Consider the following 144,179-nt stretch of genomic DNA (forward strand, 5'->3'; position numbering starts at 1 on the left):
AGTATGAGATGTTTTTAATATTGTTCAGCTTTCAGGTAACAGATAATGTTTTCTATGTAGAGATTAACTGAGTTTAAAATGTACATGTGCAACTTCTTTAAGGAGGAAATCAGATTTCATCTAAGCTATTTGCTTTGTTGTAATCCTCAGAAGTGCAAGCAGCGGAAATCAAGATTCTCCAGATTTAAGAGTCTTTTACACCATGTTTATAGTATGGGAGAGTGTATATGTTGTTATAAATATAATTTCATTAGAAAAGATTTTAGTATTTTGAAAGAGAGTGAAAATCTTTTTATAATATGGCAGTCTGCATGTGCATCTTGTCTCAGGTTAGCCTAAGTTTGGCTTTTAAATAAACAGAACATCTTAACAAGCAACGTTTTATTTTTGACAATCATTGGTACCAGAAGACTGGCTAAGCTTCCCAAAGATAATCGTAAATTTTCTTTTTGCCTTACAAATAATAAGAGAAAACATTTTATTTGAAATGTGGTTAGCTTTTTATGTTGAACACTCTGTACATGCCTGCATGTTTTTTACACTGGGAAATTGAAGAAAGAAGAAAAGAGAACAAGCATATGAGATTCCATGGCAGTCCTGAACTGGGTATTTGTATTCAGGATTAGTGTGTACATAAGTATGCCTGGCAATATATGGTATTTAAGATTAAATCCTTCCTTGTGCTCAATGACCCTGTAATTAAATTTTTTTTTTGGAGGCAGAGAATAACTTTGTGCGAGTGTGGACTACATCAATATAAGAACAATAGAGCTTGAAGCTCAGTAATGTGTATAAAAAGTGTGTAAAAGACATATGGATTATTCAACATGAATAACATGAGTTTTTATCTCTTTTTTAACATGGACATTTTTCACAACGTTTGTCAGTGCCCAACACTGGTCACCGATTGATCCCTTTTATGAGAATCTCTCTTAGGTACTTTCTCCAAGAAAACATGAGATTAGTAACTTTTCTTGAACACCATATACAAAGTACATGGGATAAGTATTCCTTTACGGTTCCTTTCTCAATATGTTTAGAGGTTTTGTTTGAAACGCCAACTCGTAATCCTCAGCTGTGAAATTTGCTTTGACTGTACCATGGTGATTTAATTGGTTGTATGTGTGTGTGTGTTTTTTTAGGTAAGAATTTCACATTGTTTAAATATCATAAAGAATTCTGATCTCAGAATTAATTTGACTAAAAGTGTCTTCTTTCCAGTGAATTCTCAAGCACACAATATTAGATTGGACACCTTCCCTTTTATGAATGCAGATCAGTTTAAATACCTAGGGGTAAACATCACAAGTAAACATGAAGCTCTTTATCAGCAAAATTTCAACGTCTGTATGGAAAAAAATGAAGCAAGACTTGCATAGATGGTCTACCCTTCCTCTCGCTTTAGCTGGAAGAATTAACATTGTTAAGATGAATATCCTTCCTAAGCTTCTCTTTTTATTTCAAAACAATTCCAATATTCATCAGTAAATCATTTTTTAAGAAATTAGATTCAACCATAACCTAATTTATTTGGAATTCAAAACATCCACGTATCCAAAAAGCAACCCTACAAAGACCTAAGGCAGAAGGTGGCATGGCTATTACTGGGCAGCAAACATACAAGCTATAAAAACCTGGAAACGGAAACAAATAGATGAACATACACAGGCTTGGTCCGCAATAGAAATAAAATCCTGCAGTACTTCTTTATATTCCTTGCTTTGTGCCCCCAACAAATGCAAGTTAACACCAATATACTAACAACACAATTGTGCTTCACTCACTCAGAATATGGAACCAATGTAGGAAGCATTTTAAGATAGAGAAGCTTTTATCTGTGGCACCTCTGCAGGAGAACCATCTTTTTCCACCCTCTCAAACATATACAGTTTTTAATATCTGGAAAACATTTGTGATTAAATCACTTAGAGATCTGTACATAGACAACGTCTTTGCATCCTATGAACAATTACATTCCAAATTTAACTTTCCAGCAACACATTTCTTTCACTACCTTCAAATTAGAAACTTTGTTAAACAGAACCTGCCCAATTTTCCTCACCTCCCACCTCCCTCTATGCTGGAAAAAATATTGATCAGTCTTGAGGACTCAGACAGCATTTCTGTAATATATAAAACCATTTTACAGTCCCTCCCTTTCAAAGATCCAAGAGGACAGTGGGAAAAGGATTTCTCACTCAACATATCAGAAAAGGAGTGGAAGGTAGCAATGCATAGAATTAATTCAAGCTCCATATGTGCAAAGTATACAAGTATTCAACTCAAAATTATATATCAAGCACATCTATCTCATTTAAAATTGTCCAAAATGTTTCCAGGGCAAGATCCAACCTGCGAACGCTGCAATCAAGTTCCAACCCCACTGGGTCACATGTTTTGGGCCTGCACCAAATTAACATCATTCTGGACCAAAATCTTTAAATGCCTTTCAGACAGCCATGGTGTCACAATCCCTCCTAATCCATTAACAGCTGTGTTTGGTGTACTTCCAGATGGGCTTAAAGTGGAGAAGGACAAACAAACTGTGATCGCCTTTACTACACTATTGGCACATAGATTTATCTTGCTCAACTGAAAGAATTTTAACTCTCCTATGTTAAGTCATTGGGTAACTGATGTCATATACTATTTGAAACTGGAAAAAATCAAATTTGCACTTAGAGGATCTGTGCAGATCTTTTTCAAAACCTGGTAGGATGTGATCAGTAACATTTTAGAATAAGCATTTAAAGCACTGAGGAAGCAGATTGTCACCCCATTTCTTTTTCTTCTCCATTTATCTTTATTTGCTTATTAATTCAACTATTTACTTATTTTTACTAGCTGTAAGTTTTACTTTGCTGGCCATGCTCTCTTTCTCAGGGGTGGGGTTGATTTGTTTTCAATCCTATTTTTGTAAAAATTGATCTCTTTGTATGGAATGTTGTGTGATTACAGTAAAATCAATAAAATTATATAAAAAATAAAAAAATAAATGTCATAAAGTCAATTTCTGAATCACATTAAGAGTAATGTTAAAATGTGTGTGAAGCAGTAAAACTACATGAGACAATAATCAGTGATAATTTTTGTGGCTTTGCTTTTATAAAAACAATACCATAGAAATATCATTTTGGCAGTTGACATTTGAGAATAAATGTACTTTCTTTAAAAGAAGCGTTTTATTTAAATGAAATTAGTATCTATTAAACTTTCCACAGGTACAGATTCTGTGGTTTCTATTTCATTAATGATATTCCAGTGTAGGCCACTAGATGGCACTTTTATAAAGGCAAAGTACTTTATACTCAATAATTAAAAATTTTGCTTTGTATAATTTTCTTCAAAAATTTACTTTAAAATGGATACTAAAAGCTGCTACCTTTGACAGTTAAAATCATACATTCATATATTTCTGAACTACATTTTCCATATCACATTTGTAAGATAAAAGTATCTTTTCCCTGGAAGCTTTATATGCATTGATGTAACCAACTCTGGACTGGATACTTTTCAGTCAAGGGGTACAATACTGCAGACCTAATCATACTGAGCTAATTGGGAGTTCGAAGTTAACATTAAACATACATCTTTGTGAAGTGTAAAGAAGCTGGAGCGCCCAGACAGAACATATGTATATTTCGAGGAAAATATGCAAAATATCAAGCATGCAATGAATGAGCATGGAATCAGATCCAGTCTGCTTGAGCTATGAGAACTCAACTACAACTACTATTCCATGTATTGAAAGAGAAATGTAGTACAAATAACCTTTGTATTATGTTCAATTAGTAGTGCATAAATCTACAAAATTTCCATAGCCTAAATAAAAAATAAACTATAATACAGGTATATAGTATAGAACTTTTAAGCAGTATGTTTGTTTTTTATTATTGTGATCCTTTACCTTCCTCTCTGCTTCTGTAATGGGTTCTCAGCAGAACTGAAAGATTTATTTTATTATTGAAACTGTCTTTTATTGGTATAAGCTTTACATATAACAGTGTGTGAACAAAGGGGCACAATACATACTGTATATAGCTTGAGGAACCTGAATTTGAATCCAAGCCCAATATAGTTGTCTTTGAAATGCTGAACACTCTGCACATGCCTGCAGCCCTGCATTACATTCAACATTTATTAGTCTAACCGAATTTCTTTATGTAAAACATTTCAGTATATAAAGTGTTTTTTGTATTTTTTCAACATAACTTTATAAAATTTTGACTTTGACATCCTTGAAAAGAAGGAAATCTTTATAAGGTAACATGCTGCTGCCTATGACAAACTACCATCTAAGGTAAATAGAAATTCATCCATCCATCCATTATCCAACCCGCTGAATCCGAACACAGGGTCACGGGGGTCTGCTGGAGCCAATCCCAGCCAACACAGGGCACAAGGCAGGAACCAATTCCGGGCAGGGTGCCAACCCACCGCAGGACACACACAAACACACCCACACACTAAGCACACACTAGGGCCAATTTAGAATCGCCAATCCACCTATCCTGCATGTCTTTGGACTGTGGGAGGAAACCGGAGTGCCCGGAGGAAACCCACGCAGACACAGGGAGAACATGCAAACTCCATGCAGGGAGGGTAAATAGAAATCAACCTTGAATAATATTTGTATGGTGTTATTTTCCATCAAAGTCAATTTAACACATTCTTTAAACTGCCTACGTTGATAGTTTCTTTCTTGACAGCCTCTTCATTGACATTTTTTTTATAACATTCAGTAATTATCAGGGTGTTAATATGAATTAAGACCTAAGAAATCAAGTGTCAATCAACAACTACTTTTAATATTTTTAAAAACATATTGCTTTGCCAACATGTTCTTTTTTAATAGTATTTTCTTTGTTTATAAACTGCAGTACAGCCTGTTATCCATTATGTATATCTAACAAAGAAAAAACTTTGGGTACCTGGATAATATTGAAGAACTTGTGTTTGGATTTGTCAGTTATCTTATAAGACTAGCCAAGGCACCTGGCTAGAGGGGTTAATGTAATTTCGACCCTTTTGTCATTTGTTCTTTTTGTGTATAATCGGATTCCAAAATTGCTGTAATTCTTATCTGGGTGGAAACAATGAATGCTGCTTCTTTGCATTTCTTGGTTTACTATGGTTTCATGAATAGATGCTTAATCTCACATTATTAATTTATGCCAAATTTATTACCTCCAGTGAGTGGTCTGTGTGTGATAATGTCTTTGGACTTCAACTCCACCCCAGCCCTGTTTCAACTTAGTTTCTGGATGGAACATTTGAAAGGGCTTAAATTTTTTGTTTTAATATCCATGCAAAATTTCATGAACTTTCATGACACATTGCTTGCCACCCTATTCCAACCACATTCACAATGAAATTGTTGAAATTCCATGTAGCTTAGATTTTAAGGTGGTTACAGCAAAATCTTATACTGGGTGTTACAGACTCAAATCAAATGTATGTTTTTATTATATAAAAGTAATAGTAAAAGCAGCTTAATACTGAAAACGGTTAATGTGTGGAGGACCTGGGCTCGAACCTGCACCCTTTTGATTATGAGCCAGCAATTCTTGCCTCTGCACCAGCCAAGCTGATATGCTCAGTTTGTGCTTCGGTTTTTAACACATTGACAGCAACATGTAAATTGAATTATTTCCTTTTCTCCGGTTATATTTTTGAATAAAAACACACTTGTTTTGTTATACCTTTTGTGAAAGTGTTTATTTGATATTTGGATTTTAGTCTTCACACATTTTATACTTCACGTCAGCATTTTGTCATTACATGAAAAAAGTTTATGTTTTAGTTATGTGTTCAACATTTCTTGCCTCTCATTTCCTGTTATCCTACATTTACACAGATTGTTGTAAACACGGAACATGCATGTATTTCAAATAAAAATATATTATCTACCCTATACAATTCCAGACACCTAACTTCCAAATAAAGAAACTTCAGCTCTGAGAGTTTTGCATCTTACTTCACCTGCCTCATTGAGGGATGAGTGAGCAGGCTACCTGCTTGCAGTGCTGATTGACACATTTGCACAACAAAGACGCTGATGAGGAGGTGGCAAGGAAATTTAAGGTGGCCTGGCATTACAAATATTTTTGTAGGCTTCAGGGATTCTAGTGTTTAACTAGGGAATGGGAGGCAGGGAGTTTAGGACAGGCCAGATTTAGAACTACACATGGAGAAACAAACAATGGTGTAAAAATAAAAATGAGTAGTACAGTGATCCCTCGCTATATCGCGCTTCGCCTTTCGCGGCTTTACTCTATCGCGGATTTTATATGTAAGCATATTTAAATATATATCGCAGATTTTTTGCTGGTTCGCGGATTTCTGAGGACAATGGGTCTTTTAATTTCTGGTACACGCTTCCTCAGTTGGTTTGCCCAGTTGATTTCATACAAGGGACGCTATTGGCAGATGGCTGAGAAGCTACCCAACTTACTTTCTCTCTCTCTCTCTTGCGCTGACTTTCTCTGATCCTGACGTAGGGGGTGTGAGCAGGGGGGCTGTTTGCACACCTAGACGATATGGATGCTCGTCTAAAAATGCTGAAAGATTATCTTCACGTTGCTACCTTCTGTGTGCAGCTGCTTCGTGAAGCGATATGCTGCACGGTGCTTCGCATACTTAAAAACTCAAAGGGCACGTATTGATTTTTGACTTTGTTTTTCTCTGTCTCTCTCTCTCTCTCTCTCTCTCTCTCCCTGCTCCTGACGGAGGGGGTGTGAGCTGTCGCCTTCAACAGCTTTGTACCGGCGGTGCTTCGCATACTTAAAAGCCAAACAGCCCTATTGATTTGTTTGCTTTCCTCTCTGTTTCCTTTGAAGAGGAAGATATGTTTGCATTCTTTTAATTGTGAGACAGAACTGTCATCTCTGTCTTGTCATGGAGCACAGTTTAAACTTTTGAAAAAGAGACAAATGTTTGTTTGCAGTGTTTGAATAACGTTCCTGTCTCTCTACAACCTCCTGTGTTTCTGCGCAAATCTGTGACCCACTCATGACAATATAAAAATAACCATATAAACATATGGTTTCTACTTCGCGGATTTTCTTATTTCGCGGGTGGCTCTGGAACGCAACCCCCGCGATGGAGGAGGGATTACTGTAATGTAAATTCTAACCCAACATTTAAATGTAAAAGGAGTAACACATTATAAATAGCTTGCCTTAATGCTAGAAGTATCAAAAATAAGGCAAGTGAGTGGAGCTGTATGTAGCAGAGCATAATTATGATATTATAGTGGCTAAATAACAATGATAGGGATGAGTATAACAAAGAGGAATACACATTTTTAGGAAGGATAGACAGAACAGAAAAGGAGGTGGATTTGTTGTTAATTATGTCAACAGAAATTAAAAGCAAGTTTGACAATAAGCCCCATCTTAGTGCGGACATGTGGCTTCACCTGGAAAGCATTATGGAAAAAGGCCTTATTTTAGGAGTGTGTTATAGACCACCCAATGCAGATATCAATTTCAACACACATCTTTTTAGTAATATTAAAAAGGCAAGTTTACAGGGGGATATTACATTCCTAAGGGACTTTCATTATCTGAATATTAACTGGGATAACCCTGCAAATTGCGCAGCGCAAGAGCAGGAGTTTTTAGGAGTAATTAGTGACTGTTTTTTAACACAGTATGATAAAGCAGCCACACAGGCTGAAGCTTGTCTGGATTTAGTATGTTATAATAATCAAGATAGAATTGAGGATGTAGAGGTGATTGAACCACTGGGGTCAAGTAACAATAATATAATACAGTTCTCAGTGTTTTATAAAAGTGCAGATGCAAAGACTAAAATAGTTAAGTTTAACTTTGGCAGGGCAAATTTTGTCTATCCTAAGGAGTATAGACCAGATTAAGTTAGTCAATCAAAGAACAGTGGAACAGGTTTAAAAATGTTTTACGTAATACAGTAATGCAGGACAGGTACATACCTAAATTTGGAATTAATAGGAAGTTTTTAAAAAACTCCATAGTGGGTTAATAAAGAGTTAAAAAAGAAGCTGCAAAGGAAAAAAAAACAGCTTTAAAAGGCATACAAGACTAATAACTCCAAAGTGAATCATAGGGTGTATGAGAACATGAAGGCAACGATTAAGAAGGATATTAGTGAGGCTGAAAGACATTTGAAGAGGAATATAGCAGATGAGGTGAAAGATGACCCTAAGAGATTCTTTCAGTGTTTTAGTAGTAAAAGAACAGTCAAGAAGGAGATGAAGTGCCTCAGAAATAGTAAAGGGAAATTAAAAGATACAGACAGTGAAATAGCGGACGCTGTAAACTTGCCTTTTTTCTGAAGGAAGTAGATAACTTCCCAGTGGTAAATGGGGATACTATGGAGGTACTGAAGGATTTAGAAATCGTTCAGATTAAATAGGCTGAAATCAAAAAAATCAGCAGGACCAGGTAATATTTACCCTCAAATTCTTAAGGAGGCTAGCAAGTACATAAACCCTTGACACTTATTTTTAGGAAGTCACTACACACTAGGCAGGTTCTGAAGGACTGGAAAATGGCAAATATTATTCCATTATATATAAAGGGTGACTGGGCAGATCCAAGAAACTATAGGCCATACCAAGATAGGTGGTATGGAAAGCCATCCCCCGGACACAGACAGACACCAGAATGTCCAAAACACACACGTTTATTTCTGTTATAGCACCACAATGCCTTATCCCAACACTCTTCTTTCTCTTTCTCTTCCTTGGACCTCCACTCCCCTCCTCACAAGCTCCGTCTCCTTCCTCCCAACTCCGGCTCTTCGAGTGGTGGCTGCTGGCCCCTTTTATAATTCACCTGGAAGTGCTCCAGGTGCATTGGCTTGTTCCGGCTGCACTTCTGGGTGTGGTGCATACGTAGCCCACAGGGCACAGGAGTCCCAGCTACAGCACCCCCTGGCGGTGCCTGTGGGATCCAACAGGGCTACATCCAACTCCCATGGAGCCCTGCGGGAGCCCAAAGCACCTCTCCAACCCAGGGGGGCGGCCATCTAGCGTCCAGGGGGAGGTATTGCACCGTCCAGGGCTGCTCCCCCTGAAGATACAGTGCAGGGGCGTCCCGGCTGGGCATGGTTGCCAGCCGCCTGCCGCAGTGGATTGGCAGATAATTTGGAATTGGTTAAATCATTACAGAAGGACTTGGACAGCATACAGTCTTGGGCAGATTTAATTTAATGTCAGTAAATGTAAAGAATTACACATAGGAAGTGGAAATGCTTGGTTTAAATACACAATGGGAGGTCTGGAAATTGAGAGTACACCTTATGAGAAGAACTTAGGAGTTGTAGTGGACTCAGGTCCAAGGATTTTATGCTCAAACATGTGGAGTACTGTGTGCAGTTTTGGTCTCCAGGCTACAAAAAGGACATGCTAGAAAAGGTTCAGAGAAGAACAACTAGGTTGACTCTAGGGCTACAAGGGATGAATTATAAAGAAAGATTAAAAGAGCTGAGCCTTTTCAGTTTAAGAAAAAGAAGAGTAAGAGATGACATGACCAAAGTGTTTAAAATTATGAAGAGAATTAGTACAATGGATCAACACTTTTTTAAAATGAGTTCATCAAGAACACGGGGACACAGTTGGGAACTTGTTAAGGGTAAATTTCGCAGAAACATAAGGATGTTTTTCTTTACATAGAGAACCATAGTCACTTGGAATAAGCTACCAAGTAGCATGGTAGACAGTAAGACTTTAGGGACTTTCAAAATTAGACTGTTTTTTAGAAGAATTATGTGGATAGGACCTGCAAGCTTTGTTGGGCTGAATGGCCTGTTCTCATCTAGATTGTTCTAATGTTCTGAAAAAACAGCCAAACTGTGGTAACCCTTTTGAATCAGAATGCTAGTCACTCTGCGCAAATAATAATTCTGTCTCGAGCAAAAAGAATCCCAGACCATCACACTTCCTCCTCCATGTTTAACAGTTGGTTTCAAACACACTTGACGGTGTACAAACACCCTGTGTGATTAACTAAAGATTTCAAATTTTGATTTATTGGTCCATAAGGCTTTCTTCTAGTTTGCGGTAGTCCACAGCCTAACTGATCTTTTCCTGAATAAGGGGTGGCATTGCACATATACTTTGTCAGCATGCCCGCATTGATCAAACACAGGAAGCTCTGCAGTCTACTTGTGACCTTACGCTGTAGGAAAATACGTAAATAAATATAGGTAAACAGCATTCGATGTGTCATCTATATAAGTAACATATAAATGCTTTTAACCCTTCAAGAAACTTTGCACGATACCTTGGAAAGCCCTGTAAGCCTTGTTACTTCGTTGAAGGACATGCGTGTGGCAGATTGACTGGCAGGACGATGGCCAACCTGTTGCTGCATCCAAACTGTGCCATCTCTCACCTTTACACCTGGTGCACCTGCATTGTTCTTATGTGTGAATGGATGTTTCTTGTGGGGAGGGTTTCTGTTCTCTTTCTCCGATACAGAACCCTCATCCTTATCTGAGTTCACCTCTGTTACAGCACGTCTTTATTTGAAAACAGCAGTGTCAGATCGGGGTGAATGTGAATGTGACTGAGAGAATAAAACTGAATAAAAAAAAAAAACGCTAACCTTTACAAATACCATAAATTTACACTGGTTGTTACAGACTCAAATCAAATGTATGCTTTTATTGTATAATAGTAACAATAAGAGCAGCTCACTACTCAAAATGGTAATTCTGGGAAGCAGCCGGAATCAATCTTGCGACCTGTTGATTGTGAGTCAGCATTTCTTACCACTGCATCACCCAAGTGGCTGTGGTAGTGTTGTACCCTAACTTGATTTCTTTTTCTTCAGTTAATTTATTGAATAAAAGCACACTTGTTTTGTTATACGTGTACCTTTTGTGAAAGTGTTTATTTAATATTTGGACTTCAGTCTTCACACATTATACACTTTGTGTCAAAATTTTGTCATTAGTACTATAATATGAAAAAAGTTTTGTTTTAGGCATGTGTTCAACATTTCTTGCATTTCTCGCATTTCCTGTCATCCTACATTTACCCAGATTGTTGTAAACACGGAACACACATGAAATTCATGTGTTCCAAATAATGATATATTATTTACCTTATACAAGTCCAGGCATCTCACACTCAGATAAACAAGACTTGACCTGGGAGAACTTTTTACCCTAGTTGATATGCGGCGGTATGTGGATGGGATGGCAGGCTGCTTGTGCTGAGCTACACATTTACAAAACAAAAGACACAAATGTAGAGATGCAAAGGAATTTAAGGTGGCCCGGGATTACACATTTTTTCGTAGGCTTCAGGGATTCTAGTGTTAAGGAATGGCTTTCTTACATCCACCTGTCCTATCAAACCTGCAGCACAAAGTGTCCCCTTCACAGAAACCGAGAAATAGAAACCGAGACATGCTTTTTTCAACCACATTTAAGCTGTGCTTGAAGCTGTTGTGCTGTGAGGTGTCTATCACAAAACCTGGTGACCCTCAGAAAGTTGTCTTCTGATTGGGTTGTGACTTTGAGTCTGCCAGATGTCTTCCTATTAGAGTTTCTTCCAGTTTCCAATTACCTTTGGATTGTGTAGGACAATGTACTAACTGACACATGATTTTTTTGTAATTTCTCTAAACGAAAAGACTACACTTCTAAGGGTAATAGTGCTCTGTTTCATTTCATTTGCTATTTGCCTTTTGCTGTAGTAACACAGTCTTTTCCAACTCAGCTTTAAGACCAACAAAGGGATTTTAAGTAATCAACAGAGGTTGGGACACCTTTGCAAATTGTTTGCTTTAACTTGCAAGGCTTAATTTACTTTAATTGCCGAAGAACATCTGTAGGTTGTAACCTATTAGTTGTTCCCTGAAGAAAGCCCATTTGTAATATTCTGAAATTTCCTTTTTTTCAGTTTTTGCTAACTTTAAATTTAAACCCCTGGCACTTTACAGCTTACCTTTTTACCATTTTAGGTCATTCACTACATTTCAACTGATTAAATGTGAAGAAAAACTGGAAAAACTGAAGTGTTCTAAAACTTTTGACCAGTAGTGCACATCTGTTTACTTTCAATGGAGATGCCTAACCACCTCTGCTCTTCACCGCTGTCCAAAATTCTTTAAATATTGTGGTCAATTTTGCTGCACTTTCATTCTATGGTGCTGAATAAGCCACAGAGAAAACACACTTTCAAACAGCTTAAAGGTTTACCTGTACAGGATCAGCTGCATTTAATAGAGCACAAGTCATATATGGCTTTAATCCGGCTTGTTTACCCAGTATTTTGTTTTCTTTCCCATCAAACCGTCTACACTTCTGCTCCCCTTCAACTGAGCACTTCAGAGGAACACGATTTCAAGTTCTCTTAATCTGAAGGAAATGCCAGTGGAGCAAAGCAAAACTAACTGATTTCTGTGCGTTTGACTAAAGTTTCAGTACTGAATAAAGCTACAATATGGAGTTCTTCCCTGGCTGTCTTCATTGGTATCTGCATACTTTAAAATGAGAACCCCTTAAGAAGCTTTCAAACTATAGTATAGGCTGTTGTTTTCTTCTATTTCAAGTTCTAAAGAAAACAACAAAAAAGTAAAAACCTTCAATTAATTGGTAACAGTTTACATACTGTAATGTTTATTTACTCTTACGTAACAAGCCACAACAACCTCAACAAAGGCTTCTTTTGGTCTTCACAACACTTATAAAACACTGTTAGATAGGGCATTCATCTCTTTGCAGTTTGCTATATTGACATGATGGTAAAATTACTTGTTAATATGATATTCACAGGTCATACTAAATATGTAATATCAAGAAAAATGTGTCTCATTTAAGCCAACTCAGACCACAGAAGTGAAGTTTTGTTAGTAGATCACATTGCAGAGATGAATAAACACTTTATTGATGCTTTGCTAGTGTTATGAACACTCAAAGAGGTGTATGTTAAGGTCTTGTTACGTAATAGTAAATGAGTAATAAATGTATAATTATGATTTGCATTGTGTGTGACAAGGATGATCATGATTAAAAATGAGTACATTAGAGGGTCAGCTCAGGTTGGATGGCTGGGAGACAAAGTCAGAGAGGCGAGATTGTATTGGTTTGGACACGTGCAGAGGAGACATGCTGGGTATATTGGGAAAAGGATGTTAAAGATAGAGCTGCCAGACAAGAGGAAAAGAGGAAGGCCTAAGAGAAGGTTTATGGATGTGGTGAGAGGGGACATGAAGATGGTGGGTGTAACAGAGCAAGATGCAGAGGACAGGAAGATATGGGAAAAGATGATCTGCTGTGGCAACCCCTAATGGGAGCAGCCTAATGAAGAAGAAGACTATAGTAAGCTTCCAGATTGTTAAGATTTGTTTAACTGAACTTGAAAGTCATTAGAATACTGCTGATGTGCTTTTTTTGGGGGGTGTTATTCTCTCACACCTATTATAAATGTATGTATTCTATCTTACAGCAGACACATAGATATTGTAGGACTATGTTTAAAGCTTACCACTATAAACCTGAATAAGTTAGCAGAGCTCGAAAAAAACTCTGGCAATAAGATGCCACAAAAAATGAAGTTAATCAACTTAAAATAATACGTTTTCAGACTTAATTTAGTGACTTGCACTATTACACTGCAGTGAAATTAAATCACTGCATATGTATATTCAAATATTTTAGTAATATGTAATAATAATTTAAGATTTTATTCTGAGATCAAATTAAGTGAAAGCAGTTTATAATTTTAAAGTTAATAACACTGCCTATTTTCATGTTAACAAAACACAGTTTAAACCTTTCATTTAAATTAAATGCAGATATTCACTATTGTCAGCCAAAAGTTAATTTGACAGTCAATTACTTTAACTTTAAAACAAATGTACAATGAAGAAATACTATAATAAAAATGTAAAATATGCACAAACATGGTGCAAGAGGCTGCATTAGAGAACATAACCTTCTTTGTGGTTGAATAATTACAAGCAGTGCTACTTCTTATGGCTTCCACTCGAATCCGGTTCAGATCAAATGTTCAGGATGAGGTGGATTCAAACTTTCAGTTTGTATAGTTATTTTACATATTTGAACAATTTACAGATTTAAAGATAATGAATTTCTTGCACATCTTAGGCTTAGCCTCATCAAGAATAATGAGATGAAATGGTTTAATAATTTCAAAATCTGTAAAATTACACCAGCAAAAGATAATTTAACAGGCAACGACAAAGTAGTGCATTCTGTTTTTTAAAACTAAGCATAATCTAAGAAGGTCCAGCTTCACCTCAGTTCTCCAAAAATCTCTGATCTGAGTTGTTCTAGCAGCTATTAAAAAATTCAAATGACATGCAACGCAGAGACATGGCAGAATAACTAATCACCATGCAACCATGGTATAGTGCAAGAGCATGAACATCTAAACTTGAAAAGTTTACACATGATATCAAACAAAGCCTTTGAGGAGCAGAAAACATTTAACTACTACTGTGACTCAATGTATTACATATCAAAGTGCCTAAACTGAACCTTTTCAATACAATGCATTCCAAGCTAGGTATCAATATTTCTTCCAATTTCCCAGATTAATTCCTACATATGTATCATCAAATCATTCTTGAGTCTAGTTGACAATTTGTCATCTTTCAAACCAAACAAAATCATTTGAAAGAATTCGGAAGTATTTGTCATTTCTTTTGGATTACAAAGATGAAGTGCATAGACAAGATCGAATAATAACAGAAAGGCATCCAAAAATCTGTGACGGTTGATTAGAACTTCATTTTCAATAACAACAAAGTTGTTTTTAGGTTGGTAGTGAACCAGACTGTTAACGTTAAGGTTGACTGTAAAAAGGGCCACAGAAGCATCTACAAGTTCTGTCTCATCATGATCCAGAATTAAATTAAGTTAAAGACCTCTTACAAACAGAAGTTTTAAAGTTTAAAAGATATGATAAAAGCGTGTGTATATCATGTCATTCCTAAGGCGAACAGAATTGTACATGTAATTGTAGTTTATTGCATAAATGAAGTGGACAAAATAAACACCAGCTATGCTTGTCAAAGTTGAAATTATAAAAGTGAAGTTATATGTACAAGAAGGTTGTGTTTAGTTTAGTGCATTTGTGGGACTATAGTTATGCCATTAAAGATAGACAAGTGTCACAAACTCAACAATGAGCTACAAAAAGGTTTGGGGCAGCCACTGTATATCATTTCCCAGGTGCAAATTTAGAAAGGATTTGTATTGAATATTGAGAGTTGCTGTATCATACTGAAGTCAGATGGTTGAGTCGGGGAAACGTGTTGAAGAGATTTTTTGCTTTAAGGCAGGAGATCACACTTTTTATTGCATTGAAAGATAAAGACATTTGTCATCTTTGTGATCCATCTTTTCTGTCCAATTTAGTGTTTCTTACAGATGTCACAGAACACCTCAATGCACTCAACTTGAGGCTTCAGGGACCAAAGCAGGTGATTACGATGATGAACAACAGTGTCAAATCATTCAGATGTAAGCTGTCTTTGTGGCTCAAACAGCTGCAGTCTGGCAATTTGGCTTATTTCTCAGCTGTACAGTCGTTGGGATGCTTCGAACCAGAATGCTTGAAAGACTACTCAGATATAATTTCTCAATTACGTGAAGAGTTGATCAACGTCTTAAGGAGTTCCGGGCTCTTGAACCTCCATTTGCGGTGAACATTGCTAGCGTTTCAGAAGATTTACAGATGGAGATTGTGGACTAGATGAGCATCTGCATGCAACATTGTGATTGGCTACCATGCATGACATCAAACCTAATCTTGACATTCTTGTTTCTGCCAAACACTGCCAACTGAGCAGTCAGACTACATTTAACAACATTTGAACTGGAAAACTGTATTTTACAATAAGCATGTCGAGTAAACTCATAAACCTAGCTGTATTATTGTAGTAATTTAGTACTGTAGTTCAAATAATTGATTAACAATAATATTGTATTTGTATTGTTTAGAAATTAATGGCGCCCGCCGCCTAGCCCTTTTTTCTATGAAGCCCATTTTTTCTGCTGAGTTTCAGACCCCTGCTCTAAACACATTTCAGAAAGGTTATATGAAGTGATATATTTTTTAAGATAGATAGATACTTTATTAATCCCAAGGGGAAATTCACATACTCCAGCAGCAATATTAAATTAAAAACAATATTAAATTAAAGATTGATAATAATGCAGGTAAAAACAGACAATAACTTTGTATAATGTTAATGTTTACACCTCCGGGTGGAATTGAAGAGTCGCATAGTTTGGGGGAGGAACGATCTTCTCAGTCTGTCAGTGGAGCAGGACAGTGACAGCAGTCTGTCGCTGAAGCTGCTCTTTTGTCTGGAGATGACAGTGTTTAGTGGATGCAGTGGATTCTTCATAATTGATAGGAGCCTGCTGAGTGCCTGTCACTCTGCCACAGATATCAAACTGTCCAGCTCCATGCCAACAATAGAGCCTGCCATCCTCACCAGTTTGTCCAAGTGTGAGGCGTTTTTCTTCTTAATGCTGCCTCCCCAGCACACCACCGCGTAGAAGAGGGCGCTCACCACAAACGCCTGATAGAACATCTGCAGCATCTTATTGCAGATGTTGAAGGACGCCAGCCTTCTAAGGAATTATAACCGGCTCTGTCCTTTCTTACACAGAGCATCAGTATTGGCAGTCCAGTCTAATTTATCATCCAGCAGCACTCCCAGGTATTTATACTGTAGGTCTGCACCATCTGCACACAGTCACCTCTGATGATCATGGGGTCCATGAGGGGTCTGGGCCTCCTAAAATCCACCACCAGCTCCTTGGTTTTGCTGGTGTTCAGGTGTAGGTGGTTCGAGTCGCACCATTTAACAAAGTCATTGATTAGGTCCCTATACTCCTCCTCCTGCCCACTCCTGATGCAGCCCACGATAGCAGTGTCATCAGCGAACTTTTCCACGTGGCAGGACTCCGAGTTATATTGGTTGTATAAGCAAACTTGAAATTGCAAATACATTGCTGGAAATTCTGGGCAAATAATTGTTATCCAAATTTTTGCTCATAATGTTACACTTTTGCAAACTGAAGGCATTTTACTTAACTTGTCCACATGATCACACAATATTTGAGAAAGATGAGCTACATAGACCTGCCCAAAGAATGCAACCAACATTAAAAACAAAAGAGCAAACTTACATTGTATGAAGCATAGTCAAGAAAGTTGAAAACAGGAGTTTGGTCTTGTCCGTTACGGGAGATTGACGTCTGAAGCGGAGCTCCGTTGCAGCGGCTTTATTTTTTCTCTTATTCCTTATTATCCCAAGGTATTCTGTATTTACCCAACCCGAGGAGTTTCTACTACAGTATATAAACATGAGTAACAAGAAAGGGGGTCAGAAAGAAACGGAAAAGAAACTTAAAGCTACACCCAAGTCTAGACAGGCATCAAGCCCAAATGCAAGGTACAGCCTTTCAGAGACCAACCTGGAACAGGCAGGCGAAAGCAGAGATTTCCCAGGACCCCGCTCCACTGCATCGTCTCCAGTCGAGAGCGAAAATGGGAGCGAAGGTGCAAGTGATGCAGGTCATGATAGCTTGATCACTTGAAACTAGAAATGGCGTTGCAATCTGCGCTTTCATCTACTCCTCGCAAGCCGGAGCCATCGGCTGTAACTGGGGTTGCCACTTCACCCGTAGAGCACAAAAGCCAAAATGATTTGTCTGAACTGAAGGAAATGATCGCAACATTGGCCACAGCCATAAGTGAGCACAAGAAAGACATTCAGAGAAATATGAAGAAAGAAATAAATGGCTTGCTCAAGACAAACGAGAAGCTGCGGCTGGAGATGCAAGAGCTGCGACAGGATAATAAAGACTTGGAAAAACGTGTATATAATCGTTTTGATGCACCCTTTAAAAGTATGCTAGGAAACATTGAGGAACACATTCAGGACAATGTGTCTAAACTGGGAGAACTTGCAGATCAGCTGGAAGATGTTAAGCAGACATTCACGACTCGAATTGAAACAGCGGAACATTTTGCATCTACCGCCGATGGAAAAGCTACAGCTATGAATTCCGAATGCAAAAAACTCGGAGACAGACTTGCGGCTCTGGAAGATGGATGCAGAAGGAATAATATTAGAATCGAAGGTCTACCTGAGAATAGTGAAAGTCCAAACCCAGTGAAACTCATAGCCAAACTATTCTCAAAAATAATTGGAGAGGACTTTAAATCAGATACCGAGATAGCGGCAGCTTATCGCATACATGGATCAAATACCTCTAAACCTAGGACTCTAATTGTCCGCTTCGAGAGATTACAATTTAAGCTTAAAGTAATGGAACTTCTCAGACAGAAACAAGAGATTATATTTGAAAATAAACACATTCGTATTTTCCCTGATTACTCACCCTCAACAGCTGCTAAATGTGTGTAGCAGTCCGGTACAGCTAAGATTCACACCATCAATATGATGGTGATTTATTTATTTTTGTAGAGGAGATCCCAGGGACGTTCCCAGCCTTGGCCCGACCCACACCCACTCACAAACAGAGACAAAATAAAGCACACTGGGAACTAACAACAATTATAGAATATAATGAAAGTAAATAATATAAATGGAAACAATAATACCACCCCTGTACCCCTATAGCGAACATATAAACACAAACAACTCCACACAGCAATGTCCATGGAAAACAACACCGGATGCAATGAAAGATGACGATAGTAAGTCCAGAGATCTGCACGCAGAAAGGGAATGAAAAGACAGTCCTACCGGTAGACCTTGTAAGGGGGAAGACGGATGGGTGGTTCAGGATCGCTCCATTTCTTGCGGGGAAGCCAATGAATCCACTATCCGTCCTCAGTACACAGGTTGACAAAAGACGATCCAGACCCTAACAACGAAACAATCCAGGACCGGGATACAGAGACTAAATACGGCATAATCAACAGAAGGCAGTTCGACAAGTAAACAGAACACAAAATACAACAACAAAAAACACCCCTCTCTGTCTTTGGACACCTGCCCTCCTTTTAAGCCCCTCTGACCACCTTTGACCCCAACAGCCCCTGCAGGGACTGCTGAAAGATGCGGTTTTAACTGCTACACGTGCAGCTTTTTAGAACATTAAACCGCGGTAACGGAAAGCCGACATCAGATACAGCCTCTTGTATCCTGCCAAACTGAAAGTGGATATTCAAGACAAATATTACATCTTCTCCACCAAGGAGGAAGCAGAAAAGAAGTTAAGAAAGCTTTTTTGAAATACAATAGTGAGTCGCATCCTGTCATGACATGGCAAGAAGATATTACCTGCTGTCTGATCCACTTGCAACGATACGGGTACCATAATTATACATCCTTTTCTCTTCTCGGACACTTTTTGTTTATGTTTTAAATACAATTATCGGTGTATGTATGAAAGAAATTAAAGTTTTTGGTTTTTTTTTACTACTTTAAAGGAGACTGTTTAACATCATACCCTTGGTTTATTGTTATTGTTATTATTGTATTAGGGTTTACTATGCTTATCCAGGGCCAGGGTTTATTGTCTTAATTTTTCAAGACTGTTAAAGATTATATTTTATGCTTATAGTATTTAGACTTTATCAGCAATAGATATCTGTACTTTTTAATCCTCAAATGGCGCTGCTGGGGGGCTTGTTTTGTTTTGGACGTGCTCTGTCTCTAGGTATGTCAGAGGACTGGGACTTTGTGAAGTGGGGTCCAGCCTCATGTGGGGGAGGCAAAATGGGGGGGTGGGGGGATAAGGGGGGAAGAGAAAGAGAGCAAGCTATATCTAGTCTATCCTTTTAATCATATCATTATAACTACCAACGTAACAATAGACTGCATAGCAATAACTTGTGGGAAAATTGGAAATTAAGGTTAAAGTTGTCTCACTTCCAGTTAAGACTACAAAATTATATCAAAAATTCAGAATCAATGTCTCCATGATGGGACAGCTAACTTTATGAGCTGGAATGTTAAAGGCCTGAATCATGAATTAAAAAGAAAGAAAGTATTCTCTCACCTAACAGGTCTAAACGCTAAAATAGTGTTTTTACAGGAGACCCACTTATTAAGCAAGGATCATTTCCGGCTGGAAAAAGACTGGACTGGTCAAATGTTCCATTCCAGCTTTACAAAGAAAACTAGAGGTGTGGGAATTCTCATACATAGAACAGTCTCATTTGTGGTATCAGATGTAGTATCTGATCCTGAAGGGAGGTATGTGATTGTCATGGGCAATTTATTTAACTGTAAAGTGATTTTGATAAATGTTTATGCACCCAATGTCGATGATAGGGAATTCATGCAAAATGCATTTGCATCCATTCCCGATGTGAACACTCATAAAATTATAATGGCTGGAGACTTTATTTGTGTTTTAAATCCACTCTTAGATATGTCTCCTGTCACAGGGGGGATGACATCTAACACTGCAAACATAATTACACAGTTTTAAAATGACCACAACTTATCAGACCCATGGAGGTTTCTAAACCCAAACTCAAGAACATATTCCTTCTACTCACCAGTGCATCATTACTACTCAAGAATTGATTATTTCTTTATGGATAATAATTTCTTGCCTACGATTAAATCTCGCAAGTACGACGCTATTGTTATTTTCTACAATGCCCCTCTGATCATTGTGCCCTACATACTCATCTCGCAGGTGGCGTCTTAACCCACTTCTATTAGCAGATGAGAACTGTACAGAATTTATATCAAAACTAATCAGTTTCTTCCTAGAGACAAATACATCCTCAGAGGTCTCTGCAGGAATACTCTGGGAAACTCTAAAGGCCTTCTTAAGAGGACAGATTATTTCATATCTTTCCCATAGAAATAAATTAGAAACCAAGAAGGTATTAGAGCTAACCAGCGAAATTACTAGAATAGACTTCATAGGAAAAGGCAGGCTCTGCATTCAGAGCTCAACCTCTTAACAACCAAAGAAACTGAACAACTCATTTTTAAATCAAGACATCATTACTATGAACACAGAGAGAAAGCTAATAAGCTCTTAGCTCAACAAATCAACAAAGCAAGAAGTTTGCAATGCAATCCCAGCAATCACCAACACGAATAGATAAAATCATTGACCATAAAAATATAATGCACACATTAAGAAACTACTATAAATCCTTATATTCTACTGAGTTTAAAGAAGACAACACACAATATAATGCATTTCTGGATACATTACAGATACCACAAATAGATACTTTTAGTGCAGAAGAACTGGATAAACCTCTGGCACTATCAGAATTACTAGATGCTATAAAGTCACTTCAGAGCGGGAAAGCAGCAGGCTCTGATGGCTACCCTGAGAAAATTCTCCACTCGGCTAGCTCCCCTCTTATTAGCAACATTTACAGAAGCTAGAGACAATCAAATTCTACCTCAAACTTTTCACCAAGCATTAATCACCGTATTTCCTAAACAAAATAAGGATTTATTACAATGTGCATCATACAGACCAATTTCACTTTTGAATAATGATGTTAAGATACTCTCCAAAGTCCTACCTAGAAGGATGAAGAAAGTGCTGCCTTCGGTAATATCACAAGATCAAACTGGATTTATTAAAGGCTGACACTTAGTTTCCAATCTTTGACGCCTGTTTAATATAATATATTCACCTACAAAGTCAAACACCCCAGAGATGATATTATCGTTGAATGCAGAAAAAGCATTTGATATGATTGAATGGAACTGTCTTTTCACTTACTTAGACTTAGACTTAGTTCCTCCCACGCCAGGTGGCGCATTGGGCGCCAAGAGATCGCCAACGAATTCGGTCAGCAACAGCGGATTCTGCTTCGTCCCATGATATGTCTATAGTGCGTAGGTCTTCGTTGAAAGAACGCCGCCATGTTTGTTTTGGGCGGCCACACTTCCGTGTGCCACGGCGGGCGTCCAGCTCATAGCGATCTTTGGGAGATCGTTGAAGGATTTTGTCATTGCTGATGTGGTCTTCTAACCCATTAGAAGAATCCTAACTCTCCTCTTTTATGTCAGTGGGTAACTGATGTTGTATACTATTTGAAATTGGAAAAAATCTAATTCTCAGTTTTAGGATCTGTGCAGAACGTTTACAAAACCTGGCAGGATCTAATCAATAATATTTAAGAATAAGCTCTTAAAGCACTGAGGAAGTAGATTCTCTTCCCATTTCTTTTTCTTCTCCATTTATCTTTATCCGCCTATTAAACTCATCAATTTATTTATTTTTACTAGCTTTAAGTTTTACTCCGTTGACCATGCTCTCTTTCTCAGGGGTGGGGGTTGATTTGTTTTCAATCCTATATTTTGTAAAAATTGACTATTTGTATGTAATGATGACAATAAAATCAATACAATTTAATAAAAAAAAGTTGAAAACAGGACACTAATATTTCCCTAAATATTAAAAAATGGAGACAAATGCCATTGCTCATATTTGGTATTTTATGTGGCTTCTGTTTAATTGTATCAAAAATATCTGAACCATCCATTTATCAGTCAGCCTACCTCCCTATCTATGCCTATGATGATGAGCTCTGGGCAGTAACTGAGTGAGATTCCGACTGAAATTATGTTTCCTGTGCAGTATTCCTGGGCTCAATGTTTGTAACAGTGTGAGGAGTTTGGCAATTTGAGAGCATCTTGGAGTAAAACCATTTTAGCTTTCTAGATCAAGAGGTGCCTGTTGAGGTGTTTTAGGCATAAGGTTAGGATGTGTCCTGTTGCATACATGGCATGTTCCAATGGGAGAAAACCAAGACATAGATGCAGGAAATATAGGAGGGAGCATATCTCCTGGATATTACCGAGGAATGTCTGTAGAAAGTTGGTGGAGATAACGAGACCTGATTATCTTAACCCAGCTCAGCATGGTGTGTTGCTACTCAGAGCTTTAGCAGGATAACAATTAAAGAAAGTGATGATGATGAAAATATCTTGAACCTGGCACTTACAGTTCAGTGAAGTGATAAAACCAATGCTCCTGAAACTTTAGAAGTGCTTTTACAGTGTGCAGAAGGTAGCAAAGAGGTAAAAATACGCAGGGGTTTTAATATAACCCATGTCTCATGTTCTTTTAAGCATATGAGGTATAGACATTTCTAATCAGTAATAACACAAAAATAAAAGCAGCAACCCATAATCTCTTACGTTATTCTCACACCAATATGTTAGCCTAATAAATGCATATACTCGCCTCCTGCTTCTGGATAATTAGTATGGTAAATTAAGAGTGAACAGCATTCATTATTGTCAGTTTCATGTGAAGTTTTTGCAGGCATATGGGCATTGCACTAATGCCAAATTAACAGCAGGAAGAGCAACTACAAAGAAATATATGCAGTCCTTAGCCCCATCATCCCAGAAAGATTTGTTGGTTTTATAATTTAACTTACTCTATTAAATAAATGTTAAATGATTTTTTTATTTATTGAGGATAATGGCCTACTATCAACAACAACATTTATTTATATAGCACATTTTCATACAAATAATGGAGCTCAAAGTGCTTTACATGATGAAGAAAGAGGAAAAAAGACAAAATAAATAAGAATTAAAATTAGGGAACACTAACTAACATAGAATAAAAGTAAGGTCTGATGGCCAGGGAGGACAGAAAGAACAAAAAAACTCCAGACGGCTGGAGAAAAAAATAAAATCTGCAGGGGTTCTAAGGCCACGAGACCGCCCAGCCCCCTCTAGGCATTGTACCTAACATAAATGATCAGTCCTCATTGTATTCAGGTTTCTCATGGAAGAACTTGATGATGACGGTCATGTGGACTTCTGGCCTTTAATCCATCAATGTAGGGACATCACAGTGCTTTGATCAGGTTGTGGAGGCACAGGTCGCCACCCCAGAAAAACAGAAAAAGAACAGAAGAGAAAGTAGGGATTAGTATGGATTTTGAATATGAATACCATGAATAATAATGATAATTAATTGAATATACAGAGCATCAGGATTAAACTAAGATGAAGCTATGAGAAAGCCATGTTAAAGTAATGTGTTTTCAGCAGTGTTTTAAAGTGCTCCACTGTATTAGCCTGGCAAATTCCTATTGGCAAGCTATTCCAGATTTTAGGTGCATGACAGCAGAAGGCCGCCTCACCACTTCTTTTAAGTTTGGCTGTTGGAATTCTAAGCAGACACTCATTTGATGATCTACGATCTATCCACCATGAAAAAGCTGCAAATGTCATGGCTGTTACAATAATAAATGTTGGACATTTCATGTGTCAGACTGCTGCTTACACCATTATTTTTGTTTTGTTAGGTGTACTTGATTATTACATAAAGTTTGACTTCATGCTGAATTACAGTTTTACCTAGACATACATTAAAATGCTAAAATTTTTGTGTGCTATTAATATTCACCAAAGCTTTCATTTTAGTTTACTGAAATATTTATACCATCTGCAAACGTTTTACAAATACGTGGGCACATGTATAGAACTGCTTTCGACTTTCATCCCTCAAATTTAAATTAGACCCTGTGTTCGGATTCAGCGGGTTGGAAAATGGATGGATGGAAATTTAAATTAGTTGTGTCCACAGTATGACAACTGAGAAAGAGTTTACATTTTTTTTTGTTTAAATTTGATCAGTATACCACAAAACTATGTCTTTCTATATTGTCTGTTTTTCACCTGCATTATTATCATTCTTTAATTTAATATTATTTATTGTATCATTATGCTGCTGCTGGAGAATGTGAATTTCCCATTGGGATTAATAAAGTATCTATCTATCTATCTATCTATCTATCTATCTATCTATCTATCTATCTATCTATCTATCTATCTATCTATCTATCTATCTATCTATCTATCTATTTCAATTTAAAGTACAGGTGTACACCAGAATATAAGAGTAATAAGGAGTACAGCAGAGGAGTTTTAATTTAATTGATCTGTAATGTATCTAACTTCAGTTTTTCTTTCTCATGTATCATGAAATACAATAAAATATAAATATTATATAGGGGGAGTCACCCATTACCACATCACAACATAGGAGGAATGTTAGTGCCTGTCTTTAAAATTCAAGCAAGGTAATCATTATGCATTTGTCTTCAAATAAATTGGATTTCCTTAATGCTTAATACAACAAATGTACATAATTTTAGTGATTTAATAAATTACCATATGGAACATTTGTCAATCAAAAATTAGGATATTTTCACTGGTGAAAAATGTTTTTCCTTAGGCTATTTACAAATAGCCAGAATTTCTTATTGGTTAGTGAGTCATTTGGGGACAAGCAGATTTATATACATTGATAAAGAGCATTATTTAGTGTGATACAGGAGAAACGTTTGGCACAAATACATCAATCCAACTCCATGGTTTAATAGGGCTTTGATAGACTGCTTCATCAAACCAAGCTTAATTTGAAAAGTTGGTAGCAGCAGTTTATTTTCGGTCCATCAAACTATATCTGATGATGTTTTTGGAAACAAGCTGTAGATTATCTCTAGTTGGCTATTCCTTCTGAACCCAATGCTAATTATTGGCTCTGCTGTCCCACTGACAGAGAAAACATGGGAATTTTGTATGTCCTGACACATAGAACATTTAGGTCCCCCCATATGAATCAGTGGTGCTCGTTGTAGTTAGTTTCCCTTGGAAGATTTTCTAAGATTTTTAAGCATAATTTATATTTAGAATGTTCTAATAATAAAATTTGTCATTAAAATAAAATATTGATTATTTAATTATAGTGCAAAAACAAACTATAATTGACAGCTAAAAATATGTTTTGTGAGAAAATGTTACATGATGGAGAAAGATCACTGTTGAATTCAGTGCTCAAAAATATATAAAAATCACATGAAATATCAAAAAATAAATACATTTTCAACATATACCTGTGTTAGATTACAGTAAAACATTACATAGTACTGCATTAACCTCAACTCTGTTTAAAAAGCACACATCCTAAAAATAACAAAATGAAGAAATGGATAAGGATGCAGTTTTGAAACACTTTATTTTATTTGTACATTTTGGTGGACAGGATACTTTGCAAGAGTATTTAGACATCCTTAAAACATTATTCAGGTAGCTCTTCTACTAGCCTGATTATTTAGGCTACTGCTTATTGAGGATATTTGTGTTTAGTTTAATATTTTGCAAGTTATGAATCAATACGAAATGTAAAGCCATTTGTTAGACATAATTTAGTATGAATAATGATGTAAAGCAGGGGTGTCAAACTCCGGGCCTGGAGAGCCGCAATGGCTGCAGGTTTTCATTCTAACCATCTTCTTAATTAATGATCAGTTTTTGCTGCTAATTAACTTGTTCTGCCTTAGTTTTAATTAACTTGACTCAGACCCCCTTAGTTCTTTCTTTTTCCTTAATTAGCAACAAAACAATAATGAGACACAAAACGAGCAAACAAGTGACCATCTAACCACATTATCTGAACATAAAGAAAGGCGATGACCTCTGTAAGGTTGATCTCTCAGGTATATAATCAGAAACGGAAAATCAACAGTTTGGGAAATGTCTACTGGCAGAATAAGGGCAGCAGCAAGCCGTGGAATTAAGTAATGGGTTTAATTAACTGCAAGAATCGGCTTCTCATTAAGGAACTGGTTGGAGTGAAATTGGCTGGAGTTTGAATTTAGCTGGTCATCTGTTGGCTTGTTTCATGTCTCGTTTCTGTTTGGCTGCCATTTAGTGAAGAGAAGAATCAATTTAGAGGACTGAATCCTTAAAAACAGGGCTTTGAAAATGAAGGGAAAAGCAGTTAATTAGCAGTGAAAACTGATTAGGAAAAGGGTTAGAATGAAAACCTTCAGCCACTGTGGCCCTCCAGACCCGGAGTTCGACACCTGTGATGTAAAGCATCATGGTCAGAACCTTCCTGTCAGATTATGACCTTGGTTTTGTGGAGAAAAAATCCCTTTTGTCTAAAATGCATATAACCATATAACAAATGTACAAATAAGCATGTTTAATAGGTTAATATAATTCAAGTTACATATGAAATGTGCCATATTTTGAAGATTAAAACTTCCTTTGAATCTGTTTTTTTCTAAAAAGCAGTTGCCATATAAATGTGTCAACTTTGCCAGATTAGTAGATAGATAGATAGATAGATAGATAGATAGATAGATAGATAGATAGATAGATAGATAGATAGATAGATAGATACTATATTAATCCCAAGGGGAAATTCACATACTCCAGCAGCACCTTACTGATACAAAAAACAATATTAAATTAAAGATTGATAATAATGCAGGTAAAAACAGAGTAACATAAATAGCAACTTATGGCCTATTGAAATATCATCACATTTAATTTCAAATTGATTAAATTGTGGTATATGAATGATCAGGACAAAAAGAGAACTAAATAATGAGTATTAGATTTCACAAATACCTTTATACTTAACAAATGCTGTTGTTATTCAGAGTTCTATAATTGATTAAGTCAACATTATTACGTTTATCTTATTGTTGTTCATTTGGCTGATGGCTTTTACTGTTGTCAATATTACTTCTAAGTAGTTCTTTGGGCTCCATTTTCACTCTTGCTTTTACTAAAGTAGGTAGCTTGCTGTGTGGCACTTGAAACCGTACGTTTCTCGACAGATGGTTACTAAACTATTTCATTTCTTGTGAGTTGTTTTGGATAAAAAGCTTATTCTAAATGAATAAATGTGTGTACTGTACAAGATTTTACAATGCAATTGGCTGTGTGGGTGGAACACACATCTTTATCAAAGCACCAATTGTCAACGAAGGAGACCATATATAAATGCTTTGTTCTATTTTATAGAGCCCAAACAACAGCATAAGAGTAAATCTGTCAATGTGGTCTTCACTTACTCCGTGTTTGTGTTATTGTGCTCAAATTATCATTTTTAATCAACAAATTCTATTTAATATTTACTGCAACACAGACCAAATACACATTAACTAATTCCCTTGGTTACTCATATGTTGGCTGCTATAAACTTTACCACTTAGCCAGTCACAGCAGTTTGTAGGCTGAATGTTCTGGTATCGTCACATCAGTATTAACAGGAAATCATCACACAACATCAAAGTGCACATACAGACAGAAGTGCAAGTATGAATGTCACATAATCCATACAAATGTCAATGTGTGCTTTTTTTATTTTTAAGATATTAGATGCCATGTACATAATTACAAATGTCGAGGCATAATATCTGGAGTTGTCAAGTTTGAACATGGTAAGCTACCATTCAAAGAGTGGGTGCTCTTCCAAGTCTTCTATTGCAAATTTGTATATTAAAGTAATTAACCTTTGGTCTTTTTTGGTTATTATAGGACAGTCTTGACATTCGACATCTCTCACCATAATGACTAGAACAACTTTATATATACTGAACACTTAATGCCATGGATTTTACACTTTTTGGATATTATTAATGTTGCAAAAGCATAATTAATTGCTTACTTTAGGGCACAATTTTTCATGTAAGGTAATATCATCAATGTTACATTTTGCACAATTCAGTAATTTGCTACATGATATATACATGGATTTCAGTGATTAACTGCTTTATGCATTCACTCTTATCAGTGATATTCCTCTACCGTCTCCCTTTCTTTGGCACGTTGCGCTTTGCTGATATGAAGGTTATTCCCTTTATTTTTTAGGCCTAGTCTGTGGTTGAACAGCTGTTTAGTGCTCGACTCATGGCTGCTTGTAAATAATTCTGTAAACGCACATTAATCCAGATCAACCTATCTGGAATTGCATGAGCCAATTGAAATTCACCATTCTGGCAATGGCTTGAGATCTAGGGTTAGGTGACTTATCTTTCAGACTCCATTTCTGAAGAGGTGCATCACAATTCTCTGATTCTCCCATCAGTAAAGCAACGGACAATGTCAAAAATGTACAATATCAGCTGCAGTTGCTAGAACCCATATTACTTCAGCCAGAAGGAACATGTTGAAACTCAATGTTTTATATATTAGAGAGACTATGAACAAGCAGAATTTTATCTTGTGAGTGACAAACATGCATTGCTTAAGTATCAAAGAATGGCCTCGGACCAGTCAAGCCATTGATGCCCTGAGACCCTTTGGAGAAGCAACAAGGGAAATTTCAGCAGAACATTCTGCATTAGTTTTCAGAAAAATTAGATTTTTTTTCTCTTGCAGCAAGCAGGCATTTGGATGTATGGTTCAAAAACATTATTGTTTGTGATGGTGAAAATATGGAGACCATATAATTTCTACTCATCAGTGAGATGCAAACTATAAACATTGAGGTCTTGACACGCGCAGGTCTGTGTAAAACACAAAGCGTGAGGGACCCTTTTCTATTGTGGAAATGAAGTGAGTATATTTCCACTACTCTGCAAAATCCCAAAAGACACCTGGAAACTGGTAAAACTGGTAATTTTACAGTAAAATATCTTGTGAAAATTGAAGAACTATCAGAATGTAACAGAAGATGTAGGAGTGTTTTTTTTTTGTAAACATTAAATGAAATGAATATTTAGTTACATAGCTAAGTAAAATGCTTATCTTTTATTACAGATTGAGCAATTTATTGAGTAAAGTTTGTAATAAATTAATGATAACCAGCCTGGGTCATGTGATTTATTTAATTTGAATAATTAATTTGAAAAAGTTTCAGTATGACGAATACTTTCTGTGGGCCCAGACAAACATTCATACAACATCAGTTTAAATGAATTTCGTTTTAACAAACATTTTTTTGGGCCAAAAATTGCCACCAAAGATGATAATTTGATGCAAAAAGAAAAGCTTAATTCTGCACCTTCACTTTCTCAAAGAGACAGTCTGTTGCAAAGTTTTCGGTCTTGGGCAGTCTTGGCGAGAGTCTAGGAACAATATCATACAGGTATAGCCGAATGCGTACCTAGCATCCACATGGGTAGTTGTGTAGAATATGGACACTGTACTTTTCGAGTTTCATAGTTGTTCTCAAAGTTTTTTTTGAGATGAACAAGAAGTGGTGAGAAATGGTGTCATGCTGAAAGAAACATTAACAGTCCTGGAAAAAGTTGATTCCAGAGTGAAGAAAAATGATGTGGCAAAAGCATTCAGAATCGTGCTTTCAACACTGTCAACAATTTTGAAGGATGAAAAAAAATATATAAGATAAAGTTAAAGATTGGGCATTGGAACCTGAACAAAAAAAATAATTAGAAACACATTTATATTTCTGTTAAAAAAAGTTACATCCAACATCTTGTTTTCATTCAGTGTTCATACCTGTATTTCTTTTTTTAAAAAAGTTGCATCTAAAGTCTAATTTTCAAATAAAATGTTTTTTTTTGCTGTTTAAGAAGCATTGTTTTTTTATATAGGTATTGCCAAGCTTGGGTCACAGAGTTGCAGGAAAGACAGGAAGGTGAGTCCAGGTTTCCAAGGAAAATACTTTATTTCTTTTTAGAGAAGACAGGTACAGCCTCAAGACTTCATTCAAAATAGGAGCTGTTAGAAGCAGCAGCACGGGCGATCATCATGCTTTAGCTCCCATCTTCAGATTAGATGAACACCAGCGGCTTGGAATCACCACTGTAGCAGACACAGTCTAGAGAATTGAGATCAGGTGACTGCAAGGAAAAGAACAGATCAAAACCCGATGTTAAATGTACTAAACATCGTGTGACAAGCATGAAACGCAGAAAGCCTGATCCTGCAGAGGACAACAAATTACTTTTCCTTTGGTTTACTGTTTACTAGATGCAGCAGAGCAGCTACGGAGCTGTCCTTGCGCCACTGCTGTTACAGATGGCAAATCGCATCCGACTGCGGTTGCAGTAGTATATGTATTTTCCCCATATTCGTTATAACAAAATTTCTGTTATAACAACATATTTTTATGGTCCCATGAGTTTTGTTATAATGGAATCCCACCTGTATTGTGAAGTAGTTATTATAATGAATTACTATTATTTAAAAAAAAAATCTTGTTTTCATAAAAAATTCACAATGTAGGAGTACTTATTTTCAATCTTGTGTATGATACTAGGTGTTCAATTTATAGCTTAGAATTATTGTGAAGCATCTTCTAAATTTCAGAAACTTTATTTGGAACAGTAATTAAATTAAAATTCATTCAAAAATATGTAAGATATAGTCAAAGTCTGTTTAACTCTTGAGACTGCCAGCACCTTCCACAAATAGCTGAAAAAAATGCCTGTTTTTCACATGTGCATAAGAAATATCCTGAAACAACAGAATATTAACAAAACATAATTTAACCATGTTTGGAAAATACTGGCACAGAGAATAAAAACATTTCACATACATCATGGCTCTTTCGCTCAATATTGATATCAGTAATAAAACACAAAATTGTTTTATTGGTAGAATCATTCCAATAATTATTAAAATAATTCAAAAAAGCTTTTTGTTTTTTAAAGCAGCTACGAAACATTATACAAAGTTGATATTCATACTGTATAGACCTTGTTACATGTACTGTATACAGAAAAATTAACATTCTGAAAATGGGTATTCTGGAAGTTGGATTTTCACCACTGTAAAATTGAGAAAAATCTAATTTTTGTAATTTTTGAGGTCTTTAATTTCTGGATCAGGTTACAAGTACAGTGGAACCTTGGTTTGCGAGCATAATTCGTTCCAGAAACGTGCTCGCAGTCCAAAGCACTCGTATATCAAAGTGAATTTCCCCATAAGAAATAATGGAAACTCAGATGATTTGTTCCACAACCCAAAACTATTCATATAAAAATGATTAATACAAAATATAAAGTAAAAATACATAAAACAAATTAACCTACACTTTACCTTTGAAAAGAATCATGGCTGGTGTGAGTGAGTTTCTAAACTCTTGTGGGATTCCACCCAACAGGACGACACGTGGAAGAGCATCCCAAAGCAATCGCAGTCTCCCAGCGCTGTAACAGTTTGCCGTAAAAGTGAATCCGAAAAGATCACAGACATGGTATAAGCACCTGCCGTCGATGGGTGATACAAGGAACAAGGAACATTATAAATGCTCAGGACACAGTACTACTTGGCCACGACCCTGCATGACTACTGTGTCTGTGTATAGGAGAGTGGCAGATCCCGCTACAATAGATAACTGCGTTGTTGCTGTTTCAAGCTGAATAAAGCTGGTGTTGCTAAAGTACTGAGACTCAGCTTCGTGTTTTGGGGTGCAAGGCGGGAACTCGCACGTCACAGCACACACGCGCACACACACACACACACACACAATGCTGTAGTAAACAGTATACGCTCGTACGGATGTTGACTATATGAGTGAGGCACACCAACTCAGACGAAGAAAAGGAGACGATTGCCCACAATCCCGCAGTGAGAGAGAGAGAGAGGAACCATCAGCTCAGTTGTGATCACATGACGCTCAGCAGACAAAGTGTATACATACTACTCGTATTGCAAGACCTCGCTCGTTTATCAAGTCAAACTTTATTAAAAATTTTAGCTCGTCTTGCAAAACACTTGTAAACCAAGTTACTCACAAACCGAGGTTCCACTGTATCTGTTTTTTTGTGTACTTCTTTAGTATGATAGTAGTCCATCCACCAAAAAAATGGTTATTGTGTTCAGATTAGATATGGAGCCTATATATAGAAACTATAATAGAAGCTATATATATATATATATATATATATATATATATATATACAGTGCATCCGGAAAGTATTCACAGCGCATCACTTTTTCCACATTTTGTTATGTTACAGCCTTATTCCAAAATGGATTAAATTCATTTTTTTCCTCAGAATTCTACACACAACACCCCATAATGACAACGTGAAAAAAGTTTACTTGAGATTTTTGCAAATTTATTAAAAATAAAAAAATTGAGAAAGCACATGTACATAAGTATTCACAGCCTTTGCCGTGAAGCTCGAAATTGAGCTCAGGTGCATCCTGTTTCCCCTGATCATCCTTGAGATGTTTCTGCAACTTAATTGGAGTCCACCTGTGGTAAATTCAGTTGACTGGACATGATTTGGAAAGGCACACACCTGTCTATATAAGGTCCCACAGTTGACAGTTCATGTTAGAGCACAAACCAAGCATGAAGTCAAAGGAATTGTCTGTAGACCTCCGAGACAGGATTGTCTCAAGGCACAAATCTGGGGAAGGTTACAGAAAAATTTCTGCTGCTTTGAAGGTCCCAATGAGCACAGTGGCCTCCATCATCCATAAGTGGAAGAAGTTCGAAACCACCAGGACTCATCCTAGAGCTGGCCGGCCATCTGAACTGAGTGATCGGGGGAGAAAGGCCTTAGTCAGGGAGGTGACCAAGAACCCGATGGTCTCTCTGTCAGAGCTCCAGAGGTCCTCTGTGGAGAGAGGAGAACCTTCCAGAAGGACAACCATCTCTGCAGCAATCCATCAATCAGGCCTGTATGGTAGAGTGGCCAGACGGAAGCCACTCCTTAGTAAGCCCGCCTGGAGTTTGCCAAAAGGAACCTGAAGGACTCTCAGACCATGAGAAAGAAAATTCTCTGGTCTGATGAGACAAAGATTGAACTCTTTGGTGTGAATGTCAGGCGTCACATTTGGAGGAAACCTGGCACCATCCCTACAGTGAAGCATGGTGGTGGCAGCATCATGCTGTGGGAATGTTTTTCAGCGGCAGGAACTGGGAGACTAGTCAGGATAAAGGGAAAGACGACTGCAGCAATGTACAGAGACATCCTGGATGAAAACCTGCTCCAGAGCGCTCTTGACCTCAGACTGGGGCGACGGTTCATCTTTCAGCAGGACAACGACCCTAAGCACACAGCCAAGATATCAAAGGAGTGGCTTCAGGACAACTCTGTGAATGTCCTTGAGTGAATGTCCTTGAGTGGCCCAGCCAGAGCCCAGACTTGAATCCGATTGAACATCTCTGGAGAGATCTTAAAATGGCTGTGCACCGACGCTTCCCATCCAACTTGATGGAGCTTGAGAGGTGCTGCAAAGAGGAATGGGCGAAACTGGCCAAGGATAGGTGTGCCAAGCTTGTGGCATCATATTCAAAAGGACTTGAGGCTGTAATTGCTGCCAAAGGTGCATCGACAAAGTATTGAGCAAAGGCTGTGAATACTTATGTACATGTGATTTCTCAGTTTTTTTATTTTTAATAAATTTGCAAAAAACTCAAGTAAACATTTTTCACGTTGTCATTATGGGGTGTTGTGTGCAGAATTCTGAGGAAAAAAAATGAATTTAATCCATTTTGGAATAAGGCTGTAACATAACAAAATGTGGAAAAAGTGATGCGCTGTGAATACTTTCTGGATGCACTGTATATTGTCACACATGTGCGAGTAGGGGGATGTTGTGTGGACCAAGTAAAGGTAATTCCATGCCTGGCCAGGGGAGGGCAGGGTGCACTAAACCTTCTCCTGTTCTCTCTACAGACTAGCTGCGGGAAAACCTATCTGAGTCAGTGATGACACCTCCGGTTCCGGCGCCTAGAAGAACGTCACTTCCGGTTCCGGCGCCCAGAAAAATGCCACTTCCGGTCCCGGCACACAGAGCGATGTCAGAAGGACATCACTTCCGGTTACCCTACATCACTTCCGGTCTGATCACTTAAAGCCGCTATCTTTCCCAACCCTCGTCAGTTCTATTTTGCACTCAGTGCTATCAACATCCATCCATCTATTATCTAACCCGCTGAATCCGAACACAGGGTCACGGGGGTCTGCTGGAGCCAATCCCAGCCAACACAGGGCACAAGGCAGGAACCAATCCCGGGCAGGGTGCCAACCCACCGCAGGTGCTATCAACAGCACTGTATTATTCAAAAAACTATTTGCAGCCAGGAATATTATACGGGTGGCTGCCCCAGACCTTTTTACATGTGTCGAGTCTGTTCCTTTTCACAATATATACACTACATAGATTTAATTAGTTTTAACACAAAGCAAATGAAAATATAGAACATAATAACTGAAATAAAATGTCATTATGTTCACAACAAGAAATTAACGATCTTAGCATTAATGAAACACAAGAGTACTCTATTCAAATACTTTTCATTTATTAAAAGTCAAAGGGTTTGGAGTGCTAAGGGAAGAGAAGTGAAATCTTATTCTGAAGATTTTCTTCCATTTCGTATACATTAAGAGCATGAAATAAAGAACTCAAAGGTAATAAGATCTAGAGGATTTTGCTATGTGGTTCCCACATTGATCTGTGTCTTGTATCCATCCCAACAAACCTGTTCAAGCCAACAGGCAACATCATCCCTTTTTTAGAAATCTGAACAGGTAGTATGGATCCCACTTTGTTTTTTTGAAGCTTATAGATCTTGAAGTTATTTTTGTTAGAAGTTAATTTTCTGCCAGGATTGAATAATTAAAATGTTTCTCACATATTCCTGTCAATTTACTGAAGTTATTATAATGTTTATCAAGGGTTATTTCCCAGGCAAGAACCTCTGAACTTTCAACCAAAATTAAATTGACTCCTTGAATATTATCAAAATTGTATTTATAAAGAATTTGAACTTTATCTTTTAACTTTGAACCATACTGACCAATTTGTGCATTTTTATTGTAGTGAAATTATCCTTACTGGGTGCTTAATAGTATCACCTATTCTATCACATGTGTTCTTACCATGTACAGTGGCAAAGAATTATTATTCTGCACCAAATCCAAAATGTACTTTGTGCTGGAACTGATTGCAGAAGTTTTATATGATTTTTATGCTTTGTGGCTACACCAACAGTAACTAGTACACTTTGGTTAGGTGGCAACCAATGAGCGTCTTTATTTGTAACATTAGCTTCTTCTGGACAGTGAACTCTGTGTTTGTGTTGTGAGATAGATGGTCACTCACAATCCAGAAACATTTGATATCATTCTCAGTCCTAAAGTACGAATTATTGCATTTCATCTTGGACTGCATACTGTAAGAGAAGTTTCCATTTTAATCCCCAATAATTATGTACTCATTTTGCGTTGTTTTCTTTTGTACTTCTGAGAAAAGCAGACTGTTGTTTTGTTACAAAATAGTATGTCTTGAGGACTATTACTTTTTCTATTCCTTTTTAAAGAAGATCATACTGAAAGTGACATATTAACCATGTCTTTTCTGCCTGTGGTTACCCGTTGACAGAAAGTCAAAGTGTGATCATGAAGTTCCTCACAAAGCTCTTGATAAAGCAAATCCCTGATGACATCTGTTCCTGGACAATTTTGGCACTATACAAAATGGAAGAAAATCTTAAGAATAAGATTTTGCTTCCCTTACATATAAACAGAATATCTTTTTTGGAACTTGGCCTGGCCAGTTGAACTGGCGGACACCATAGGTACAAAACCCAACACACGTTTATTGAACATACTATTTACAGTGAACAGCACACAACCCCAGTACTTCCCCAAATTCCCAGGCCTCTGTACACAATGATGCCTCTCTTCGCCGCCTCCACTCCTCTCCACCAACACTTCATCTTCTTCCTCCCGACTCCAGCCATCAAATGGAAGGAGGTGGCCCCTTTTATACACACCCGGACGTGCTCCAGGTGCCTCCCGATTAGCTTTTGCCGGCACTCCCCAGTGTGGCGGAAGTACCGGCTGCGCACCTGGAAGCACTCTGGGTGTCGCTGGTCGTCTTCCCTCCAGCCCTTCTGGGTGTGGCTAAAGTGCTGAGGACCAGGGTTCTCTAGGCATCGGGGTGCCCCCTGGTGGTGACCATGGGCCCCTATAGGGTTGAGCTTCTAAGCTCTGTTCCCGTGGTCCCCAAAACCACCAGGGCTGTCGCCCCCTCGTGGTCTGGAGGAGGCGTAAGCCCTCCTCCGGTCCTTCCGGGCATCCCGGCTGGGTGCCACCCCCAGCTGCTTGCCACACTTTGTAGTTTTTTTAAGGCTAAGTTCGTTAATTTTTTACCTTGTGAGGAATGTGATGAAAATGTAATATGTTATTACTATTTCTAATGGTGTTGTGTATATACCAATAACTAATATTTTTTCTGACCTATCAAGCCCAAGATCTTAAAATCTATTCTGATCACATTAACCATTTTAGATGGGTGTACGACTATCATATAGATGACATTATACAAAAAAAAGATTTTTGTATCTTGCCCCACCAGAGATTTAGGACTCCAAAAATTTACGAAAATTTGATTTTCCTTAGCTTTGGAGGGGTGGAAGCCTATGAAGAGGTAACCATTTTCAGAATTTCATTTTTTTATGTTTTTCATGTCACAAGGTCTGTACTGTATGAATAGCAACTTTGTGTGTGTTTTTTTAAAGAGCACAGAAAAGGTACACAAAGTTAGTCAAAATCAGTATCTGGTCATCAGTTTTTTTTTTAAAAAGGACAAAAAAAGAATGATTTTAGAACATATGGAAGTGAAAAATTAATCCTCAGTTTAAGCTGAACATTTCAAATATCTTGGTTCAGGAGATATTTTACTTCTCGTGAAGACTTCTGAATGGTAATCTTTGAAAGGGACTAGCGGCAATCAGGGTAGGGTTAAAAAATAATTTAAAATTTTTTAATTATGCATCAGGAACATTTTTTAAAATTGGGGAATGTAAAGGGAATGCCTTTTAAAGTGCAATTGTGTAAGTCACAAATGTGAACACCACATTACATAGTAATATGCTATGTATGCAGCCACAATATGACAGCACCCATTAAAAAAACATGGATAGTTATGAAAAAAAAAATTAAAAACCTTCAGAAACAAAACACTTTGAACTACAGATATGTCAATGTTTTTTCTAACAACTGTTGTCCTTATGTATTATGATTATGGTAATGGTAAATGGTAATGATGAAGGCCTGATTGTTTCAGTTGTCAAACCTTTCTTCTTAATCTAAATATCCTGCCTTTCAAATTTACTGTACTGTCTGTTGCATTGGCAGATTGTAATACAGGATGCTGGTGTGCTGCTACTCCCTCCAAATATTTTAAAAAGTCCACATTAATTAATTAGGTAATGCAAAATAATCATGAAATAAATTTATTTGCACAATGTGCCTGGTCTCAGTGCATGTCAACATCCATTAAAAATTGGTTCTCATTTGTATTTGTTTAAATTCTGTGTTAGTAGCTATATTTCCTGAGTGAAGGGTTTTGTCTTTTGGCAAGCAGGTGACCTGAGGCTCCTCTTTAATTGGTTGCTTTCAGATTTTCCCAGGGACGCAGCTGTATGTTTTCCAGATACTCCCAAATTCATTGGCAGCGAATTAGTGTTGTTTTAGGTTTTTTTAATCTAATACAATTGGACAGTCATCAATGCTCAATTTTAAGTTCATGTCAATGGTTCACAGTTTACGCCTGCCACTAACGTAGCTTCAGATGAGCAAGCGTGGCTTTACAGAGATGGCAACTTCAAGCAAAACTTCAGAAATCAAAGAAAATTTGGTTATTTCTTTAAAGAAAATACCCCTTCATAAATTGTGATCGAGGACAAGCTTACACACTGGCTTTTTCCTGCTCTTTTTATGACAAATGGAGTTGGCTAAATGGATGTGGTGTAATTCCTTTTTTTTCTTTCCCTGTTTGCTGTTTAAAAGTGTTGTTACTGAAGCATTCTGGACAACGACTCAGGTATGAGACCTAAAACATCTTTCTGAAAAATGCAAGTGGCATGAAAGTAGCCTCAGTCATCTAGACTAAGTTTAGACTAATTTTTTTAGCAGGCTTATTATTGCTGAACAGCTAGATGAAGGCTACTGGATTGGCATTAGAAGGCACAATGAAAAGGTGATCAAAAATCAACAAATCCTGTTCAGAGTAATAGACTGAGTGAAATTTTGTAGAGCATCTGAATTGGCTTTGCGTGGCCATGATGAGAGCGAGAGCTCCAATAAGCCCAGAATGTTCAGTGGGTTGGTGGATTTTGTTGCATCTCTTGATGGAGTGTTGAAAGAGCACCTTAAGAATGCCACTGTATTTAAGGGAACTCCAAAAACTGTACAGAACAAGCTTTTGGACTCCCCAGATCACTCTGCGCCATGCATACATTTTCTAACTTAATTAATTAAAATAAATCTGTTTGGATTGGCATTTGGGTAGCACTGTCATCTGCAGCTGTTTTTTTACATTGTCATTGCTCTGTATTTTAATAATAATAATAATTCTTTGCATATATATATAGCTTTAATATTTCATTTTATTCTGTTTTATTGTTCAGTGCTTAATGACGTTTGTCTGTGATAAGAGCTTTAAAAATATTTTTTTACTTGCTTACTGTTTATTTTGCCACAAATACCATCATCCATCCATCCATCCATTTTCTAACCCGCTGAATCCGAACACAGGGTCACGGGGGTCTGCTGGAGCCAATCCCAGCCAACACAGGGCACAAGGCAGGAATCAAATCCGGGCAGGGTGCCAACCCACCGCAATAAACCAAAAAAGTGTAATTTCAATATCGGTAATGGAACTCGTGTGACTTTTAAGTGAGGTTTAGGTCATATTAACATTATATTACAAACAATTTATGACATGTAACATGTGATATGAAGTAAATATGTTAGAGTTCTATTGTGACTCTGAAAATATGCATTTTTTTTAAATGGTTCATCTGCCACATATTAAGAAGACTAAATTTCAAACTCTTTATCTGTTGGTGTCCTGCAGCCTATCAAATATTCGAGATTTGCATATTTGTTTACATATTAGGAAGTTTTTCAAACTACATTAAATCTTTCTCAGAACCAACATGACTGAAGAGAGACTGAATGAATTCGCCATACTGTCAAAGGAAAAGAGACTGGTGACTGAAATGACTCCATTTAATCAGAAAGTAAATGAGACATTTTGAGGACTGAAGAAAAGGAGGGCGACATTTATGTTCAAGTAGTGCTACTGGGCAGTGTGTAGGCAACATTACAGTTTGTGTGTGCGTGTTTTTCTTTTTCTTTTCTCCTCAGCTATGAAGTGCTGCTTCAGTTTACCACCCCCAATAAAAAAACTGCATCCCCACCCAAATTGTTTTCACCAGCTGCCACTGGTGTGTTGATGCTGTTTTTTGCATCAGTGAGAGATGGCAATCTTCTCCTAGCCTCATAATGGCATCTTGTAAGTAATGTTTTTCAGCAGCACAGGTGTTGCACGCTCTTGACAGTGATATAAGCAGTGATGATGAAGTGACTGTGTCTTCAGGCAGTGAAACTGAAATGGAGGGTGAAACCGAAAGTGATTCTGATGATTCCAAACGTGACACTAGCATTTGGATTTCTATTGACCCAGCTTCAAATAAACCAGCACCATTCTGTTTTGATTTTGTGGAGCAGCCACAAATGAAAGTGAACATTAACAGCCAAGATGCACTTACTTATTTGAAGTTATTTTTTGATGATGATGTGATTGAAAGAAATGTTGTTAAGATGAATTGAGACGAACCTTTAAGCTGAACAATGTCGGGTAAATGACCGTACACCTAAGCAGTTTTTCCATTCAAAGATATAGCACATAAAATACATATTTTGACAGTATATATGGTATTAGTATCATCATCATTGTTATTCATTTGATATCATTATTATTCATTATTATTATTTGTATCATTATTATACTTTTTACACTTCTGACTTTGTACTTTTAAGTGTTTTGCGTGTTACAGTAGAAAAGTGAGATTTAATAAAAATGTAATTTTTCAACACAAAAAAGCAACACTTTTTACATGTTTTTTGAGAGAAAATGCAATGCTAAGGAGGTGTTGGTTATTCACTGGTCTCGCTCCTCTTCTCCATATCCAGTACTCATGCTGTCATAAATTCCCCTGTCCTCATGTGCATTCTTCCTCTGCAACACTTTTAGCTGATCCATGGCAGGAAAGGCCATTGGTGTAGAATTGTCTCCTTTGTGCATCTGTATCCTTGGTAAGCACTGTCTATTAATGTCTGAAATGGCACAGAGTTTATTTTGTATAATTAGTTTTGTGATCAATTTTTTGCAATTTTGAAATATAAAACTCACTAAAAATATTTTTGGGGTGGCAAGCAAGGACAATTGCCACCTTTTGGGCCCTCAAATATCTCGGAAAAACGGTTCAGATGAAAGTAAGCGGGAAGTTGGGGAGGAGTATCTGTTGAAAATTTGACATGGTTATTAAACTTTTGTTTCATTGTTGGGGTTTATACAGATCTTGTGGCCATGTCTACTTCACCCTCACTGATTGGCTGCGCTGCGGAACTTTGGGGGGTCACCTACTTATAAGAAACAAGAACTAAACATCTTTCTTCCACAAGATATGTGCTTGCATGTAAAATAAAGCAACAAATTAAAATGGGGGTTAATAAAACAGTTCTGGTATCCTTTGTGTCATACATTCTAAAAAGTTTCTGTGAAATAACAATGTTTTGCATTTTCTCAGTTAAGTGCTTTAATTAAGCAAGATATCATTTATTTAAGCTACATGTGCTAAAGTTGGCTTCTATTCCTAGCCTTGCAAGTTAGACAGTGAGCACACTGGTTATTTACTCACCCTTACGTTTAACACAACAGGCCACAAGCTTAATCATCGGTACATTTGTCCAATGCTAAATGTGGTGATGTGGTTATGATAGTGCTGTAGTCCAGTTAGCATTTGTCAAGTCCAAGACTAAAACTATTCAAGTCAAGACAGAGTCTAAAAGAGTGTAGAGACCAAGTCAAGGCCAGGTCCAAATAATAACGGAACTGAGTTGAAACTACAAGGGACCTTCAAAAAGTTTCTTCAGTTTTATATTTTTGTTGGAAATGGTGAAGGTGGGAGGAGTAGTAACTGGGCATTAAAAAGTTTGTACAATGCTGGGAAAATTGGTTTGCAAATGAAGGTGACTGTAAAAAAGTGATGTAATTTGCTATTAAAAATCTTAATAAATAGAGTTTAAAAAAAGTTCTGAAACTCTTTGAATGCTTCTCGTAGAATTTACTAGTTCCAGCCCAAATGTGCCATTTCCCGATGGAGAAATTGATGCTCTGCTCTTCTAAACCTCTGAAGATTCACTTTAAACAATGGATTAAAGCATGGAAAAGGATCTCACCAGTTTCTGACGTGAGCATACATAACAGGATACTGAAATGTGGTAGTGGACATGCAGCTCTAATCCCAAATAAAGTTATCGTTCTTCAAATTCTAGAAATTAACAAATACAAATGTTCTTAACAATTAATGGTTCTTGAGTATTTTTATAGCTTGACGTATGAGACTAAATGTTTTCTTATGATCTTTTTGCAATTTTATTTAGTCAAAAACAAAGTGAAAAAATAGTCTATGGTCAATTTAGGCTACATTGTTTATTTCAAGTATGGTTTTTCACCTGATATTGCACTCAACACTCTCTAGAAATATAATATGTAATAATAACTCTCCAGCCTCATGAAGGGGGTGGTGATGCATTAAAGTAAAAGTGAAATGAAGTCAAAGTGAAACTTCACATTTTCATGTACTAATCAACATCAAATCAACATCACACTAATCCACATCATCTATGGTGTACCACTTACATTCTCTATGTTGGTAAATACCAAGTAAAGGACACAAAGATAAAACTAGAAAACACCCCACTTATATTAGTATATAAGGCAGTAGATTAGTCACTTAATATATGGAATCAGCTTAAACTGAAATTTATCAAAGAATTTTGGTTTTCATAGAGTTTAGTAAGCGCTCTATGCAGCTCTTCTAAATAATTCAGGTACTATTCTCTAATATGTTCAGTGAATTTTTTTTTCTTTTAGGTAATGTTTGTGCACATCGGTCCTAAAATGCCAATGCTCATATGTGTCCTGTACAGCACTACAGAAGTCCATGGTTACCCTTAAGAAACAGGATGACATGACCTCTTTCATTTTCATTATCAAACACAATATTGAAAATCAGAAATATAAGTAATTTATCTTTTTTTTTTTTTACTCTGGACAGAAAATCTGCACAGCGATAGACACTAGTGTAGTTCATATCTAGATAGTCAAGCCATTTTTGAATCCATCTAACATTGTTTCTGTTGTGAGGGATGGCCGGCCATTTACCCTGGCCAATACCCCCAGGCCGCTAGATGGAGCCCTCCCTGTAGCATGGAAGTGCCCCGAAGACCAGCAGGGAATTATGGACAATGGAGTTTTTTTTCCCAACCCTGCTGGACACCGTGGGGCCCACCAGAGGACGCTGCAGGGAGGCTCAAGGACTCTTACATGCCCTATAACCCGGAAGTGCGTCATGATCACATGACAAGAAGAAACGACGTGCTTCCGGGTTGAGGAAAAGGACTTTTACCCTGACCCGGAAGTCATAAGGACTTGTGGGATTGTTGGACAGGAACACCTCCGGGTCAGGGAATATAAAAGGATGATGGGAAATCCCAGACGTTGAGCTGAGCTGGGTGGAAGGGTGGCAAGGTCTGGGAGTGTGGAGGATTGGTTATTGTTTATTGATTATTGATTGGTTATTGATTTAGGAGATTTGTGGAGAGGTGGTGCTTTGTGAACATTTATTATTATAATAAATTCAATATTTGGACTTTTATCCGGTGTCTGACGTCTGGTCTGAGGGTTCAAGGGGTCTCGGAGACCTTAAACTGTCACACTGTGTACAGTATTTGTAATACTCAAATCCAGAGAAGAATATGTGTTTTCAATCAAACTACATCATGGCTGCAATGGCTACATTCATTTGAAATAAAAAAGCTGCTGTCGTTGTAGTGATTGAAGGACGGATGAAGCTGGTGTGCTTTTAGGGACAGATCAAGAGAGCAGCCTTCTGATGAGCAGAGGCTGGTACAATTGAATTCTCCATAGTTTAATTCATCAGCCCAAGAAGCTAACCAAAAATCAGAGTCACAAGCACTTGCCAATACGCTTATACTAACTGCCACCCAAGAGTCATTCTCTTGTTTTTAAATGACCAGATTTGGTGTTATCACTGCAAAAAAATGAAATCTTAACAAGCCAGACAATCTTGAAAAGAAATAATAGATCTTGTTTTTTATTTTAAGAATAACTGACTTAAGTAGGTTTGTATGTGTAAGATATATAATCTCATTTTTAGAAAATTTAACAAGTTAAACATTCTCACTATATTGGCAGATAATTTTGCTTGATTCTAATACCTTTTTCTTGTTTTTTATTTATTTTTTCTCATTTTTTCACACTGATTTTTTGCAGTGTACAGGTGCCGTTCTCCTAGCCAGTGTTGTATAAACTACTCAAAAGTTTTACATAAGTAAAAGTAGCAATGCCTTTCTAGAAAATGACCCAAATAAAAATTGCCCATGAAAAATCTACTCACTTAGAAGTTCCCAATATATATGTATTTAAGTATCAAAAGTACAAGCAAATATAGGATCCTTCCTTGTTTTGTATATAGTCAAAAAGTTCCTACACACTGAAAATAACCTAGGCTACCTTCTTTTTGCCAAACAAATATTTTATTAATATCAAAAAACACCAACAACATTATATGTGTTTAATATAATTGTGTAGCAAAGTAATTTGTCTTTTTCTCCTTTTTAACAAAATTTCCTCCCTTTGTTTCTTTCTCTTTTAACTACCCCCCTCCTTCCTCTTTCTCTGCTTTCTTTTCTGTATTCTTTCCACCCTGACTTTCTTGGTTCCCTCTCTCTACAACTAATGCCCTACTATCCTTATCTAAAGCTGAAGTGGTTTTTATTCCATTTTAGAAGCAGTTGACTTTCAAAATTTTGGATATCTAGCTATAACAAGTCCAGCAATTCTAAACAGACATTAAGGGGCTGCTGAGGCAGGTAGCAGGATCTACCTGCCTCAACCTTCAGCAAAGTAGCAGATGTGGGTGAAATTAGTGTTAGTTAATCATGGGCAGAGTGACATTTAGGCTTAGGGCCCAAATGAAGCATAAGCCAGTATTGCTGCCTCAAGTAAAATATCATACATTGTTTATAATATGCCCATATAAAGTTAAATATGCTTATATAAACTTAAAATATAAAGTAAATAACATTTATAAACACATTTAAAATCGTGTCATGTAAATTGTTAACCTATTACTTGTTACCTGAAAAGGTGTTTTTATATAACACTGCAAATCACATTTTTCCGTCTTTGGTAACTTAAACTTTTTTATTATTATTTTTGGACCTCTTGCAGTTTACTGCTTACCTTTGTACCATTTCAGGTTATTCAGTGAAGTTAAACTGCTTAAATTTAAATAAAAACTGGAAAGATGTGGGTGTTCTAAAACTTATGCTCCATAGTGTATGTAATTAAAAGTTTTGAAATCAGCACTGAAGCCTTCAAGGATGTGCTGTTTTTCTTGTCAAAGAGTCTAAAACTGTGATGTACTGTATATCCACTTGATACATTCTGCCTCTTTAGATTAAACACAAAATGCTAAATTTGTTTTTGGAATCAGATCAATAAGGAACTTTTTGTACAAAGTGTTGCTCCCTTGTTTGCATCGCTGAAGTTTAAGTTAATGGCTTATTTGAAGATATATACTACCTCATTTAACTGTTTATCTTTTATGAATATATGAAGTGTGCCATTTTGTGTGAGCTCTCAGTTTACTTTTACACTAAAGACTGAAGTGTGATTTACTTAGTTTACATTTACATTGAAGACTATGTTCTTTGTTAAATAGTAGATCCCTTTAATTATTTTTTTTCTTATTTAAAACATTTATTTAAATTTTGCACAATATGATAGTTTACTGTTGCTTGGAGTTTATAGTAAACAGTATTTAGGGTTAATATTACAATTAGAATATTTTTATGCCATCATAATCTTCTTCTTCTTCTTTTGGCTGCTACCGTTAGGGTTTGGCACAGTGGATCATCGTTTTCCATATCTTCCTGTCTTCTACATCTTGTTCTGTCACACCCATCACCTGCATGTCCTCTCTCACCACATCCGTAAATCTTCTCTTAGGCCTTCCTGTTTTCCTCTTGCTTGGTAGCTCTATCTTTAATATCCTTTTCCCAATATACCCAGCATCTCTCCTCTGCACATGTCCAAACCAATGCAGTCTCACCTCTCTAACTTTGTCTCCCAACCGTCCAACCTGAGCCAACCCTCTAATGTACTCGTTTCTAATCCTGTCCTTCTTCGTCACACCCAATGCAAATCTTAAGCACCTTTAACTCTGCCACCAAAAGCTCTGTGTCCTGCTTTCTGGTCAGTGCCATCGTCTCCAATCCATATAACATAGCTGATCTCACTACCATAGACCTTCCCTTTCACTCTTGCTGATACCTGTATGTCATAAACTACTCCTGACACTCTTTTCCACCCATTCCACCCTGTCTGCACTCTCTTTTTCACCTCTCTTCCACAAACCCCATTACTCTGTACTGTAGATCACAAGTACTTAAACTCATCCACCTTTGCCAACTGTACTCCCTGCATCCTCACCATTCCACTGACCTGACCTCTCTCTCATTCACACACATGTATTCTGTCTTGTTCCTACTGACCTTCATTCCTCTCCTCTAGAGCATATCTCCACCTTTCCATGATTTCCTCAACCTGCTCCCTACTCTCGTTACAGATCACAATGTCATCAGCAAACACCATAGTCCATGGGGGCTCCTGTCTAATCTCATCTGTCAACCTGTCCATCACCATTGCAAATAAGAAAGGGCTCAGAGCCGATCCCTGATGTAATCCCACCACCACTGTCACACTTCCCTTGTACATATCCTGTACAACACGTACTTCTCTGCCACTCCTGACTTCCTCATACAATACCACAGCTCCTCTCGAGGCACCCTGTCATATGCTTTCTCCAGGTCCATAAAGATGCAATGCAACTCCTTCTGGCCTTCTCCATACTTCTCCATCAACACCCTCAGAGCAAACATTGCATCTGTTGTACTTTTTCTTGGCATGAAACCGTACTGCTACTCACTAATCATCACCTCCCTTCTTAACCTAGCTTTCACTACTCTTTCCCATAACTTCATACTGTGGCTCATCAATTTTATCCCCCTGTAGTTACTCCACCTCTGCACATCCCCCTTATTCTTAAAAATTGGTACCAGTACACTTCTTCTCCACTCCTCGGGCATCCTCTTACTTTCCATGATTCCATTAAACAATCTGGTTGAAAACTCCTCTGCCATCTCTCCTAAACACCTCCATGCTTCCAAAGGTATGTCATCTGGACCAAAAGCCTTTCCATTCTTGATCCTCTTCATAGCTGTCCTTACTACCCCCTTGCTAATTTTCTTTCTGCTTCACTATCTCCACATCATCCAACCTTCTCTCTCTCATTCTCTTTATTCATCAGCCTCTTGAAGTACTCTTTCCATCTTCTCAACACACCCTCCTCGCTTGTGAGTATGTCTTACCTCCTCCCTAAACTCAGCCTTATAGTGTTCCTTTTTCAACTTCCACCATTTGATCCTTGGCTCTGCCCTCACTCTCCTCCTGTTCTTGATCTCCAATGTCATCTTACAGACCACCATCCAATGCTGTCTAACTACACTTTCCCCTGCCACCACTTTGCAGTCTTCAATCTCCTTTAGATTGACTCTTCTGCATAGGATATAATCTACCTGTGTGCATCTTCCTCCAGTCTTGTACATCACCCTATGTTCCTCCCTCTTCTTAAAATATGTATTCACCACAGCCATGCCTATGCTTTTTGCAAAATCCACTATCATCTGACCTATTTTTTACCATCATATAATGTTGTTGTATTCCTTTCTGATTTGTTCATATTTTCATTCACATTTAAAACTATGGCTAGTTTCATTATTTTTATACACTCTGTAGAAGTACTTCACGGTACCAATGTGGTATAAACAGAATTCTATATTGAACATATCATATAATTTATACTTTTTATATAAAGTTTTGTTGCTCCTGTTATTTGCTTTTCTATTAGATTGTCTAAACATTGAAAATCTGTTTCTTTTTAAATCTAAACTCTTATAAATAATCACTTGCTGTTTTTAAACTCCTCATCAGTCTTAATCATTTGGTCACTTAATCTTTTGGCAGCCTTTTTCCTAAAGGGCTACACTGAATTGATTTTTAATTCTCTTATTGCCTGAATCCAAATGGTTTCATCCCACTTCCACAGAATCAACTTTAGACCAAGTATTAGGCCTTTAATCATGCCTCTCTTCTGGTTTCAAGGGCAGGTGTATACAGTAGATGCTCAGAATCAGCAAACCTAAGTGAGCTCTGACAGGCCCGGAGACCACTTGACCTTTTCTAATACTCTTTTGTTGTACCGAAAAATCCTGGATTTTTAGGACATTTCTGGGATGTGAGTTCCCCTTCTTGCACTGTGTGTACCATGTAATTGGCTACAGGAAAATGACTAGCGTCCTGCAAGATTGTACCTTTAAAGGAGCGATATAGCACCACATCTTCTGAATTGGGACTGTTTTCTGGACTGTGTTAGCCAGAAGGTACTCTGCATTACTGCCAATGCCCAGTGGCCATCTCTTCCTGAACTGTAGCTTCCTAGAGTAATTGAGAATTTTCTTCATCTTACCTACTCCTGCCAAAAAGTTGTGAGGTCTGTATTCACTGCCTTGTTAGTTTCTTCAGTCATTCTCAAGTTCTTAATGGGCCCATGTTCTGTGGAACCTTAGTATTTGGAATCTGTTGTCATTAGGTGAGTTAGCATAAGAGTTGAAGGAGTAGTGCACCTTGAAAAAAATTTGAAGTTTAAGATGATTGCCTTAAAGATTAGGCAAAATGGGCCTATTTACCAGTTGCACAAAAACAATCTCAAGTTTTATTTTATTTATGCCGCTCAGAGGCCATATGTTTCGCTGTTAGTCTATGAATGATACATTCATCTGTCCCTTTTCCTGAACTTTCTTATTTCATTACAGTGTCACAAACAGGCTAAAATGCAAAAGAAGATCCAGTCTGGAATGGAAGCGGCAGAACATAACAGGGCTGTATCATACATTTTTCGAAAAATATAAGGACTGGTGTTTGAATCAAATTAACTTCTGGACCTGTCCAGGTAAATACCATTATTAAATAATTTAGTGACAAGTTTTATTGTGAATAATTACTCCTGCAGGGCCATATATATATATACTGCTGAAAAAAATTAAAGGAGCACTTTGAAAATACATCAGGTCTCAATGGGAAAAATAATCATGCTGGATATCTATACTGATATGGATTGGGTAATGTCTTAGGAACAAAAGGATGCCACATCGTTTGATGGGAAGTAACATTATCAACCTACAAGGGCTGAATTCAAAGACACCCCAAAAATCAAAGTGAAAAAATGATGCGTCAGGCTAGTCAGTTTTGCCGAAATTTCATTGCAGCAACTCAGAATTGTACTCATTAGTTTGTATGGCCCCCATGTGCTTGTATGCATGCCTGACAATGTTGAGGCATGCTCCTTATGAGACGACAGGTGGTATCCTGGGGGATCTCCTCCCACATCTGGACCAGCACATCACTGAGCTCCTGGACAGTTTGAGGTGCAACCTGGCGGCATCGGATGGGCCAAAATATAATGTTCCAAAGGTGTTCTATTGGATTTAGGTCAGGCAAGCGTGGGGGCCACTCAATGGTATCAATTCCTTCATCCTCCAGGAACTGCCTACATACTCTCGCCACACTGCACCAGTATTGGGTCTGACAATGGGTCCAAGGATTTCAACCCGGTACCTAATGGCAGTCGAGGTGCCATTGTCTAGCATGTAGAGGTCTGTGCGTCCCTCCATAGATATACCTTCCGAGACCATCACTGACCCACCACCAAACTGGTCATGCTGAACAATGTTACAGGCAGTATAACGTTCTCCATGGCTTCTCCAGACCCTTTCATGTCTGCCACATGTGCTCAGGGTGAATCTGCTCTCATCTATGAAAAGCATAGGGCACCAGTGGGGGACCTGCCAATTCTGGTAGTCTATGGCAAATGCCAATCGAGCTCCACAGTGCCTAGCAGTGAGCACAGGGCCCACTAGAGGACATCGGGCCCTCAGGCCACCCTCATGAAGTCTGTTTCTGATTGTTTGGTCAGAGACATTCACACCTGTGGCCTGCTGGAGGCAATTTTGTAGGGCTCTGGAAGTTTTCATCCTGTTCCTTCTTGCCCTAAGGAGCATATACCAATGTCATAACTCAGGCTGCAGTAACATTTTCTAGAGACAATTTTAGTAGCAAAGAAAACACACTTTCATATAGATAGCAGTTTAACAAGTGCGGGATCAGCCATGGCTTTGCACAAATCTTATCTCTCAGCAATAAAAACCTTTATACATTATTGAATGTCTACTACAAGCGCCTCTTTCTCAGCTGGGGCTCGTGACTTGTATCTTGGAGTTTGTAGCCCCACACCTCTGTTGCATGAAATATCTGGAAAAGACGGCTTTGAACTTGTTTAATGTCTAGGCAGACTAGAATGGCGTCAACATGTCTAAGGAAGTTTATTAAGTTTGCTGTTTGATTTTTCAAAGACTCCAATATTGTTTTCACAAGTTAAAGAATAAAGTGCACTTAAAATGACTATTTGAGTCTTTGTGCAGCTGTGAACCCAAAATGAGACAATATATATAGACCACAATCCAGAATTGAATGTTATTCTTAAGACATTTAATTTGAAACATTACTGTTAATTTGATAAATTTTGCTAGCCATCAGCATCTTACTTTATTTGTATATTACGTTTTAGCTTGAACACTTACAGTGCATTGACTGGAAGAAGTTATGGAATCATTTTTAGAGAACCCTTATGTGCATAGCCTTTTAATTTACCCATTTTGCATACACTATGAAAATATATATATATATATATATATATATATATATATATATATATATATATATATATATATATATATATATATATAAATTCGCTCTGTAGTGTCATAGTGCTTAGCATTGCTTGAAATTAGAGGTCTCCAAATTACAAAAACTCTCTGTTCTGGAGGAGGTAAAGAGAGATTGCCCTGCTCTCTTGTGTAAGGGAGAGCTGCTAAACTGCAATAGCGCTTCTCTTTGTGTGTGGTGTCAGACTGGCACTGCCCCAGGCAACTGCATGTACACATGCCTGGGGTTTCATTGTTTCATTTATAAAACTGCATGTGTTTGAGTGTGAAAATACACATATAGCCAAAACAAAAAAAAATCCTATTTATAAATCCTGTGTATGCACATTTATATATAATTTAACCTTTATAACTCACAGTCATCTTGTAAATGTGAATATGTCTTGAACTCTGACCAGTTGCCACCCTGAAAAAAACATATGGTCTATGCTAATCAGCCTCATACTAATGTAATCAGTGTTGCGGAACTTTATTGCCTGATACAGCAGCCCCCCACCTGACTCATTGAGTCCTGTGCTGCACTCTGCAACTGAGTGTGCAAGAGTATGCGTGGCATTGTAGTGCCACTCCCCTGTGTTCTGGGAGCTGGGGAAAGGCATAAGACAACAGCGTCTAAACAGGTACCCACTACAACCTAGCACATGAAATGACATGATTGTTGTTGCAATGAGTAGTATAGGCCATATGAAAAATGATGGGTTCAGCCAGTTACCGTAACAACAAGCCAGTCACCATGTATAGTACCATCACATCTGCCAAAGCTATTCTGACTCAAAATAAATTAGTCATGGGCTGACCCGGAGAGATGACTTGCGCATTAATGGCAATGTCAGTGCTTATGGTTATCAAAAGCAACTTCATTCTCGCTAGTTGTCTTTATTGCAATTTGAGTGCAATCAAGTGCTCTGATTATGCTAGAAAAACTGGACACTCCTGCAAATGACCTTTTTTCTTTTGGCAAAATATGTTCTTTTTTATGTATGTGCTCCCGCACCATATGAAAACTGAATGTATCGCCTCATTGGAGGGTTAAGGGCTTCCATCACAATTAGGGCTGCAACTAATGATTATATTGGTAGTCGACTAATCGTTCAATTTTTAATTTTTTTTTCAATTAGTTGATTAATTACGATTATTTCATGCCTGACTATTTTGATGCCTGCGACCTGTGGTTGCACATCCTGTTCTGGGCTCCAATGCATGTCTTACTTCATCTGCTCGCGTCTGTCCACCTGTGAATGTCACCCTGATGTCTCTGCATTAACACGATTAAAATGAATACTAATCAAATTAAAATAACAACCAGTAAAACATACGAATTTGAAAATAATCAGATGTTTTATATTAGTGTGACCATCACAATAAAAAAGAAATACATTAAACAATACAAACTAAAGTGCACATAGTCTTTAAACTAAAAAATGCATTTAACTTAACCAGAAATGGCCACTGGTGTGTCTTAAAGTCCAAAAGTTTAAATAAAGCTTCAATTCAAATAAAATTAAACAATAATGTACAGTTTATAAAGGACTCAGTTCATATATTCCTGATTGTAGTGCAGGAACGTGAGCATTTTGACATGCTCTGGTGTGAGGTTGGCTCTCTTTGAGACAATGTTCCCTGCTGCTGAGAAGAGACCCTCAGAGGGAGTAGAGGTAGCAGGAATACATAAGAATGATTTTGTAGACAGAGAAAGATGTTTTAATCATCACACTCTGAAGGAAAAGTGCTGTAGTTTATCGCATCATGCACTATATTATGCCAAAATAAACTAAAATATGTAACAAGCTAATTACTGATATACAGTAATCCCTCGCTATATCGCGCTTCGCCTTTCGCGGCTTCACTCCATCGCGGATTTTATATGTAAGCATATTTAAATATATATCGCGGATTTTTTGCTGGTTCACGGATTTCTGCGGACAATGGGTCTTTTAATTTCTGGTACATGCTTCCTCAGTTGGTTTGCCCAGTTGATTTCATACAAGGGACGCTATTGGCAGATGGCTGAGAAGCTACCTAGCTTACTTCTCTCTCTCTCTTGCACTGACTTTCTCTGATCCTGACGTAGGGGGATTGAGCAGGGGGGCTGTTCGCACTCCTAGACGATACGGACGCTCGTCTAAAAATGCTGAAAGATTATCTTCACGTTGCTATCTTTTGTGCAGCTGCTTCCTGAAACGACATGCTGCACGGTGCTTCGCATACTTAAAAGCTCGAAGGGCACGTATTGATTTTTGATTGAAAAACAAACTCTGTCTCTATCTCTCTCTCTCTCTCTTTGTCTGCTCCTGATGGAGGGGGTGTGAGCTGCCGCCTTCAACAGCTTTGTGCCGCGGTGCTTCGCATACTTAAAAGCCAAACAGCCCTATTGATTTGTTTGCTTTTCTCTATCTCTGTGACATGATCTGCTCCTGATGCGCACTCCTTTGAAGAGGAAGATATGTTTGCATTCTTTTAATTGTGAGACAGAACTGTCATCTCTGTCTTGTCATGGAGCACAGTTTAAACTTTTGAAAACAAGACAAATGTTTGTTTGCAGTGTTTGAATAACATTCCTGTCTCTCTACAACCTCCTGTGTTTCTGCGCAAATCTGTGACCCAAGCATGACAATATAAAAATAACCATATAAACATATGGTTTCTACTTCGCGGATTTTCTTATTTCGCGGGTGGCTCTGGAACGCAACCCCCACGATGGAGGAGGGATTACTGTACTCCAAAACACAAGTTACCTAACATTAATTAGAGATGGTTTACTCTTCATATGAACTGAAATATTATACGAAGAAAGAAGAAAAAAAACCTAGGACGGCTCAGCTACTCCTATTCACTCATTTACTATAGCTCCAAACGTGTTAGCAAACATAACTGAAATTATATTCACTTAACCCTTAAACCGCCAGAACCGGCTATAGTCGGTTCCCAATGCAATTTGCCAGCACGCTGGAGCTGAGTATATTCGGAAAAGTACATTCATTGAATGGTGCAACCGGCTAGAGTTGGTTTCCAGTGCAATTTGGAAGCACGCCGAAGCTGAGTATATGCGGCGAAATACATTCGTAGAACTCCGCAACCAGCTAAAGTTGTTTCTCAGTGCAATTTGCCAGCACGCAGGGGGCAAGTATATTCTGCGATGTACATTCATTGAACCCCGCAACCAGCTATATTTGCTTCACAGAGCAATTTGTCAGCACTGATCAGTCAGTGCCGTATATTCGTTGAGAAGCCAGTTCACGACCACTGCTGGCCCCAGCAGAACTGCAGCACCACTGTCTCTGGGATTCAGCCGCTGCACTAGACCAGCCTGCAATCATCAGCGTTTACCTCTGTGTGTTTGCACGCAGCCAGTTGAAGCGCAGTTGGCTCAGTGATTTACTGAATTTCATCAATAATAATAATAGATTATTGCAGTAGTTTTTTATAGTTTTTACAGTTCATTTGCAGTGTGTAAAATGATCAGTGTTGCAGTAATTGTGATGCTCTTTGCATTAAAAAAATACGTGTTCCATTAAAATTTCACATTTTCTTTGTGAATTGTGACGTTTACTTAAAAAGTGTGCGGTGAGCTGGCGCCCTGCCCGGGGTTTGTTTCCTTTCCTGTGCCCTGTGTTGGCTGGGATTGACTCCAGCAGACCCCTATGACCCTGTAGTTAGGATATAGCGGGTTGGATGATGGATGGATGGACTTAAAAAGTGCAGCTATAAAGTATTTTGCATCCAGGGGTGCATTAACCCCCAAGTATGTGTCGGTTTAAGGGTTAACTATCATTGTCGAAACCTTGATATACACATTATAGTATGAACATCAACGTTAACACGTAACACTAACTTTACTCGCTAAAATTTACCTCTCGAGAGACGGCAGCTTCACAGCTCCAGGATGCTTGCATTTCAGATGCTCATGCATCACAGTGGTACTGCCGTGAAAAGAAAGCTCCGCTTTGCATAATCTGCGTTCAACTTTTTTTTTTCTTTTTCGGTGAAGTGCTCCCACACTTTAGAAAGTTTCTGTGTCAAATTTTTTCCATCTCCTTCCCCCTCCTCTATCCGACTCGCCATTGCAACCACATATATTTTCCTCTACATTCTTCTTCTCCTCAGACATTCTTCTTCATCAGTAGGACTGTGTGCAGTCTTGACAGACAATAACAAACGATATTGTCCCCAGACATTCATGTAATGCATTGCAGTTACAAGAACCATTGGTTCTTTGTGACTGGAGCCTCTATTGAAGGTTCTGTTTGTGACGCGTCGACAATAAAAAATCTTTGTCGACAATTTTTTGTAGTCGACGTCGTCGAGTATGTCGACTAATCATTGCAGCCCTAATCACAATAGGCATGATGGAGTGAAGCTGCTGTTGGCCAGTTCCCTTAGATGTGACAGCAAGTAGCCTACTGTATATAAATTGTGGAAAAAACAAAAATGTTCTTCATGTGCAAATATGCAGAATTAAGCTCTCTTAAGGGAGCAAAAATAGTCTGTACATCATATCACTTTTAAAAGTTTAATGTTTTTCACATCAACACACATTATAATAATGGCTTCATAATATAGATTATTATGCGTTTGAGTCATCATTTAGCTGGTTTGCCTGTATTTCCCTACTTGATTAATGGTGTAATTATTACCCAGTTCTCCAAAATGTTGCATATGGATGAGTCAGAGTTTTCTGAAATACATGTAAGTTCTCCAGTCAAATTTTCTTTTATAAATAAAGAGTATTGTGTGGAAAATGGCATACACATATTTCACCTCTCTTTTTGTGTATGTATTCAAGTTTTATAAATGTGTCTTCTGTACTGTTACATCAAGTTCATTTGTATATCTGCAAATATCTGAAATATTTATGAGTTGATTAAAGAAGTCACTTTAACATAAAAAAAAAATTCCCATGTTGTTTAAAAATGTGAAACCTCCATTTTCTCAATCTGCTTGGCCTCAGCAAGAAAGAAAGAAGTTAAAGTCTGTCCCTGCAGCTTTAGGTGCAAGGTTGGGACTATTACCAGATAAGATGGCAGCAAATCCCAGGTCAACGTGCTAATATCAAGTTCATGTACAAATTGGGGAAATCAACTTTCAGTTACACTAGCGGCACTACAGTCAGTTCAGATTTACTAAGTGTCTATTTACTACACAGTATACAAGCGAAGTCCCTATTGAAACCTCTCAAACATGTTAAATCTTCACAGATTACCCAAATGGCAATTGAAGCTGGTGTCTAAGAGCTGTATTATGGTGTCAAAAACTACTCCACCACCACACCATAAGTGAAGCTGTGTGTATATTTAAATAACTGAGCTGCCTTGTAGCTATGAAAATGTTTGTGCACTGTCTGGATATTAAGTGGTATATACTTTCCTAGAGCACAATATAACTCATCTGTTATATTATGGAGGTTACAGAGGTTAGTTCAGTCTGTTCTATCAACTTTTTCCTACTAATGCAAAAAGACTTTTTGCTGGTACTCCATTATTTATAATTGATTTATTTGTGCTGCTCTTTCTTATTACAGAAAAATTCTTAAACCACAATTTTCACATCCTGTCTGTGATGTTTTTTTTTTCCATGCATTGGTATTCTAACCCCTAACCTCTGTCACCAACAAAATTTCGAACAACCACGGTAAGCTTTTCAGTATCACTAATATCAGTTCCTTTATCAACGTAATGGAAAATGTATTTGCAACATTTACTAAAATACTGATCTTCAGTATTTTTAACCTTAAAAACAAAATTGTTAACTTCTTAATTAATATGATCAAGTGTAACTGGAAAAGTATAGCTACTCATGTTATTAGCTGCATTTGGAACAGAATTTTACTTATAGGCTTAATTAAACTTGCCTATATTTTAGAGTAGACCTCAAGGCACACTTTAATGCATAACTTCACATCAGCTGGAATCACTATAAACCACTACAGAGTTTAACTTCCAGTTTAAAGTTAATCTGTTTTAAATGAGAAGTTAATGGTACAGTGGGAAATTATTTCAAAGTTTTATTTAATTTTTAAATATACAATTTCATCATGAATTTTGGAAAGTAACTGTGCTAGAAATTTCATTACAGTGTAAAGATTTATTTTTTATGACTTATATTAATATACTCGAACCAATTTCAGATATTCTTTATCCAATTAAGAATCACAAAAGGATCAAGCCCTTTCTAGCAGCACTGGACACAAGGTAGTAACTAATCCATTATTGGGTGCTTATTCTTTTTCAGTAACATAATTTTTCCATTTTCAGTTGAAAGGAAAACCAGACCATCTGCATATAAACCTATGTGGACCCGCACAAGTTACTGAGGTGAGATTCCCGCTTGACTAGGGATTATGAGGCAGTACTTCTAACCACTTACCTTTTAGGAGAAACAGTAGTAAAATGGGACATGTTATGTTGACATAATTTTTCTACACAATTTAAATAAGATTTCTGCTTGTTTGTGCAACCACTATCCTGTAGCTGACTTTCTTCATTTTTGGCATGGTGCATCTCACAGAAATAATCCTTCATATTGGGGAACGTATGGTAGTTGCATAGGTCACAGATCCAGGGATTGAGATAGGCGTGTCACTGCTTTAAATCCACAGTTTCACAGAGTAGTCTTTGCAGTAAAAGCAGCCTGTTCAGTGTGAGCAGGTCTGTTGTCAGGAGGTAGAAGGTGAATGGTCAATAGCCTTCCTTGATTTCTTTTCCTGATTGACTGCTACAAATGCAGCAGCAAAACAGCATCATGTGGCACTCTTGAGAGAAGTAATCAACCTCAGCATTGTAAAGTATGCACATTACCTTAAATTTCTTTGGTGTTGGAACTTTCATTGTTTCTGTTGTTTGGACTTTGAATCATAGAAATGTCTTCATGCTTCAGCCCCAGTTATGAAATGCTTTGTAAATTTATCCCAAGTTCATTATCTTCGGATTGGGATGCATTATTTCAGGAGTTAACACTCTGGGCATTCAACATGTATAGACCTTGTTCATGTTTAATTTTTCAAGAAGAATAGATTCAACAGATCTATACCTGTCTCTATACTGTATTCCAACTTTGCACCTTTCATTCTTCATTGTGATACACTCCACATTGCCACCATGTTTATCTTTAATTGATGTCAGTGGTCAGCTAGACCTTGTGCCATCTTTTGGAGGATGTCATGCATAACCAAATTCTGTAGCCCATCTCTTGCTTAGTGTAAGTAAATGGGACTGGTATGCCTATTTAGCCACTACAAATCCGCACTTTTTCTGATTACATGTTAAACCTTTTCAGGTTACCTTTTTTTTCCTCGTAAGCTTGTAAAAGATCATATTAAATATAGCGTTTACTTGTTTTAAATGGTTCTAAATTATTCTACAATCTTTTTTTTTCTTTCATTTTAACAATTTACTTTCTATCTAAGATTTTGTTTCCTGTGCTCCATCTGTGCATTACTAAATCCACACCTAAGGTATATTTTCAAAGGTGCTCCTGAATAGTTAAAAAATGGCATATAGCAAAGTCACACAACAGGTTAAATGCCAGTGTTGCCTAAAGAGGAGAAGTTAATTAACTTCCAGTCACACCAATATGCTCGCCATCAAGAATTTCAGCTATACATATTTTGGCAAAAATGAAAACCAAAGATTTTCTTTTGTACTATTCAGAAAATGTTTCTTTTGTTTGTCTGTGAATAAACATAAATATTGTTGCTGAATTCCTTAGGGAAAAAATATTTTATGAAGTTGTAGATGCAAAGTAGAAAGAACAAAATACAAACATTGTCAGTTAATCATGAAGTCCAATTACAGTTTGAAACTGGCTGCTCATAGCAGATTTAGTAACATTCTCATAGAATGGCGGGCATCAGTTTGTGAAACTCTTCTTAAATATGTTTTAGGTGTTAAATAAGTACACATTTTGAGTAACATATTCTATTTGTTAAATGTTCTCAACTATATAAAATACTCATGAGGGGAGATTATTGTACAGGCCATCTGGCGCAATTCCCCGAGGGTGATCCAGCTCGCAGGATCCTCATTGTTGAGTACCCAAGTGGATGGACCAGGCCAAGGGGATGCCCACGTAACACCTGGCTGCAGCAGATAGAAGGTCATTTCTGGTGGGTGGGACAGGGTCGTGTGTCTGCCTGGGGGTTTGCCAACCAGGATCCCGAGCTGTTTTGTTGTGTGGTGGGTGCGGCAACCGTTATACCAGTGCATACTCCCTGACCTGAACGGACCTGATCTGAAAAATGAAAGGCCAAGAAATGAAAAAATTAAATTATAATAGTAATCTTTGCTTAATTTGTACATTTTCAGGCTATATAAGATGTGTCAAAATACTGTAGTATGTCTTGGTCAGTGCATATCTTTTTAGTGAAGATGGTGTTGTAATTTCTTTGTAAGAAAACATTTCATAATATAGAAAGTATTACAATGTACAGAATACATTTAAATCCTACTTGTAAAGCAGTATGGTGTCCGCTTATCCAGCTGGTTAGCAAGTTAATTTATAGATGATGGTAATTTAAAAGTTTTCCAAAATGTTTATGCAAATTAAAAATCAGTCCCAGCTTTGTCTACTGTGGAACTTCAATGTTGAACTTGACTGATTATATATATAGTATATATATATATACTTTTTTTGTAATTTATTTTGTTGCTACAATTTTGTAGCCAAATCTGCACTACTCAACAAAATTCATGAATCTCCGTTTTATTGTTTTTTTAAGCCTCCCATAGAGTACCTTAGCAAAAGTTTTTGGAAATAAGCAAAATAATACCTATAATTAGTTGATATTCTTTATAAAGTGACCTCATGTTAGTAAAATGTGATCTTCCCTCATTAAAAACTTTATTCTGCTACTGGAAACTTACTTCTCCACCACATCTTTTGCAATTGCTTACAGTATTTAGATTGTGATGGCCATTTTACTGATTTAAATAACAGAATAACATTTGCCAGCTTGGATTCTACAGAAATTTCCCTGATATCAGTGATTTATAAAAATTCCATATTAAAGATTTTGTTTTTTTGATATAAAAGCACTTGCTTCTTTGACCATTCTTGGGTTAATGTTGCCAGTTCAAGGCAGTTTATTTGCTTTTAACCTCTTTAGTCTTAGTAGCACTTTGCTCTGTACATGTTCCAGATCAGTTGTATTTTACCTTTTCTTGCAGTTGCTTTTTACTTATCTCTTCTTAGATGGAAAGCCCTAAGGAAAATATTAATGGTATCCATTACTTTCTGATAATTATTTTCACTCCCTTTCCATTTTTGACCCTTCTCTTGTAACTAAGATGTCAAACTTCTCAGGGTTATCTTTTGCATTATTACTAATGTTGTTGTCTAGCTGTGTTTTGGAAAGTCTTATTTCCCTGTTTTTAAAAGTTTTTTCGTTAGTTCATAAACCAGGTGTTTAGCTATTTTGTGTGTGCGTGTGTGTGTGCGTGTGTGCGATTTAGATCTGACATTTATTCCACAGTTGTTTTCCTTATACTCTTAGTAATAAAACTAATTGAAGTGCAAGCCATCTTAATCTCTTCAGTGTTTTATGAAACATTATTAATGCTCCTCAATGACTGCTGTATAGCACTTCCATTTAAACATGATTTTTTTTAAATTGTTGTGAAGCTGATTACTAACAATGTAAAAGACAGGTGCCACATTTAGGGCTAATTCCTGTCTTGTAGCCAATTCTAATAGGATCACCTCCAGAAACCTGTACTGGATTGGGAGGATTAGAAAAATGGATGATTTCTAACACTGTGTGCTGGGAACTTTGCACAGTGTCAGTGTTATACCTTTAGTACTATCTATTCTAAACCGTAAAGTAGTTGATGCCCCATTTGAAGCAGCCTAGTATTTTAATATCTCTTTAAAATTCTGTTCTTTCTCAAAAATGTGCATTTATAGGATACATATTTTTTTCCCTGTACAGTCACACTAATGTTGTGTGCAGCAACTTGTTTGAGTTGTTTTATAAATAATTCTAGCATTAAGACAGGCAGTTATTTCTAGGCTTCCTGTTATTCATTTTTACATTACATTTTAGTCCATTGCTGTATTTGTTTTTTTCACACATTGAATGGTGTTACTGGTAGACCCAGCCTGTCCTGAGCTCCCTTCCTCCTCCCAGAATTTAGATCAGTCCTCCACTAGTCTGTGCATTCACCTTCTCTGTATGTCAACTCCCTTTTGGTTCAAATGAATCTTGTCTTGACAGTAAAGTTTTCATATTTTCCTAAGGAAAAGAGCAGTTAGATCTACCTTAGTTCTGGACAGAAGCCCTATCACTTATCCAGTCTATGGCCACCTGCCATGACTAACTCAGTTCCTTAATATCCATCCATTCATCCATTATCCAACCCGTTATATCCTAACTACAGGGTCATGGGGGTCTGCTGGAGCCAATCCCAGGGCGCACGACAGGAAACAAACCCCAGGCAGGGCTCCAGCCCACCGCAGGGTGCGCACACACACACACACACACACCAAGCACACACTAGGGACAATTTAGATCACCAATGCACCTAACCTGCATGGGGAGAACATGCAAACTCCATGCAGGGAGGATGCGGGAAGCGAACCCGGGTCTCCTAACTGCGAGGCAGCAGTGCTACCCACTGCGCCACCGTGTTGCCCAAGTTCCTTAATAGTCTTTATTAATTTTCCTTAATTAAAAAAATATTAATATTCCTAAATTTTCTTTTTCTTGTTTCATATGAAGAGCATTAATTTTCAGATATTTCTGTACATACTCACACTCCTTGACCAAAATTAAGTTGGTTGCATCAGCTAGAGTTAATAACTTTATTAATATGACTATTTTTTGAATAATCAACAAAGTTTATAGCAGTTGTTTCTACTGTAGTAGTGGCTCAGCTTTGTAAGTTAATGGACTGGTGTAGCATCAAAACTTTGTTGTTGAAAATCCAAAGTTAAGATTAGTTTGTATCAATTGGCTCAGTTTCCTGCTTTAAAACACAATTAAACTGACAACATTAAAAACAGTGAAATAACTGTTGTAGCCATCAAAAAAGTGTGGATATGTGTTACTTATGTGTGTTATCAGGGATTGGAAATTGGCACAAAATCTCACATTCGTGGGAAACAATAAGCTCAATAACTTATAAAGATATTTCTACTAATTTATTTTTGGCAAGTTCGCTATCTTAAGAAAAAATAGACTGTTGTTAGAGGAGAAAAAACATTCAATGGTTTACTTGATATTTTGTTGTAAAACGTATGCACTACTTTAGGAAGTACAAGCATTCAAAGAGTTAAAAAAGACTCTTCACAATCTTGTGTTAACAAGGTTTTTACCACACTGGAAACTATTACACTTTAAGCTTTAAGCTGAATGCTTTAGTTATTTTGAATTAGCTGTTAATTTCCTGAACTACCACAAGTGGTGGTCTCACAATTACTCCCTTTTATTAAATTAGGCCTTTAATGTTAACTACTCCAGTATATAAAGTTAAAGAGTATTAAAGGTATTTGATTTATATATTGTAACAACTATAATATGCTATTTCAGGTATATTAATATTAGTGTAACATATTAAAATGTTTAAACTAAAGGGATATTTTATACTTTTGGTTAAGCTCAAAAGCTTTGCTTTTATTTTTTTCACAGTTAATTTGTTTTTGCATCAAAAAAATTACAAGAGAGAAGGTAATTTTGTTATTTTATTATGTGCATGTGTGTACAGTTTGTATGTTTATAGTCTGTGTTTTGCATTTGTTGTGACCAATAGGTTTGGTGTATTTTGTTCCATTGTGGTTTCCACTCTCTCTAGAGTGTGCAGTGGAAAATTTATTCAGTTCAGTTTAGTGTATAAAACTTCAGTAAAAGAAGTTAAATAATATATTATACCAAGGACTCTAATTATTTGCTATTGAAACCCTACATTTGTACTTACAATACAGAAAATTTCAAATCAAAATGTTTTTTTATTTGTATACATGTTTATTGTTATGTAAATATAATCAGGATAAAATCACCTAAATTGCTGTGATTTGTTTTCGCTTACCTATCATACTAGTTCTTTTGCTTTTCATTTCATTTGACTTTTTCTTCAAGAGTAGTGGCAGCATTGTTATGTGTCTACTGAAGTTTTCAACCTGCATGTCCAACCAACATGTAAAATGTCAGCAGTCTGCTGCATCATAAAAAAAAATTGGAGCTGCCTGGAGCTGCTAAGATTTAACCGTCATAAGCACATGGTGATGTGTTTATTTGTTTGGTGGAGACCCCAGGAATGCATCCAGCCTTGGCCTGACTTGCACCAGTCACCCACAGAGACATGAATTAACAATATATAAATTAATAATGCTGTATTTTAATAAAACAAAAACATAAACAACAAATGACCAGATAACACTCCATACTCCCCTGCGGCAATAAGATGATAACAAATAATACAACAATAAACACCTAAAAAACATCCATCCATCCATTTTCCAATCCGCTGAATCCGAACACAGGGTCATGGGGGCCTAACAATAAACAGTAACACCGAAGTCCATAAACAGTCCAAAAGCAGCAGGAACAGATGTTGTGGTATGAAGGAACAAAATGACCTTCCTGTGAACATCTTGCTGTAAGTAATGTATAAACAGTCCTGCCAGTATTCCTGATGTGGCAAGGGGTGGTGTGATTGGGGACGATGGTGATAGTATATCTGACACATTAGTCACACGACAAGGCAGGCACAAGACAGTCCATACATCCATATAGGTGGTGATCCCTGAAAAAGCGATAGTCCAAGGCAGATGATGCAGATGGCAAAGCAGACGGGTGAACACAGATACAGAACAACGGACCTCCTTTCTTGCTTAGCGGGCTCTCTTTTAAAGATCCCGCCAACTCCTCTTGTCCCCAGCACTCCATGTGCCCTCTGCAGTCGTCCAATCAGGGATATATCCAAGGGGCAGCTGGGAAATGGAGTCCTTTAATTTGTAGTGCTGCTACAAAAGAATGCATTAAAATACATAAATCCATTTTATGTAATAGAAAGCACATGTCAACCAACCTAATGTTCTCTTTACCACTATTCAACTACCACTTATTCAGTGCCAATGTTAGTCAAATTCATCTTAATGCTTAAACTTGAGGTTTCATTTGTCCCTGTCATTAAAGCTTATGAAAGTCGTCATGAGTCTTTGGGTTTATAGTTATTACTATTATCTCTTTTAAAAAATATCTTTAAAGTACCACTTTATATACTGTCAGGCAAACATTCTATCTGCATATGCACAAAATAGCTAAAGAAATTGAGTACTATCAAGTATTTAATAGTAATGCAAATGCCTTATTCTCCAAACAGTATGTACTGAATTCCTGTATTTTCCAGCTGCCCTGTTTGGATTTAAACTCCCCAAATATGAAGATAATGCCTTCTGTAAATAGTCTCCAAGTATCTCTTCTGGGTTCAAGGATTCTCATGTAATATCCTATGACTATCTTTGGATGGTATCTTGTTATTGCTGCAGGTACTGCTCTGTCCCAATGTGCTCTGTTACATACAACAAGATAACCACTTGTCCCATTTGAGAACTCAAATCTGCTACCTCCTAATATGGGAGGTTTACTGGCCTCATAAAAACTCCCTATGGCATCTTTGTTATGCTGATCCATTTAGAAAATCTTCTTCTGATTAATAACATGGTGGACAATCCTAGTTTTCATGGACCTTAGTGGTATGTCATCTCAGAAACGAATGTGATATAAATCCTCTTTGAAATTCTGAAAGATATATACTGTTGCCATAATCTTTTAGTGCATAAAATCTTATTTTCTACCTTGTTTTGCATCACTTTAATTAATTAGCTTGTCTAAAATTTTAAGATTAGTACTCATTTTAAATAATTACAAGGAAATTAAGCATTCATTTTTTTCTTTTCTCATTTTTCCTAAAGATTGTAAAACACAAGCTAGAAGAAATTTCTGACACAGCAGATTAACTAATACCAGTAGGAGGATATCTATGTAGATAGATAGATAGATAGATAGATAGATAGATAGATAGATAGATAGATAGATAGATAGATAGATAGATAGATAGATAGATAGATAGATAGATAGATAGATAGATAGATAGATAGATAGATGCAGGTATAACAGACAATAACTTTGAATAATATTAACGTTTACCCCCCCTGGGTGGAATTGTAGAGTCGTAGAGTTGGGGGAGGAACGATCTCCTCAGTCTGTCAGTGGAGCAGGACAGTGACAGCAGTCTGTCGCTGAAGCTGCTCTTCTGTCTGGAGATGACACTGTTTAGTGGATGCATTGGATTCTCCATAATTGATAGGAGCCTTTTGAGCACCCGTCGCTCTGCCACGGATGTCAAACTGTCCAGCTCCGTGCCTACAATAGAGCCTGCTTTCCTCACCAGTTTGTCCAGGTGTGAGGCGTCCTTCTTCTTAATGCTGCCTCCCCAGCACACCACGGTGTAGAAGAGGGCACTCGCCACAACCGTCTGATAGAACATCTGCAGCATCTTATTGCAGATGTTGAAGGACGCCAGTCTTCTAAGGAAGTATAGCCAGCTCTGTCCTCTTTTGCACAGAGAATCAGTATTGACAGTCCAGTCAAATTTATCATCCAGCTGCACTCCCAGGTATTTATAGGTCTGCACCCTCTGCAGACAGTCACCTCTGATGATCACGGAGGTCCTGGAAGGGTCTAGGCCTCCTAAAATCCACCACCAGCTCCTTGGTTTTGCTGGTGTTCAAGTGTAGGTGGTTTGAGTCGCACCATTTAACAAAGTCCTTGATGAGGTTCCTATACCCCTCCTCCTGCCCACTCCTGATGCAGCCCACGATAGCAGTGTTGTCAAGAAACTTTTGCATATGGCAGGACTCCGAGTTGTATTGGAAGTCCGATGTATATAGGCTGAACAGGACCGGAGAAAGTACAGTCCCCTGCGACGCTCCTGTGTTGTTGACCACAATGTCAGACCTGCAGTTCCCGAGACGCACATACTGAGGTCTGTTTGTAAGATAGTCCACGATCCATGCCACCAGGTATGAATGTACTCCCATCTCTGTCAGCTTGTCCCTAAGGAGCAGAGGTTGGATGGTGTTGAAGGCACTAGAGAAGTCCAGAAACATAATTCTTACTGCACCACTGCCTCTGTCCAAGTGGGAGAGGGATCAGTGTAGCATATAGATGATGGCATCCTCTGCTCCCACCTTCTCCTGGTATGCGAACTGCAGAGAATCGAGGGTGTGGCGTGCCTGTGGCCTCAGGTGGTGAAGCAGCAGCCGCTCCATGGTCTTCATCACATGTGACGTCAGAGCGACAGGCCGGAAGTTGTTCAGCTCACTAGGACGTGATACCTTTGGGACTGGGGTGATACAAGATGTTTTCCAAAGCCTCAGGACTCTCCCCTATTCCAGGCTCAGGTTGAAGATGTGCTGTAGAGGACTCCCCAGCTCCAGCGCACAGGCCTTCAGCAGTCGTGGCGATACTCCATCTGGACCTGCTGCTTTGCTGGCACGAAGTTTCCTCAGTTCTCTGCTCACCTGCGCTGCTGTAATTGTGGGTGGGGATGTCTCTCCTATGCTGGTATCAGCAGAAGGATGGGTGGAGGGTGCAGTACTCCAAGGTGAAAGTGGGTTAGGGTGGTCAAACCTGTTAAAGAAGTTGTTCATTTGGTTTGCTCTCTTCATGTCTCTCTCGATGGTGGCACCCCGCTTCAAGCTGCAGCCAGTGATGATCTTCATCCCATCCCACACTTCCTTCATACTGTTATTCTGCAACTTCTGCTCCAGCTTTCTCCTGTACTGCTCCTTCGCCGCCCTGAGGTGGACTTGGAGCTTCGTCTGCACGCGCTTGAGCTCATGCTGATCACCGCTTTTAAAGGCCCTTTTCTTCTGGTTCAAAAGGCCCTTGATGTCACTTGTAATCCATGGCTTGTTGGTAGCATAGTAGCCTACTGTTCTTACTGGAACTACAATGTCCATACAGAAGTTGATGTAGTCAGTAGTGCAGTCAACATCCTCCTCAATGTTCTCACTGTAAAATCCCTGCAGGATATCCCAGTCCGAAGTTTCAAAGCAGTCTCTTCTTCAGCAGAAGAAAAAAAGACATAATTATATATTAATAGCCATTGAGTTGGGGAAAGTCTGTAGACACCGTGTTGAGTATATACCTGGTCATTTTTGTACCACTAGTATTCAATGGACAACCTGCCACTCAGCCACTCAGTCAGAGTGATTGATTATTCATTGTAGAAGGAAAGGGGGGTGAAGGAAGCTTTTACCTTAGAGGAGAACTAGCCACCATGAAAATCTACCAGTAGACCACAGAACCTTCAGTGTGCTTTTGGGCACAATGTCCCTCGTGAAAATAGACTGTGCTCTCCCTTTAAAGGAGTAGGGAACTTAACCTTAATACTAACGCTGGTGTTTTAATTAGAACTGAAGTCTCAGTGGTACAGACACACAGCTCACTACAGAAAGCGTTCTACTCTGATGTTCATTAATCTAAAACAAGTATGCCCTAGCACCAGAAATTTATTTTAGAGATTGCCTAGAGTTGACTCCAGTTGGGGGAATAAAACTATTTCAATAAAGTATATCTAATCAAAAATTTAATGTTTAATATATCTTAAAGTCCATAAACTATCCATCCATTATCCAACCCACTATATCCCAACTACAGGGTCACAGGGGTCTGCTGGAGCCAATCCCAGCCAACACAGGGTGCAAGGCAGGAAACGAACCCCAAGCAGGGCGCCAGCCCACCGTAGGGTGCTCACACACACACACACACCAAGCACACACTAGGGACAATTTAGAATCGCCAATGCACCTAACCTGCATGTCTTTGGACTGTGGGAGGAAATCGGAGTACCCGGAGGAAACTCACGCAGACACGGGGTGAACATGCAAACTCCACGCAGGGAGGACCTGGGAAGCAAACCCGGGTCTCCTAACTGTGAGGCAACAGCGCTACCCACTGCACCACAGTGCTGCCCGGTCCATAAACTACTTATTACATATTTAGTATTGTATGTTATCCATTAGTCACCTTTGTAACCCTTTCCTTCACAAATTAAGAAAGTATTCAAAGAAATAGTTAGCCAGAAATGCAAAATGGTACACAGGTCAGTGGTTAAGAGTAACCAGTAATTGCTTTGATTACTTTAAGAGGAATGCTAAGCAGTAGTAGTGAAAACCACATTGATGCTTTATTTAATAATTGCTTCTCTGTATTTAATAAATATGGGACCTCCATTTTCACTTTGTATGGTAGTAGGTAGGATAAAACTCCTCCAGTTGAGCAGAATGAGGTAGCAATTTAGGACTGTTGTGAAGGTTATAAAGATTGAGTGGTATAGCTTAGAAATACTTTTGTCAGTATTTTATAATAAGGCCACTGCCATAAAAATTGAAAAGAGTTATGGAAGTCTATAAGCATTTAGAGACTGACATGATAGTTATTAGTATGGCTTTCTACCCAGGCATACTAGTATGAAAACAAACTCAACGGTATGAGCTTTTGTGTAGAATTTAACATTGAGGTATTAACATAAAAATGGGTGAACAATACTAGAATTGAAGCACTTCCTTTATTAAGTCCCACTATTTAAGAAACCAAAAGTAAAAACATATTAATATTAAATAAACTTTGTCATATTTAGTAATTGGGGTAATATCCATCCAACCATCCAGTTTCCAACCCGCTGAATCCGAACACAGGGTCACGGGGGTGTGCTGGAGCCAATCCCAGCCAACACAGGGCACAAGGCAGGAACCAATCCCAGGCAGGGTGCCCACCCACCGCAGGGGGTAATATCCTTTGCAGTCAATTGCTGCCTGAAGTTTGGAACACATAGACATCACTGGCACTAGGTTTCTTCCCTGGTGGTGATCTTCCAAGCCACTACTCTAGCCACCTTAAGTTTCATTTTATTTCAGAGGCTTGCTACCTTTAGTCTTGTCCTCAGTATGTGAAATGAATCAGATATAGGTCAGGTGAGTGTCTAGGCCATTCAAATCACTTTTGTTGCTTTAGAAATATGATTTAGGTCATTGTCGTGCTGTAGTATAAAGCACCATCCAATGAGTTTTTACATATTCTGTTGAATCTGAGAATGTATCATCTCATCAGTAAATACATAGGGATCCATTTAGTCATTCATGCCCATGCCATAACACTACTTTGATCATATTTCGCAGAGGAGGTGGTATTCTTAAAATCATGAACCTTCCTTTCCTTCTCCACAACTTTCTCTTTCCATTTTCTTGTACAGGTGAATCTTCATCTAATATGTCCATAAAACGTTGCTCCAAAAGAGGTTTATTGATTAGATTAAGTAAACTTTATTAATCACAAGGTGAAATATATACACATACATTAATGTACTTCTTTGTAACCCATAACCTGGTATTTCTGTTCTTAATTCTTACCAGTGGTTTGCATCTTGTGGTGAACTCTCTCTGAATTTATGCTCATGCAATCTTCTCTTTATTGCCTTATACACAGCTACACCTACATCCTGGAGTGTGTTTTTGATCTGGCCGACAGTTTAAAATAGTTTTTTCTTTACAAGTGAAAGTATTCTTTGACTGCAGTAGTCTTCCTCAGTCTTACAGGCCATTTTGTACAATGTTAAAAACAAAAAAAATGTGCTGGTAAGGAATACTAATCTGCTGATTTTGGCAAATGTAAAGTTTTTGCTATGTCTTGGATTACTATTTTTTTCCACTAAACTTATAACTTGATTTACTGGCCTTGACATCTCTTTGGTCCTCCTATTGAGTGACAACAGATGACATTCCAAGTGAAAATGCCACACGTAGAATCTCCTCAGGCCTTTTACCAGGTTGTTCATGACTTGACAATGCAGCAACGCATATTTGGCCAAAAAATATCTGACAAAAATACTTTTCATTTCTTAAAATAAGAGGGCTATTTATAAGAAGTTTTATAGTTTGTATACAATGCTCACATTTTGTATGTAAATACACTCAAACTAATGCTGAAAGTTTACCCTACATATTCACACCCTTCTTTTATTTAAATACTATTATGCTTGAGTAGGGAGCCACACTAAACAAGTGTGTCACTGTCCAAATACTTATGGACTGCACTAGCATTGAGCTTTCAGTAAAATCATTAACTTACATGTGCTACATTAACTTACTGAATGGATGGGCCTGTTTTTATTTTGTTATTTTGCACATGTCAAAAATAGAAACAGATCCACATGTATCACAACTTGGCTTCTATCCTCATACCCAATCAATTGGATGTGCTAGTTTTTGTCACCAAAGTTAAAAAGTAATATCGGTATTAATAAGTTGGTTCAGTTCAAAGACAGAAAAAATGATAAAGTAGTGAAAAACACTACTTTGATGCAGTATTTAAAATCAGTAATACGTGGTAGTTTATAAAGATACTTCATAAAGAAAACAGGCAGGTGTGTAAATTACTCTATTTTTATGAATTATTTGGCTTGTATAATAATGTTACTAGATATTTAACAGGTGGAGTTGCTGAATTTATGTATGCAGTTGCATTGAAATACAAAAAGTACAGGGCTTTTGTCAAAAATTAAAATAGGAAAAAAGTAGTTGTGCTGGGTAAATTAATAATAGAGTAGATAACATCTGAGGCTGGTGCAAAGTGTTCTGGCAGCGCATGACCCTTTATTTAACTAAGGAAAAAGATAGATATTGTGTATTTCATACATTTTTTGAGCATTCTCAGTGTGACTTGGTACGTTTCTTACAGTATTCCACAACCTTTTCGGTTAAAAAAAAGGCCTTTTGATTTTTGTTTGTGGTTTGCATAAGTGAAAATTAGCTGCCTTTCGGGTACCTAGCAATAGTTTTCTGTAATGTTTTTACTTACTTATTGGAAACATTTAAAAATTGAACATCGTGGAACTGGCTACTTGCCAATATGCTATTTAATTCTGCTTTATAGTGTACTAACAAATTAAATGTTCTTTATGTACCTCAGTGTGTAACTTTTCCCTTTACTTTTTTGTTTTGTACTTTCCATTAACCACTGTCGTTTGTCATGGGAACCATTTACAAAGACAGGACTGTTTGAAGCATTCCAGTCCTTCCAAATACAGTGTATAGTGTCTTCTAAAGATCGATTGTTTGGAAATTTACCTTCACTTATTGTCTCTGATCAAGATTTATTAAGATACAATTACTTAAATATTCCAATTAGAATATACAGTACTTTTCCATGAATGTGGTTTTCTCTTTTTAACATGCTTGAATTTATTCTTAAATCATTTTGGTGGTGTGTCTGTGTTTGTGTGTCTGTGGATATGGAAAATGCTTATTTAATGTGTCACCATATAAGGAGCTTCTTCTTGCACATTGGTGTCTGCTTTGCATAGTAAATTATATATTTACTATAAAAAAAGGTTTGGTCCCCAAATCTTTCCTTGAGGCACCCAGCCTCTCCATGTGTTTGTTACACTGAAAGCACTTCTGAAACATATTGAGCTACTGAGTAGTCATATTTGGTGTTCTAGTATATTCTAGCATTTCATGGTAACCACAAATACTGGGATATCTTGAGGAAATATTTGGAAATGGAAACACATTTTGACAGACATAAAATCCAAGTTTTGTGTCAGCAAGGCAATAGGTAGTGAAAGGTAGCACATCAAAGTGGATTTTTAAAATGGAGATCAATTTGCAACTGGGAAAGGTCAGTTACAATAAACCCTAGAAACCTAGTTAAGAAGGAGACCAATGATGTAGAGGATCAGGTCAAAGTGTGTTTATCATGCTGTACCTTTAGGAAAATTACTTACTAAAAACATTTTTCAGCATTATAATGACCTCAAACACATTGCAAACACAATTAAAACTTGCTTGCTGAAGATATCTACATATTGAACACTAATAGGAATAAACTGCCACTTGTTAGCTGTGTTGGATCACTTGGACAGTGAAAAGATCAGAAGAGTTGAAACTAAACTTGCAAGAACCTTGACAGAATTTACTAAAGGACTTAAAAAATTGCCTCTGATTTTGATTTTAGGGGAGGCCATTTGAAATACTCACTTTTTGTTACATTATATTGTGTTGGTGGTTTTTGTTATGCAGTGTAAACACTGCCCAGATATGTTTAAGAATGATTTTCTTGGACTTTTACATAAGACTTTATGAGCTTATCATCTGCAAGGTAAATGTTTGTATGTGGTGCAGTACCTTTTGGGTGACATGGAATAGAGCTGACCATTCTATAATTTTTCAATGGACATAGGCTTTGTTGGCATGGTATGTCTATTGTCTAGCAAGGAAACTGCCAGGATTTCTGTTGGGCATTAAAAATAATTAGCTCAACATAGTTATCATTGACTCTGGAATAAGACTTGTTTAAGTATTTCTACTCTCTGTCATCGCCCCACAGGAGAGCTTCAGTTTGGTGTGACGATATTCTCAAGCACCTGGCTGGGTACAAATGCACATTTTACTTGTCACATGTGGAAGAACCTCCTCTTCATTTTGCAAGTGTCAGGGACAAATTATCAGAATGCTGTTGCGTCTAGATCCCAAAAGTGAAGTTTGTAAAATACTACGGATAAGATATGTTGGATTTCCTAAAATCCATCATTTCTTTACTTAAAGAAACAAGTCTTTCATATTTGACTGATTTATCTGTAGTACTAGGGTGTTGTACTGTGTTAGCCATTATGAATGTAGAGAAAAGCCAAGCAAAATGACACCTTTTATTGGCTAACTAAAAAGATTATAATATGCAAGCTTTCGAGGCAACTTAGGCCCCTTCTTCAGGCAAGATGTAATCAAGGTTAGATGCTTTGGCGGTCCTAAATTGTGTGTGTGTGTGTGTTCACCGTACGATGGATTTGCAGCATATGCTGACTGGGATAGGCTCCGGCAGACCCCCACAACCCTGTTCAGGACTAAGCAGGTTTGAAAATGACTGAATGACACAAAGAAATAAGGAACAAAAAGCATATTTTGTTACCCATTTAATTTTTTATACTTGCATTTCATGTTACTATTTATTTAGTGTCACAAGATTTGTTTCTGCCTTGAGCCCTGTGCTGGCTGGGATTGGCTTCAACAGACCCCCGTGACCCTGTGTTAGGATATAGCGGGTTGGACAATGACTGACTGACTGACTGATTTCACAGTACTTTTATTTATTTATTTGTGTATTTATCCATGCATCAATCCAATTTCTAAACCCACTTTATCCTGTGCAGAGAAAGAGTCATGGGGAAGCTGGAGTCTACCCTAGGAAGCATAAAGCACCTTTCTTTTCTTTTGTCTGTGCCAATTAAATATCACAACAATCTCATTCATCAGATTACAGTATGCCAACTTTGCCAGTCAGTATGATCCATGTAACCAGGTTGGGCTGAGAAAAACTTTTAAAAAGGCATTTATCTTGTCACAAAGTTATTCAAATTAGGGTGGTCCAGTGCCATTTAACCCTTTGCAATGGTATCTGAGCATCACAGTGAAACCTATTCAGTGAATATGGCAAATATGTCAGCCAATTTGACTCATGAACCCACGTTGGGCCAGGCAGATATCAGCTGCAACATAAAAAAAAGGAATCTTCTCACCAAGCTATGAAAATAAGAGTGGCAAAATGCTGCACAACACTCTACAGCACCTGTTAAACATCAAAGTTAATTATAGTCATTAAAAATGGGAATGCCACAAATTTGCCAGTCAATAAGCTCCAGATACTCACATTGGTCTGTTTCTAAACTCAACTGCAACTTAACAAAGGCATCTTTCTTTTCTCAAAACTAATGTAGCCCAATGCCGACTGCTCTGGTAGTACTGCTGTAAGAAGGAGTGTAGCCCAATGCCATCTAATCCTCTGCAGTGCCCATCCATCCATCCATTTTCCAACCCGCTGAATCCGAACACAGGGACACGGGGGTCTGCTGGAGCCAATCCCAGCCAACACAGGGCACAAGGCAGGAACCAATCCCGGGCAGGGTGCCAACCCACCGCAGGACACACACAAACACACCCACACACCAAGCACACACTAGGGCCAATTTAGAATCGCCAATCCACCTAACCAGCATGTCTTTGGACTGTGGGAGGAAACCGGAGCGCCCGGAGGAAACCCATGCAGACACGGGGAGAACATGCAAACTCCACGCAGGGAGGACCTGGGAAGCGAACCCAGGTCCCCAGGTCTCACAACTGCGAGGCAGCAGCGCTACCCACTGCGCCACCGTGCGCAGTGCCCATTAAACATCTAATTCCATTCATTAGATATGGGGATGTGCCAACTTTGCTTGTCAGTTTGACCCATGTACTCAACTCGGTTATAACAAAGGCATCTGTCTTGTCACAAAGCCATGAAAATGAGGGATGCCAAACATCACCAAATGCTTTACTGTGCCCATTAAACATCAGAGTGCATCTAACTCATTAGATATGACGGTGTGTCAAGTTTGTCATTGAGCAGGGCAAAACTGAACTGCCATTTAACAAAGGCACATGTCTTGTCGTAAAACTTTGAAAATTAAGTTGGTCCAACTTGATGTAACTCCTTTGTATCCGATCAGGTAGAAAATGTGGAAAACTAATTTCTTTTTTTCAAATAAAAGGCACATTTTGGTGACACATGTTAATATCTTTTTATGCTGCAGAATATTTTGACTGGCTCTTAATGTTCAATAAGTAACTGTTTTGCACAAGTTGTGTGAATAAGAAACTGGCTGGAAGCAAATAACTTCAGGCTCACGTGAAACAGTCACATTCTCCCCATATCTCCGTGGGCTTTATGCCAGACCTTCTGAAGACTCACAGGTGAAATAAATAGATGGTCCAATGGTGCACCCACAAGATGGATTAGCGTCACAGCCAGGGCTGATTGCCCACGGATATTCACTAAATGCTGCTAAAAAACTCCAGTCCCCGGTACCTCCAGTTACATCACAAAAGCACAACACTGAGGCAGCAATTGAACCAATGACCAAAGCTTTAGCCCGTATATATGGAGTAGGTTCGCTGTTAAAAATAACTCCATCTTTCCACCTTTGTGGCACATGCTCAGTAACAAAAATCGATTGTTTCTTCTTCAATAGAGATTTTTGTGCGCCCAATGACGTATTTTTGACTTTCAGAAACGCAAGCATAATTGACACGTGTGAAATGTAAATTTGACTTTATTGATTGACTTTATTAATGATTATTATGAGTTATTTTTGACAGCGATCTTACTCCATAAATCATGGTCAAAAAGACCAGCAAAGGTCAGAATACCAAGAAGTCATCCCAAAAATGAGTGCCCAGAATTCAGATTCAGAAGGGCATCATGCACAACATCTTAATGCTAGCACCTACATGGAAATAAAGCTAACTAACACTATAAAATTCATTCAGAAGGTTTTTACGTCCACTGAGGGATAACGTCAAGTGTAAACGCTGTTATGTCTGTCATTACATTGTAGCTTGGCCCTGTGATTAACTTGTTCACAGTATTTTAAGGACAAGTCCTTGAATCCCAGGCCCCTGAATTGGTTTAAGCCTGTTAAAGTAACATGTTCTTCTATATTTTGTTAATTTGATCAGTCTTTATTAGCTCCATGCTATGTGTGCATAGGTTTTAGTTTGTTACAGCGCCACTGAACTTAAGAAAATATGTATGCCTACATTGGAAACATAAGATGAACTGTGGCAAATTTGGGTAGGGGCACTAGAAATTCTCTTTTAAGGTAAATACTGTATCTGTTGAATGGTACAGTATGAAAATATTAAGTTTCAGGCATATTTGTAATGTTCAATGACTAGTATCTTACTGCTGCTGCCATTTTGTTTATTTCCTGGAGTATTACTAGGTGGAAAAGTTGTTTAATAATTGCAGAAATATAATACAATGCTGTAGTTATGAAGCCTTTATTACATTAAATAATTAAATTTATTATATAAAACATTTTTATTAGTGGGTGACAACAGATGCTGATGAAGGTTGTGGATTTGGGGTTTCACAAGTAGATAATTAAATAATATTAACTATAAATAATTTAAGGATGTGAACATTGTGTTTCTTCAACAAAAAAGGAATACATACAAAATATTAATTAAATTACAATAAAAGCATACGCACCAGAAGGGCATATATAATAATATTAAATTGAATCATGTTTAAAAAATGCATCCCCACAAAAAAGGCAGAAGCTACAAATTTTTAATTGAATCACATTTTTACTTGTTACAATAAGCAGAAGTCACTTTTAAATAAATTATTGAAAGGGGGAAATAATTGTGTGAATGCATTTGCTTTGAAGGGGTGAGTGGATCATGTAAATCTGACACTGCCTTTAAGCAATACCATTTTAATACAATGCAGAGTTTTACAAGGAGAACATGTCACATTTAAGTACTGCAGTTGCTAAAATCTCTTCACCTGTCAGTCACTGGAGCTGTCAGCCTAAGTGAATAGCAATGCTTGACGAATAAAATAGTTCCTGAGTTCAGACGATTCTAAACTGTGTATTATGCTGCTTGTGTAGCGGAAAGTGAGGGACATTTTTGCAGTTAATCAAAGTAAAGATTGCTGAAATTATATAAGGAGTAATTAAACATAGTAGACAACTTGGATTCAGTGTGTGCCCTTTGAAAATTCACAACAATGTAATCAATAAATTCAATTCACATCAGATTTGGATGCCTAATTTCAAACTCAAATTTGAATTTTTCACTATACAGGTTTATTAGCCTGACAAGATAAAAGAATGCTCTTCCCCATAATAATATGATGATACTACCTGTTGTGTAGTAATTTACTTTGTCACTTCCAAATGCAAAACACATTCCCTCATTTAGCTGATTTGTGTTAGTTTGTCTCCTGTTTCTAAGACCACTGTGCAACTTTGCAATAATCTCTATTTAAAAAAGAGCAGTGATATGGTAGCAAATTGAGCCCAAAGTATGACCACAACATTAAATTAATGAAACATTACTCCAATTTGAATGTTACTTATAATTTAGTATATCAGTGAGTTACTTGATGATGATATCTTTACTTACAGTATGATAGCATAAGGAAATTGTCTCATCATTTTTGTATTTAAAGACAAGAGCACCACACATGAATGAGTAACTTGTCACAGACTCTAAAAGGTACAGTCATGGAGTGTGTGCGATATAAATGCTTCTTGCTACTGTATTTATAGTCAACCTTGAAGAAGTTGTTTCATATTTAAGCTATCTTTGTAGTGTCTGAATCACTAAGTCTTCTTTTCTGCTGTGTCACTTCATTGCTAAACCCACCCATAATAATTCAAATGTAATTTATTACTGTAGATAAAAAGTTACTGGAATTACGTAATTTAAACTCAGAGTGGTCTAATGCGGGTTAAAACATTTCCTCAATATTGTTAAGGTTTCCTGTTCCTTTGTGGTGTTTTATAAAATATCTTAAATCTCTTCTTGTGTGAAAGGTAAGAAAAATGCTCTTGGTGTCAACACAGAGTATGTTAGTATGAGGTAGATGCTAGAATTTGGCCTCCTTTGTTCTTGAAAGACTGTGACACAAATCAAAGACAAATAGTGAAAGAACATCTGGAGCAACACAAACTTATTTTTACAATTTTTGGAATTTAAAATTGCCTTTACTTTTGCCATTTTTTTAAATTTTATATAATGTGTATACTGTTTTCATTTTTTGATGATACAATATAATGCATGCTGTAACTGAATGTATCCTTAGCTAAGAAAAAAAGGCATTTTATGTAGAGAATAGGGTAGCAGGACCATAGTACATTTTCTGTGCATCAGTAATTTTAATATGCCGTGATTTCTGCCATTGTGTACAGGGCATAATTCCTCTAAAGTTAGGCTAGAATTTCTTGATCAAGCTGCAGTTGATTTATAATCAATTTATTTATTTATTTACCAGCTATGTGCCAGGGTACATAGTGTCTTGTAATAACAGGTATTGTAATAAGAATGGATGCTATTAGTCTTTTGAAAGTGTAAAATTGCTATGTAGATCTTTATTTTCTCTCTCACTCTCTATGTTAGATGGTAACTTTAAAGGAACCCTACAACAGTTTTCCACAGTTCATAAGAGCATTGCTTCACAACGTTTTTGGGCTTAGGACCCAAATCTATATATTTTTCTTCTGTGCTGGCCCTTTATTAGCAGCAATTTTAATGTCAACAAGCCAGCATTTACCCTGAATGGCAGACATTAACAAATAACATTAAATACATATTCAGCATTTAAATACAGTGTACATAATAGTTTAAATATGCATGGTACTCATCCAAAAATAACTTGTCACATGGGTGTTTAATGCTGAATTAAATTTGAGTCAATTTGTCTTTTCAATAGGTAACCTGGGCTTGTCTGATTTTCAAAAGTTTATTGAAATTAGGTGTAAGTGAAGAGAGAGCAAAGAGGAAATTTTTTAAATTTTGTAAGTAAGATGAGCTGTTCTGCAATAAGTGAGTGCTTTTTTATATTTGGCAATTTGATGTAATAATAATAATAATAATAAATTACATTTATATAGCGCTTTTCTCAGTACAATTAGATGATGCCCAAAGTGCCTGCTTGCTTATTATAGAAAAACACTAGAATTGTTTTTGTGGAGCCTCAAGATTTTAATTTTTTTCATTTAAAAAAGTGAAATGATTTACTTTTTCATGTTCAAAATGCATGATTTTTTACAAAAATATTGTTACCTTAGGATTAAACAGAGAAAATAATAAACAGGTAACTAAAGGCCACCTTTTGAACTGAACACAAGACCAATGAATTAATGAAGGAAATGGGCGTTCATTTGAAAAAATGACTCTTATGAGGCCTTTAGTCTCTTGTTTAGGATTTGCTCTGTTTAATCTGGTAGTAACTAGTTAAGAATTATTTTGCAAAAAAGCATGCATTTTGCATGTTTTGACCATAGAACTAGATAGCTGACATGTGGATTATGCAACACGAGTAACATGAGATTTTTTTCTGTTTTCCATGAATGTTTTTAACATTGTTTGACGCTGTCTAGCATTGGTCAATACAGAGTCCCCATTCTATCACAAAAGTTATGATGTCATTCTGTCTGGGTACCCTGGCAGCCAAACTAATTATGGCCTCCAGCTGGAAGACACTTGAATGTGTCACTGTCAACAACTAGTAGTCCTCCTTCTACAACTTAATACATTTGGAGTTGACTGCAGTGCAGATTAATGGTGCTTCTAGTAATGTAATTGAGTCCTGGTCTGTTGTGGTTCAACTTTGTAAATCTCGGCTTGTAACTTTTTTTTTTTTTAATTGTCCCTGGTTCAGGCTGGGTGGGAGAGGGTGGGAGTGGGTAGGTTGGGTTATCTTGTATGCTATGTCCATTTATTGATTTATCCTATCAATTTGTCTTTACCTAATAAAAAACTGACACAAAACAGAAAAGTTATGATGTCCTTTTTCCACTAAAACATGAAATTAAATTTTTTTGTCAGCCACCACTACAAAATGTATGTATATAATGCATATAAAAAATATTTTAGTGGAGTATTACTTTAAAGTAATGAGTCTTCCACTTGTATTTACAGAAAGCACTGAGATTGATGGGACACATCTTATTGATGCAAGCAGATCATTCCATAGCTTCAGAGATCTATGACTAAAAGTTCAACCTCACACTGTTTTATTGATCCTTGAATCTCTTGTGATTGTAACATACACTGTGGTATGTATTGATAATTTCAAGTAAGTAAGAAGAGCTTAGTGAATTTAAAGCTTTATATATAAGAAGACAGATTTTGAAATCCATGCTAAGTACAACTAGAAGCCACTATAAAAATAGGTATTATGCAGTTTTTATTCCTAGTTCTAGCAATAATTCTTCCAGTGGCAATTTGAATTAACTGAGAGTAACATATACAATGATTTCATGAGCCTATAAATAACATGTCAGTTCTAATAGAAATAAATGCATTAATTGAATTCTCAGTGTCCTTCATAACTAGAAATCATTAATTTGTCTGTGTTTTTAAGTGTGAAAAAGGTTTTAGGTAGTAATGTGAATGGTAAAAGATAGACAGGCATCAAAGATCAAGGCTAGGTTGTGTGCTGATTCAGTACAATTAATATTTAAGGCTATTGAGTTAAAAAGTAAAAGGACTTGTTTCTGCCTACATCATTCCCACAAATTAACATTATGTGTGTTTTTGCTGCCTTTAAAAACAAGTAATCATCACTCATCTGCTCATTTGACTTATTTACACAATTGATTAAGGATGCAATAGGAGAATCAGTATTTGGTCACAAAGTGGAGCAAAATTATAACTAAGTATCTGCCTATCAGTTAAAGCAAATATGTTTCTAACAGTTTCCCAGGAGCATTTAAGAGAAAAAAAATTGTAAGGGACACCACATCTTCCTTCAGAACATAATAATGGAGTTTGTTTTTTTTTATCAATTTCTTTACATACAGAAGTCTATTTATTAGTGTGGTGTATAGCACAGTGAAATTTTTAAGAGTTTATAACAGAATAGAGAGATCATTGGTGTCAAAGACATGCTTAAATCCGACAAAATAATGACTAGTGTTTTCTTTATTAGATGACATACTGTATAGACAACTCAAGTTAAAGCTGTTGTACAGTGAAAGAATGTCAACTCTAAGTAAGCTGTAATGATTTAAGTAGAATTGAGGCTGTAGGACTATACTTCCTAAAGATATTTACATGTTGCTCCAACTAGTTTTGGAGCATTTAACCATAAACCATAATAGTGAAATAGCTTACCACACATCCTTCTGCTGATACTACCATAGGAAAGACATCCCCACCCATAATTACAACAGCGCAAGTGAGCAGAGAGCTGAGGAGACTTCGTGCCAGCAAAGCAGCGGGTCCAGATGGAGTATCGCCACGACTGCTGAAGGTCTGTGCATCGGAGCTGGGGGATCCTCTACAGCGCATCTTCAGCCTGAGCCTGGAACAGGGGAGAGTCCCGAGGCTTTGGAAAACATCTTGTATCACCCCAGTCCCAAAGGTATCACGTCCTAGTGAGCTGAATGACTTTCGGCCTGTTGCTCTGACATCACATGTGATGAAGACCATGGAGAGGCTGCTGCTTCACCACCTTAGGCCACAGGTTCAACACGCCCTTGACCCTCTGCAGTTTGCATATCAGGAGAAGGTGGGAGCGGAGGATGCCATCATCTATATGCTACACCGATCCCTCTCTCACTTGGACAGAGGCAGTGGTGCTGTAAGAATTATGTTTCTAGACTTCTCTAGCGCCTTCAACACAATCCAACCTCTGCTCCTTAGGGACAAGCTGACAGAGATGGGATTAGATTCATACCTAGTGGCATGGATCGTGGACTATCTTAAAGACAGACCTCAGTATGTGCGTCTTGGGAACTGCACGTCTGACATTGTGGTCAGCAACACAGGAGCGCCACAGGGGACTGTACTTTCTCCGGTCCTGTTCAGCCTGTATACATCGAACTTCCAATACAACTCGGAGTCCTGCCATGTGCAAAAGTTCGCTGATGACACTGCTATCGTGGGCTGCATCAGGAATGGGCTGGAGGAGGAGTATAGGGACCTAATCAATGACTTTGTTAAATGGTGCAACTCAAACCACCTACACCTGAACACCAGCAAAACCAAGGAGCTGGTGGTGGATTTTAGGAGGCCCAGACCCCTCATAGACCCAGTGATCATCAAAGGTGACTGTGTGCAGATGGTGCAGACCTATAAATATCTGGGAGTGCAGCTGGATGATAAATTAGATTGGACTGCCAATACTGATGCGCTGTGCAAGAAAGGACAGAGCCGGTTATACTACCTTAGAAGGCTGGCATCCTTCAACATCTGCAATAAGATGCTGCAGATGTTCTATCAGACAGTTGTGGCGAGTGCCCTCTTCTATGCAGTGGTGTGCTGGGGAGGCAGCATTAAGAGGAAGGACGCCTCACGCCTGGACAAACTGGTGAGGAAGGCAAGCTCTATTGTTGGCATGGAGCTGGACAGTTTAACATCTGTGGCAGAGCGAAGGGCGCTCAGCAGGCTCCTATCAATTATGGAGAATCCACTGCATCCACTTAATAGTATCATCTCCAGACAGAAGAGCAGCTTCAGCGACAGACTGCTGTCACTGTCCTGCTCCACTGACAGATTGAGGAGATCGTTCGTCCCCCAAACTATGCGACTCTTTAATTCCACCCGGGGGGGTAAACGTTAACATTTAACATTATACATAGTTATTGTCTGTTTTTCACCTGCATTATTATCATTCTTTAATTTAATATTATTTATTGTATCAGTATGCTGCTGCTGGAGAATGTGAATTTCCCATTGGGATTAATAAAGTATCTATCTATCTATCTATCTATCTATCTATCTATCTATCTATCTATCTATCTATCTATCTATCTATCTATCTATCTATCTATCTATCTATCTATCTATCTATCTATCTATCTATCTATCTATCTATCTATCTATCTATCTATCTATCTATCTATCTATCTCAGCACAATGGCTGTGCTAAAGCATCCAAAGAGACAACAGAATACTCCACAAGAATTTCACTAAATTCAAAGTAATCCATGCTGAATAAAGAATGGACAGATCAGTATACAAATTCAAATACTGAATAAAGCCTTACCAGACAATGTGAAAAGCATGTCTCATAGCTGATACTGATAGAGTACTTGCTGGCCAATATAGTTTACTTCCTTTTCATTTGCTTTATTTTGTTTACATATATTTTTTTTATAAAAGACACATGAATTTGATAATGTTCTAAGCAGGAAATATTTAACTCTCAATGCATTGTATCATACAGATATACTGGAGAGCACACAAGATCTTCTCTGATGAGAAGAAAAACACAGATCCTGTCTTAGCACAGAGTTACCTGTGGCTGCCTAGATTTCAGACTAGAGAAAATTACCAGAATGCCAGAAAAATAATTTACTGAGTTAAACGAAGGTCCTTCTGAAACCTGTACCATTAGCAAAAAATTCAAAGTTTAGTAGACCTCCTGAATGTTTTTCATGTTAGTGGTATTAACTTGAGGTTTCTGCAGACGTTTCCGGACTAAGGTTTCAAGAAGTACATCTATTTAAAACTTCCAAACAGCAAGCTGACCTCTTGCCTACACTGACAATACATTAGGGACATATGAATGTCAAAGTGGTTTTGACTTGTACTTGTAAAAGAGCAATGGAGACGCTTGTTTCAAGTCACATGACTTCTCTCAAATCAAGTGATGTTATGTGTTCCTTTAAGTCTAGTTGTACATCTCTCTCTCTCTCTCATTACAAAAGGGCACATCCTTAACATTGTAAGTAGTGCAAGGTATCAGAGCTTTGGGTCATATTTTAAATGAATTAGGCCATAGTTACTATATATATAGTTTTCGCAGTCTTGAAGGCTTTCCCTTTCAATCTTTTGGTGAACTACACTACTCTTATTCAATTTTTTTTTTGTCTCACTCATGCCCTCTGTTATGCCATGATCATTTTTGTATTCCATGTAATCCTTTGCTCATCCTCTTTCGCTCAACATTTACTTTCTTGACCTCAACTCTTTCTGTTGTGTTGGTATTTAAAAAAAAAAAAAAAGAATCATGTTCTAGAAATCTGAGTTTAATATATTTAATTTCAGCTAGTGCAAATATTATATTTAACCCCACACACATAACATAATATGTGGATTGACCATAATCCTTGATAGCACCACAAATTATGTTGTATTTGACTGTGTGTCCTTGTCTTAGCCGGTAAGTGTGTAATTGACCACTACGTCCATGCTAAATGACACCAGATCAACATATGGATCCAGGGCAAGGATTCCTGGAAAAGTAGATGGGACCTTGCCCAATAATCTTGGTTCCTGATATGAGAAGTCCTACCTAAAAGCCTTTTATTTTCAAATAGGAATAACAAAGAGGAAGCGGCCAGAAGGAATAACTTCTGATTTTTGTGAAACCGATCTTCAGTGCTGCATTTGATTTTAACATTGATTTATTTTTGTGACTTGGCATTGGACATACAAACATGATCACAATAATAATCTTGAGCATACTGTATGTGACTAAAACTTGCATGTTTGTGGAGTCTCCGTATTTATTGTAGTGTTATTGTCTCATTCTGTTTATATTAGGAATAGCTACACCAAAATGTAGACCTAGACTAACACATACTAAAGAGATTTAGTGCAATTAGCCTTTCATAGCAGGACATGCCTCATATCCCAAGGTTGCACTTTTCATCTTTGTACAACTTATACAGCTACTATGTGGTAAAAAGAACTGCACAGACTGCATGTAGCACCATGTAGCAGTTATCTCCATAAACTTGCTTTCTTTCTTTTACTTGTTGTTTTAAGGAACTGTTGATCTTAATGTCACATGGTTTGGCAGTAGTACAAAGTTAATCCAGAGGAAGATCAAAGATTTTTTGTAAATGTGGAAAAAGTTTTACTGTATCATAAGGGATGCATAATGAAAAAATATGTTTCATATACTGACACATATCAATGTTCTGTAAATCTGTGGCACCATGTTCAAAATATGACCTTTTGTAAACATGTATGGACAAAAACTTAATTCACTACCACCCTAACAAAAGCAAAGAACAGCCAGACCTACATGACAGGTACCATAGCTGCTTTTGATGATAAATTGTTATGTTATTTAATAAACCACTAAACCTGCAGATCCATCCATCCATTTCCTAAAGTTCTTTTACCATTACATTACAGGTTGGCAGGAGACCAGAGCTTATTAAATCAGGTGCAAGGCAGACACTGTCCATTGATGGGTTAAAAGTTCACCATGCAGCACATTCATGCAAACCTGAACGCTCATGAGTGATAAATAGTATCAAAATACATATCTTGTAACACAATATATATCTCAGTTTAGGGTTCATGATATGACAATTTTTTAATCTCTTTGCTCCGTTTTTTAATATTTTTTATAAAGGAAACAATAGTTGTCCAAGAAGATGCATGTGATGATGAAATTTGTTATTTTAGCTTGGGCTTAATTTCTCCAGTTGTTATTTCTGACTGCTTTGCCTACCAGAGGCTTATTATCAGGAGTTTATTGTAAGATCATGAATAGATTAAGAAACAGAATTCAATTGTCATTTGGTTATTAAGGAAACCTTTTCAACAGCATAAGCACCACTGAAACCTGTTATCCCGTTCACTTGTGTTACAAGGTACTGGCATTTCTTAAGTCCAGTTCTGGGTTCAAAAATGGCAAAAATGAAACCGCTTTCTCAAGAAACATGTCAGTCTACTGTTTATTTTTCTCAGAATGGAGGTGATTGCATGTAACAGATTGCTAAGAAACTGAAGATTTCATACAAAGATGTTTATTACTGTCTTGAGAGAAGAGCACAAATTGGATCTAACCAGAATGGAAAAGGAGAGGAAGGCCTAGATGAGCAACTGTATAAGAGGATAAGGACAGGAATATGTAGTATGAGAAACAAACACCTTACAGGTCCTCAGTTGTCTTCTTCACTAAATATACACCAAATACAAGTGTCTTGCAACAGAGAAAAGATGATACGAAATAGTCCAACTGTATACTAAGCACTGTTGTAAGTCGCTCTGGATAAGAGCGTCTGCTAAATGTTGTAAATGTAAATGTAAATGTAAATGATCATCTATAGAGTAATTGGAAATAAATCTCTGTTGGGTCCAGCCTTGTATTTCGTACTAGTTGGATAGCGTATGGCTTGTTGAAGTGCTGGATAAACAGTCTCAGAAAAAAGTCTAAATGGATGAAATTAGTTTAGTGAATTAATTGCATTGCCACTTTCATCTCTGCCTCTAGCTTCATTTTTTGCTTCATTGAATTTTGTAATGAGCTGCATGAAATAACTTTGAGATATCACCACCATGCTTGCTTTGATTGAACTGGATTTTTCTGGTAGTTTTGCTATGAAAGACCAAAACAGTCACTTCATAATTGCAAGGAGTGGTGAGCTGATCATTTAGAAATCTTTTGAAATGATATCCCATTTAAAACTACAAAGATTGGGTAGATAACTCTCTATTATAAAAAAAAATCTTGGGAGGGAGACTAGGGAGACGTGATCTTCTCGGAAGACAATTTGATGTCCCGCAAGAGACACTTTAACGTCACGCCAGACAAGGCAGTGAACAAGTTAACGGACATCTAACCTAGCAGTTGTTGGAATGCTTTTGGCAGACACACTTCAAGTGCTCCCAGCTCTAAAAACAATGACAAGCAGAACACGCAACTCACCAGCAGCAGCAGCAGAAAGACAGCAGCTGATCCGACAGCATCTCCTTAGCTTGCGTTCAGCCGACCCCCCTTCACAAAGCAAGCAGCGTTATGCGTCCTGCGAAAAAGACATTTAACTATGCCCGGGGCTGGAAATAAAGGACAAGTATTGTTTTTACAAAAGTTTTAAAGTAAAAGTGAAAATAATGTATATGTAACAATTCCCATGAAAATAACAAACTCTTGAAATTGTATATCCGGTAAACCAAACCGGGGGTGGGCGAGAGGGGGCAGAGCCCCCTAGTAACTCTATAATATTTACTGACATGTGATGCTTAGTTTCTATAAGCAGAAACTACATAGTATACTTGTATCAAGAAATAAAAAAAACTATAGCAAGTGTTACATGCTTAGACAATGGTTAAACTTCATTAAACTGCAAAAGAGAAGGAGGAACAGAAAATTCTTATGCAGATTTATGAAAGGCAAGTAAATTAGAATATGCTGAAAAGAAGAGCAAAGAGACAAATGTCCAGAAATAGTTTCCTTGCTCATAGAAGCTAAGGACAGAAAAAAAGCACAAACCACCCAGCTGATGTGCTGCAAATTTCCACCTAGGGACAAATAACATTCTATCTATGTCTATTCCAAGGTGGCAGAAACACATTAGGATAAATTCAAAACTAGCATGAACACAAATATATTTAATAGATTAAAACATTAAGGAAACAGAAAGAATTTATTGACAGCAGGGGAAAAACACAGAGGTGAGAGCAAGAAAGAATACAGACTTAATTCCAAGAGACTGTTGGAAATATTATTAAGATTTTTTTTCAATCTCAGTGTTGCAATTGTAGTTTAAAAAAATCTCCCCTTAAAAATAAGCATTGCTTATACAGCACATTTTATACCAGTACAGGCTGTGCTGTATTACACCTTCTCCTCAACAATCAAAATACTTTAACATCAATATGAGTACAGATGCCATATGTTTTTATTAATCTATTTTTAATTCATTTAATTTTACAGTGCTTGGTTCAGTGCTATTTTCTGCCACTGGCTTTTTGTGTACCATATTCACCTCCATATAGTATATGCACATCATTTAATTGTTTGCTGCTTTTAGGACCACTAGAGTGTGTACATATTTGCTTTAAGTAAAAGTTTAAAATGCAACAATTTTTACTTTCATTTAATTTATCAGTTTATTAAAGTAAAAAATTTGGAGCCACAGGATTATTTTCTATAACTAAGAGACAGGATCCTTGTAATGTCTATAGTTTTGTGATCATCACATTGAACAGCAAAACAAAAAGCCATTTGTCATATCCATTAAGTCACTGTGCATTTTGCATGATAATTATTAGAGGCTCACTACATGTGTCTTACTCCCAAACATCGCACAAAGAAAATGTGCTGTTCAGCTGTGAGTCTAAGTAATGAAAGCTATGACTGCATTCTGCATAGCTACCAGATTCATGTTGAACTGACATCTATTCATGCCAAAAAGGCCAGATATAACTTTAACTTTGTTAATTTTTTCTATGGATGACTTTTATGCCGTGTCTCCATCTCTGTAGAGTGGTCTTGTTTTGAAACAAGTTTTTCATCCTTTATGCTTAAAAGTAAAAAGGATGTTCAATCCCATGAACATACTGAATTTCTTTGACGTGTTTTATTGCTCACATGCTTTTCTAGTACAGTCCATTTAATGCTTAATGCTTAATTTTACATATAGAGCTTGTGCTGAAAATAACACCACTACAAAAAGCATACTCCTAAAATTGTGGAAACATCCATCCATCCATCCATTTTCCAACCCGCTGAATCTAAACACAGGGTCACGGGGGTCTGCTGGAGCCAATCCCAGCCAACACAGGGCACAAGGCAGGAACCACTCCCGGGCAGGGTGCCAGCCCACCGCAGGACACACACAAACACACCAAGCACACACTAGGGCCAATTTAGAATCGCCAATCCACCTAGCCTGCATGTCTTTGGACTGTGGGAGGAAACCGGAGCGCCCAGAGGAAACAATTGTGGAAACAGCTTAGTTTAATTTTCTGGAGCTTTAAAAACTTCACATAAAAATCACAATTAAACAGTCTATCTTTGCTACATTACTGGTGAGGTTTCTCAGTTATTTTATTTTTTATTAATTAATTTTTTTATCATACCTTTGAACAATTCAATAGAGCAAACATTAGCAGTGTAATGCATTGAAATGCCATTTGCATATAAATATATATAAAGGAGAAAATACTTATTTAAAAAAACTTAATAAGCTAAACAAAATATAAAAAAACAGATTTTTATAATTGGTGACTGTATAATGTTCTTGCTGTTTGAAATTAGTTGTAATTTTCCACTTCATTGTTTACATCCTGAAAAGTTTTTCCTCTTTCTCATTTTTGAAGCTTTATAGTTGGTGTTTTTTTAGCAGCCTTGAAGACTTTGCAGACCTGGTTAAGTGGTTAAATCATAAACACATCTTTTTTCTTTGTAGGGGCAATGCAAACACTAAATAAGTACATATGCTTTAATTTTGTGGTGGTAAAATATACAGAAGGCACTGTTGCTTTCAGCATATCATTGTGATTTCTAAATATATAACCTGAATTTTCTTAAACACATGGGTGTTACAATGCACAGTTATAATCCTGAACCAGGTAAAGAAAATATATTTTAAGACAAACTAAGAAAAGTGTTTTCTTTAATTTTTGATATTCCAGTCTCTGACCTTGAAACTGACTGTTATTGATAGTATAGCTGACAGTGCAACTTTAAGCAGTAGGCAAATGTCAAGGTCAGTGTGTAAAAGACTAAAGATTTAAGTGATTTTTAACACAGTATAGTAGTGCACACCAGTATAGAAACAGCAACTCTGCTTGGGTTTTCACTGATGACAGTGTTACAGGCAAAACTGACAATGACATTCCGTCAGTGGATCCTCTAGTCAGACTGCTGGTTAATGAATTGGGCCAGTGATAGATGACATAACATATTTATGTTTTGAATTTCTTTGGCAAAAACAGAGGAACAAAATGAGAATGCTAAACTTCTAAATTTTAAATATATTAACCTAAAAATGTCAGGCAATCAGAAGAGTAAAACCTTAAGAATAATTGTGAGGCAACATGATCTGAGCACATTTAAACAGGAAACACAACTGCTTCAGCCAAAATTAAACCAAAATTTTAAATCAAAAACAAACAGTCAAATCTTATATCTACCTGGTCAATCTTCCCCTCATTAATAACAGTTCCCTGATTGGTTCAATCCGACTGAGTGCACCATGTGAAAAGCAACATGGGACATTAATACAAACAATATGATATCAAACATGCAGTAAACTCACAAAATAGCAGCACCCTTAGAAAAATAGCAAAACAAAATGGCAGCATGATAACAGCACAAAAGTAATTCTAAAGGAAACACTAGTAAAAATAATACTGCATTATCATGGGATGAGTGGAACTCGCCAGATTCTTTATTAGATTGGTCTCCTTTCACACCCTAAACTTTAAACATACTGAATTACACACACACTGTGCCCATGTAAGCATTCATTATTATGGATAATTCCTGCACAGTCTATCACTTATCTGTACTCCACACAGGGACTCATTAGCTTGAGTGTGAACCAAACATGGGTGTCTGTTGATACAGCCAAGACGTAAGGCTACCTTGGTTCCCAACAAAAACCCAGACCACAGTTTCTCTAAGTGTTTGTTGCTTTTTGAGTCACACAGGGTTGTGACTCACCGTTGTATTTAGTACGTAAGGGTTGGGTTGCCTACGGGTTGTGAATTTTCTCATGATGGGTTGCTGAGGGAAGTTTAAGCACTGTTCTCCAAGATGGAAAACACTCCCACTTACCTTCCCCCACAATTGCTGCTGCAATTCGCCATGGGAAACAAGCAACCCAGCTCTGATTTTCAATTGTGAATTACAAAGGGACCTCCTCTCCTCCCGTGATGACTGTCAATGGCAACCACATGGCCCCCACCCCCAAAATCCCCGATCAGTTGGTTACACAGACTGGGTCTCGAAGACACTAAGAAGAGCCAGAATGTTGAAGAAACACTGACCTAGATACATAAAGGCTGATGCGCTTTCAGAGTGTCCTAGGATATAACCTAGACCTAAAGGCTGACACACATTAATCCCCAAGAATAACCTAGACACATAGAAGCTAATGTAACTTGGTTAAAACTACTCATTAACCAATGATATTTTACTCTCCATGTGATGTTAATAGAAAGTAAAAATAGGTAGCAAAATCGCTGTATTGTCCAGCTTATATAAATTCAGTAGTCAGGCATCTTTCTCATTTTCCCTATTGATGATATAGAGAGAAAGAGAGCAAACATCTCTATTAGACTCAAATTTATGTCAGTCCTGTGGTTTCCTAATAGGCCACATGGACCAATGGAACATCACAGTGCAGGGTGACTCCCCTGATTCAGTGACCAACCCCCTTTATTTTTTATCTCTGTCTCTCAGGCCAGAACTGGCCCACATTTGTTCCTGCATGTCAGCATTTTCTCTAATCACAGAGGTTACAAGTTACTGTTCATTCTGAACTAAGAGTGTAGAGTTAGATCACAAGAAAGAAAAGATGCACAGATGTAGTTAGGTCATAATTTTTCTTAGAGTCAGAAAGAGTTCATTTATAGTTCATCACAGTCCATCTGAGCAAAAACTTGATTACAGCTTTCTTTTTAATGTGTCTGTAGGAATAGGAAAGTATGAGGATCACTAGGTCGCTGGAAAGGAATGTGTGATGCTCCCGATATCTTTGCAAAAGGATGAAGGTCCAAGTCTTTAAAGTCCGGGTGCTTCCTGTTTTGCTTTAAGGTTCTGAGACATAGATGTTATCAGGTGACCTGAGACAAAGACTGGATTCCTTCGGTACTGTGTCTCTTCTGAGAATTCTTGGGTACTGCTGGTTTGATTTTGTGTTGAACGAGCAGTTGCTCATGGAGTCCCAAATGAAGCACATTACCTGCATTGTGAAGGATCATCAGTTACGGCACTACAGCCATGTGGTGTTATTCCCTGAGGGTGATCCTGCTCACAGGATCCTCATTGTTAAGGACCTGAGCATCTGGACCAGGCCAAGGGGATGCCCACATAACACGTGTGGCACACAGATGGTCATTTCTGAGATGGGAGGGACTAGACAGCAAGTCTGCCTAGGGGGTTGCCAACCAGGTTCCCAAACTGTTTCATCGTGTGGTGCATGTGGCAACATGCTGTACCAGTGCCTGCTCCCAAACCTGACCTGACCTCTAGTTCCAGAATTATGATTTTATCGCTCCAGATCAAATACTAATAATACTATATAATACAATACAAAACAATTTGCGGTTACCTTATACTAGTTCATTATAACTCAAAGGAACAGATGCTTTAGCTATAATTAGTCCACTAATTGCTGAACAATATAAGGATTATAAAACTGTGTAACTCTTTGTACTTTGACCTGGACATGGTATTTAGTTAAATTCCACTTCTTTCTACAAAAACGGACCCACACTGTCATTGAAAAAGCATGAGCCGATCTTTAGAATCCTTATTCCTGCTGAGCAAAATGTGTATGCCTCGGAATGTCTAAGAATAGTTTCTTCTTATGTGCATCTGTTCATGGTAGCAGTGTACCTACTGTGTATGGAAACTGATATTTCTTTCAACAAGATAACATTCCATGCCATAAGTTAACACATAAGCGAGACTTCATTTGGGGAACTATGTTTCAGTTTTGGTTTCCATATTGCAAAAATACCCAGCCGTGATTTAGAAAGTCCAGGGAAGACTGACTAGGCTGATTCTGGGATTAAGATTATGATCAAATTGTTTAAAATTATGAAATGAATTAGAACAGTGAATCCCAGCTGTAACTTTAAAATAAATTCTGTAACAAGAACACGGGAACACAGTTATAAACTCGTTAAGGGGCGGGTTCTAATTTTAGAAAGTTTTTCTTGACGCAAAGAACCATAGACACATAAAATAAATTACCAAGTTGTATGATGGAGACTAGGATTTTAAGGACCTTCAGATCTTGACTTGATGTTATTTTGATAGAACAGAATATATGAGCTTAATGAGATGAATGGTCTGTTCTTGTAACAATTGTTATAATGTTCTAATGAAAAAAGATGTAGTACTACTGTATCCTTGTGCATTAAAAGTATCAATAATTGTCTACACCTAGACCACATGGACATAAGAATTCACAATTGCTGGACTGGTTCCAACAAAATATTTGAAATTTGAAACAAAATAGTGACTTTCCACTTGCTGGATTGAATCCAAAAAAAAAGAAAACTCAACTATAGGATAATTTAAAATTGACATGGATCAGCATCCCTGTGCAGCACCATATTAACTCCAAGCCTTAATAAATTAGATAGATAGATAGATAGATAGATAGATAGATAGATAGATAGATAGATAGATAGATAGATAGATAGATAGATAGATAGATAGATAGATAGATAGATAGATAGATACTTTATTAATCCCAAGGGGAAATTCACATACTCTAGCAGCAGCATACTGACAGAAACAATATTAAATTAAAGAGTGATAAAAATGCAGGTATAACAGACAGTAACTTTGTATAATGTTAACATTTATCACCCCCCCCCCCCCCCCGGGTGGAACAGAAGAGTCGCATAGTGTGGGGGAGGAACGAGCTCCTCAGTCTGTCAGTGGAGCAGGACAGTGACAGCAGTCTACCGCTGAAGCTGCTCCTCTGTCTGGAGATGATGCTGTTCAGTGGATGCAGTGGATTCTTCATGATTGAAAGGAGCCTGCTCAGCACCTGTCGCTCTGCCATGGATGTCAAACTGTCCAGCTCCATGCCTACAATAGAGCCCTGCCTTCCTCACCAGTTTGTCCAGGCGTGATGCGTCCCTCTTCTTTATGCTACCTCTCCAGCACAACACCGCGTAGAAGAGGGCGCTCGCCACAACTGTCTGATAGAACATCTGCAGCATCTTATTGCAGATGTTGAAGGATGTCAGCCTTCTAAGAAGTATAGTCGGCTCTGTCCTTTCTTGCACAGAGCATCAGTATTGGCAGTCCAGTCCAATAGGTCTGCACCCTCTGCACACAGTCACCTCTGATGATCACGGGGTCCATGAGGGGCCTGGTCCTCCTAAAATCCACCACCAGCTCCTTGGTTTTGCTGGTGTTCAGTTGTAGGTGGTTTGAGTCGCACCATTTAACAGTCCTTGATTAGGTTCCTATACTCCTCCTCCTGTCCACTCCTGATGTAGCCCACGGTAGCAGTGTCGTCAGCGAACATTTGCACGTGGCACGACTCTGAGTTGTATTGGAAGTCCGATGTATATACTGTAGGCTGAACAGGACCGGAGAAAGTACAGTCCCCTAAGGCGCTCCTGTGCTGCTGACCACAATGTCAGACCTGCAGTTCCCAAGACGCACATACTGAGGTTTGTCTGTAAGATAGTCCATGATCCATGCCACCAGGTATGAATCTACTCCCATCTCTGCCAGCTTGTCCCTAAGGAGCAGAGGTTGGATGGTGTTGAAGGTGCTAGAGAAGTCCAGAAACATAATTCTTACTGCACCACTGCCTCTGTCCAAGTGGGAGAGGAATTGGTGTAGCATATAGATGATGGCATCCTCCAGTCTCACCTTCTCCTGGTATGCGAACTGCAGAGGGTCAAGGGCGTGGCAGACCTGTGGCCTCAGGTGGTGAAGCAGCAGCCGCTCCATGGTCCTCATCACATGTGACGTCAGGGCGACAGGCCGGAAGTAATTCAGCTCACCAGGACGTGATACCTTTGGGACTAGGGTGATGCAAGATGTTTTCCAAAGCCTTGGGACTCTCCCCTGTTCCAGGCTCAGGTTGAAGATACGCTGTAGAAGACGCCCTAGCTCAAACGCACAGGCCTTCAGCAGTCGTGGTGATACTCCATCTGGACCCACTGCTTTGCTGACACGAAGTCTCCTCAGCTCTCTGCTTACCTGGGCTGCTGTAATTGTGGGTGGGGGGAAACTCTCTCCTATGCTGGCACCAGCAGAAGGATGGGTGGAGGGTGCAGTACTCTAAGGTGAGAGTGAGTTAGAGTGGTCAAACCTCTTAAAGAAGTTGTTCATCAGGTTTGCTCTCTCGACGTCTCTCTCGATAGTGGCACCCCACTTCGAGATGCAGCCAGTAATGATCTTCATCCCATCCTACACTTCCTTCATGCTGTTATTCTACAACTTCTGCTCCAGCTTTCTCCTGTACTGCTCCTTCATGGCCCTGAGCAGGACTCGGAGTTCCTTCTGCACGCGCTTGAGCTCATGCTGATCACCACCTTTAAAAGCCCTTTTCTTCTGGTTCAAAAGGCCCTTGATGTCACTTGTAATCCATGGCTTGTTGTTACCATAGCAGCGTACTGTTCTTAATGGAACTACAATGTTCATACAGAAGTTGATGTAGTCAGTAGTGCAGTTAACAACCTCTTCAATGTTCCCACTATATGATCCCTGCAGGATATCCCAGTCCATAGTTCCAAAGCAGTCTCTCAGAGCCTGCTCTGCCTCAGGGGATCACTTCCTGAATGAGTGTGTGGTTGTAGGTAGCTCCCTCACTCTTGGTTTGTAGTGAGGCTGAAGCAGAATCAGGTTATGATCTGCTTTCCCAAGCGCAGGCAGCGGGGTGGCACTGTATGCGTCTTTAACGTTTGCATACAGAAGGTCAATAGTCCTATTTCCCCAGGTGTTACAATCGACATACTGGAGAAGGCAGGTAATGTTTTGTCCAGCGTCACATGGTTAAAGTCTCCAGAGATCAGCAGAAGCGCCTCGGGGTGCTGTGTTTGTAGTTTAGCCACAGCGGAATGGATGATGTCACCCACAATAGTAAACAATAGTAACAATTACGTGTCCAAACTCTCTGGGCAAGTAATAGGGACGCAGCCTTACGGCCAACAGTTCGATGTCCCTGCAGCAAGTGGAGATTTTGGCGTTTACATGTCCAGGGTTGCACCACCTTGTATTCACATAGAGAGCGAGTCCTCCTCCTTTCTGCTTCCCGCAGGTATTTGTGTCTCTGTCCGCTCTAACTGTGCTAAACCCGAGTAGCTCCACGTTAGCATCTGGGATGTTAGTTGTTAGCCACTTCTCACAAAAACACAACAAACTGCATTCTCTGTAGGTCTTGACATTTTTCACCAGCGCAGCCAGTTCATCGATCTTATTTGGTAGTGAGTTCACATTTCCCAGGATCACAGAAGGCACCAAAGGCTTATATCGCCACTTTCTCGCTAGCCACTTAGCCTTTAGCTTAGCACCGGCTCTGCTGCCATGATACCGCCTTCTTACCTCATCGGGTAAATAGGGAACCACACCGGCATGGGCTCTTGTTCTCAGCGCTTGGAGTTGACTACCTGAATAGATGAGTCTCTGCGTTTAAAAATCCATGTCCAAGTAGTAAAAAGTGTCCAGGGAACGGGTCCACATAAAAGAAAATGGTAGGAGTGATCAGAGAAATAGAGAAAAAGGTAGAAATATAAAGTCGTATATGGAGCTGCTGGAAAGGCTGCCACTCGCGGCGGCGCCTGATATATATATGGCTGTAAGGCTGTTCAGAAGGTTTGAGAAAAAAAAAAACCTCTTACCTCATAATTAAAAACAATATATCAGTGACAAACAACATTCTTCTTTATAGGTTTCCAGTGAAAATGCAGCTTATTTTGCGACAAATGGCAATTCTAAACTAAAGAATTTGGAAGGATTTTAAGGAGATTCAAGATAGAGCAATATGATCTCAAGTGACCGGGGGCCTCATGTATAAACGGTGCGTATGCACACAAATGTTGCGTAAGCCCGTTTCCACACTCAAATCACGATGTATAAAACCTAAACTTGGTGTAAAGCCACACACATTTTCACGGTAGCTTTAACCCTGGCATACGCAAGTTTTCCGCTCAGTTTTGCAAACTGGCGGCACCCAGCGTCAAAGCAGTGCTACTTTTCCAGTGTGGTTTCCCTTTCTTTTTTAGATCCACATCCCTAACGCGGCTTTATAAATACACTGAAATTAACCGCATATTGTTTATTAGTTTAATGCATCTGATTGTAATTAACCTGTAACAATATAATGGTCCACAGAATGGTTAAGCTATTCTAAATACCAAGGCTGCTTTAGCGTTGTTACTCTTACTGCACCTTCTTCTTCTTTCAGCTGCTCCTGTAGGGGTTTCCACAGCGGATCATCTTTTTCCATATTACTCTCACTGCGCCACTCTGAATATTTATATCACTGTATCTGAGTGGGGAATCACAGTTCTACAGCAGATGATTGGAAAGAGATTATCGGCATACAGCATCAAGCACACACTGCCTCAGCTATGCTGTCTATTGAACTGCTCTCATACGGCAAACAGTTCAGAGCCTTTCCTCGCAGTTCAGAAACAGTTTCATCCCAAGAACTATAAACGCACTCAATCAGTCCATCAAGTGCTCCTGGTAGTACGCTTTGTACTTATAAGTACAATTACCTCACTGTAAAATTGCAATACAGTTATTATATTGCATAACCTGAGCCTTTATAAACTTTATAAAGCGCATATTTACATATGATGACGATATCATTTTTAAGATGAAATACAGGAAAATAATGTTTATTATATTTTACAGATAAAATGTTAACATCATTTAAATCATCTATATTGTTAATAATTAAACGTGTGAGGACATGTTGCCGCAGCACTAGCGAGGAGCTGGCGCTCCGTTCACGGATTGTTCCTGCCTCGCGCTGTATTCTTGCTGGGGCTGGTGCGACACTGGAGGGATAGATGGACAGAATAATTACACATGTACTACGAAGATATTTCGATGTTCCTTAAAAGTTTTGAAGGATTGGTGTTCTAAGCTTACAGATAGCTTAACGTCTATTACAGAGCCGATTGTGTGGCGATTGGATATGTGGAGAAAGAAAAGTAAGGACAGGAATTGGGGGTTAGTACGTTTGAAAGAGACAGTACTGCAAAAAATTATTTCATCGAAGGTTGCACACTGCACAACAAGCATCTTGCATGAGGCAGGAACAATCACTGCGCCACCATGTTCCCATGTTTAATAACATGCTTTAACTCTTATCATCATGAAAATGATATCAAGTATACATCTCAGTATTTTAATTATTCAGAGAGCTGTAATATCAGGCACGTGCGTTATTTTTCACGCTGACCAGGATTTAGGTAGCGGAAGAACGTGGAAGTTGGCGAACGCACAGATTTATGCATCTCGATTTTTTTGTGTGTATGAACATTTCCGCTTTTGTCCGTACGCCATGTTATAGTGTGAATTCTACGCATGGCGTTATACATGAGGCCCCAGGAGTTTTGTAAGGTATGTTTGCTTCAAAGTCAAAAGGTAGCAGATTTCCCTGTGTAAGACTTTGTGTATGTCTTTTCATTTATTTATTTTTTTCCTGCCCTTAAGGGATGTTGTTAACAGAAGTTTTTGCTTTCCGTTGTTTTCCTTTATCAACTAGCCATATCTCAATGATGGTGGTAATGGATGTATTTATATTGTTAGGATCCTTTCATGTCAAACAGTTTGAAATTCAATTGTTTTGTTGAAATAGGCAGATATTAAAATTAGAAACAAACTAAAAATGGCTCATCTTAATTCAAGAAGCGGTAAAAATAAAATAAATCATTTGGGTTGTACATAGCAGAATACAATGTTATAGAGGTAACAGAAACCTGGCTGAATCTTAGAGAAGAGAATGTTTGTATAAAAATAGACAGATAATCTTTAGAAATTACAGATTAGATCATACATGTGAGAGGAGGGATGTTATGAACAATACATAAGAGGAAATAGGAAAGACAGTAAGAAAGGTGCCACAAGTTAAGGTTGAGTATGCTGGAAAACCCAAACAATAGAGGGGCATAAGAATAAGAGTTCATATGTGTAGCCAGTGATTGTTTTGTAACCTAAAAGGTGAAAATACAAATTAGAAGTGAAGCCTGCCTAGACTTAACATTCTATAGTATTGGCAAAATTTTAACTATAAATCTTTAAACCATTAGCTTGTGCAGATCATCATCTGAAAAGTTTTGCAGTATTTTGTTAGATCATATACACAAAAAGTATAACTGATTAACTTTAAAAGGCACATTTTAAGCAAATTTGGCAAACACTTAAAGAAACGAACTGGGATTAACCTTTGAGTTAACTTTGAGACAATTGGGGTGCAGTGGAATATTATATGCTCAGTTCATCCTAAAAAGCAAATTTAAGTACTACAGTACTTGACGTATTAGTAAAGAATTGAGCAAATTACTCTAATATATGTTTGGCCTGTAAGTACATGAGAGTCATAATGGAGGAGGAAATTTGAAATGCCAAGTAAATTTAAGAAAGTGTATTGACAAAAATTCAGAAGACAAACTGAAAAGGTTCTTTTAGGGTTACAGGAGAAAGAAAAGAGTTAAATAGAAAGTTGAGTATATAAAAGGCAGAAATAAGGTAATAATTGGGTGCACAAAAAGAATTAGTACATACTTTGAATATGTGTTTTACTGGTCTTCACTTTTGAAAAAGTTGGAAATAACCTAGTAGATACATTTACTGGAGAATGCTTAAGGAAATTGCATTCTATATATGTAATATAAAACCCTTAACATGTACTATAGTTTAATTGGATTTCTTTTATACAGTATACAATATTCCCAGTTTAATTTCTAACTCTTCCTACAAATCAGTAAGTTCATTCAAAGTCAGTTTTCAAAATTTCCTGCCTTGTACGGCACTCTGAATCATTTTAAGGTGCTGCATCGATTGCATATTTTCATTTTTTTCTTTTGTCTTTTTTTTTGATTTTGGAACACTTTTTTAATCCCAATGGGAAATTGTCTTTTCACATTACCTTTTGGAAGTCAGAGCATAGGGTCAGCCTTTTTACTGTTACCCTGGAGTAATTTTCAGGTTAAGGGTCTTGCTCAAGGGCCCAATGGACTAGGATCCCCTCTGGCAGTAACAGGATTTGAACCAGGCAACCTTCCAGACACTAGCGCAGATACTTAGCATCAGAGCCACTATGTGCAAAACTAAACTGGCTAAAATTGACCCAGATGTAGATAATAAATGCAGAAGCACCCCAGTGCCACTGGAACATACAGTATACTGTATTTTGGTTTTGTACTAAATTATAACTCTTTTTAATAATGATTCTTTTACATTCCATCCATCCATCCATTATCCACTGCTTATCCGAGGTCGGGTTGCAGGGTCAGCAGCTAAACAGGGAAGCCCAGACCTCCCTCTCCCTGGCCTCTTCCTCCAGCTCTTCTGGGAGGACCCCGAGGCATTCCCAGGCCAGCCAGGAGATATAATCCCTCCAGCGTGTCCTGGGTCTGCCCCGTGGCCTTCTCCCAGTGGGACATGCCCGGGACACCTCCCAGGGAGGCATCCAAGTGCCTGAACCACATCAACTGACTCCTCTCAATGCGGAGGAGCAGTGACTCTATTCCGAGTCTCACCCGGATAACTGAACTCCTCACCCTATCTCTAAGGGAAAGTCCAGCCACCCTGCGGAGAAAACTCATTTCGGCCGCTTGTATCCGCGATCTTGCTCTTTCGGTCACTACCCAAAGCCTGTGGCCATAGGTGAGGGTAGGAACGTAGATCGACTGGTAAATCGACAGCTTCGCCTTTTGGCTCAGTCTTTTACATTCCTGTGAGCCAAATCTTCTCATTGCTGTCTTTGGTGTTCTGCTAGATAATGTACAGTTATCCAAAGAGCAGATGAATTATATAGCCTATCTTACTTTGCTAGCACACTGTCTTATCCTTAAACATTGGAAGCAGTCTGCATCTCCATTGCATTCCCACTGGATCAGGCATATACAGTGGTGTGAAAAACTATTTGCCCCCTTCCTGATTTCTTATTCTTTTGCATGTTTGTCACACAAAATGTTTCTGATCATCAAACACATTTAACCATTAGTCAAATATAACACAAGTAAACACAAAATGCAGTTTTTAAATGATGGTTTTTATTATTTAGGGAGAAAAACAATCCAAACCTACATGGCCCTGTGTGAAAAAGTAATTGCCCCCTTGTTAAAAAATAACCTAACTGTGGTGTATCACACCTGAGTTCAATTTCCGTAGCCACCCCCAGGCCTGATTACTGCCACACCTGTTTCAATCAAGAAATCACTTAAATAGGAGCTGCCTGACACAGAGAAGTAGACCAAAAGCACCTCAAAAGCTAGACATCATGCCAAGATCCAAAGAAATTCAGGAACAAATGAGAACAGAAGTAATTGAGATCTATCAGTCTGGTAAAGGTTATAAAGCCATTTCTAAAGCTTTGGGACTCCAGCGAACCACAGTGAGAGCCATTATCCACAAATGGCAAAAACATGGAACAGTGGTGAACCTTCCCAGGAGTGGCCGGCCGACCAAAATTACCCCAAGAGCGCAGAGACAACTCATCCGAGAGGTCACAAAAGACCCCAGGACAACGTCTAAAGAACTGCAGGCCTCACTTGCCTCAATTAAGGTCAGTGTTCACGACTCCACCATAAGAAAGAGACTGGGCAAAAACGGCCTGCATGGCAGATTTCCAAGACGCAACCACTGTTAAGCAAAAAGAACATTAGGGCTTGTCTCAATTTTGCTAAGAAACATCTCAGTGATTGCCAAGACTTTTGGGAAAATACCTTGTGGACTGATGAGTCAAAAGTTGAACTTTTTGGAAGGCAAATGTCCCGTTACATCTGGCGTAAAAGGAACACAGCATTTCAGAAAAAGAACATCATACCAACAGTAAAATATGGTGGTGGTAGTGTGATGGTCTGGGGTTGTTTTGCTGCTTCAGGACCTGGAAGGCTTGCTGTGATAGATGGAACCATGAATTCTACTGTCTACCAAAAAATCCTGAAGGAGAATGTCCGGCCATCTGTTCGTCAACTCAAGCTGAAGCGATCTTGGGTGCTGCAACAGGACAATGACCCAAAACACACCAGCAAATCCACCTCTGAATGGCTGAAGAAAAACAAAATGAAGACTTTGGAGTGGCCTAGTCAAAGTCCTGACCTGAATCCAATTGAGATGCTATGGCATGACCTTAAAAAGGCGGTTCATGCTAGAAAACCCTCAAATAAAGCTGAATTACAACAATTTTGCAAAGATGAGTGGGCCAAAATTCCTCCAGAGCGCTGTAAAAGACTCATTGCAAGTTATCGCAAACGCTTGATTGCAGTTATTGCTGCTAAGGGTGGCCCAACCAGTTATTAGGTTCAGGGGGCAATTACTTTTTCACACAGGGCCATGTAGGTTTGGATTTTTTTTTCTCCCTAAATAATAAAAACCACCATTTACAAACTGCATTTTGTGTTTACTTGTGTTATATTTGACTAATGGTTAAATGTGTTTGATGATCAGAAACATTTTGTGTGACAAACATGCAAAAGAATAAGAAATCAGGAAGGGGGCAAATAGTTTTTCACACCACTGTAGTATATTTCTCTAAACTGGAAAAGTTTAGGTGTATCCTCAATGGGTGATCAGCCAGCTTTATTCCTTTATGGGAAGTTAATTTCATATGTGGAAACATATTGATTATTAGTGATGATGATGATAGTTTTAATTTGCTGTTGATATAAAGTATACATATAACACATGTATATGATGTTATGTATAAGTGTTTTTCTCACTTCCACCTGGGATTTCGTTTTGTTTTTTTTGGTGGAGTGAGGGCCTAGATTAGATCATGAAAATATGAAAAAGATAAACTTATATTTTTTTTACTTCAGTTTACTATATTCACTTCTGTCACTGTATCTTATTTCTTACATCCTTGATTAACCCCGGTAGTAAAACAGAATAAAATGTACAGGCTTAATAAGTTTTAAATTTTAAAATATTGTAATCAAATAGCTTGTGCCATAAACAAAAGGTGGGGGAACGGTGGTGCAGTGGGTAGTGCTGCTGCCTCGCAGTTGGGAGACCTGGGGACCCAGGTTCGCTTCCCAGGTCCTCCCTGCGTGGAGTTTGCATGTTCTCCCCGTGTCTGCGTGGGTTTCCTCCGGGCGCTCCGGTTTCCTCCCACAGTCAAACGACATGCAGATTAGGTGGATTGGCGATTCTAAATTGGCCCTAGTGTGTGCTTGGTGTGTGGGTGTGTTTGTGTGTGTCCTGCGGTGGGTTGGCACCCTGCCCGGGATTGGTTCCTGCCTTGTGCCCTGTGTTAGCTGGGATTGGCTCCAGCAGACCCCCGTGACCCTGTATTCGGATTCAGCGGGTTGGATAATGGATGGATGGATAAACCAAAGGAAAATAGAAATGTGACCATCAAACTATACAATCTGACAGTGCTAGGTTTGTCATCTGACTTGGTGTTGAAGGACAAGTGTATTATATTAACAAAGTTTTACAGTAAGATAAAGTGTACACTCCTCAGTACAAAGGCCATTTTCTGGAAATCGGCAAGATTAGGAGAATTATTTAAACAGGGCTAACAGATATAATAAAAGAAGTCCTGTTAACTAATATTTGTTACCTTGGTATACATAAAGGAACTTTCAAATCATCCAGAGTTTTGATTAATAAAGAGAAAATCTATGACAGCATTTAATTGTGTAGTTACAATGAAGCTTCTCATATTACTGGTCAGCTGTTAATCTGACTTTATACAGCTTTCTTAGGCCCCATCCACACTAGTCTGCTTTTCTGGAAAAAAAAACTCTGCATTTCTCTCCATTTTTGCCTTTTGTCCACAGTATACCGGCATTTTCAACTGACAGAAATTAATACTTTTGAAAATAGTCTCTAGAGCACAGGTGTCGAACTCCAGGCCTCGAGGGCCGCAGTGGCTACAGGTTTTCATTCTAACCCTTTTCCTAATCAGTGACCAGTTTTCACTGCTAATTCACTTTTTTCCCTTCGTTTTAATCGCCCTGTTAGAAGGATTCAGTCTTCTGAATTGATTTATTTCCTCATTAAATGACAGCCAAACAGAAATGAGATGTGAAACGAGCCAACAGATGACCCGCTTAACCTGGGGCTTCAAACTCCAACGAGTTTCTTAATGAGAAGCCGATGCTTGCTGTTAATTAAAGCCATTATTTAATTATTCATTCTGCCACAGCAGACATTTCCAAAACTGATGATTTTATGTTTTTTTCTAAGAACACCATCAAGATGTTTTGATGACCTGAGAGATCAGCCTTACTGAGACCTCCACCTTTCTTTATTTTCAGATTCTGTGTGATGGGCACAGGTGAGCTGGTCATGTGGCTGCTTGTTTTGTGTCTCATTATTGTTTGGCCGCTAATTAATGAAAAACAAACAACTATGGGACCGGAGTCAAGTTAATTAAAAGAAGTAATTAGCAGCAAAAACTGGTCACTAATTAAGAGCATGGTTAGAATGAAAACCTGCAACCACTATGGCCCTCCAGGACTAGAGTTCGACACCCCTGCTCTAGAGCCTGAGACATTTGAAAATATAAACGCGGCTTTTCACTGCAGATGCGTGAAACTAAAGATTTTTGAAAACGCAGACTCTGTCACAGTATGGTGTGTTTGTTCTTATTACATAGCTCTTCCCTGATATATTCTCTTCCTGCTCCACTGACAGATTGAGGAGATCGTTCCTCCCCCAAACTATGCGACTCTTCAATTCCACCCGGGGGGGTAAACGTTAACATTTAACATTATACAAAGTTATTGTCTGTTTTTTACCGGCATTATTATCAATCTTTAATTTAATATTGTTTATTGTATCAGTATGCTGCTGCTGGAGAATGTGAATTTCCCCTTGGGATTAATAAAGTATCTATCTATCTATCTATCTATCTATCTATCTATCTATCTATCTATCTATCTATCTATCTATCTATCTGATAGACTCCTGCTCATTAGAACATGTCACTCTCCGATTGGTCACCCTTCACAGAAGAAAAACATTTGAAAAAAGTGGGCAAAGAGGAGTTGCTTTCCATGGCACTTTTTGTGTTGCTTACTTGTATACATCTAAATTAATTTTGTGCAATTTCTAGAAATCGTAGTCAAGCGACTAGTCACACTTCACTATGTGTGTACGTGCTAAACTGCAAAAGAATGTTTGGTCCAATTAACATACCGCAGTGTGGATGCTCAGACTATAAATATACCATGCACACTCATAGCGCTTGCTGCAAAATGAATTTCAGAAAATTTGATGTTGACATCAGAAAATTGGTTCATGAGATTGTTCACATTATAAGACAGACAGCTGAAATTTCTGATATGACATAAATTCTTCCTATTGTGAAACAGTCCAATAACAATAAGCAATAAGGCATTGCAACCACTCTGTACTGCACATGAAATGTTGGTAGTTATGAAGTTAAAATTAGGAATGACACAAAATTAAAAAAAATGGTTTGCCCAATTTAAAATATCTAGGCTGCGCATAAGTCCAGAGTAGACAGATGATTATATCACATGCATCTTTGGCATTTTAGTATGGGTGAAATTATTTTTGTTTTTATTAAAATGCCATTGTAGACAGTGATTGTATTTTTAAATGAAAGCACTGTAATGTGTATCTAGCCTTTGTGTTCCAGTCACATTTGTTTGTCCTTATAAATCCACAGTCTGTCTTATCCCCCAAGCTTTTTTTTCCTTGAAGGAGTGGTGGTGCTCGTGTTTCTAAAGCCTGCCTTTCACAGAACATAAATTCTACCTGTTCTTGTCCCGGATATTCTGAGATCATATAACTAAATTCTGTGGTAAGTCATGCTTTGGCGATGGCATTTACCTGTGTGTGTAATGTGTGTGTGTAGCTATTTATAGATTTATTAGGTTGGGGTGAATAATTGCATGAGGGCAATTACCTTAAGCATTGTGAGGTTTTGTCAGAGAAAACTCCAATAGTGAGATTGAATGGTGAGGCAGCTGCATGGATGCGCATGTCTGTGACAGAGTAGTTAGGGTTACACTGTGTGCGAGTCTGCCCAGTTCAAGGCGGGAGGAGGCATCCAGACATGAGCTGTAAGAGAAAAGATTAGAAGTTAGTGAAACTGTTTTTGGAGTGAGAAAAGTGGCCCAAGCAAAAGATAGGAAATGATTACTTGCCTGAGGGTAATTGAGACCTGAAGTGTTCATGGCCATTCACATGCATGTGAGCATGGGCACGGATTTGTTAGCTTCCTTGTTAGCATCACATAGAGTAGACTACATAGAGGTGCGCTTGGTAATTGGAGGAATTTGGGAGAGGTGACCGTTTGGATTGCGGGAAGAAATCTCTGGGGTGTATAAGAAGGGGAAGATGGACAGTGGTGGTCGTTTTTGTTGGCAGCGGAGTCTGTTTTAGTGGAGATGGAACTCATAAGTATTCTCAGTAGGGATTGGAGGTGATGTACTTACTCTTATTTATACCCTAGGAGTGGGAATAAATGTAGTGAGCTGGAAATTTTTTTTTTTCATAAGTACTTTGTTTCTGAAGCAGCCTGAAAAGATGGTGAAGGGGAAAATGACTGGGGTTTTGTTAAATTTTTGGCTGGACTCTGAAAGTTCTTGGTAGTCCGTTCAAGCAGCCTAGACAAGGGAAATGGGAGCAGGACTAGAGTCTTCAATGGGATTGGATTTGTGTTTTGTTTTAGACTTGGAATGCCCTTGGTAGTCTCTTCTAGCAACATGAATAAAGGAAGTGGGAATGGAACTAGAGTCATTGAGGTTTTGCCTGTTTTGTAATTATTCATACACCTGAACTATTATTTTGTGATGGACTTACCTGTGTGACTTGTACTTAACTTCAACTTTTTGCAAGGACTGATATTTTCATATCACCTTGCTTTTTAACAAAGGACCGTTTATTTTTGTAACACCTTGTGTGTGTCTCATTCTTTCTGGTTTATTCGATGCCCCTTGGTAACTGTTACAAGACATGTGGTGGATACAGGTTGTCACAAATCAGTACTTCTGACATCACAATTAGAGTATGGAAATGACAGCTTCACATTCAGCCATATCCTGTAAACTATGTAAGAAAGATTTCAAGCCGATCTTGCAGTGCTTCCACATAAATGTCCCACCGCCTCCCAAGCCCCTTGCCACAAATTGCATATTTTGAGTCAAAACCTACTAATAGTTCATATCAATGATAGCATTCTGAAACATTTAGCGAAATGGCTTATAACATAATAAAACACCGCTGTTCTCATCAGTGAACATGCTCTGAACCCTGAACTTAACCATGCCTTTTTAAGAGACTTTTTACAGTTTTCACTTAATATACTGTAAATGCTTAAAGTTTCCAGTTCAAACTCATCCTTTAAAGACATCATATAGACAAATTATCACACAAATGCTCGAAATTACAAACACACCACAACAAATTGAAACAATACGTAAAATAACATCATTTTGTGCAGTACTTAACACAGTTAATTTCTCTTCTATGGCGTGCCAGTTCTTACTATAATTTTTTGAGACATTTTAATTATTGCTAATTTTAGAAAATGTTTTTATCATAGAGAACAGAAGGTATTGGAAATAAGTTATTTAAATGCTAGATAGTAGTCTTGTAGATGGTAGTCTTTTGAAAGAGTTATGTGGTTTGGTATTGACAAGCTATCTTACACTGAATAGTCCTTTTTTCAAAACATATATTTTTAGCCAGCATTATTATTATTATTATTTTTTTTTTTGCTTTTTTTGGAGATCTGTTAATGAACACCATTGCAGTAAACCCAAACATGCTTTCTTTTTATTGGTGGTCAGTTTTGGTATGCAATCTCTTTACAGCCACAAATGGTATAACATTATTATGTTTTGACTATTATGTTTAGTATGACTAAAGTGTCAGGAGTGCATTTTCATTTTTATATACTCACAATAGGACTCTAATTATTACATTTCTGATTTACATAGGGGTGGCGCAGTGGGTAGTGCTGCTGCCTCACAGTTGGGAGACCTGGGGACCCGGGTTCGCTTCCCGGGTCCTCCCTGCGTGGAGTTTGCATGTTCTCCCCATGTCTGCGTGGGTTTCCTCCGGGCGCTCCGGTTTCCTCCCACAGTCCAAAGACATGCAGGTTAGGTGGATTGGCGTTTCTAAATTGCCCCTAGTGTGTGCTTGGTGTGTGGGTGTGTTTGTGTGTGTCCTGCGGTGGGTTGGCACCCTGCCCAGGATTGTTTCCTGCCTTGTGCCCTGTGTTGGCTGGGATTGGCTCCAGCAGACCCCCGTGACCCTGTGTTCGGATTCAGCGGGTTGGAAAATGGATGGATGGATGGATGATTTACATAGAACACCGCTCTATATCTAATGTTTTGTCTAGGTTTTTTAATAAATATATATATTTTTTTTCTGTCAAATAATATGAGGCAGTTAAAAAAGCTGCATTACAACCAAACACAATCTCTCTGTGAAAATGCCCCCAGAATTATTACTATAAATTAGGTATCAAATTCCAGTCTTGCAGGGCTGCAGTGGCTGTAGGGGTTTGTTTCAGCCACTTTGTCATTTATTATTGATCTCCTTTGGAAATTAAAACATTTAAGAATGAAGAAAATTAACAGTTTTGGAAATAACTGCTGTTGCAGAGAAAGATAAATGACAAGCCATAGAATGAAGCAGTGTTTCATTAACTGCCGTCTAATTAAGAAATTGGCTGATGCAAAAATGGTGGCATTACAGGAACTAAGCTAGTGTGGGTTATGGCCGGCCATTCATCCCGGCCAATACCCCCAGGCCGCTAGATGGAGCCCTCCTTGCAATGTGGAGATGCCCCGAATTCCAGCAGGGCATCATGGACTATGGAGTTTTAATACACAGCCCTGTTGGATAACTTCGGGGCTGCCAGGGGACGCTGCAGGGAGACACAGACAAGTTTATTTTCCATACAGCCTGGAAGTAAATCCTATACACATGGTTGAAAGAAATAAAGTGCTTCCGGGCTGATGAAGAAAAGAAGTTTTTACCTGACCCGGAAGTGATAGAAAGTCACATGGACTGAGGGACAGAAACACTTCCGGGTCACGGACTATAAAGGACTCTGGGAAATCCCAGACGGATTAGCTGAGTTGGGAGGCAGGTTGGCTAAGCGTTCTGGAGAGTGGAGGATTGGTTATTGTTATTTGATTATTGATTTGTTATTGAGTATAGTGGAGTGGTGGTACTTTGTGCACTTTATTATTATAATAAATATTCATCTTTGGACTTTTACCTGGTGTCTGACGTCTGGTCTGAGGGTTCAAGGGGTCGACAGTGCCTCTATCTGTCACACTAGTTATTCAGTAGCTAACGTTCCACCTCATTACTGTTTAATTAAGGAAAAAACAGTTAAGATTCTGAATCTTATGCAACATGTCTGTTAAAATTAAGAAAAAGAAGTAGATAGATAGATAGATAGATAGATAGATAGATAGATAGATAGATAGATAGATAGATAGATAGATAGATAGATAGATAGATAGATAGATAGATAGATAGATAGATACTATCCTCCATTAGTAGAAATAATTTGTTACTAGTTTAAAAAGTGACTAACAGGAAACCTTCAGCTACTGTAGCCTTTCGGAATAAGAGTTGGTCATATCTGCTATAAAATTTAACACCAATGGACGACAGTGCCCCGTACACAGACAGACAGACACCAAATGTCCAAAACGCACACTATTTATTGCCAGTGCTCTAATCAGCCCAAACTCAGTCCCTTCTTTCTTCACTCTTCTTCTCTTTCTACCGCTTTTACTCCTCCACACACAAGCTCCATCTCCTTCCTCCCGACTCCGGCTCCTCTACTGGAGTGAGGCGGCACCCTTCACAATGCCCCGGATGTGCTCCAGGTGCTTCCTGGTAGTCTTCTGGCAGCACTTCCTGGTGTGGCAGAAGTGCCATATGAGCACCCAGAAGCACTCCAGATGTTCCTGGAATTACTTCCGGCAGCACTTCCGGTTGTGGCAGAAGTGCTGTATTCCAGGGCTCCTTAATCCTCTGGGCACCCCCTGGCGGTGCCTCCTATTCTCTCTAAGAAAATATTGAAATTAATATTTTCTCATATTCTGAAGGTTTTTCATTTTTAGTTTAGAGTAAATTAACATTTTTTGATTATCCCCTGTCCTGGGAAAAATCTGAGTTGTTTTGTTCCTAGTAATGTACACTGCCTGTACTAGTGATGTACTAAGTAGCTTTATACTTTGTTTGCTCTATGTATATCACAACATTTTGTGTCCCACATTAAATGCATTCCGATTCTAACAAAACAAAATATTACACAATAGTCAATTTTAAGTGCTGAGTTCATATTCTTCATACCTCTAATGCTAACTTTTTTGACTCTAATTCAGTTTTGAATGGTTATATACTGTAGTTTATATCCTGTAACAGCAGTTTTTTTTTCCAGAAAATGTATGTCTTTTGTTTCCTTTCAGATGTAGTAATATTGCAGTGCTGTATTGTAGCCATGATTTTGGTGCTTACTTTTAATAGAAAATGATGGAAAACTGAAACTTTAGCCTCAAAGCAGTTTTTTTTATGTTCAAGTAAGGAGACAACTGAGGAGACTACAGTCATGAAAAGTCATAGGAGTCAAGTCAGTCTTTGAGTTTTTAAGGCCTGCACTGATCAGTTTTATAGTATCCTCTGTTATTTTTTCAGTCTGCCTTTAAAGCTCCAGAAAGTGATGCTGCTGTGGAAAACATCTTGTATTGTTCCAAAGAAGGCAAGCTTCTTCAGCTAATACGTACAGACCAGTGGCACTTACATCCCACATCATGAAGAGCTTGAAAGAGTCTGGTCCTGGACTATAAGTGTCCTCATGGATCCATTGCAGTTTGCCTATCAAACAAAGCTTGGAGTGGAAGGTGCAATTATCTATCTGCTCCTTTACAAAGCCAGCTGCACTGTGAAGGTTGTTTTTTATTTTCTCCAGTGTCTTCAGTATCATTCAGCCATACTTGTTAAGAGGCAGTCTCAGAAATATCCAGGTGAATGAGCCTTTGGTGCAGTGGCAGCTGGTGAAAAAAATTTGGACGGGGACACAGCTTTTGGGGAGACAAACTGAAGCAGCTCTTATCTATTACATAATGCCTTTCACATCAGCAGTGCTATGTAAAAGTTTGAGCACCCCTGATGAAAATCACAATATCAATTTATAAGTTGCTAAGCTTTTGAGGCAGCAACTTCATTTTAACATATTTTATACCTTTTGGAAACAGTAACATTTCAGTAGAGAAATATTTTTTATTGGACCAACAGAACCAATTTAATGTGCATTTAAACAAAAATAGGCAGGTGCATAAATTTGGGCACCCCGAAGGAATAATCCCATCAATATTTAGTAGAGCCTCCTTTTGCTGAAATAACAGCCTGTAGACGCCTCCTATAGCCACTGACAAGTCCCTGAATTCTGGCTGGTGTTCCATACAAAATGCTTCCAGTTCAGTCAGGTTTGATGGCTTCTGAGTATGGACAGCCTGCTTCAAATCAATCCATATATTTTCAATCATATTCAGGTCTGGGGACTGGGATGGCCATTCTAGAACATTGTATTTGTGCCTCTGCATGAATTCCGTGGTAGATTTTGAATGGTGCTTTGGATCATTGTCGTGCTGAAATATCCAACACTGGCGCAACTTCAACTTTGTGACTGACTCTTGAACATTCTTGTCAAGAATCTGCTGATGCTGGGAGAAATCCATGCGGCCCTCAACTTTAACAAGGTTTCCAGTACCTGTGCTAGCCACACAGTGCAATAACATGATGGACCCTCCACCAGATTTTACAGTAGGCAGCAAGTTCTTCTCCTGGAAAGCGGTGTGTTTTTTTGCCATGCATAGCACTTCTGGTTATGACCAAATAACTCTATCCTCAGTCTCATCTGTCCACAGTATTTTTTTCCAAAATGTTTCTGGCTTGTCCAGATGTGCTTTTGCATACCTCATTTGACTCTTCTTGTGGTGAGTACTCAGAAAAGGCTTTTTGCACATCACCATTCCACCGAGCTGTTCCCAGTGCAAAGTGCGCTGGACTGTGGAACAATGTACAATGACACCATCAGCAGCCAGATGTTCTTGTAGCTCTCTGGAGGTGGTCTGTGGTTTGACTGTGACCATTCTAACCATGGAAGTGGCTGTGCCTTTCAGTTATTTTTCTTGGCCTACCACATCTTTCCTTCACAGGGACTGTTCCTGTGGCCTTCCATTTCCTAACTACATTTCTGACTGTGGAGACAGACAGTCCAAACCTTTGTGATAATTTCTTGTACCCTTCTCCTAATTAATATTGACAAATTATCTTAGTTTTTAGGTGAGTAGAGAGTTCTTTAGAGGTTCCCAGTTTGCCATTCGTTAAGAGAGAACCAAGGACAAGCACAACTAGCAATTACCTATGTTAAATAATCTCTTTAATGACTAGGAGGCTTCGCTCGCCAACCCCCCTGTTTGGTTTTCCGGATACACACTTTTAAGATTTTTTTTTCTTTGAATTGTTGCTATTTCATTAGTTTCACTTTTATTTCAGAACTTCTGTAAAAACAATATTTGTAATCTTGCGAGTCCCAATATGCTGAATCTTTTTAATGAGGTCAGGACAGGTTTCTCTGTTTGGAATTTCAGCACAGACAAAACGATCTACATCATCATCCATCTATCCATTTTCCAACCCGCTGAATCCGAACACAGGGTCACAGGGGTCTGCTGGAGCCAATCCCAGCCAACACAGGGCACAAGGCAGGAACCAATCCCGGGCAGGGTGCCAACCCACCGCAGGACACACACAAACACACCCACACAACAAGCACACACTAGGGCCAATTTAGAATCGCCAATCCACTTAACCTGCATGTCTTTGGACTGTGGCAGGAAACCGGAGCGCCCGGAGGAAACCCACGCAGACACGGGGAGAACATGCAAACTCCACGCAGGGAGGACCCGGGAAGCGAACCCAGGTCTCCCAACTGCGAGGCAGCATCGCTACCCACTGCGCCACCATGCTGCCCTCTACATCATCAGCAGTTAATAATTTTTTTTTACAAAGTAAAAAAGTAAGTAGAGTTCTGCATTGGACTCCTGTCTGTAAAGTCGTGCTATTTTCCTCTCACAGTTCCAAAGGTTACCAAGGTGATACCCCAGCTTTTGTCTAGGTTTTTGTACAACGGCTAGACAGAACGTTTTTGACTCCTGGGGTAATTTTAGCTTTTTAAATCAGCAGACAGATAAATATATATACACTAACAAAGTAACCAATAAATGCATGTGTGGTAAACTCCGATTTTGAAATTCTCAAGATTCTTTATTTGTCACATGCATAGTTATACAGGACAACAGGCAGTGAAATGCACTGATCTGCTTATCAAAAACTGTGCAAAGTTAGAAGAACATCATTTAGATTAACAAAAAGTCATAGATCGAAAGATAACAGTATAGTAGAACATAATAAATAAGTAAAATTATGTGAATAAAGTACAATTAAGTGTTAAGGTGCAATAGCGTAGTAATTATTGTGCAAAACCAAAGTTAGACTGGTGCATAGTTAAATGAGGCAGTTTGTTTGTTTGCGCTACTACGATCTTTACTTTCTTTTTTTATATTTTTTAATTTTCCTACTTTCATATCCTTTAACTTTCTCCGCATGTGTATAGCACCGTTTATTTATTTATTTTTTAGCCTTTCTAATTTCACTGGTTTCATGTCTCTAACCTGCTCTGCATGTGTTTAGCGCCAACATTTGTAAACGTCTTCATGAAGTTCTACTTTGTCATGTTACTCATTGTCTTTTAATTCTGAGCCGTACAGTACAATACATAGAACAGAATAAATCCTCAATACAGTATAAAAAATAAAAATTCTAGAAGTACGGAGTAGAATTTCACATTAGATGATATCACATAATATGATTTGGATTTGTTTTAAGTCTTGGAGACCTCATTCATCAAGCTGCCTCCCCCATTTTGCCATTCCACATCTGAAATAGCATTTATCTGATGAAAGGACCCCTCATTCCCACATCCCCATTCATCACACAATTTAAAGAGATTGTTATTTTCTTGTGAATTGTTACATATGCATTATTTTCACTTTTACTTTAAAAACTTTTATAAAAACAATACTTGTTTCTTTATTTCCTGCCCCGCGTGAGGTTCCATCTCTTTCTTCCCAGACGTATAATACTGCTCGTGTTGTGAAGGGCATTGCGGCTAAACGTACACTAAGGATATGCCTTTGGATCATTTGCTGTCTTTTTGCTGCTTGCTAGCTGCCTCTTCTGCCTGTCGCATGTTGTTGTTTTAAGAGCTGGGAACACATGATGCTTGCCTGCCAAAAGCAGTCCAACAACTGCCAGCTTAGAGGTCTTTTGACTTGTTTTAAATTATGGCTCACTGTCTGGTCTCACATGACGTTGTAAAAGCAATACCTGTCTTTTATTTCTGGCCCATGCCCATGCGTCTCATGTTTACGATCCCCGCAAGACCCACTGTGGCGTCTCCTTGGTCTCGGGGGTCTTTAAAATGTCTTTCAAGATTATCGCATATCGTAGACTATCAGGACAGGGGACAGGATTTCTTTTTATAATAGAGAGATTGGTTGCATCTGTCTTTGTAGTTTAAGGTCTGAAGAGCTAATCAAAGCAATTTTCTGCTGCAACCTATCAGCATTAAATGACTACAGGTCTTCAAATTAATGCAATTAATAGGGTGCCCGAACTTTTGCACATCCCATTTTTTTTTAATTTTATATACAACTCAGTAATGCTACACTGAGAATTTCGGTCTGATAAACATCCCCTTGTCTGCATTTCTCTAGTAAAAAAATGGCATATTGCTGTGATCTTCTCTTATTAATACAGAGCACTGTATCTACCTATCTATTATAGATACAGTATATATATCTTACACATCTTAAACATAACTCACCCCCCAACTTTTCTTATGCTATACTCGTAGGACAAGTCCAGCCTAAATCTTATTCTTCCTTGACGATCAGGATACCTATGTTTCCTTGAACATATTTTTTGCCCTCCTTTCCTTCAGGCCTGAAAATTTCTCAATTACTTTTTGATTAAATTGAGTCATTTCACTAAGCCTTCCAAAAAAAAAATAGTGCCATATAATTGTCTAGAGCAGTTTTTCCCAACTTTTTTTTCTGTTGTGACACATTTTTTGTAACCACAATCATCCCAAGGCATACTACTATTTTATTAACCACAAACACATTACAGTATATCTCATCAATTATTCTAGACAGGATGTATAGATTTTTGGTCACCTCTTTGTTGTACCTTCTAATGCCAATCCTGTAGCCTTCATCTAGCTGTACTAAGCCTACCAAAATGTATTAGATCTATTACCCCCATTGTTGTCCACAACACTTCAGTACCAACACTGAAACAGCAAACAGTAAAAAAAGGGCATTACTTACACCACACCTAGCTGTAAAATGTTTGTGTGTAAGCTCATCCTCCATCAGTTGCCAGCTGATGAATTCTTAAGTCAGGTTGTACCAGTCTAAGCTCCTTTATCTTCTTTTTTTTCTACAAGTGTATGATTTATGAGGGGGCATTTCAAGAAAGAAATAACCATATTTTCTATGATTTGTGAAGTTCCACTTGAAATTGCCATCTCCTGAGTCATGCTTGTTCATCTATAGTTATGAAATATGTTAAAGATGGTTGTAAACTGTGAACCATTCATATCAACATGACATATAGCATCAATGATATTCCAATCAAATTAGATTAAAAAAAAACTAAAACAATACTAATTTGCTGCCAATAAATGTGGGAGTGTCTGTCACGTAGAGAGCTGCATCCTCGGAAAAAATCTGAAAGCAACAAATTAAGGGGCATCCTCCAGTCACCTGCTTCCGAAAAGAACAAGGACTTACATAGACTCTCATTTGGCCAGTGTCCTTCACTCTGGAAATATAGGTATTCACAGGGATTTTGTTTTTTTTGTTTTTTTATTCACACAGAAATTATACAAATACAAGTCAAACCAATTTTTAATGGATGTTGACATGCACATTGTGCAAAAAGACAAATTTATTTTATGAATATTTCATATTATGTAATACATTTAAGTAGAGTTTTTAAAATACTTGGGTGGTTAGCACCCCAGCTCCCTGCATTACAAACTGCTTCTGCTTTAGTGTCCTGGATAATGGACTATCTGTTTGGCATTCCTTATTTTCTTGTCAACCTTTACAAATCAGACATTAAAAATATCACCCGGTCATTTCCCTGGGGAATGAGACAGGCATAGCAGTCAGATGGACTGGTGCAAAGAAAACAGAGTCTTTATGCCCAGTCACTATTCTGGGAGTGGATGTGGAGGTGGTGCACTTGGTGGTCCACATCAGTGGCATTCTGGATTGGTCTTTTAGCACATGTTGTCCAACTCTTTGATGGCCAGTTTTTCTATCCTGTGGTGTTTTGAGCCAGTAACATTACTTCAAGAGAGGCCTACCAAATCAACAAGCTGATTACAAAGGTAGGCTCAGTTATGGGATGCACTCTCAACCTGTTGGAGGTAGTAGCAGAAGAGAGAATGAAGACACAACTGAGTGTTGGTATGAACAATGTGAAACATATTTTCTCTGACACGCTAACATTTCAGTACATTCAACCAACAACAACAACAACAACATTTATTTATATAGCACATTTTCATACAAAAAGTAGCTCAAAGTGCTTTACATAATGAAGAGAAGAAAAATAAAAGACAAAATAAGAAATTAAAATAAGACAACATTAGTTAACATAGAAAGGAGTAAGGTCCGATGGCCAGGGTGGACAGAAAAAACAAAAAAAAACTCCAGAAGGCTGGAGAAAAAAATAAAATCTGTAGGGGTTCCAGGCCACGAGACCTCCCAGTCCCCTCTGGGCATTCTACCTAACATAAATGAAATAGAAACCAGCAAATTATTCAGTAGAATAACCTGGGGCTCTGTAGGTTCAACTACAATATGCATTTTAAATGCTGCATTGTGACTGTGACTGGTAAATAATAATTTCTTACTTTTTATTAATTTTGTTGTGTATTTGTTTGTTATTATATTTATTTATTGGGATTTTTTAGCCAAATTTTCCTCATGGGAAAAGTTGGGTACTATCTGTACATCTACACTATAAAATTTGAACTTTGGCTTCATAATTCAAATTGAAGATTGCCATTTTTCCATTTGTGTCTTCCATATTAAAAAAAATCAATTTCAGCATGATTTCACTTCAGAAATATTATTTAGTTATTTTTAAATCTAGTATTTCTTGCCACTTTCTCCCTTATATTTGAAGGATTTGAGCATTGTTTATCTATTAATAAGGCTCCATCTTGTTTCTCTGTATTTTGAATACTTGTCACTTAATGTGTCAGACTCTTAAACAGTGGACAAAGGCTAGAAAACCTTTAAGAGATAACCTTTTGCTTTATATGTCTAGTAAGACTATAATGGACAATTGGATTGCAAACATTTTTTAACATCTAACTAACCTGGAAATGTCTTCAAATCTCACCTTGTATCATAAGTTAAGCATGCTTGCTTTTATATAAGTAAGCTTGAAATGACCATACTTCCAGGTCCAAGGCATAAAAATGTTCTGACTAGGCCAACCCAGTACACTGCTCACAAAAGGTTTCCTACTCTTATTTCCTACAATAAATGGGGCAAAGACAGTAAATCATAAAATCTATAATTGTAAGGTGAATATCTTATGTGTATCTACATTACATATATATCATATATAAATAATGACAGAAGCACCCCAATATAGAATAAAAAAATTATATACACTAGAAAATTGCTCTCCTTTGTATCCTTAGCCAATAAACACTGTATACTATTCATAAATTTAAATATTCCTAAATAAACTGTACACAAAATATACACAAAAAGTACCATATACCAAATACACACAAGGTTAGGATTGGAACTATAATTTAGAAGAGGGTGGAAAATGATTAAGCAGGCCTAATATCATGAAGTAAAATTAATGCAAAATGCTTCATTGAAATGATGGTGCAATCCCAAAGTAAATGGATCAGACAAATCTAAAACAGACTCACCAATCTGAATTCCAGCAGATGTGAAGTATTGGCCAGGCAGAAACCAGAGAAAATGCCCTTCTGTAGATCTGTGATTAGACTGTTAGCAGTCATTAAAAACTGTTTTGACAAGTAAAATGAAAATGGCAGGGTTTTGCAGAATGTGATCAAGATGGGGAAAGAGAAATATAGTCTAAAGCCTACTTATGGACAATAAGCTAGCACTTTGTTCATTTTAAGCTGCTCTTTACAATGAGTCATATTCAGAGAGTCCCAACGGGAGTGCTAAAGCGCTCTGCTAGTGTGTCCTTGATGCATGATGCTGTTATTGTCTTTGTTTAGCTGGTAGATTTTTAAAGCACATACTCAACATCCACCTGAATCATGAGTCTTAACTCATTTGATTTGTGAATGAGTCTCTACCTGAGGATCAGCCTAATAGTTCTCAGGTTTTTCAAGTGCCCCTTAGGGCTAGGGAAGCATCTACCAACTATGCTAGATCAAATATCGTGGCCAAAAATGTCATCTGTGTGCCAACCACTGTGTCACTGTTCCTTAAGCAACGAAAGACACAGATCAAATGATAACCATAAATGAAATACAACAAATGACCACAAACTAGCACTAAGTAAAAAATACATTTCTCTGCACTTCAACTCTTTCTCTCTCTCTCTCTCTCTCTCTCTCTCTCTTTATATATCTTTATATATATATATATATAGAAGGAGATCGGGCTGGGAAGGAGGATATGTTATTACCTGGGATGCCTGGTGGACCAGTGGAAGATGAGATTCGGGAAAGGTTCCATTCCCCATACGCCAGGTGGCAGCGGTTGTCATATGTCAACCCAGCTGGGGCACCCACAGGGGTGCATGGGAATTGGAATCCACAAATGCAGCCCTGTCGAGATCCTGACATGACCCCGGAAACATTCCCAGGTCCGGCATAAAAGGAATCGTGCTGCCACACGTGGATGAGTCAAGAGAGGCAGTGGGCAAAATGCAGCGGAGGTGGAGAAGGAGAAAGAATTGTTGGTTTATTGTGCTTCATTATATTATTGTGGCTGGGTATTGGAGTGAGGTCTGTGAAGAAGTGCTTGAAGAAAATAAAAATCCTTTATTTGTACAATGTGTGCTATATTACTGTGTCTGTGATTTGGGGCTCTCTGCCCCTCCCCTTATGATCATGATAGATAGATAGATAGATAGATAGATAGATAGATAGATAGATAGATAGATAGATAGATAGATAGATAGATAGATAGATAGATAGATAGATAGATAGATAGATAGATAGATAGATAGATAGATCACTGTACTTACAGATTCCAGTGTTTGGTGAATTGATTGGCCTTGTCATGAGATATTTTCTGAAATTGTGCTTTGATTGGCAGGCACCCACAACACATCGGCATCCACACAGCTGGAATATCTTTTTTGTTTTCAATCTATCTCTGCAGATGTTTTGCACTTTTTTTAAATAAAACTTTTGTTATTATTATTGCCCAGGGTCTCTGACTTATAGAGCAGGGGGGCTCCTTCAAAGTTTATTTTGACTCATACTCGCTACAGGCCACATGGCTAAATGCATATGCATTCAGGCAGCATACAAAATGAGCCACATTGTGTGGTGGGATCAGCATTATATATGCTATTATATATTCTCATTATGCATTATAGTCAGCTAATATTCCCTTCATATGAAATTACTGCAAGTTTTTTTTCTTTTTTTTTATTTAAAGGATGCAGGATGACATTATGCATGCGCAAAGCAGATTGAGCAATGACAAAATGTGAGGTGGAAAATACAGTATGCATGCATAAATGTATGAAAATTGTGTACATGGCTGCTACAGCTCTGTGATGTCACACTGGCCCTTCAAAGCGTCATGGAGCACTGGGATAAAAAATGTTCACCTAAGCCAGCTGCATGGTGAATTTCCAAGGAAATATGTAGCAAACAAGGTCATGGGAATACTAAGCATATTCGGTTCATTAAACACCGGCAAATTTCTCCAATCTATACTATAGAGGAAGAGGTTCTTTATGTTGCTGATCCATACTCATGACTTTCATATTTCTAAATGTGATGGAAGCGGTGTTGAAGCTCATGATTAATTTGAATAAGAGCATATTATTTCCTGTAATTAGCCTTGCATGGCCTCTTAAGTTTGATCATCATCCTTTACTGGCTTCACAGCAGTTTCAATTACACAACCATTTAAAGACCCATATTTCAAAGTTTGACATCATGCTGTATATAAGGAAGTTAAGAAAATATGCAAGAGCTACTATCTTTGCAAGCAAGAAATTTATTCAAATAAAAAATTTCAAAACTGTTTTATTTCATTTATTAATTGATTGCATAGAACTGTATCTCATGTTCATTAGGTTATTCATATCTATGTTATTTTTACTTTTCTGTATCTAAGAGTTCACCCTCACTAGACAGAATAGCTAACAAAAAGGAAAGGCACAATGGAAAATACAGCACACTAAAAGTTTGGTTTTGTTTGGTGGCATGAATAAAAGAATGTTGGTTTCCATTTCTTTGTGCTGAGTGGGAGTTAGTAGGTGTGCAGGGGAAGTACTGCAACTGCCCAGTACTATAAAGTGAAATTTATCATTCAATAATATACTAAAATTACTATGACAGATACCATAAGCTATTATTTCTTTTGGTGAATGTTATTTATTTGTATGTGTCATAGATGAAGTGACTTGCTGTATATTGAGGGCAGTGCATTTTGTAGGAGGCCCACACTCCTTGAAAGCTTGATTTTTTAATCTTACAGCTTTGGCGAATTGTGTAATACTTCTTCACCAACCTTAAAATATTTGGCATAAGAAATAAAACACTTAAACATCAAAATAAAAATAAAACTTCTGCGGACTTTTACTGATGGTATAGGAATGTGGAATTTGTTGTATATTGCGAAGTTCTTAGCTGCTCAGCTGTGTTCAAGTTGACCTAGTTTTAATAAAAGGTTCTAAGCGTGGATGGCTTAATAAATTCCATTAAGACAGCATTAAGATATTAAACCATTGTCTGTGATGAACAGTCAGCAAGCAGGATGTAGTGACAATTGTTTTATTTTATTGTCTTATTTAAATACTAGCCTGTGTCACCTGGTTTCATCCAGGAAATTTCCTAAGACAGTGGGCCTCAGTTATAGTGCAGTTGGTTAATCCAATGTATCAGAAGTACTATGTAACTGATAACTACTTTTCTGTATATGATATTTGTTATTTTTTATATCTTTGTACCAGGGGCTAATATTAGTTTCCATGAGTAAAACATTCAGATCAATTCCTGCTTTTCCTAGTCAGTGACTTTGGCTTTTGTTGATGGTCACTGAAAAACACAATTTTACAGGGAACAACATATTTTGAATTGAAACAGGTAATTGGTAGGAATAATGGGAATTTTGGCTATAAGTATAATTTCACTCTGTACCATATCATCTAAAAATGGTAGCCTCAACCAGATTTGTCTGGTTAATTAATCTATAATCTTCAAAGTTACAAAGTTTTGTAGGGGTTTACTTTAACTTATTACATACAGCACTGATGTGGTGCATGCAATGAATTGAACACTTTCATGGAGATGAGCAGTTATGACAAAATTAATAGTTGACGATTATTGCATTTTATGTTATAATTGCAATTATTATTTTTAAATAACACTACAAAAAAAATAATCTTGTCTTGCCAACTGTATATCCTGTATTCTTTTTACACACAGTACAATGCAATTACCATTGTACAGGGAACCATTTAAATTGATATGAAATTGTTAAATGCTGGATTAGTTAAAAATTCAAAATACAATGTTTAATAATGTGTTTTTTTGATCTGTTGCAATAAAGACAGAGCACACATATAAAATTTGTTCACTGTTTTTAATACTGTTTTATGTAGTAAAATTTAAGTGTAACACAAACATTCCTCCTTTTTTCACAAAATGAATGTTCCTTCCGAAAAACAGCCATCACTGATACTTACCATTCAAAAATGTGGGGAAATGTTAAACAAGGGATTGTTAAAATGTATGGTAATGCTGTATTAAGAAAACAAATGTTGCAAGTGTATGTAAAATTGAAGTACATGATAAAATCAAAAACGGCAGTAATGTAAAATTAAAAAGTTAATGTAAGCACAACCTGGTGTACTAGAATATAAAAGCATTAAATGTAACATGGCAAGCTTATGGAGTATTTTGATAGTAACATGTTACATGCTGCTGACAGACTCAGTTCTTGACAAGTGGTATCCCCATTATTAAGAAAAATATTGTATAACAAAAGACACACTCCTGTAAAGAAGCTGCATTGCAAGCATCTGCTTTTCAGAATATATTCCTCATTAAAATAATGAACCATTATGTTCAGGCATACTTCCGTAGTTCAACTCGACCACAAATTGGTTGTGGTTGCATAAAGAGCTATGTGTTTCAGATCTATTTTGATTTTTGTCTGACATTTGGAATAAATTAAATGCAGTGTGACTTCGGAAGAATAATTGCAAGAGGGGATGACTTATCTTACTCTGACTGTTGATCATTTTTTAAACCTTTGTTGCATACAGTTTTAATTAAAGCCTTGTCTTCTGATTAATAAAACACACTACTGTTATCTGATCTTACTTTCCATAGCCTGCTGTGTACGGACATGCATTAGTGTCAACAGGTACTTAATGGTTATATGTGTTGTGGATCTACAGTTACCGAAACTTCATGCAGCTTGCTTAGCTTTCATGCACCTTTCATACTGGAATATGTGGTTGAATTTTAAATAGCTTTATAAAATGCTTGCCTGCAGTGATTTAACAGTGTGCATAGTACACATTTGAAAACAAAATATTTATAAGTTACAGACGGTTCTCTTCATTTTGGTACTTAAATATCTATAAAGTATTAGATGATCTAGGTTCAACATTGCTTATTAACAGAGAATAAATATATACTAATTTTTTTAAAGATGTTGTCTGGCATCAGACTTCTAAAAATACATTTACCATATTATCACATAGTTAGTCCTGTGATGTAGTACCTCTTTATATGCAAAGCAGTGCTTGAAGTAGATACTGTATACACTAGTATATATACAAGTGCCGGTATCCTTTTTGTTATACTGATGTATTAATAGAGGAAGAGTGAGGAGCACGGAGCAGCAGATTTGATTGTTGTGACTTAATTTCTGTGGTGTCTTTATTGGAATTACAAGTACTTATATCTTAAGAGCAATGTCTGCCACTTTGACTTTGCAGAGAAGCAATTGTTGAACAGTCAGAGGGGTGACATTGCGGCGGGGGGCCAACAGTCTACTGAATGGAACGGATAACCAAGATTGGGGCCAGTATGCACCTAAGAATGTCGATAGTCATCAGCAGAAATCAGCGCTTGCTAACCATGAAGCTATGCTTCTTTCTTGAGTTTTGCTGAATTTTATCTTCCAATTTTATAACATCACCACATCTGTTTTTCTCTGAACTTGCAGTTTTCTCAGTAAATTAGTCCAATTTCATCAGCCAGCCAAACAATTTCAACACTATTCAGGTATTAATAATGAAAAAAAGGTGCTCTTTTGTATCCAGTAAGCTTTTTTTTACATTAGCTTTCTTTTCTTCTGCTTGTTGCACTTCACATTGAGAGGAACTTTATTTAATGATGAAAGCAAACAAAGCTTGTGAACTTGAAGTGTTTTTTTCCATTCAGGTTTCTTACTTCTCTGCTTCACTTTGGCTGCACAAGTTTGTAATTTCTAAATTCAGTATCAATCAGCCTCCTTTTAGCTGAAGTTGAAGAGATGGTCACTATTTGTAGTTTTTTGAGCACTTACTGATGCTTACAAATAGATTATTTTGAATTTAGCTATTTCTTAACTGTAACATTGTGATAAACAAAATGAAGCCAAACACATGACATCAATATGGACAGAACATTTAGTATAAAACCCACTGCAACAGTATTAATATTTCCAGTAACAATGCCATTTTTTGAATTGGGAAAAAACAATGGCTCCATGATTTAGTTGAAATTATGCAAAGTATCTTATTAAAGCTGTAATAATTTCCTGTTTACCCAGAGATCTATTTCTAATGCAAAAAGGAGTAACGTATTCACAGATAAAGTGACACTAAGCACCACTAAAAGAAAAAAAAAACTTATAGCCAGTCATTCTGATAGTCTATACACAAAATAACTTGCATTCATTCCAAATTTTAAACCCTTGTTGCTCTAATAAATATGTGATGTGCTAAAATTGTATTTTCAGTTTGGTGTAAGTTCTGTGAATTGTTGGCCACTTTTATCATTCATTCTTTCTAGGGTTTGGAGGCCTGGAAGCTAAACTCTCTTCTCACCTGTCATTATGTTTATTTACACTTGGGGTCTTAGGTAGCTCTTTACTTTGTGATGAACACTCTGGAGTGCTGGTGAAAGTGAGTTTTGTAAATAGAAAAACCATTCACGTCTTTACCAATCAGATTTCAAGTCAATTTAAAACTCCTCCTTCTAACTTCAGCATTACAGGGAACAAGTTTATACTAGAAGATCTTGACAATACAGCATCACAAATGTCAATTTTTGCATGAAAAAATGAATTAGCATTTCAAAGTTTTCATTGTATTAAATCTTAGGATATAATACTTGCATAGTTCGGAAATGTTAGTCAAAAATAACACACAGTGGAACCAGACAGCATAAAAGAATACCCCTTTAAATTAAGGTTGACATTCTATGTTGGTATTTTTCATTTGAACATTATCAGAAAATTAATCAAAGTTAATATTATATTTTTAATGTTGCAATCAAAATTAGTTCCAAAAGGATACTATATTTGTTTTCATACAAGTTTAAGTCAATGTAGTTAACAATTTTTTGGCACTTGTTGAAATTAATGAAAAATAAACCAAACTGTCTAAAAATTCTGCCTGCACAGCCTTCAACTAGAACAGACGTTTTTGATTCAACTTGTGAGGAACTGTGACAAGTCTAAAAGCTTAATGATCAAAGCATTTCATGCTTCTGAGAATATAAGAATATCTGAATGTTGTAGTTTTCTAATACAGGAAATGCGAAGCTGCCATTTTTCAATTTTCCTGAAATTCTTAAGAGGGAAAATCCAAATTTGACATTTGCCTGTAATTCTTAAATTATGAATGCTAATCTGACTTTTTTAATAATGGTCCAACACTGGCCAGATAGTAGGAGTCGGGAATAATGCATTGCACTTAATGCTGTTCGCTTTTTCAAAAGCAAGTCCACTGAGTTTTTGATTTCACTTTAGAATTCAGTGTCATTCTATGCGCATGTAACTTGAAGTTTCTGAAAACTGCCGGGTCTAGACTCTGATTTATAGTCTTGTGTCATCTAGTTGATTTTTAAAAGACACCTACTAAATTGCTTCAGTTTGTGTTATGAAGAACTGTAGCAGAAAGGTCTGAATAAAACACAAGGCTTGTTTACTCTTTCTCTTTTGGTAATGTAGGATAGAATTTGGGGCAGGCAGTAGTTTTCCCCATTCTATTTTAAGATTATGGTGTATTCCCTGTTAACTTTTTTACTTTTTTCAGATGAGGTGTTTAGAGCTTACTTCACATTCTATTTACTCGTGATGTTTTACATACATCTTGTATCTAAAGGTTGAGGTTCTCAGAATATTTATAAATACATAAGTATTGTTGACATTTAAGTGCCACAGTTTTCTTAACTGCAGATTGTTTAGCAGTGTTGGGAGTAGATGGGGAAAAAAGTTAACTTTTAAAGGAATACTCCAGCCAAAAAGATTTTTTTTAATGTCACCCTTCTTTTTGTGGTTGAAAAAAACGTTTAGTCTCCCGTTTTCATGCAGAATAGAGAGAAAGAAGTTTATGACATAATTTTATGGCATAATAGAAGGCAACAGCGACCAGTACTTTACAACATGTACAACAACATGTAAAAAAGAAAAAAGAATCTCACAATACTCATGTTGCATAATCCAAAACATGTAAAACACTTCTTTTTTGCTAATTGTTAAATAGTTACTTCCTGAATTATTAGCATGCACATAAACAGAAAACAGGAAATCCTCATAGGAAGGACTTTTTGAAATTTTTGGTGGTATCTGAGATGATGTCATTAGTAGAAAAGAGAAAAACAATTTAAATTTCAAATTGTAAATAACTTGATTGTACATTAAAACATTTGGAAGCATTTTCCTGAAATGAATAGGAGTGGAAATCTTTTGCTGAATGTGTCAGTTTCCTTGTGCATATGATTATTAAAGTTGCCAATTGGAGTGGCTTTACGAAAGATTTATATCAAAGTTTATAGATTATCATCAAATGAAGATAATAATGAGAAGCATGATCCAGAATATTAGTAATATAATTGAGCATAATGCATTTATAAATATTTTATATTCCTTGGAGCTCTTGTTCACCTTTAACAGTCACTGCAAGCCTACTCCAGAAAGCTTTGGATAAGGTACTTCATAAGAGGATAATTGTACTACAAGCGAAATGATCCAAAGTGAAGTGTCTAGATGAGCATAAAACTTGCTTAAGCAGAACAATATATAGCACAATATAGTATGGAATGGTTATTAGATGAACTTAAATGCTGAAGTATTTACTGTTTTTTATTTATGCAATTTTGTAAATACAATTCAGACCATTTTGCTAAGTTTGGCCATGACACTAAGCTTAAATGGATTAGCAGACACCCTAAAGCATGTTTCCTCAGTTTTGGGCCTTGATGTCAGTAGTGGCTGCGGATATTTGTTCTATCCATTTTCCTAATTGGAAACATTTCATTCTGTCTTGCAGAATAAACATAGCCTAACTAGTTGCTTGTAAGATTAAACAAATGACATGCACTTTCCAATAGGAATTTGCATTTATTGGGGTAGACTGTGTCCTCTAAAAGGTCTGCCTGAGTTTAATTCAGGTATTGCAGTATCGTCCCATATCTAAAACACATGCAAGGTATTTTAATTGGAAACTTTAAAAATTGTCTTAATGATGTTGTCCTTCTAGGGCGGCACGGTGGCGCAGTGGGTAGCGCTGCTGCCTCGCAGTTGGGAGACCTGGGGACCCGGGTTCGCTTCCCGGGTCTTCCCTGCGTGGAGTTTGCATGTTCTCCCCGTGTCTGCGTGGGTTTCCTCCGGGCGCTCCGGTTTCCTCCCACAGTCCAAAGACATGCAGGTTAGGTGGATTGGCGATTCTAAATTGGCCCTAGTGTGTGCTTGGTGTGTTTGTGTGTGTCCTGCGGTGGGTTGGCACCCTGCCCAGGATTGGTTCCCTGCCCTGTGTTGGCTGGGATTGGCTCCAGCAGACCCCCGTGACCCTGTGTTCAGATACAATGGATGGATGGATGGATGTTGTCCTTCAGCGGTCTGCTGTCATATCCATGGTTGTCTCTTTCCTTTCATCCATTTCTACTAGGATGGACTCCTCCTGTTTCATAAGAAAAAAAATAGCTTTGAAATTACTTTATCTAGGCTGAAATGGTGATGTGGCAGTTAATTCATTTGACTCTAAGTGGTCTTTATTTCCAAGGCTAATCTCTGTCTGTGTGGATGTTATACTGCCAACCATTTTGTGGATGAGTTATTTCTGGTTTCCTCCTTAATCTCAAAGACCCACAGATTAATTGGCAATTTCAAACTGACCTGATATAAGAGAGTTTCAGGATACCTAGTGATGGACTGGTGCTTTGTTCATAGCTGGTTTCTGCTTTTCTAACATACAAATATGGCATGTTTACTTTTTTCTTCCACTTTATGCCTCCTCAAAACCGAGCCTGTAATACTTTTAGCATGTTATTTTAATGTAAAACATAATAGTTTTGTTGACTTAATAATAATAACAGCAAGACTGTGTTCATATTGTAGTAGAAGGGAACCACAATTAGCCTTTATGAATCTTACAGTGTATGGCCTAAATGGCCTCATCTTTTTTGAATGTCATAAGTGCATGTAATTTAATGTAAAATGTATTTCAAAAAACAATAATTATAAATGCTCTGCAAATATGACAGATATAAACATCATATAAATGCAATAATAAAAATAAAGTTTATAAAGGAGCTAAATACAAATGAAAAGGAAAAATCATAGGTCAGAGAAGAGACATTAACAGGATTATATCAGATGATTAAGAGTGACCTTAGCATGGGAACAGAAGACGTGTAAGAGGGCAAAGGGCAGATGCATTACAAAAAGTGAAGTGGATAATATTACCATTTATAAATGATGAGAAAGTCTTCTTCTTTCGGCTGCTCCCGTTAGGGGTTGCCACAGCGGATCATCTTCTTCTATATCTTTCTGTCCTCTGCATCTTGTTCTGTTACACCCATCAACTGCATGTCCTCTCTCACCACATCCGTAAACCTTATCTTAGGCCTTCATCTTTTTCTCTTGCCTGGCAGCTCTATCCTTAGCATCCTTCTCCCAATATACCCAGCATATCTTCTCTGCACATGTCCAAACCAACTCAATCTCGCCTCTCTGACTTTGTCTCCCAACTGTCCAACTTCAGCTGACCCTCTAATGCAGTGGTCCCCAACCTTTTTGACAGCAAGGACCACTTTATTAGATGTAAATTTTTCCACGGACAGGTAGGTGGGGGGGGGGGGGGGGGGGGGGGGAATTGAGGGGGCAGTTTTATACACAATTTACATAATACACAATTACATAGTTATTAAGCAGTTCGCATACGTTTGCAACCCGAGATTTTTCTTCTTTTTTTGCATATAACAAAGACATATGCTTTGCATTTGCCATTCCAACAGACTGTACATCACAAACATTAACACTGTTATCGTTTTTTTCATGTCTGCCGTTTCTATAGGAGGGTGACAATGAGTTAAATTCCAATGGATGTTTTTCAGATGTTGACAAGCAATAAGCAAAAGGTATCACTGAAAACCACAGAAAACAAAAACATCAAAAAAAAAAAAAACAGTACGAGGAAAGTTCAAAGAAAGAATTTTTTTTACAATGTTTCTGTTTGGGGATCGTTGTGTAGCCTAAATGTGTACAACTGAGCTGCGGCCACAGATCTAACTGCTCTGTGGATGATTCATTCAAGCATTTCAAGGTCACCTCGTTGTAATGAAAGCATCTGCTGAATGTACTTCGTAGTAACGAGATTTCTATAGTCTCGTGTCATATGGGGAAACTGTCGGGACCATAAAAATACTTTGTTGTAATACTCTCTCACCTCGGTCTCTCTCCTCTCTCTGGGCCACTGCAAAGCCCCACCCACCAAGCATTCTGAAAAGTCTGAGTGAGTCTCCGTTGCCGGCAGTTCTCTCGCGGCCCGGCTGTCAGACGGCTGCGGCCCGGTAGTGGGTCGCGGACCGGTGGTTGGGGACCCCTGCTCTAATGTACTCATTTCTAATCCTATCCATCCTTGTCACACCCAGTGCAAATCATCTTTAACTCTGCTACCTTCAGCTCTGTCTCCTGCTTTCTGGTCAGTGCCACCGTCTCCAACCCATATAACATAACTGGTCTCACTACCGTCCTGTAGACCTTCCCTTTCACTCTTGCTGATAACCGTCTGTCACAAATTACTCCTGACACTCTTCTCCATCCATTCCACCCTGCCTGCACTCTGTTTTTCACCTCTCTTCCACAATCCCCATTACTCTGTACTGTTGATCCCAAGTATTTAAACTCATCCACCTTTGCCAACTCTACTCCCTGCATCCTCACCATTCCACTGACCTCCCTCTCATTTACACACATGTTCTGTCTTATTCCTACTGACCTTCATTCCTCTCCTCTCTAGAGCATATCTGCACCTCTCCAGGGTCTCCTCAACCTGCTCCCTACTCTCGCTACAGATCACAATGTCATCAGCAAACATCATAGTCCACGGGGACTCCTGTCTAATCTCGTCTGTCAACCTGTCCATCACCATTGCAAATAAGAAAGGGCTCAGAGCCGATCCCTGATGTCATCCCACCTCCAACTTGAATGCATCCGTCACACCTACCGCAGACCTCACCACTGTCACACTTCCCACGTACATATCCTGTACAACTCTTATGTACCTCTCTGCCACTCCCGACTTCCTCATACGATACCACAGCACCTCTCGAGGCACCCTGTCATATGCTTTCTCCAGGTCAACAAAGACGCAATGCAACTCCTTCTGGCCTTCTGTAAACTTCTTCATCAACATCCTCAGAGCAAACATTGCATTCTGTGGTGCTCTTTCTTGGCATGAAACCATACTGCTGCTCACTAATCATCACCTCACTTCTTAACCTAGCTTCCACTACTCTTTCCCATAACTTCATGCAGTGGCTCATCAATTTTATTCCCCTGTAGTTACTGCAGTCCTGCACATCCCCTTTATTCTTGAATATCGGCACCAGTACACTTCTTCTCCACTCCTCAGGCATCCTCTCACTTTCCAAGATTCCATTAAACAATCTGGTTAAAAACTCCACTGCCATCTCTCCTAAACACCTCCATGCTTCCATACGTGTGTCACCTGTACCAACAGCCTTTCCATTTTTCATCCTCTTCATAGCGGTTTCACTATGTGACTTCCTGATTCACTATCTCCACATCATCCAACCTCTTTTCTCTCTCGTTCTCTTCATTCATCAGCCTCTCAAACTACTCTTTCCATCTGCTGAACACCCTATGTTCCTCCCTCTTCTTAAAATACATATTCACCACAGCCATGTCCACCCTTTTGGAAAAATCCACTATCCTCTGACCTTCTTCATTCTTCTCCTTGACACCATACCTACCCATCACCTCCTCATCTCCACTGTTCCCTTCACCAACATGCCCATTGAAATCTGCTCCAATCACCACTTTCTGTCCCTTGGGTACACTTTTCATCACTTTATCCAACTCACTCCAAAAACCTTCTTTCTCACCCATTTCACTCCCAACTTGTGGTGCATATGCACTAACAACATTCATCATCACACCACCAATATCCAGCTTCATAATCATTACTCTGCCTGACACTTTTATCACCTCCAAAACACTCTTGACATACTGTTTCTTCAGAATAACTCCTACTCCATTTCTCCTCCCATCCACACCATGATAGAACAATTTGAATCTACCTCCAATCCACCAGGCCTTACTCCCCTTCCATTTAGTCTCTTGCACGCACAATATATCAACCTTCCATCTCTCCATCATATCTGCTAACTCTCTCTCCTTACCAGTCATACTGCCAACATTCAAAGTTACTACCCTCAGTTCCACTCTCTTTACTTTCCTCCTCTCCTCCTGCCTCCGGACATGTCTCCCCCCTCTTCTTCTCCTTCTTCTTCTTCTTCTTCGGCCAACAGTAGCCCAATTTCTGCCAGCACCCCGTTGGCTTGTTAACCCGGGGCTCAACCGATCTGGTATGGAAATTTGTATTGTTGTCTGCATATTGATTTGGCAAAATGTTTACACCAGATGCCCTTCCTGACATAACCCTCCTCATTTATCCGGGCTTGGGACCGGCACGAAGAAACGCACTGGTTTGTGCATCCCCTGTGGCTGGGTTATAAATGATGAGAAAATAAGATGGCAAAAAGGAGATGGCAAAGGTATTTTGAGAGATTGCTAAATGTAGAAAATAAACTCACAGTGCAAGCACTAGCTCAGTCATTTTCTAACCCGCTTAGTCCTCGACAGGGTCATGGGGGTACTGGTACTGGAAGCCTATCCCAGCTACCATAGCACAGGGAGAACACACAGAGACACACCAACCACACACTAGGGCCAATTTAGGATAGCCAGTCCACCTAATCTGCATGTCTTTGTTTGGGTTTTTTCTTACTGTAAGGCAATAGTGCTACCACTGTGGCAAATTTGGTGGACCAGATCGAGATTTTTCTGTAACAAAAGTGAAGATGTCAATGGTGAAGGAAAGAGCAGACAAAGCAGTACAGCCAGATTAGGTTTCAGTGGACATGATCAAAATACTTGCAGAACGTGCAGTGGGAAGGATGATAGGAGAGTTGCAAGGAGAATGGAGAGAATTCTTACTAGTACCTATCTTTAAGAATAAGGGAACTGTGCATTGACGTAGCAATTATAGGGGGTGAAATTACTGGCACACAGATTGAAGATACTGGGAAAAACCATACAGAAAAGAATAAGAGTAATTGTTGAACAAAAATTAGATGTGAAACAATTTGGATCCTGGAGAGGAAGAAGCACAATACACCCTGTGTTCATTATTATACAGAAAATAGAAAAAAGAGGAAATTTTTGTGAGAATAGTAGATAAGCATTTGTGGACTTGAAGAATATATATAATAAGATTTAGTAGTGTGCAGTATAGTGGTAGAAACAAGACACTGATAGAAATTTGTCAACCAGCAGAAATTTTAATTTATCATTTTTACCACTGTGGACTCTAGAGTTTACCAGACACAACTACTACAGACACAGTTCCAAGTTAAAACAAAGTTATTTTATGACTAACAATACATTTACAGGCTTTATATATTATATAATATAACAATATAATCTAATAAATCAAAGGCCTTTCTGTGACCTTCCACCTCCACAGTGAGTGTTGTCCTCTTCCTCCCAACTCTGACTTCCTGACAAAGATGAGGTGTCTTCTTCAATGTTGGAACAGAGAGCACTTCCAATGCCTCAACACGGTACTTTGGAATTGTTTCCAAGTCAGGCAAAAGCTCCCCATATTAGGGACAACTGTACTCTACAGCTCCCCCAGGCAGCACCCAAGTACACCGACAGCACTGACCATTTGGGCTACAATTCCCACCATGCTCTGCTGATGTGCAAATGGGAACTTCACCAGGGGAATGCTGCCACCCCATGTATCAGGAGAATATATAACCTTGGGAAGAAGACATCCTCTGTCCTTCCACTATGTCCTTCCAACCTGGGAAGGCACCGACAACCAACCCGACCAGAATGCCCATCCATTCATTTTTTTTCTTTATGTTGTCTCGGTTGGGTAAGCAATCACCCTTCATCCAAGAACATAAGGAAGCCATTGAGGGGAGTGACAGAGCCGTCACTTCTCACAATGTACAACCACAAAACCTCTGAAGCTGTTTACAGTTGCATTTTTGTACTCTGAGTGCCCTACCCCAATTACCAGGCCCTCCTGTCCCCTTTCAGTCATCAAAATTATTTTTAGATTTGACCGTGTTTTTAGATTTTGACACAGTCACTGACATTACCACACCCCCACGATCACTGAAGAAGTCAATAAGAAGCCGAGAAAATAAGTCACAGTGTTTTTTTCCACTTCAAACACCAACAGTAATGATAATAAAGTATCCCTGGATTAAACAAAATAAGCAGATGTTTAGGGCACCAAGGTAAAGGGAGCATCGCAGAGTTAAAAAAAAAAAAAAAGCAGCAGGAGTAAACTTTAAGAATAAAGTAATCAACAATAAGCATAATTTTTACATCTCTTGATCCATGTATGTTCAAGTGCTGTATGTCTTCAAAGTTAGAAAGCAATGGAATGGGAGAGAGAGGTTTTGTTTCAAACAATGAGTTTTTTCATTAGAATTTTTTTTTTAATTGTCCAACATCTGTTTCTGTAGAAATACGACTTTGAAAATCAATTGTGTGAAAACTGCAAAAGCATTCTTTAGTATTGTAGAGCTTCATTTGATAGCCTCTGCTGAGGCAGCATTCTGTCATCGAAGATGTACGTTTTCTTTGGTTTGCTTATATGCGGTTTTTCTTCATGTTCCTGAAGATCAGAATCAGAATCACTTTTACTTGCTTTGTTTATATACAGTTTTTCTTCATGTTCATAAAGATCAGAATCACTTTTATTTGCCAATACTAAATGTACTGGAATTTGACTTGGTAGATTTGCAGCTGGCTATAATGGAAAATATCATCAAATACAAATAGCATAAATAGCACAAGTTAAAAAAGCTGTGCAGAATAGTACAATTATAAAGGAGATGTGCAGATGATGATGTGCATGTGAAAGTATGAGTGTATAGTGTGTATGCACATGCACACACATACATGTTCATACACTGTAAACACACACCCCTTCATTCATGTTTTTTAACAGAATACATGAATAAACATCCATCCATTATTCAACCCGCTATATCCTAACTACAGGGTCACGGGGGTCTGCTGGAGCCAATCCCAGCCAACACAGGGTGCAAGGCAGGAAACAAACCCTGGGCAGGGTGCCAGCCCACCGCAGGGCACACACACACACCAAGCACACACTAGGGACAATTTAGAATCGCCAATCCACCTAACCTGCATGTCTTTGGACTGTGGGAGGAAAACAGAGTACCCGGAGGAAACCCACATAGACACTGGGAGAACATGCAAACTCCACGCAGGGAGGACCCGGGAAGCAAACCCAGGTCTCCTAACTGCGAGGCAGCAGCACTACCCACTGCGCCACCATGCCGCCCATGAATATACAGAGGGCTACAATTCTGGGAAAGAAACTATTGAGTTGTGTATTAGTTTTAGTATTCATTTACCTGAAGCATTTACCAGGGGGGAGTTTTTGGAATATGTGATGAGCTAGGTGAGATAAGGGATCCTTTTGACACGGTTAGTGACATGAGATGTATACAGGTCTGCCACAGACGGAAGAGCACAGCCAATTATTTTCTCAGCAGACCTCACAAAATACTGCAATTTAGATTTGGAGTGTGCCGTTGCTGAACCAAACCAGACAACAATGGAGAATGTTGAAAGACAATATATAAGTCTAGTTAGGCTTATTTGTTTTTTGTTTAACAGGTAACTAAATGAACTGGGAAGAATAGCTCTTTGAATTTATTGTTTATTTTCAATCTCGTTAGATTTTTTTACTGTATAGTCTATACAGCACATACAGTATTTTGAAAGATTTTGTGCCTTTTTAATGGTATGTGCAATATATGTTTATTTGTTGTTCAAGTCTTCTGATTTTTTTTTTATTTTGGACAATATAATGATATTTTGAATATAAATTAATTAAATCAGATAACTCGGATCATTCTTTTAAAAAACAACAAGGCATTCAATTTACACTGACATTCAGACCCTGTCTTTAAGTTTACCTCACCATGTGCTCAGAATGATTTCCATTTGTATCAAAATTTGTTATTTGTTCAGGGTTTTCTTGTAGTATTTGTATTTTTGTATTTATTGTGGTTTCTTGTCTGATTTTCTAATTCAACGATTTTTGTTTCCTTTATTTAGTTATGCTGATATTTTGTATCCAGTGTTAGGTATTTGATTTTTTTTTCTGCTTTTTCCTATTATTTGTTCTGAAATTCTGTGAAGCCTTTCAGCATGGGAAAGGGGCGATATAAATACAATTTATTATTATTATTATTATTATCATTATTATTATTATTTCTTTAGTGGATTAAAATGGTCCTTATGAAAAGAAACATCAGCTTCCACAAATACATAAACCGGATTCAGTCTGAGAAGTACATGCACATGGATTATACCATGGTATATACCATAACTGTGATCATTTTAATTCTATTGTGAAAAACATTTTTGGCCCTACTGCCCACCTGTTATAAGATTCCAAGAGTATTGGTTGTTCCAGTGCACAAACGATAATGATACTTGAGGAACTGATCACAATGGTAATGGCCTTTTATAGTGAGCCAAATACCACACAAAAGTTAGGACTTGTTTTGGGAGCACCGATGTCTTCAGAGTAAAAGTTGGTTTACATAAGAGTCAGAACTGAGCCCCCTGTCATTCGTCATTATCATATGAAGATGGAGCAAAGGTACTATATGCAGATGATGCCAGTTAAGAAAGAACTCAAAGTAGAAAGGAAGTGTAAGAAAGGAATCAAATGCAAGAGGCCCATAGAATGTGCATGAGTAATGACAAAAAGGTCTTGGTGGGAACAGCTGATTGCAAGCAAAACAAAGTGAGAGGTGAAGCGGCTAACAATGATGCAGGCAAGTGAAATCATTTAAACATCTTGAAAATTGGATTGGGGAGGGTGTGGAACAAGCAAGTGACGTGCAGGTAAGGTTACATGGAGCAGGTAGTGCATGGTCAAAGATGATAGGAGTAGTCTTGGACAAACAGATGCCACTTAAGATGAAGACACTCCTCTGCAAAAGAATGGTTGTACCCTCTGTAATGTATGACGCAAAAATGTGGGCTGTGAAGACCAACTAATAAGGAATCTGGTAGTTATAGAGAAAATTGCACCTAAGTACAATTCAAGGTGGAAGGGCAGGGGCAGGTTGGGTTTAATCTTGTAGACTAGATTAAAAAATGGAAAAAAGGACTATTAGAAACATGACTCAAGAGTCAAGGATTAGATGGTATGGGCATATGAAAAGAATGGCGGAGAGAAACTGAGTGAAATGGGAAGCATAGCAGAAATTATGAAGGACATAGAGCAAGGAAAACCAAGGAAGAGAGGGATAGATTTCATCAAGAAAGATAGGTGAAAGATAGACCTGCACTTTACAACAGAGAGGCGTGCCAAGCAGCAATAAGATGACCTGAACCCCAAGAGGAAAAGGGGAGCAAATAGGAAACTGAAGGCACTATATAACACTTTCAGTTATGTATTATTTTGGGCTTCTGGCATAACTTGTTTTGTGTTAGTTAAAAATACTTATCTCCAGCTGTCAAAAGCTATACTTATGTTCCTTTTTTATGATTTGATACTTTAATGATATACTGCATTGGCTCCAGCAGACCCCCGTGACCCTGTGTTCGGATTCAGTGGGTTGGAAAATGGATGGATGGATGGATGATATACTGCAATTAACAGTTTCAATACCGATTTTGAATAATTTAATTATTAATAAGGTATCATAGTATTTATGTTATTATTGATAATGCAGTGTCATTATAGTAGCAGAATATCTCATGACAAGCAAATGTTTTTTTTCTGTTTTGCTTTCTTTTTTCTTACTGTGAAGAGAAGATGCAATTGGAATCTTCAGAAAAGCACATTCACCACAGTCACCATACACTAAACCAGATTAAAATGAAATTTTCAGAAACTTTCCTCTCATCTACCCAGATATGCAGTGTTTCTAATCACATCTTTTTATAGCTAGAACAATTTTCAGCATATAGCATTTAAAAAAGAAAACATTCTTTTCATATGGTAGCTACTGAAATGGAAGATGAACAGATAAAAGATTACAGATTATTTTGGGCTAATTTAATTAGATTTTTAATTGATACACTTTATTAATGTTGTAGCAACAAAATTATTTTCACAATAGTTGCAGCTGTTTAAGATTTCCGTGAATGAAATTTCAGTTGTTAATTTTAGTAAAATTAGTAAAAGCCAACTCTTTTTTAATGAAAAAGCAGAACAAATGTAATATTCCTCACTGCAATTATAGCATTTATGATGAAGTATGATTTATTCTTTTCCATGTAATTACACTATTGCTTTTTCTGTTGTAAAGTGGCAGGGGACTCAAAGCTTGTCCCACCAACATCGAACACAAGGCAGAAATCAATCAGAGTAAAGCACATTTCATTCCAACCAACACTCTTGTAGACTCTGTTTACACAAAGTTCGTAGTCAACCTAGGACAAATGCCAAGAGGAAAGAAACTTAAATGCCTGAAGAAAATCATTCAGACATGGGGTAGAGCATGAAAACTCCACACAGAGAGCCATAATGACAGCTGCACTCCATGCATTTCATTTATTATTGTTATCTAGATGAAACGTAATATGTTACACTGAGACCTCCATCAAAGTACACATCTGCCTTTACATGGCAATTTTAGGAAATCTCATTACTGCATTTAATGTACAAAACAAAAATACAGGCTGGATTCTTTATCCAAGTGCAGTGAAATCAAATGCAAATACTGAACACCATTTTAGTTAGAACATTCTTCATCCAGATGTTTAGTTTGAAATTAAAGACAGTCTGTGCTTCAACAAATACTCTGAGAAGTAGCAGCAAACCTTTCCATCCTTTCAAGAGCCGCCTACACACAGACCAAAGTCAGTTTAAAAAAACGTTTTGCAAGTAGCTGAGGTGCAAATATCTTTTAGAAAAAAATCTATTGATGTCTTCAGAAGTTAATTTAGAATGTTACTTTTTACTTTAGTGATACAGAAAACAATGCAGGTAAGCTTACACTTGAAAAAATGTAATCATTATACTGTAATGTTTTGTGTTATAAATAATTTCTAAGTACTTTGAGAAGTGAACACTTTGAACTTGAATGATAGCACACATTTATGGGTAAAAGAAGTTCAAATATCAGCAAATTTTACAACAATGAATTTGACTACACAAGTATTCAGTTCTCTGTGAATTCTAGGTAGAAGCGCATTTTGTTCTAGTTCTCCCTACTTGTGTTTTTAGGAACCACTAATAACAATTTATCGAAGCTTAATAATATGCCAGTAGGGCTGCAGTGTTAGAGGCAGTCGGATTCCTGATACACATTGAGTTTTATTTTTTCACTTTTTATATTTGTAGTTTCACTTCCATTTGCATCAGAATTATTCCAAAACTCTTTTTTATACTACTTGACTGTAGCCAAAGTACAATAGCAAATTAGAGTTCACCCCTTGTTCCGTTTTATTTGATGAACTGTTGTTTCTCCTGAAATCTGTATTGCCCCTGCACTGTCATCCGTAGTTAGTGTGCTTTTTTAGCCATTTAATCCTTCTTAAAATGAGTTGTTTGGGGAACCTATAATATGCAGTATGTAGGCACCTGAATGCACCAGTTGGGTATGACTGAGACTTTAAAGTGCAAATTTACAAGTGTAACTCTCACCATTTTATGAATATCCACATTGTTCGTGCCTCCCAGTATCATTTGTCATATTTCAATTGAAAATGGTTGGGTGTGCGTAAAAGCACAGCCATTTGGCAACCGAAATGCCAGTGGTTATTCCCCAGCTTTATGTCATTAAATATGGTTTATATTGGAAATAAAAATAACAGTGAATACTGCCATCTTCAAAAAAAGTTTCCTCAAAATGTGTAAATAAATTTGCAATAGTTGGACTTGAAGTTAAAAGCTATATTGATGATCTCCATAATGAAATTAATAAAATCTAATTAATTTGCTGATCCGCTATGAAGCATGGAGTGAACTATGGTTAAAGTATCCCTCTATTGATGTTCATGTACAGCAGTATAAATTATAATCTGACCTAAAAGGCAGATCTTAGTAATGAAATCAGTAGAGACCTTAATATATAAGTTTGAAAACTGCTAAAGTTAGGAAATGAAAATCAGTAAACTAGGTAATTGGTTGAACAATAGACCCAATTGAGAACACTACAAATCTTTCAGGGTGATTGTGAAGTTTCTGTGGTAGTCTGTATATCACAGAGTAAAACCGTGGTATGTACTGTACATGTTATGACTGGGTATGGGGTTGTGTCAGTGCTCTTACTTCTGTGAAGGCAGCATTAATGCAGAAAAGTACTTTGAGATGTTAGAACAACATATGCTACCTTCAAAATGACATCTTTTCCAGGGACATCCATGCATTTTTCAACAAGAAAATGCATAACCACATTCTGCACACATTACAAAGGCATGGCTTCATAAGAAGAGGGTACGGGTACTTATTGTACAGGCCTGCCTAATGTACTGACCTATCCGCAATAAAGAATGTGTGGAGAATTTTGCAATGAAAAATATAATGACGACAACCCTGTACTGTTGCACACCTTGAGACGTGTTTGCAGGACAAAATTACACCTGAAACGCTTAATCTCTTGGGTATCCTCATTGCCAAAGTGCCTTTTAAGTGTGAGAATGGCAACATTACAGAGTGGTGAATACTTTACTGTCCCAACTTTCTTTGGAATGTGTTGTAGGCCTGAAATGGAGAAATGGATGTATAGTAACAAATTAAATGAAGTTGACCAGATAAAATATGAAGTATCTTGAGTTCATAATGTCTGCAATGAAATAAAAGTCAAAGTACATTTAAGAATCGCTACTTTTTTTTTATTTTCATTTTCCATACCGTTTTTCTGATTTGGGGTTATAGTTGTTAGAGGTGCACCAACCTGCAAGACGGGTTCATGAAGGCTCAGGGAAAGAAACAGCTGGACAGTGACATGTAGCCACGACGCTAGAGGAAGCATTACTTAATGTTCAAACCGGGTCGCAATGAGGCAACCATCTAATTCATTGGAGCAAACTACAACGGTATAATATTCAGCCATTCCAACACAAGTTTCAACTCTTGCCCGGTCAGAGTTATTTATCTACTAGAACATGATTTCTTTACCTGTTTAGTGTCGCCTGCTTCACATCATCTTGTTATTTCAACTTTTCCTAAACTTACCCATTCCAACTCTTTTCGAATGTGTTGCAAGCATCAACTTCAGAATAAATGTACATCTTCCAAAAACAATTCATTTGATTAAGGTCAACATGAAATTCCTTGTCTTTATATTAGTTTTGCTTGAATACAAGTCAGAGTAAATTTGCAGATCACTTATTTTTGTTTATATTAGCATTTTCCAAACTTTCCCAGCTTTTTTTGGAATTGGGGTTGAATAGTCTATGTTGATTTGGCAATTTCTACTAGTATGTTTTCTCATATTTTTAATCCATATTTGATACTTTTAATAGGAACAATGTGTAGTTTGTATCAGTGAGTCAGTCAGCCACTAAATAAATTAAAAAAAGTATTTCCAAAGAGCATTTGTAATAAATCTGTCTATGTGACATAATAACTAGTAACATTGAAACTCAAAGATGTAATATAGATACTGTGTATATAGCTATATTCACTAATTTGACTCTTGTAAAGCCAAGTTCTATACTTTTTGGCATCTAGGTAAGCAAACTTTGAACCATAATACATGCTACTTTCTGTCTGCAGTTCTGACACATCTAATTGTTGGCTAATTATGATGTTATTGGTTTGAGCCCCAAAGAACTAGTAGCAGCTACCTCTCCAGGTGGAACTTTTGTAGTTCTTCCTTTAACAATTCCTATATTTGGAATGGCTTCATTTATGCATGTTTTAGTAATTTATCATTTTTACCCATATGCTCTTTTGTTTTTAAAAAAGCCCCCATTTTCAAAATTCAGACATGGCATTCATAGCATGTGCTATATTATCACATTTCAAAGGTGTAATACGCAGAAAGCTGATATCAGTCTGTTTTTTCCAAAAACATGTCTTTATTCATTGAAAAGACACTGAATAATTCATTACAACAATTCTTCATACAATTTATGAAATGTGAGCCAGATTTAGTTTAGATTTTTTTTTCTTTTGTAGCAAACGGTCAAGTAGTTCAATTTGCATTATCCGGAGAAAAACAGAAAAAATATTAGAGCTCATTCCCATGTTGCGTAGAATGTATAAGAACACCCTGAACCAGGAAAAAAATGAAGACAATTTATTTTATATACAATATTTTCATACACTCAATTAGCTTAAAGTGCTTTACAGTAATAGCTACAACAAGAAAGTTATCAAATAGAAAGTGGAAAACTGAAGAACAGTCATTTACAAAACAATAAAAATGAGAACGTGTCTAGATTAATAACAAAAGGTATGATCAAATGACCAGGTAGGAGAGATAAAAACAAAACTTCAGCACCGCATCTTCTAAAGAAAATAAACCTGCAGCTCCTTCTGAGAATTTGAAAATGCCTAAAAGTAATTATTAGTAACTACAGTATGAAGGTAATCTTATGTAGGTTTCTTCATTATTTCGATCTTATGCATTGGGCAGGTGGAAGTGGCACATAGCACTACGACCCAAATACCTTAAAAAGAAAATATACCGAAATAGTGATTTCATGACTAGTCAATAAAAATAATAATTGTATATTATTATAACAACAAATCAACACCCACCAATTGTCACGATGAGAAATGTTTGTTTTTTTTTTTTTTTTTTGTGTTCAACCATACTAGCCTGGCGTGGTAAATTTTTCCAGATTTTTGGTGCTTAAAACCAAAAGGCCACCTCACCGTTTCTTTTATACTTCACTCACAGAATAATAAGCAAGTGGGTGTTAGAAGATCTAAGATTATGATTAGAAATGTATGGGAATGGATACTCCAAAATATAAGAATGTGCTAGATTGTTCAAAGCCTATGGGAAACAGTTATAGTGTAATGATACAAGTGTAATGTGTTTGAATTTTTTTTTTTAAATTCAGATTCTTTGAGGGTTACTTAAAAGATACCTCAGCTGCAGTTTGTTCAAAACCTATATGAGTATGTCACAAAACTCTTGCAATGTCTTGCAATGATTTAAGAGATCTTACTCTTGGTATGGTTTTTAAGTGAAATAATGCAGGCTTGGTTAAATGTTTAACATGTAATTTGAAATTTAGTTTTGAATTTATAGATTTGGTGGTAGCGCTGCTGCCTCACTGTTAGGAGACCCGGGTTTGCTTCCTGGGTTCTCCCTGCGTGGAGTTTGCGTGTTCTCGCCATGTCTGCATGTGCTTCCTCCGGGTGCTCCGGTTTCCTCCCACAGTCCAAAGACATGCAGGTTAGGTGGATTGGCGATTCTAAATTGTCTTTGTTGTGTGTGTGTGTGAGCACCCTGCGGTGGGCTGGTGCCCTGCCCCTGGTTTGTTTCCTGCCTTGCGCCCTGTGCTGGCTAGGATTGGCTCCAGCAGACCCCTGTGACCCTGTAGTTAGGATATAGCGGGTTGGATAATGGATGGATGGATGGATGTATAGATTTTGTACTTCTGGTCTTATTATAAAGTCAGATGATCTAATTTATTTCCAAGACCTTGTTAACATGAACTTGGTACCTGCCCCTTTTAAACTCTCTTCATGCACCTGGTTTTATGGATACCTGATGTTTGTAGATTTTACATAATTTAATTTTTGTCCATACAACAACAAAAAATGTATTAGAGGATGAATTGGGGCAGGGTCAACATCACCAACAACAACATTTATTTATATAGCACATTTTCATACAAATGATGTAGCTCAAAGTGCTTTACATGATGAAGAAAGGGAAAAAGAAAATAAATAAGAAAATAGAATTAGGGAACACTAATTAACATAGAATAAAAGTAAGCTCCAATGGTAGGGAGGACAGAAAAAACTAAAAAAAAAGAAAATATGTACAGGGTATTTAAGATATTAATGGTATATAGGTTGAAACGGAGCTTGGGTTGCAGCTACCCAAGTAAAACTTTAATTTCACTGTTAATCTCAATAAACTCTAGCATAATAAAAATGTTTATTAAAAATAATTAATAATTCATTATGCTATTAATAAAACTTGTTCAAAAAAATAATATGATCATATGTTTGACTTCTTCTATCATTTTCTTTTCCTTAACAGATTAAATGTATTAGACGTATTTGAGGTGTGGTAGAGGAAGGACTTGTATGCTGACAGACACAACAGTTAATAGCTTTTGGAAGGACCATTTGTTTGCTTTTTTCTGATGGGGACCTGGACTAACTCCCCACTGTTGGCCTCTGGTGATGCCCTGTAAAGTACTGTAACTTCTCAGTGGAATCTCCATCTTTGTTAGTTTTCCTCAAAATGCAAGCCATCCTCTAATTATTATTCAGTCAAATCAACAGATTTGCTCAGCTCAACTATTTTCATGCTTCTCCAGCACACAGGCTCTACCCGCTAGTACAGACTCATCTGTCTGTTTCCTCACTTAACTGAGACATAACAGTATTTATAAATGTTAATACACGATAGATAGATAGATAGATAGATAGATAGATAGATAGATAGATAGATAGATAGATAGATAGATAGATAGATAGATAGATAGATAGATAGATAGATAGATAGATAGATAGATAGATAGATAGATAGATAGATAGATAGATAGATGCTTTATTAATCCCAAGGGGAAATTCACATACTCCAGCAGCAGCATACTGATAACAAAAATATGAAATTAAAGAGTGATAACAATGCAGGTATAAGAGACAGACAATATCTTTGTATAACGTTACTGTTTACCCCCCCGGGTGGAATTGAAGAGTCGCATAGTGTGGGGGAGGAACGATCTCCTCAGTCTGTCAGTGGAGCAGGACATTGACAGCAGTCTGTCGCTGAAGCTGCGCCTCTGTCTGGAGATGACACTGTTTAGTGGATGCAGTGGATTCTTCATGATTGACAAGAGCCTGCTCAGCACCCGTCGCTTTGCAACAGATGTCAAACTGTCCAGCTCCGTGCCTACAATAGAGCCTGCCTTCCTCACCAGTTTGTCCAGGCGTGAGGTATCTCTCTTCTTTATGCTGCCTCCCAGCACACCACCGCATAGTAGAGGGCGCTCACCACAACCATCTGGTAGAACATCTGCAGCATCTTATTGCAGATTTTTAAGGACGCCAGCCTTCTAAGGAAGTATAGTTGGCTCTGTCCTTTCTTAAACAGAGCATCAGTATTGGCAGTCCAGTCCAATTTATCGTCCAGCTGCACTCCCAGGTATTTATAGGTCTGCACCCTCTGCACACAGTCACCTCTGATGATCACGGGGTCCATGAGGGGCCTGGGCCTCCTAAAATCCACCACCAGCTCCTTGGTTTTGCTGGTGTTCAGTTGTAGGTGGTTTGAGTCGCACCATTTAACAAAGTTCTTGATTAGGTTCCTGTACTCCTCCTCCTGCCCACTCCTGATGCAGCCCACAATAGCAGTGTCGTCAGCGAACTTTGCACGTGGCAGGACTCCGAGTTGTAAAGGCTGAACAGGACCGGAGAAAGTACAGTCCCCTGCAGCGCTCCTGTGTTGCTGACCACAATGTCAGACCTGCAGTTCCCGGGACGCACATACTGAGGTCTGTCTTTAAGATAGTCCACAATCCATGCTACCAGGTATGAATCTACTCCCATCTCTGTCAGCTTGACCCTAAAGAGCAGAGGTTGGATGGTGTTGAAGGCGCTAGAGAAGTCCAGAAACATAATTCTTACATGGCATCCTCCGCTCCCACCTTCTCCTGGTATGCGAACTGCAGAGGGTCGAGGGCATGGTGGACCTGTGGCCTCAGGTGGTGAAGCAGCAGCCGCTCCATGGTCTTCATCACATGTGATGTCAGAGCGACAGGCCGGAAGTCATTCAGCTCACCTGGACGTGATACCTTTGGGACTGGGGTGATGCAAGATGTTTTCCAAAGCCTCGGGAGTCTCCCAGGCTCAGGTTGAAAATGCGCTGTAGAGGACTCCCTAGCTCCAGCGGACAGGCCTTCAGCAGTCGTGGCGATACTCCATCTGGACCCGCTGCTTTGCTGGCACAAAGTCTTCTCAGCTCTCTGCTTACCTGGGCTGCTGTAATTGTGGGTTGGGGTAAACTTTCTCCTATGCTGGTATCAGCATAAGGAT

Source organism: Erpetoichthys calabaricus, chromosome 3 (genome assembly GCF_900747795.2).
Source record: "Erpetoichthys calabaricus chromosome 3, fErpCal1.3, whole genome shotgun sequence".
Lineage (NCBI taxonomy): Eukaryota > Metazoa > Chordata > Cladistia > Polypteriformes > Polypteridae > Erpetoichthys > Erpetoichthys calabaricus.